The sequence below is a fragment of the Trachypithecus francoisi genome, unplaced genomic scaffold, assembly GCF_009764315.1.
Source record: "Trachypithecus francoisi isolate TF-2019V2 unplaced genomic scaffold, Tfra_2.0 Lachesis_group3, whole genome shotgun sequence".
Taxonomy (NCBI): Eukaryota; Metazoa; Chordata; class Mammalia; order Primates; family Cercopithecidae; genus Trachypithecus; species Trachypithecus francoisi.
The window spans coordinates 78,521,039-78,665,217 of record NW_022681468.1 but is presented as its reverse complement, the minus strand read 5'-3'; positions in this window follow the sequence as shown (position 1 = coordinate 78,665,217).

Below are 144,179 nucleotides of genomic sequence, written 5' to 3'. Positions count from 1 at the left end.
AATTGATCCCTTTACCATTATGTAATGGCCTTCTTTGTCTCTTTTGATCTTTGATGGTTTAAAGTCTATTTTATCAGAGACTAGGATTGCAACCCCTGCTTTCTTTTGTTCTGCATTTGCTTGGTAGATCTTCCTCCATCCCTTTATTTTGAGCCTATGTATGTCTCTGCATGTGAGATGGGTCTCCTGAATACAGCAGACTGATGGGTCTTGACTCTTTATCCAGTTTGCCAGTCTGTGTCTTTTAATTGGAGCATTTAGTCCATTTATATTTAAGGTTAACATTGTTATGTGTGAACTTGATCCTGTCATTATGATATTAACTGGTTATTTTGCTCGTTAGTTGATGCAGTTTCTTCCTAGCCTTGATGGTCTTTACATTTTGGCATGTTTTTGCAATGGCTGGTACTGATTGTTCCTTTCCATGTTTAGGGCTTCCTTCAGGGTCTCTTGTAAGGCAGGCCTGGTGGTGACAAAATCTCTAAGCATTTGCTTATCTGTAAAGGATTTTATTTCTCCTTCACTGATGAAACTTAGTTTGGCTGGATATGAAATTCTGGGTTTAAAATTCTTTTCTTTAAGAACGTTGAATATTGGCCCCCACTCTCTTCTGGCTTGGAGAGTTTCTGCTGAGAGATCTGCTGTTAGTCTGACGGGCTTCCCTTTGTGGTAACCCGACCTTTCTCTCTGGCTGCCCTTAAGATTTTTCCTTCATTTCAACTTTGGTGAATCTGGCAATTATGTGTCTTGGAGTTGCTCTTCTGGAGGAGTATCTTTGTGGTGTTCTCTGTATTTCCTGAATTTGAATGTTGGCCTGCCCTACTAGGTTGGGGAAGTTCTCCTGGATGGTATCCTGAAGAGTGTTTTCCAACTTGGTTCCATTTTCCCCCTCACTTTCAGGCACCCCAGTCAGACGTAGATTTGGTCTTTTTATATAATCCCATACTTCTTGCAGGCTTTGTTCATTTCTTTTTCTTCTTTTTTCTTTTGGTTTCTCTTCTCGCTTCATTTCATTCATTTGATCCTCAATCGCTGATACTCTTTCTTCCAGTTGATCGAGTCGGTTACTGAAGCTGTGCATTGTCACGTATTTCTCATGTCATGGTTTTCATCTCTGTCATTTCGTTTATGACCTTCTCTGCATTAATTAGTCTAGCTGTCAATTCTTCCACTCTTTTTTCAATATTTTTAGTTTCTTTGTGCTGGGTACGTAATTCCTCCTTTAGCTCTGATAAGTTTGATGGACTAAAGGCTTCTTCTCTCATCTCGTCAAAGTCATTCTCTGACCAGCTTTGATCCGTTGCTGGCGATGGGCTGCGCTCCTTTGCAGGGGGAGATGCGCTCTTATTTTTTGAATTTCCAGCTTTTCTGCCCTGCTTTTTCCCCATCTTTGTGGTTTTATCTGTCTCTGGTCTTTGATGATGGTGACGTACTGATGGGGTTTTGGTATAGGTGTCCTTCCTGTTTGATAGTTTTCCTTCTGACAGTCAGGACCCTTAGCTATAGGTCTGTTGGAGATTGCTTGAGGTCCACTCCTGACCCTGTTTGCCTGGGTATCAGCAGCAGAGGTTGCAGAAGATAGAATATTGCTGAACAGCGAGTGTACCTGTCTGATTCTTCCTTTGGAAGCTTCCTCTCAGGGGTGTACTCCACCCTGTGAGGTGTGGGGTGTCAGACTGCCCCTAGTGGGGGATGTCTCCCAGCTAGGCTACTCAGGGGTCAGGGAGCCACCTGATCAGGCAGTCTGTCGGTTCTCAGATCTCAACCTCCATGTTGGGAGATCCACGGCTCTCCCCAAAGCTGTCAGATAGAGTCGTTCATGTCTGCAGAGGCCCCCGCTGCTTCCCCTGTTGGTCTTCAGCTGTGGGCTGTCCCCAGAGGTGGAGTCTACAGAGACAGGCAGGCTTCCTTGAGCTGCTGTGAGCTCCACCCAGTTCGAGCTTCCCAGCGGCTTTGCTTGCCTACTTAAGCCTCGGCAATGGCGGGCGCCCCTCCCCCAGCCTCGCTGCTGCCTTGCGGATAGATTGCCGCAGACTGCTGTGTTAGCAATGAGGGAGGCTCTGTGGGCATGGGACCCTCCCAGCCAGGTGTGGGATATATTCTCCTGGTGTGCCTGTTTGCTTAAAGCGCAGTATTGGGGTGGGAGTTACCCGATTTTCCAGGTGTTGTGTGTCTCAGTTCCCCTGGCTAGGAAAACGGATTCCCTTCCCCCTTGCGCTTCCAGGTGAGGCGATGCCTCGCCCTGCTTCAGCTCTCACTGGTCAGGCTGCAGCAGCTGACCAGCACCGATTTTCCAGCACTCCCTAGTGAGATGACCCCAGTACCTCAGTTGAAAATGCAGAAATCACCGGTCTTCTGTGTCGCTCGCGCTGGGAGTTGGAGACTGGAGCTGTTCCTATTCGGCCATCTTGCTCCGCCCCTTCTGATTGCTTTTCATTTTGTAAATCTAACCTGTGTTAAAATTTAAGAGTTTATTTTTTAAATCCTGGGAACTATAGTATAATACCATTTGATCATTGCTTCCTTCAGATCTTTTTAATGATTTTAAATGTAGTTAAAACTATATTTCATATACAAGGAAGATTACAAAAGAAAGCAAACATCGAAGAATGGTGTGATGCCTTATATGATGAATATTAGAACAATATGAAGCTCCTTTATAAAAATGCTTAACTATTATAAATGCTATAAACAAAAAGTCATTTTATGTAGATAATTGCAAACCTGGAAAAGAAGAGTCTGTGGGGATCAGAAGAAATTTTAGTTCCTGGATTACTATTCTTCTATTATGCTTCCTATATCAAGAGCTGCTGATAGGCTTTAATTAGTTGGGTAAGTCCTAACAATTACTTCCTAACCCTCAACCACTCTTGAAGTCCTATATCATACTAAAGGATGAAGAGGTATTTGATTTATTCATTCATTTTGTTTCCCTTTTGTCTCTGTTCCCTCTGCCTCTGTGTAGCCTCTACTTTTTCATTTATAATATATCTACAGAATTGCCAAACAAGTATCTGTAATTTGGGGAAAGAAAACATTATATTTGTGTTCTATGCTATCATTTTATCTTTAGGATGTTATCAGAACATTGAAACCACTGGAAATCCATATGCCAAGATTTTAAAATCATGTATAAGAGTGCATTACTTGCTGTACTCATTTTGAGGCATCAAACAGAACATGGGAATAACTTGATTTGAGTTTTTACACTTTTAGGTTGCTTTTAAGTCTACAATACATGTTCCGATTCATGTATCTGGAAATTTGTTCATTAAAAGTGCACCGCCAATATAGCTCAGGCTTGACGTTGTGAACCCCTCATTTTTTCTAGTTATGTGATCTTTTGAAAATTACTTCACCTGAATAATTTGAGTTTAGGTTTTGTTACATTCAAAATGGTTGTAAAGATGATAATTATATCACTAATGACATTATATCATGGTGATATAATGAAAATATACTTTCTGACTTTTAGTAAATAACCAACAGATGATATGTTTAATTAATGACAATAACTATTATAAATATTTTCTTCATGGCTTGGATAGTCAACTGTGATTCGAAATAATTAAATGACTTACTATCATAAAACTAGAAAATGGTAGTATTAAGGTTTGAGCTATTGCCTTTGGAATACCTTTATTCATTTATTTGCTTATACAAAAAAAAAAACTATCTATGATCTAGTATCAGCAATTCTTCTAGATCTTGAAGCTTGAATTCAAGCAGGAAGAGAGAGAAAAACAATAAAAATGAATTATAAAATGTATAGAAAAGATATAGCACTTCAGAAGGTGGTATTTGCAATAAAGGTGACAGGGACTATAGGAAGTAGGAAAGAAATATTTTGTTAGCAGAGTTTTTAAACAAGGCTGGCTGCTGAACAAGAATGAAGACAAACTGATTTGTATAAAGGCTGATATGTATAAAGAAGGTAGAGCATGGCAAATTAATTTTTATCATTAAAGGCCTCCCATCATTCATATATATTTTGTAGTAATTAAAACACACTCAATATACTTCTTTCATACTACAGACAAAAAGCATTGCAATTTTACTTTCGAATTTCAGAAATACAGTTACAGTAAATGCAATGGTCATTAGAATGCATCTCTGCGATATTAAAGACATAGTTGTATTCTTTTTTTCCTAGAAATTATAACCAATAGACAATCTTTTAAAAATAATTTTGTGCTGATGCTCTGAAACGTTTTTCTGCCATAACCTTCTCTAGTTGATAAATATTAACATAAAATAAACAAGAGTTGCATATTATGATTTCAAAAGCAGTTAATTATTAGCAGAAGAAGGAGAGAAGAGAAATGGTAGGCAGTCACTTAAATATCTGTTAAAAAAGGTAAGTTAGATGTAAAAGGAAGCATATGAATTTAATTTTTAGAAGCTTCCTCTTGGTTTTAGCAGCTCCAAAAAGCTATCAGATATTAACCTATTGGATAAATAAATAAATAATAATTTCAATGTTGCATCTGTGATAAACCAACCGCTATGGGTTTTGCTAAATATCTTGCCTGTGCTAGCTATAAAACCACCACAAATTTAGAATATCTCTATATTTAACAGTATAATTAGTATAAACTAGAACGTTTTCCAGAAAAGGAAATAATTATTTTAGCATTAATAATGGACTACTTTTATACATATGTATTAATCTCTTTCCCTAGAAACATCATCTCAAATTTCCTACAATAGATTACAAGCAAATAAAAGGAAATGGATTTCAGAAAAATATAGATTCCTCAAGAGCTGATTCTGGAGACAATCATTTTTTTTCTCAAATAAATGAAATTTTCACGACTCCATTATGAGATTCATTTTTTCATTAAATTATGCTGAGAATAAAAGAGAAAAATACTCATATAATCCACAGAATTATTAATAGTAATACCTTCTTACATATCCTTCTAAGATGAATTAGGTTTATTCTTCACATAAATACATAGTGACTCTTACTTCTCCCCTTGTAACTGAAGTTCATTGTCATCTCATTTCTCTTAGCAACTCAGTGGACATTACTTGAGGTTAAAATCAAGTCAATTAGGATCTGCAGCTCGTTACAGAGAATGGAAGTTTGCTGCTTGCCAGAACACCTGCGCTCCTCAAACAGCCCTGGTACTTAATTGTTTCCAGGTGCAGCACATGCTCATTTTGAGCTAATTCAGAATTGTGAATTCCTGCTTCCAGAGAACACAGTTTGAAAGTTTGAGTTAACTAATAAGAGAATTAACCCTCAGTTAGAAGAATTGTATGTGCCTCTAGTCCTTAAGATGGAAATTTACAGAATATTAGTTGATGTTCAATTCAAAAACAGACTTTTCTTTGTTGAGCCAACAGCACCTATTCTTATAAACCTAGAAGACACATTTACAACTGTTAGGGATTACCTCGTGTGGTTCACTCAATAAATATTAAGGACCCTTTATGTGTCAGGCACTTGAAATACAGCAGTGAGCAAAACAAAGATCCTTCATACAGCTTATATTCTAGTGGGAGACATAAGTTTTCTTTCTTTTTCCCTTCATAGTTTGGTACTTCCTTAAGAGGAGAAAACATAGTGTTAGGTTCTAGTAACCATGAAATAATTACACATAACTTTATTCCAATACGAGGTTTTAACTTCTAACATCCACGAAATAATCACACTTAGACTTATTTCACCCAAATTAGTCGATACTCAGTTTGGTTCTGCTCTGAACTTTAACATACCTCCAGTTCAGGGTACCAGAGAAGAATCCACCCTATTTTAGAACCTGGTCCCTCATATTTTCTAATTTCTTTTTATCAGAAACAATAGTCGTACTCTATATTAATAGCCAGCAAACACATACCACACACAAAGGCAGACACACACACACACACACACACACATATCTCCCAGTTAGGATATTTGAAGGATAATGGAGTATTATTACCAACTCTAGCCCTCTCCCTTTGGACTTCACTTTCTTCTGAAACATGGTAGCTGAATTATATTTATATTTCAAAGGGTCAGGATTTATAATTCTCCAAAGAAGGTGTGGTTTGTGGTTTCTACATCAAACAACAGATTTTCTACAGACCCTTTGGAGAAATACTGAGTTCAGTTTCCTCTGTTTCAGTTTTTTGCCCTGCCAGGTGGTATTGCTAGGATCATATCTTCTGATGTTTGCTAAAACAAGGAAAAGGAAGTATCATAGTCCTAGGAAGTCATGATCCACGTGATCACCATTCATGAGCAGGATTGCTGATAAAATATTTTGGCTTTTTTCTTCATCATTCACTTTTATTCCTTGCTAGGTTAGTTTGTGCTATCTAGCTTGTTTATACCTATAAAAGGGTCAGAAATCTAAAAATAAATTTGTCCCTGACAAAGCCAGAAACATATATCCTAGGATGATAGTACAGGCAAATTAAATATTTTTGTATGGCTAAAAATAACTTAATCAATAATTACAATAGTTTGAATTCATTATCTAAATATCTCTCTTAAATATTCCAAAATAATAATAATCATTATACTTTATTAGTATTGAGAGGTGACAATGTGCTAGCAGCCTTCACTCTCAGCGCCTCCTCAGCCTCGGTGTCCACTCTGGCGGTGCTTGAGGAGCCCTTCAGCCCGCCACAGCACCCTCCCAGGCCCTCTCTGGGCTGGCTGAGGCTGGAGCTGCCTCCCTCTGCTTGCAGGCAGGTGTGGAGGGAGAGGCGCGGGCGGGAACCGGGGCGGCCCGGTGCTCATGGGCCAGTGCGAGTTCCGGCGGGCACTGGCGCGGGCTCCGCAGGTTCCGCACAGGGAGCGGCTGGCTGGCCCCAGGGGCCCAAGGCAGTGAGGGGCTTAGCACCTGGGCCAGCAACTGTGGAGGCTGCACCGGGTCCCCCAGCAGTGCTGGCCCCCCAGCACTGCCCTCAAATTCTCTCTGGGCCTTAGCTGCCTCCTGCAGGGCAGGGCTTGGGACCTGGAGCCCTCCCATGTCTGAGCTCCTCCCCCTGCAGTGGGCTTCCACTCAGATGGAGCCTCCTTTAAGGGTGCTGCCCCCTGCTCCGTGGCGCCTGGTCCTATCCACAGCCCAAGGGCTGAGGAGTGCAGGAACTTGGGACTGGCAGGCAGCTCCACCTGCAGCCCCAGTGCAGGATCCACCAGGTGAAGCCAGCTGGGCTTCTGAGTGGGATGGGGACTTGGGGAACTTTTATATCTAGCTAAGGAATCATAAATACACCAATCAGCACTCCGTGTCTAGCTCACTGTTTGTAAATACACCAATCAGTATGCTGTGTCTAGCTCAAGGTTTGTAAATACACCAATTGGTACTCTGTATCTTGCTAGCTCTGTATCTAGCTAACCTAGTGGGGACTTGGAGAAGTTTTCTGTCTAGCACCCTGTGTCTAGGGCAAGGATTGTGAACACACCAATCAGCACTCTGTCTAGCTCAGGGTTTGTAAATACACCAATCAGTACTCTGTGTCTAGCTCAAGGTTTGTAAATACACCAATTGGTACTCTGTATCTGGCTAACTCTGTATCTAGCTAACCTAGTGGGGACTTGGAGAAGTTTTCTGTCTAGCACCCTGTCTAGGGCAAGGATTGTGAACACACCAATCAGCACTCTGTCAAAATGGACCAATCAGCTCTCTGTAAAATAGACCAATCAGCTCTCCGTAAAATGGGCCAATCGGCAGGATGTGGGTGGGGTCAGATAAGTGAATAAAAGCAGGCTGCCCCAGCAACCAGCTGGGGTCCCCTTACAGACTGTGGGAGCATTACTTTTGCTCTTTGCAATAAATCTTGCTCCTACTCACTCTTTGGGGCCACGCTGCCTTTAAAAGCTGTAACACTCACCACGAAGGTCTGCAGCTTCACTACTGACAGCGAGACTTGGAACCCGCCAGCAGGAAGAAGCTCCAGACACATCTGAAGGTCTGAAGGAACAAACTCCGGACACACCATCTTTAAGAACTGTAACACTCACCGCGAGGGTCCACGGCTTCCTTCTTGAAGTCAGTGAGACCAAGAGCCCACCAATTCCGGACACAGTATCATTATTTTAAGTGAACTATGTAACCTAACTAAGTTTAAGAGTTACTTTCTAAAGGAATGTGGAGGTCTTTTTGTCATGATTAATTTCTGGGGGGTTTAAAATATATTTTTCTTTCCATTGTATTTTTTTTTTTGTTTTTAGTATTCACTACATTTTCAATTCTGAAATAACTTCATGTTTAACTTATTAGACAAATGGTTTATTAGAAACGTACGGTGTTAACGTACGTTTCTAATAAACGTAGTCCATTTTCACACTGCTCCAAAGAAATACCCAAGACTGGGTAATTTATAAAGGAAAGAAGTTTAATTGACTGACAGTTCAGTATGGCCGGGGAGGCCTAAGGAAACATAATTATGGTGGAAATGCAAAGGGGAAGCAAACTTGGACCTTCTCACATGGTGGCAGGAGAGAGAGGAAAGTGAGCAAGAGAGAACTGCTAAACACTTATAAAATCATCAGATCACATGAGAACCCACTATCATGAGAACAGCATGGGGAGAACCACCCCCATGATCCAGTCACCTCCCACCAGGTCTCTCCGTCAACACCTGGATATTACAATTCAATATGAGATTTGTGTGGGGACACAAATCCGAACCATAGTACATGCCCAAGTCATGTATAACTCTTCCTCTGACTCTTTTTACACTATGTCATTTCTATTCATTGGTGCACTCTAAATTGTGGTTTCACAGAACACCAGTGGTTTGTGCAATATTCATTGCTAATATTCTAATAAGAAAATAATGTTTTTCCAGAAATTATGCCCATTTTGTGATAGATATATGTGTGGGTGTGTGCGCGTATATATATATATATATTTTTCCCCTGAGACGGAGTCTCACTCTGTCACCCAGACAGGAGAGCAGTGGTGTAATCTCTGCTCAGTGCAACCTGCGCCTCCTGGGTTCAAGTGATTCTCCTGTCTTAGCCTCCCGCGTAGCTGGGATTATAGGCACGCACCACCACAGCTGGCTAATTTTTGAATTTTTAGTAGAGATAGGGTTTCACCATGTTGGCTAGGCTGGTCTCAAACTCCTGACCTCAAGTGATCCTCCTGCCTCCGCTTCCCAAAGTGCTGGGATTACAGGTGTGAGCCATCATACCTGACCTAATAAATACATTTATTACCCAACTAACTAGGTCATTGAAAAGACAATGAGTAATACAAACACTGTTGACTGTCTATTCAATATCTGTCCTTTCTTCTATGCTACCATTTCACTGAGTTTTTCCCAAATATCAACTCTCTTCTGTTTGTCAAAACATTTCAAAATAAGCTTATTCCAAATTGCTCTAATGCAGTTATGGTGGTCCCAGTTCCACTGCTTAATCATCATGATAAGAGCAAATTCTGGCAATGATTGATAGTGAGCAGTGTACTCCTGTCATTAAGACACAGGAAAACATTATCTTTTTCTGCCTTTAAACTTTGACATATCTGGGTATTGTTTTTAAAGTTGTGGCTATTCTCAAACAAGTTTACAAATTTGATACATGAATGTAGGTTACTCTTTCAAGTATTGCTAGTTACAAAGGAGAACACAAAAGTGATGTGAAAGCTTTCAAGAAAAGGGAAGAAGATGGAAGAAAAAATGGGTATACTGATGAAAAAGATTCAGTAGAAAATAAAATTAATGGTACAGAAAAAGGTAGAGGAGGATGTCTGGAATTATATACTTGAATAGGCAAGAAGATCCAAGAACTAGGGAAAAGTATACAGAAGGCTTTAGATGGGAGTACAGACAATCCAACTATGGTATCAGGCAGTAAGAAAAAGTGTGTGGATACAGAAGAAGGTAGACGAAAACATACAGTGGAGGAGTCTGGAAAGCTTTCTTTTAGTTGTTTCAATTACTGAAGGGCTCTTTTATTTCTGTAATTCGTTCAACATCCCATCACCAATAAAGAGAAGAAACAAATTTAAACTTGAATTTATTCATATGCCTTTCCTGTAAGCATCAAACATCTGAGAATTAGGCAGGTGTTGCAGACAATGTTGCTGAGGCAAGATCAAAAATATCACCTTTCTTAACAGAATCTCATTTATTTTGTAATGGAAATGTGAACAAATTTAGACATTGAAACATAAGGCAATTAGAGCAATTCTTGTTCTCATTTTCTCAGCATCACTCCAAGATACAGATAGTCCAATTCTGAACAACAAAGAATAAGTTTGTTACAAATGTTTCTGAAAAAGTATTTCCTTTCTCAATTAAAAGAAACACTATGTGTCTAGCACTGTCCCATCTATTTTCTCTCCTTATATCTGCTTTGAGCCATCATGGTCGCTTGCCTGGGCAACAGAAACAATCTTGCCATCATTACAAACAAACAGACAAAGAAACAAACAAAAGCTTGTTTTTCATGGTTGGTCTGAAAAGATGGAATTCAGATCATTAATGACATCACAGGATAGTTAAACTGTGTCTAATAAACACAAAATTGATCAACTTACTGTTATTTAGGTATTTGCTTGCCTGTTATGGTTCTAAATATGACTTGAATTCCATAATTCCTTAACTTTCTGGAAAAAATTAAAAAAACGCTACTCTAGTTTGAATATCCCCTCCAAAACTCAGGTTGAAATTTAATCTTCAATGTGACGGTATTGAGAGGTGGGGCCTTTAAGAAGTGATTAGATTATGAGGACTCTGCCCCATAAATGGATTAATGGGAAGTTATCATGGAAGGGGAATTGGTGACTTTATTAGAAGAGGGAGAAAGACTTGAGGCAGCACCTGAGCATGCTCAGACCCTTCACCATGTAATACCCTGCACCACCTCAGGACTCTACAGAGAATGCCTGACAGCAAGAAGGCTTTCACTAGACTTTGGGGTTCTCAGCCTTCAGAACTTTAAGAAATTTATATATATATATGTTTCTTTTATATAATTGAATTTATATAATTCAATAATATATTTAATATGTTTATATATTAAATTTAAATACATATGTAAATTCTGCAGTTTCAGATATTCTGTTATAAGCATCAGAAAATGGACTAATAAAACCCACAACTATCAGTTGTGACTGAATTTTCAAAATGCAGATATTAATTATGAAACTATTCAGCTCATGATTCTGCTGTGTTCTAAGAAATGCAAAATTAGTTGTAAATTTTTAATCAAGACAGAAAATAAATCCTACCACTAAATGTTTAAGTAATGCTTGGCCCCTGGTCATTTAGAAATGTTATTCCCTTTGATGTACTGCTGAGACAGTATATTTTAAATATCTTAAAATTTCTTTTATATTTGCTTGAATTAGGAGATATTAGACATCAAATTAAAATTAAAAGTTTGAATATTGAGATATGTGTCAAAATGAAACCCATTTTATTATATGAAAAATGTCCCTTAATACTACTACATAGAATTACATAGGTCAATTAGCATGTCAAAAAACATTCCCAAACTTCTTTTAAATGTTTTGAGTGTCATTTATATTATTTTATTTATTTTAACTCCAGTTCATTGAAGTATTATTGACCAATAAAAAGTGTTGCTATTTGGCGTATAATTGACAAAAAATACATATGCAGTGTACAATGTGATGTTTTGATATACACATATATTGTAAAATGATTACTGCAATAAAGCTAATTAATATATTTATCACCACACATAGCTACCATTTTTTACTTGTTTGTTTTTGTAATGAGAACATTTAAGATCTATTCTCTTAGCAAATTTTAAGTACACAATACACTATTACTAATTTTATTTCAACATACTGTGTATTAGAGTTCCAGAATTTATTCATCCTGAATAACTGAAACTTTTTAACCTTTGACCGAAATCTCCCATTTCCCACACCCCACCCCCAGACAACCATCATTCTATTCTCTGCTTCTATGATACTTTACTTTACCACATATAAGTGATATCATGCAGTATTTTTTTGGGCGGGGGGGAGGTGTTGCTGGCTTATTTCAGGTAGCATAATATCCACCAAGTTCACCCATGCTGTCACAGATGACAGGGTCTTCTTCCTTTTTCCTTCTCTCTTTCTTCTTTCTTCTTCTTTTCTCTTCTCTTTTCTCTTTCCTCTTTCCTTTCCTTTTCTCTTTTTTTCGAGATAGAGTTTCACTCTTGTTGCCCAGGCTGGAGTACAGTGGCTCGATCTCAGCTCACTGCAACCTCCACCTCCCAGGTTCGTCTGATTCTCCTGCCTCAGGCCTCCCGAGTAGCTGAGATTACAGGCACCTGCCACCACATCCAGCTAATTTTTTATATTTTTAGTAGAAACTGGGTTTCATCATGTTGTCCAGGTTGGTCTCGAACTCCTGATCTCAGGTGATCCACCCGCCTCGACCTTCCAGAATACTGGGATTACAGGTGTGAGCCACCATGCCTGGTCGATTTTCTTCATTTTTAAGGCTAAGTAATATTCCATTAAATGTTCTTGATTCATTCATCTGTCAGTGAACACTTAGATTGATGCTATATCTTGAACATTGTGAATAATGCTGCAATTAACATAGGAATACAGGTATCTTTCAAGACATTGATTTCAGTTTCTTTGGATATACACCTAGATGTGGGTTTGCTTGATTATATGAAAGTACTATTTTTCATCTTTTGAGGAGCCTCCATAATGTTTTCCAGAATAGTTGAACTAATTTAAATTCCCAACAGCAGTGTACAAGCACTCATTATCTTTTGTATTTTTGCTAATAGTCATTCTAACAGTGTGAGGTAATATCATAATGGCTTTGATTTGCATTTCTCTGATGATTAGTGGTGTTGAGAACGTTTTCATATACATGTTAACCATTTTTATATTTTCTTGTGAGAAATGTTCATTGAGGTCCTTTGCCCATTTTATAACTGTGCTATTAGTTTTCTCTTTATTGGTTTTTTTTTAAGTTCTCTCTCTATATTAACCCCCTGGAAGAAGCATGGTTTGAAAATATTTTGTCACATTCCTATATTGTCTCTATACTCATTTGATTTTTTTTTTTTGGCCGTGCAATTTTTTAAAAAATATAGATGCAAAAGTAATTGTGTTTTTTGCTATTATTTTCAATGGTAAAAGGTGCCATTACTTTTGCACCAACCGAATAGTTTGTCACAATGCAATTTGTTTATTTTTTTATTTGTTGCCAGTGCTTTCAGGGTCATACCAAAACAAATTAATTGCCCAGGCTAATGTAATGCATTTTCCTCCTATGTTTTCTGCTAGGTATTTTAATGTTTCACATATTATGTTTAAGTATTTAATTGGAAGCTTATTTTTGCATGTAGTGTGAGAAAAGGGACAATTTTCTTCTTTTCTATGTGAATATTCTGTTTCTCCAACACCTCTTATTGAAGAGACCATCCTTTCTTCATTGTCTGTTCTTGGAAGGGAAGCTTTGGCAAAGATCAATTAATAATAAACAGGTTAATTTATTTATGGGCTCTATATTTTGTTCCATTGATCTATATGTCTGTTTTTATGCCAGTCCCATGGTGTTTGATCACTATAGTTTATAGTGTATTTTGAAATAAGTAGGGTAAAGTTTAGTGAAATAATCTGGCTACCTCCAGTTTTATTCTTCTTATTCAAGTTTGCTTTGGTTATTTTGGATGTTTTGTGCTTCCATATACATTTTAGGATTTTCTAATGACATTGCAGCTGGGCGAGGTGGCTCGTGCATGTAATCTCAACACTTTTGGAGGCCAAGGTGAAAGTGTCACTTGAAGCCAGGAGTTCGAGATCAACCTGGGAAACAAAGCAAGACTCCATCTCTAAAATAAATTTTAAGAAATAAAATTAGCTAGCCATAGTGGCATGTGCCTGTAGTCCTAACTACCCAGGAGGCTGAGGGACAGAACTGCTTGAGCCCAGGGCTTTGAGGCTGCAGTGAGCTATGATTGTGAAATTGCTCCCCAGGCTGGGCAATAGAGTGAGACCCTGTTTCTAAAAATGAAAACATGAAATAAATAGAAACACCATGGGAATTTTGATAGGAATTGTATTGAATCTGTATATTGCTTTGGATAGTACAGACATTTTGCCAGTCTCAGTTCTTTCAGCCATGCAAGGGTATGTAGCAGTTCCAAGTCCAAGGGGACACACTGGCTGTGAGTTCGTGTGCAGTGTTGATGGCTGGGGACAGCAACAGGCTCTGTGGCTAATTACTGGTGGAAGCATGATGTAAACATGCAGTCACAGGACTCAGGGCCATGAATACATGTAAATACATACTGCTAGAGCCAACTGCAAACATGAGATTGGCAGTGGGGACCAGAAATGAGGGTCAGGGCTGGCTGCATGTGTTCACATAGATGTGGGGGTAGGGCTTTGGCATGCACATATGCAGCTGCAGAAGCTATTTGCATGAGTGTTCACATAGTCATAGGGAAGGGCAGCAGCAGTCAGGCTTAGCTGCACACATACATACAGTTCTGAGGTAAGCCACAAGCCTACTCGTGGAAGTGGGAGTCAGTGTCAGTGGTGGGGCTTAGATCATTTGTGGGCACTTGTATGGTGCTGCAATTGATGCTAGGATCAAGGAGCTCATGACAGTGTCAGCTGGAAGGCTGCAGTGTGGTTGACAGTTGCAGCAGTGGCTCAGGCAGTTGGATTCTGTGAGGTCTTCGTAGTAGTAGTGAAAGCTGCAGGGGCTCCTCAGCCACTGTAAGAGCTGTTGAAGTTCTCAACAACAAAGGCTTCTGAGGTTCCTCACAGAGCAGGCCACTAGGGACCACAGTGGTTCTCATCACATGGATGATACTGATGACTCCCTTTTTCTTTGCTCCCAGCTATATCCAGATGAGTCAGCTATGCTGTCTCTGTGATCTGGGTAGGTTGAAACATAAATTGATCCTTCATGCAATGCCCCAAAAGTTTGGGAAACTTGGTAGTTCACCTTAATCTTCTTTTTCTGTCCATAGGAACTTATGTGCTGGGAGTTTCCTCTTGGTGCCAAGCAATTGGCCAATCGCATTGGCTGTCAATGAGATGAAGCAGGCAAAAGAAAACTGTTCTCACATTTTTTTGTGTGTGAAGTTATCCCTGGGTTTTGTGTTCCACTCTGTTGCTGAACATTCTTAACTAGATTTTTGTGCTCTCCTGTAATTATTTTCATTCATAGATAACTGTGTGTTATTTTTCCTGGGTGGGTGATGCCTGGGATCTCCTTCTCCACCACCTTGCTGACATCTCTCACTGAGTATTCAGCTTGATCAAGTATGATGCTGAACATTGCTATAGAATTTTTTCAAGACAGTCACTGTGTTCTTCTTCAGATCCAGAGTTTCTGTTTGGTTCTTAATAGTTTTCATCTCTTCGTCGAACTTGTCATTTTTTAATGTGTTGCTTTTCCGTTGTTGTTATGTTGTCTGTTGTCTGTGTTCATTTGTAGCTCACTGTACTTCATTAAAACAATTATTTTGAATTTGTTAGGCAGTTTTTAAATCCCCATTTATTTGGAGTCAGTTACCGGTGCTTTATTTTATTCATTTGGTGGTGTAATGATTCTCTGTCTTTTGTTTGCTTTTTTGTGTGTTTGTTTTATCTTTTGGCCCTTCATTAGTATCCACTCATTTTAAGACGTATACACACCTCTTTCTGTCTTTACAAAGTGGATTTGACAAAGAGGTCCTTCATGATTCAGCCTGGCCAGAGATTCCAGGCAGCCTATCTGGGGAGACTGCAGGCAAAATTTCTGCTGTAGTGCTCAAGGAAGGGGAGATTATCCTGTTCCCCCATGTCACCAACAACAGGCCTGGAACATGGGTCCACTGGGGTGGATGTACAGCCTGGGACTGGTTAGGCAGGTCTGGTGACTAGTTCTGCAGAAGTGACCCTGGGATTCGTGTCTATGGGAGCCAACATGAAGCCAAGGTCCATGGGGGACAACCTGGTACTGAAACAAGCCTTGGCTCTACATTATGGGGTGAGCCTAGTACTGGGGTGGGTCTAGTACTTGAATCTGCAGAAATGGGTCTGGTTCTGAGTCTGTTGGGGCCTAGCCTTGTTCCAGGGTTTATAGGTATAGGGCTGGTGCCTGAGACTGTGGAGGTCATCCCACAGTCTGCGTCTGGAGGTACTTACCTGGAGCTTAGATCTGGCCTAATGCTGGGTTGTACCTGGTGCCTGGGTTTGCAGGAACAGGCTTGGATTTTTGGGCCAAAGGGGCTAGCCCGCTACTGGGGTATGCCTGGAACCTACATCTGAGGGGATTATCTTAGAGGCTTGGTTCACACAGGTCAACGTGGAGCCTGGGGCTGGGGTTTACTGGATGGGTCTGGTGCTGGGGTCTGCAGCAAAGTCAGGTGGTCACTTTATTCTCCTTTCTCATACAGAGGGTATCTCTCTTCATGTTCAAGCATATTTTATAAGAATTTTACTGTATCAACTTGAAAAATAATTAAAAGTTGAGGTTGGCAGAGTGGAAAGAAGAGAGATCATGTGTTCTTCCTAATTTTGTTGATCCATTGAACCACTTACCCCAAACTACTCTACTTACGGTTTATGAGAGATGATAAATGGCCTAATTGGTAAGCCAGTTTGAGTTTCCTTTAACTTTCACCTAAAGGTCCTAACTGATTGCATAGATAAACAACTCTGGAAAACACTAAATTTAACCATATAAGTAATCTTATTTGTTTGGAAGGTTAGTTTTAGCTTCTTATTTGTTTGTTTACTGCAGAACTTTGCTAAGCCTTTAATATGCTAAGGTACATATTGAATTTCCTAAGCAAAGAATAGAGTAAGCAATGATTTGCAAATTTATTTGGTTATGGAATTTGTTATATTAGAAGCTTTTTTTTTTTTTTTCCACAGACACTCCTTCAAAACACATACTTAATGCATTGATTCCAGCATTCACAGAATTAACATTCTAGCCTTACAACGCAAGGAGAGAAAAAGCATCTAAGAATCCAAATACAGGTTTTAAACTGAGCTTTCACTTGACAACCATGTAGCTTAAGGCAGGTGACCTGACTACACTGAGTTTCCATTTCTTTATTTGTAAATTAGAAAAAATGTACATGCCCATATGAGACCACTTTTGAAAGAATTCAAATGTCGAACTTTATTGATTATCTGGAACCCACTGATGACATAATCAGTGATGGTATTCACAACGGTTGCTTTGTTAGTACTGCCAGCAATGATAATCATTCAAGTTATGTTTTAACATTATTATACATTCCATTTGTCTATGCTATCCCTGATCTTGAGAGGGCCAAGAAATGACCCCTGCCACTTTGATAATTACTTTGTTTATGTAGTATATTATAAATCTGAAATTTATTGGACCAATGACAAGATAGGAACAGACAATGAAAAATTTGAAAAGTTAATTTTTGCTAAATTGCCATGTGTTGCATGAGAAAATCCTTGGAATTTTAGAATTATTGGGGACATTTAAATTGCCAGGTTGTAGTCATTTCTCTAGCATTTGGTGAAGAAGGTACTTTTTTCTCATCCCCAAAAATGAAGATGTAGAGTTGATTTACTATTTCATTTGTGGAAGACTAGGACATTTTCACAAGATACTACTTTCATTCACTATGGTAACTCTTATATCACAGCCCAAGAACCCAGTTTGGAAGTTACCTCAACTTCCAAGTATGTCCCTCCTTCAGAGACTGGGAAAATGAACACTGAAAACTTTGCTTACCCAGTGGATACATTTGAAGCCAGACTTTAGCTAAACTGCGTTTATGCTTGTGCCCCAGATTTACCACTAGACCACTTAGGTTGACATATGCCCTATATTCTAACTGGGGGACTTTGATGACACTTCAGGTCTCTGATCATCAGTATCAACTCAGCTGCTTTCCCCAGTCATCCTCAGAATATCTGGCTACTATCCCTTCCCCACTGTACAGTTAACTAGGCAAATGGTCATAGATACCTCTGGGGATAGATAGGAGGAATCTTCACAGTGTATACTTGCCAAGGTGTTGCAGGATCTACCTCTTCAACCAATTTGCTCCATATCTAAATATTGGCTCCCATAGGGGAACTGAGCAAGGTATTGTGGCTGTTTTTGTGGCACAGTCATATTCAGCTTCGGCATTTTCACTCTTGCCTTCCTATTGTCAATGTTAAGAAGCACCCTCACTGATTGACCATCTATGTTTTTCCCAGCATGGCCATGCTCTTGTTTCCTTGGGAGTTAGGTCCCTTTGGCTGCCCATCCATCCTTGCCTCTCTATAGTAATTGCTGTCTATTTGCATCTTGTGTTTAAGTATGTGGCCTCTATTATTTCAGTTTCCCATTGTCCCCACATATATGGGGACCAGCTCTGTCATGGTTAAGTCATTCTTGGACTTCAGAGGAGAGAGACCGCTGATCACTTATGCAAGTACCCCTCTGAATAATACAGTTTTTATTGCCATAGCGCACTCTGGGATCTCCTGTGAAATGTAATCCTGGGTCTTCTGGCCTCATTATAACATATTCTTTCCTTGGCCACCTCCTTCAACCTTCTTATCTCTTTATTTTTTAACAAAAATTAGGCATTTTCTTCCTCACTCATTAGAGACCACTCTTACTCCAGACTTCTACAAGTCACCTTAGCAGCAAGTTTGCTTTATCTACTGGAACCCTTGTCAGGCATTACATGCTGTCTTCAGCAGGTGTCCTCAAATCGATAAGATATATACTTTCTGGCACCTTTAATGAAGCATGGCCAAAATTCAATTTTATAGATGTCCCGCAGGTTCTTCCCTACATGCTAGCTAATTTTGTATCATATTCAGAGTGCAATCTATTTCCTCCCTTACCAGACCCAGAATATCCCAAGCTAGGGCATGCTGGGGTTTAAGCTAGGATAGGCCTGGCAGTCCAGAGAATATCTGATGGCTAGCACTGTTACCTGGAGGACAAGAAGCCTCTGCAATGTCATTCTGTAAAAGGCAGGTAATAACTCTTAATAGGTTATGTGGTCTACCCTCAAGCTCATAGTTTAGGAATGTCTGCAGAACTGAAATCCTTAAGAATATTCATCCAGACATCCCCAAACCATTTTTTTTTTTCAGGATTTTCTTCACTAGGAATCTAAATTTAGTGTTAGCATTGGCTGAGCATTTAAATCTCTGGAGCTTTGACACTCTATTAATCTTAAACTTTCTCCACAAATGTATTCACTCTTCTTCTGCAAGAGGTAAGTGACTTTTTAAAACTACTAAAGAAGCTGGCTCTCTGGTGCTAAAACACAGTCTTAATTTTAACTGTTAACCTCCAGAATTTCTCGTTAATTCACTGTAGTGTATTGACATACATCTTGGTAATGAGCAGCCAATCCACTGTCCTTGTAGGTATTGGCTCTCCATATTTTTCAAATGTCTGAATCATTGCATTATCAAGGGCATCTCTGTCTATCAAGGCATTTGCTCAAAGCAGTGAAATCTTCAGCAATTTTCACTACAATTTTCCAGGACTGTTTTCCACATTCCACTCAGGATGGGGTCTTTCTTGTCAGCTACACAGTGAGTAATCCAGTTAAAAACCAAACCAAACCAAACCGAAACAAACAACAAAAAAAAACTTACCATATTGCCTTCTTTCTTGAATTATTTCTGGTGCCAATTCCATTAGTTCAGAACCCTGGAGAAAAATACTCAAAAATGAAAATTTATGTTCAATACATTTTTAAGCTTAAATACAGAGAGAAGACACAGGAGTAAGTGGGGGAAAGTCCTCATACAGGACTGCAGATCTGACACCAATAAAAGAAGCGAAAAAATAAAGGAGAATTCAATAGGAATGATTTTAGACTTTAGCACAGTTCTAAGAAAGTCTCACAAGGCTGATTTGAACCCTAATTCAAACAGTGTTTGTTTATTTGTTTTCCATTTTTCCATGGGACTCTAACACCCAGACTGCCATCTCTATTTCTAGACCATAATCCCTTCAGACTCTGACCTTCCACTGTATGTTTCTTTTGTTTATTTGTTTCTTGATTTTGAAAACAATTTTATAGTGTGCTTTGTTTATTTTTGTCTGTCATTGTTGACTTTGAAATGGAAGATTGAGTTATATCATAAACTCACAGCACTATCTGGACCCCAATTCTACAAGTAAGGTTTTTCAATAAATAGGTTTTAAAATTGGAACTGAATTTCAGAATGATTTAACTGGAAAAAGTATTCAAGACAGTATAAAAGAAACATAAGCAAAGATAAGATAATTATCATAGTCCCAGATTATATTATTAACAGACTGACTATGGGTAGTAGCAGAAAAAAATGTTGACCCAGAATCAGCAGGACTAGGTAACTAAGATGTGAAAACCAAAAAATAAACAAGTGCCTCTTATTTACTGTTTTCAGTTTTCATTTTATATGTAAAGATAATGCCAATTTCATTCATTCTTCTTTTTCATTGGTTTATTTTTATATTCCATGTTTTCTAAAATAATAATCCTTCTTTTTATTCTCCATTGGCAGAACTGTGCAAGTGTTGCCATAATGTCATTGCTGTAGGAATCAATACATCCCTGTGTGACTCCATTGAAAGGAGATACTTGGAAGCTTGTGCCGTGTTTCTTATGGATTTTACCCCATGTGCCTTTTCCCTTTGCTCATTTGTAATCTGTATTTTTTCATTTTAAGAAACTATAACCATGAGTATAATAATAATAATAACCATAAGTTCCATAAGCACTTCAAGCAAATCATTAGGTATGGTGGTGGTCTTGCTGGCCTATAATCCAGTAGTCTTTTTATTGAATGGTACTGGACTTTCTGTCTATATGGAACTAAAAACAACAACAACAACAAACTTGATTCCTTCCTTGTACCGTAATAAAAATAAATTTGGAATAGATCAAGCCCTTGTCAAGTTTAAACTGTGTAACTTCTAAGAATAATTAATGTAAATTATTCATCTACTTAGGATCGACAGAGAATACTTATATAAGATGCAGAAAGCAAAAATCATAAAATAATAAATTTTGCAATGTTTAAATTTAAAAGTTATTTAAAAGATAGTTAAGAAAATGAAAATGTAAGTAAAAATGAAGAGAAAATGTTTGCAATACACATACACACACACACATATATAGGATTATTTTATGTATCTATATATGAGATTAAATTGTGTTCCCCTCAAAATTGCTATGTTAAAGGAATAACCCCCAATATTAATGTATTTAAGATGGGATTTGTAAGGAGGCAACTGAAGTTAAATAAGGTCATGGGATGTCTTGGTTTAATAGGATTAGTGCCCTTATTAGAAGGGACACTGAAGAGCTTGCTCTCTGCCATGTGAGGACACAGTGAGAAGGGGTCATCTGCAAGCCAGGATGACAACTTTTGTTATAATCTAAATTGACTAGCACCTTGATCTTGAGCTTCCCAGCTCTATAGGCATGAGTAAATGCATTTCTGTTGATTGAAATCAATAGTCTGAGGTATTTTGTTATGGTTTCTCAAGATGACTAATGCAGATGACATATGTGAAGAACACCAGCTAATCAAAAGTAGCCCCAAATTAGCAAAAATTTGACCAGCTGCTTTCTGAAAAATAAATTCAAATGGCCAACTAGCACATGACAAGATACTTAACATTATAAAGAAATGTCCATCAATATCACAATAAATAGCAGTAAGTAACCACCAGAGATGCTTTTTGAAAGATTAAGAATATCAAGTGATGAAGAGAATACACGTCATTATTCTTGTTCATTGCTTGTGTGCTTTTAATGACAACAACCACTCTGGAAAATGTGTGACAGTCTCTTAAAGAGTTTATTTTACACTTACGTTATAACTAAGTAATTCCTATAAATTTATCCAATGGAGATGAAAGCATATGTGCATAGAAAAACTTGTAATATGCATACTCATGAGAACTTTATTCATAAGAACCAAAACTAGAAATGATGTAAATTTTGTATTAACAAGGGAGAAGATAAATAAAATGTGTTATACCCACAAACAGAATGGTAGTTAGCAATAAAAAAGCAAAAACCTACCAGTGCATAAAAAGTATATAGAAAAAACTCAGAATATTATGAAATGAGAAATAAATCAGGAACAAAGGTATATATACTGTATGATTTCATTCACAGGAAATTCTAGAAATGGAAAAATCTAACTTCTTATGTCAGAGAAAAGATTAATTTTTGCTTGGTATGATGTTAATGTGGGAGTGTTGTTTGTAAAGGAACACAGATGAACTTTGGGAAAGATGCAAGTATTTTGTATCTTGATTTTGGTGGTGCAGTTATCCCTCAGTATTCATGGGTGATTGGTCCTGTGAATACCAAAATCCAAGAATGCTTAATTCCCTGATACAAAATGACATTGTATTTGTGTATAACCTATGCAAATCTTCCTATATAATTTAAATTATTTCTATAATGTAAATGCTAGGTAAATAGCCCTTGCAATGTATTGTTTTCACTTGTATCTTTATTTACTTTTGTATTGTTATTTTATGCTTTTTGAAAATAGTTTTGAGCCATGCTTGATTGAATCCATGGATGCAGAACGCATGGATACAGAAGGCCAATTGTATTTGTACTGTGTACATACAGTTATTTATAGTGTAAATATATTTATTATATTTCATTGAACTTTGTACTTAACTGGTTGATTTTATTGTATGCACGTTATGCTTCAATACATTTAAGAAGGAGAAGGCGGAATATGCAGCATATATATATTTCATTGTATATGCAGGTATAAACACACGTGAGAAACTGCAAACATTGGCTGCTCCTATAGAGAGCAACTGTGAGGCTTGGTACAAAGTTTTCAGAGGGTCATTTAATGGTGAACCTTTGTATGCAGTTTGAACGTAAATTTGTGTTACTTATTACAAAACGAATTATACTTTGTTCTGTCAGATCTTTGCATCATTCTCAGAACAAAATAAACACCTATAAATGTATATCTAATTAAAACTAAGGCTATGGGCTGAATAATGACTCACTGTTTTCTACATATTGAAAATATGCTATGAACATAACTTTCAAAATATCTCAGAAGAAAATTATTTACTATATAGCATCTCAAGCAAGTACTATTTTAGAAAAATAAGGAAGAAAATTTTTGTCAAATATCAGTTGTTCTTTTAGCATTATACAAACTGGTTCTCATGAGATCTGATGGTTTTGTGTGTTTGGTAGTTCCTTCTGTATTCATTCTCCTTCTTGTTGCCTTGGGAAGAAGATGCCTTTCCTCTCCTTCACCTTCCACCATCATTGTAAATTTCCTGAGGCCTCCCCAGCCATGCTGATCTGTGAGTCAATTAAACCTCTTTCCTCTATAAATTACCCAGTCTCAGGCAGTTCTTTATTGCAGTGTGAAAGAAGACTAATACACCTCCTTTCTCAGTCCTCTGAGTAGTTAGGACTACAGGAGTACAAATATTTACCCTATTGCTCATTTGCTTCTTTTGAATTTGTGCCACATCTGCGATACTGTGTTTTTTTCTGAACACCATGTATTTTACTTGGGATACTGACAAATTAAAACAGAAAGTGACCTGTGTAGTGGATGGGAAACTATGTTGCAGATGTTCAACTCTCCTAAGATTACCAGAAAAACCTGTGGGTGAAGTAAAGCTGAGTTTAGACTTACCCTTGAAAAGGTGAATCCCAACCTTGAGAGCATCTTAATAGTGATTGAAAAGAGGAAAATTAGAGAAAGATATTTACACTATTTTAAGACATAAACTCAGTGATTTTAGTGGGGCAGGGATGAGTTAGAGGGGCAGAGTTTATGACACGTTGCTTCTGGATTAGTGAGGAGGGTAAGGAAATAATCTTAAAGACAGTTTTGTTGAGCAAAGTTTTGTCTTAATGAGGAAGATATTTTTGTGGTTCAGTTTTACTCAGCACAGAAAAGGGTAAATATTGCCCCAGGATTGTTTAGCATAGGGACAAAACTATGTTGGGCTTATTTGTCTGTGTTGGATGAGAAACAATTAAAAAATCCAGGGATGTGTAGTTTTTCTTTTTTAGACGGAGTCTCGCTCTGTCACCCAGGCTGGAGTGCAGTGGCCGGATCTCAGCTCACCAAGCTCCACCTCCCGGGTTTGCGCCATTCTCCTGCCTCAGCCTCCCAAGTAGCTGGGACTACAAGTGCCCGCCACCTCGCCCGGCTAGTTTTTTGTATTTTTTTTTTTTTTAGTAGAGACGGGGTTTCACCGTGTTAGCCAGGATGGTCTCGATCTCCTGACCTTGTGATGCGCCCGTCTCGGCCTCCCAAAGTGCTGGGATTACAGGCTTGAGCCACCGCACCCGGCCGGGATGTGTAGTTTTAATGGAAAAACAGAATTCTCAGGTTGGAGTCAAGAAGACTGATGGTCTTCATTAGTTTCTTAAATAAAAATCTATTGTAAAAATAACTATAAGAGAGATTTGGAAATTGCAGTATTAGTCCTGAAATAAAATAATAGTCCCAGCTTAGTTTCTTGGTGTCCTAAACAAAAGAAATATCCTAACACAGTAAAAATAAATCACAATGCTGTAGATGGAGGTTTGGAATCTCAGTGGACTCAGAAAGATAGCAGATTGTGACTATTTAGTGCTCATCCCTCTGCAGAAACATCAATGTGACCAACTATTGACATGCAAAAATACATTCACCAGAGCTAAGGAAACCAAGTAAAGATTATAACACCTGGGTGTAGCACAGAAATAAGAAGAAATTCACTGAAAAGGGTAGGAAGCACACTTTTACATTATCCACATCATCCCTCCCTCAACCGCAGGAAGCATAGCCTGGAGAGAAATACCCTCTGCTTGGGGGAAGGAGAGCCAAGTGAACACAATACTTTCTCTAAGACCACAGAACCACAATAACACTTAGTGCTGAGAAGGAAACCACGATCCCAAACTCCACGCCAGTACCCACAGACTGAGCGTTCAGGCTCACCTTGGTGCTAGGCAGGAATCCGCAGCCCCAGGCTCCAGGCCTGTCAAGTGGATTCATTCTCCAGTCCTGCCCTACCAACAGAGTAATCCTAGAAGCCTCAGGCTCTTAATTGGCTCCAACACTAGGCTGGCCCAAGAGGTTATTGGCTTTAGCCCATCCCAGTGCCAGGAAAGCCTCCACAGACTCAGGCTCTAGGCCTGCCCCAGTCTAGGCTGACCCCAGAGATCTTGGGCTCCAGATGTAGGTCTCTCTAGTACAAGTCCAGTTCCTGTGGGATTACCCTACAGGATGATCCCTGCAGGTCCATGCTCTGGCAGACCCAAGGGTCAGGTCTGCTCTAGGAGATCTAGGGTCCATTTCATTTCAATAGACCCCAGTGCTAGACAAGCCACCACAGACCAAGGCTTCTGGACCACCCTTGTGGGTTTAGCACACAGACTAGCTCTAAAGCCCCAGGATCCAGGCTGGCTCTCAGAATTCTAGTTTCCAGGCCAGCCCCAGCATACCCAGGCAACAAGCCAGTTCCCAGGACACCTGGGAGGTCCAGGACAGCACCTATGATCCCAAGCTCCAGACTGACCCCCTCAAAACCAGACTCCATGTCAGCACTGGCACCAGACAGGATATTATCTCTAGACTGGTCCTGACGGCACCAGACCCTAGTGGACCCAGAACTGCTCTAGCAGACCAAGGGTTAAGGCCTCTCTCAGTATACCCCAGTACCAGGCCTTTCCCTCTGAATGAAAGCTCCAGGACTACCTCTGCAGATGTAGCTCTACGCCAGCCCCTGTATCTGGAGGTTCCAGGACCATCCCCACAGACACAGGCTCCAGGCTAGCCTCCAGTGGACCCAGGTCCCAGCACTGCCTCTACAGATTCAGGACCCAGATTAGAGTTTCCAGCAGTGAGCCAGTCTCTGTGGGTCCAGATTTCAGGTGTGTGCCAGTGGACACGGACTCTGTCTATATCAGTGCCAACTTAGCTCCTGAAAACTCGAGCTAACAGCAGAATTGATCAATCAGAAGGAATTACCTGTGAACATGAAGATAGTTGTGAGAGATATACAGTGAGAGAAGAAAAAAGAAAATTATGAAAAGAAATTAAGAAAGCCCATGGGATTTATGGTACAGCACCAAAAAGCAAATTTTCAACCTATAGTATTTCAAAAAGGAGAAGAAAGAGGCAGAGAGGGTAGAAAGTGTACTTAAAAAAATTAGCAGAAAACTTATTAAATCTGAGGAAAAAGGTAAATATTCAGGTACAGGAAGTGTAACATGCAGGTGAGCTAATATCTCTTTTCTTCATATTTTAAAGAAATATAGTCTGGAGATCACTTTTTGGTGGTCTCATATTAAGCAAGGCTCTGATTTCTACATTCCATTTTTCAGACAGTATAACAGAATTTTTTTTTTTTATTATACTTTAAGTTCTAGGGTACATGTGCACAACGTGCAGGTCTGTTACATATGTATACACGTGTCATGTTGGTGTGCTGCACCCATTAACTCATCATTTACATTAGGTATATCTCCTAATGCTATCCCTCCCCCCTCCCCACTCCCCACAATAGGACCCGGTGTGCGATGTTCCCCTTCCTGTGTCCAAGTGATCTCATTTTTCAATTCCCACCTATGAGTGAGAACATGCAATATTTAGTTTTCTGTTCTTGTGATAGTTTGCTGAGAATGATGGTTTCCAGCTGCATCCATGTTCCTACAAAGGACACAAACTCATCCTTTTTTATGGCTGCATAGTATTCCATGGTGTATATGTGCCACATTTTCTTAATCCAGTCTGTCACTGATGGACATTTGGGTTGATTCCAAGTCTTTGCTATTGTGAATAGTGCCGCAGTAATAAACATACGTGTGCATGTGTCTTTATAGCAGCTTGACTTATAATCCTTTGGGTAAAGTCCCAGTAATGGCATGGCTGGGTCAAATGGTATTTCTAGTTCTAGATCCTTGAGGAATCGTCACACTGTTTTCCACAATGGTTGAACTAGTTTACAGTCCCACCAAGAGTGTAAAAGTGTTCCTATTTCTCCACATCTTCTCCAGCACCTGCTGTTTCCTGACTTTTTAATGATTGCCATTCTAACTGGTGTGAGATGGTATCTCATTGTGGTTTTGATTTGCATTTCTCTGACGGCAAGTGATGATGAGCATTTTTTCATGTGTCTGTTGGCTGTATGAATGTCTTCTTTTGAGAAGTGTCTGTTCATATCCTTTGCCAACTTTTTGATGGGGTTGTTTTTTTCTTGTAAATTTGATTGGTTCTTTAAATTTTGACCTCCTTTTGTTAAAAAATGAAACTATGTATTTAAAATCCAGGATTATGTGGAATCTAGGTATTCAAGCAAAGAATATATCAATAGTGTGCATGTGTGTTTGTCTTTTTCTGTCTCCAGCAAATGTGAACCATTGAGTTAAATAGCTGTTGAGTTTTTCCAATTGCCCAAGCTGATTCAATTTGTATAAAGGAGGAAATGTTTTCTAACTAGTGATACTATTAATTTGGAGTCAGAACTTCTCTGAACTAAATGGGGTTGCACACATAACGTTATAAATGTTATTATCCTGTCCATTTTATTCAGATTAGCTATTACAAAGTCTTTGAGTTTTGTACTAGCCAGATATTCACTGACAAATATATAGAAGTTTTCCACATCCATATTTGTAATCTGAGTAATTATTTTCCATAAATCTAAAAGGATTTCTCTGCTCCATATGGTATTGTCTCTAAGGTATAATTTTATTCAAAACCATATATAGAGAATTTATTTTCCTTACTATTAATGTGGGAGAAGTATGAAAAAATAGTGTCAATCAACTATTAATAAAAAAAATGCTCTCCAGTTTTAAATATTTTTTAGAATACTCTTTCCTTTCTTTTCCAACGACTATTCGCAACTAAAGACACATATGCGCAAGTTCACACATGCACAATTTTATTATCCACATTTGGATTTTAACCTATGAAACTGTGTCTATGTAATCCTTGTCTAATCTGTTGGTTTGAGAAAGATATTTTTTTCATAGACATCATCAAATGACTTGTTCAAGGACTTGTTTAGACCTTTTTCATGGGATTGTTGTCAGCAATAGGTTAGAAATGCAAGCAAAAAGAGCTACATATGGTGGGTCTAGAGAACTGATTCAGCATGCCATCCTGAAATGTAGTTTGCTCTCTTAATGATGAATTAGAATATTGGTTTAATTAGGAGCCTGCTGCCTGTGAAGTTAGAAACCTGGGCTTAATGCTTTCTCTAAGGAGATTTAACTTTATATTTTCTGCTACATCAGAGTTGAGAAGTGAAATACAAAAAAATGGAATAAAAAGCTTTAAAATAAAAAGTAGAGGAAACAAGTACTTTGCCTGCACACAAAGTTTTCTAACTGGCATATTTAGTCTAAATAATGGGAGATCTGAAATCCAAAGTAGAAGAAATGTCATTTTTCAAATCAAATTAAGTTTTAATTTAAATTAAAATTAAGCAACAACAGCATTTGTACATTATTTTTACATCCTATACTTTATTCAATAAAAATATTTAATTAGAAAGTTCAAAATTTTAAGACTTATGAAAAAAACTATTTGCAAATCCTCTAATTTGTTTATATCAATCTTCATATTTGGTAGGTTCTCCATATTTCTAATGTAAATTTCAAGCAAGAGCCAAATTTTAGGAAAAAAAAATGCATAATAATTAATATAACCTAAAGAATTTTGCAGCCTGAGGACTTGAAGTCCCTGGCTCCCTCAGGGAGATTTTTCACATAATTTTTTTTTCAATAAAATTTACATCATATTCTTGTTCTTACATGACCCATCAACATATTTTTTTCACAATGTCTACCTCAGCTTCTGGAATCACATCTGATTTACAGTTCCATTGGCTCATATATTTTGAAAGGTCTTGACTCCTCTTTAACCAAGTCATAATAAATTCATCAACAGCATGGTTAAAAACCATACATTTTGAAGGATATGTCCTTAAAAGTATGACAAGCACTGAGAGATTTGAGTAAATTGAATAACAATTTAATCAGAGCAGTTGAAGCTATTCAAATAACTCCTTTTCTTCAATGTCAATTAATTTGGCAGAAAATAATACCATTTTTCATTTAATCAACAATTAATACAAAAGCATTGATCTCTAGTTTTGAAAAGCAATGATTAAATGAGCTCTGAAGTTATATGAGTTTGATTTTCTTACTCCACAAGGTGAGTGACGCTGGGTGTTACTTAACTTATTTTTACTAAGTTTCCGTATCTGTAAAATGAGGGATTTATAACCCCTCCATCGAGATTCTTAGAGTCTTCCTTTGTTAAACAATAATTCAAATCTGGCATATGTGTACATGTGCTCCTATGTGTGTTTAATGCCCTGTGTATCATAAGGGCAGTTGTTCGTTCACACTTACTTGATTTCTATAATTTTTCATTGGTTTAACTATTTATATCATATTTCCTTTCTTAGGAAAAAGAAAAAAGACACACAAACAGGATAGTTTCAATATTTTTGCCTTCATTAGCAACCAATTGCTTCACTCGAAAAAGTATAGGACTTTATTTTGGCACTAATTTAAAATTTTAGCAAGCCAGCCTTGTCCATTTGGTGCTTGCTTTCCAATATTGCTAGAGCAGGCACACAGCAGCCTCTAGTTTAGAGTAAGACCCTTCAGATAAGTCTAGTCGATATACTGAATAGTATGAGATCTTTCCAATCTGGCTGGCATGGGCTCTAGAAATGCTTGCCTTACATTTCTTTGGTGCTTTTCCAGCCTGGTCAAGTTTCACTCCATTTATGAACAAATTGAATGCAGCTGAAGATGGAAACACTTCTGCAAGTAGTCCCCTCTCTATGCCAATCTCTTCTCTCTGCAGTCCTGAAAATTCTAGTCAACATCTTGAACTCATCTCAGCCTCCTTAGCTCAGCAAGAATCAGAGTTTGAGAGTCCATACCCTATGCTCTCCCATAGCAGTAGGATGGCACAATTGTAGGGTACATCTAATTTGTTTCTTTTTTTTCTCAGGAATCACATTACATTGCTTGGTGTACAACATCTGAAAACCTTTGTTTCATTTTTTTTGCCTTGGTTTTCTAGTTGTTTAAAGGAAGACAACCACACCCTTGGCAATTATTCCTTCATGAGCTAAAGCTGAAATCAAGGTGGTGGTTTCTTATGAAGTTAAATCTCAGTTTAACATATAAAACAGAAATTCCAGTCCTAGATATTTAACAAAAATAAATTAAATCATCTGTCTCTAAAACAACTTATGCACAAACATTCATAGCAACTCTATTTATAATAGATAAGCATTCTAAATAATCTAAAACCCCAACAAATTTGAAAGGATTAACAAATTTTCATATGTTTATATAATGGAAGATTAGTCAGAAGTATAAGAATAGACTACTGGTAAACATAACATGAATGAATTTCAAAAATATTTTGCTGAACAAAACAAGTCAGAGAAAAATCGAGCACATTCTCTGTTCATATGAAGTTCAGAACAAGCAAAACTAACCTATAGTGACAGAAGTTAGATTGGTCATTACCTAGGTGGTAGGGTAGGGAAATTGAATGCTAAAAGCCGTAAGAGAACTTTTTAGGGTGACAGAATATTATCTAATCTTGATTAAAGCTCTGAACTCTTACACACACACACACCACACACACACACATCTCTATAAATTAAACTTAAATCTTAAATACAGTCTTTATGAAAGGTTGTTTAGCCACATATGGTGGCAGTGGAGACGAAACAAATAATTGGAAAAATTTAGATGTATAAAGCACAGCATTTAAGCATTTAGTGATGGAAATTTCCATGAAACGAAAGGTATCGAAACTTTGCAGAGTGACTCTGAGTTTTCTGGCTTGGGTAGGCTTGGATACAGTTTCATTCACTGAAATAGTGAACCATGGAAAGGAGCTAGGCTGGAGAAAGCTGAGGGATGGCAGAAAGATGGCTATAGTTCCAACATGAATTTATAAGTATTTTAATATATGCAAGTGAAAATGTAATGTAATAAGTGGATGTCAAGAATGTGCATTAGAGAGATTTGTGTGTCTTTGGAGTGTAGGAGTAATTAAACCATGGGTGTAGATCAAGCTACCTGAAAGAGTGAAAAGGAAGGTGGGCTTTAAGAAATTGCAACTCTTACTGATATTTTTAAGAGGGTGCAAATAAAGGATGAAACATGTTTTGGATTTATTCACTGATTCAGCAAGTAATTTAGTAAGCTTTTTATTTGCCAGATGCTATTTATTGTAAGCACTAGGGAAAAGCAATAAATAAAATGGAAACAGAGTCCAAAATTTTGTGTAATTTTTCCAACAGTGCATTCACTACTAGGTGCATAATCAACAGAGATATATTTACATTGATTCACTATTGGTTTCTTAACAGTCTTATTCTAAACAATTTTACAAAAAGTTAACAAATTTGCAGCATAACATTTATCACCACGGAATCGAGATGGACAAGAAGGAAAATGAAAACAAAGTCAATGTTATAATTAACAAGATTATCCTTTCAGAAAGCAAACATATTAAAGATTAATGAAGATGACTTCTGTTGGACATGATGTAGGTGTTCCTTACAGTATGCAATGCACTAAACTTTATGTTCCATTCATATATGAAAGCTCTCTTTGGAGCCATTTTCATTTCATAACAGAAGCTGGCTACACGCATGCACACATCCACACACACAGACATGCAAAGAGCAAGCAGTCATGCCAGACCTTTTCTTAATATGTTCTCCTACTTTTTCTGTGTTGTTTTAAATTAATGGATAAAGGAATTATCAACTATTCAAGTAAATTCTTTCTTTCCATCAAGATAAAATACTTTGAAGAAAATTAAAGTTGAAATCATAATAGAGATAGGTATACTCTCTTAAAGAAGTGTAAAATTTATCTCAGGGAGTAATTTTACAGCAACTGAAAAACATAATATAAACAGAATATTTGGGTACAGGGTGTACCTATGAAACAAATATTTATTATATTTTATGACACTCTGATAATTAACGAAACTTTTACAAGGGGTGAAATGTTACAATTATATTTAAGAAAATAGATTAAATATTCATTAGCATTAAATTAAAATTGAGTCTGTTGATGTAGCAGATGCTTTTGCAAGCAATGTAACAGGAGGCATTTATTAACCATCTAGCCAGAGCAACATCAGATGGAAAAGACACTCACAAACATCAGGTTACCCTCTTGTATCAGGGAACTGTGCTTCATTGACAAACACCTCACTCCAGTTTCCTGAGATATTTAAATTTTAGGTTCCTTAAAAATACTTCCACACCCATTTGAGAAGTTACTACCACAATTGTTAAGTGGCTATAATGTGTAATATAGTTGTTATAAAACAATTGTTGATATTTAGCTGAAAACTACCTTAGTGTGTATTTGTTCTTTAATATCTACCTCACTGTGATTACTGCAAATGCATAATTTGCATTAATATGGTAATTCAGACACAGGTCCTCATACAAACACACGCAATTTTATATCACTCATCCTTTGAAAAAATATGACTGTGTTGATGTTCTGTCTTTGAATGATGAAGAATACCTATCTTCTGTTTCCCTGAGACTGTATCCTATCTTTCAGTTGCAGAGATCATTATTTGCAAGTTATTTTGCCAAGTGATTGAATATAAGATTAATACCACAAATACAAATAAAAAAATTATAGGTATGGAGCCAGACTGCCTGCATCAAATCATAATTTCACTGTTTAGTAAATGAGTGACTTTAAGTGATTGCTTTTAATCGCTCTAACCTCAGTTTATCTGTTAAATAGAGAGAATAATACTGGATATTGAGCATATATAAGATACTGGGCAAGAGCTTTTCATATATTAAATTGTTAATTCCCTCAATAATCCTATAAGATTATTGTTGTAAGTATTTAATATAAGATGAGGAATGTAGTAATATGTCCAATGTTATATACTTTGAAGCAGGTAATCTTGAGTTTATGTAATCATAAAAACAGAACAGTACTTATCCCCACACTCTCATCATGAGATCTACTGCTTAGTAGAGCGTATAGTACATGATATTTGTTCCAAAAAAAAATCTGTCCTCCCATTTGTCACGGGGTTGACCCAGCTTAATTAGCTACATCACAAATTCCCTTTCTTTTTTGCCTGTGTATAGGTAACCCTTCTCAAACTGTACATATGGTTTAAATTTCCAAAATACAGAATTATAAACAGCAAAGTATTAAAGCCCATGTATCCTCTTCCAGTGCCAACCAAAACACAGTCATTAATAATATAGTGTGTTTCTCTGTAGTTATTATTCTTTGTATACCCCCATACACACACCCATAGAATCATATACAAATGCCTTACTTTTATTAAACAATTTGCTCATTAACTAAATATGAGATTATACTGTACAATCTTTTGCAAATGTATTGGTCTTTGCTACCATTAGGTATGGATCTCACTGCCAAGTCTCTGTGGGAGTTCCCTGTCCTAGGTCTCTTGGTCAGGGATATGGCTTTTCTTTTTGTTGTATTTCTTCCTTATTTTTGGTCTATGTTTGGCTGCTCAAGGTTTGGAAGGCTCCCAACACCCACATAAATATGTACTGAAGATAAAAATAAAACCTAAGGAATTCACATGTGTCCTTTCTTATAGTTCTGAGGCCCCTAGCCAGTTCATCTAACATTTTCTACCTTTCAGAGTCATTTTATGATTGTCTATTGAATTATTTCCAGATTATTAATGAAATTTAGTCAAGAACAACAAGGAAAATTGATTCTACAACATCGTATCTCAGAACTGAAGGTTGAAAATCTGAATTTTTTGTCTTTGTCATTAATTTTACTTTAGTTTTAGTAAATCCTCTCGCAACATTTATGTTTATCCTGTTGTTTTTCTTCTAAATGATTGATAAATATCTAGTATATTGAGTTTAACCCTGTTTGTTTCCTAATACAGTTGGCATGACAAGTTTTTTAATGCCCACAGAACAGAAATGGGGTCACATCCCAGAAATTTTTATGTGTAATAATTTCAATGTCTTTTGAAAAGAAGAAGTTCCAGTTTACCAAGACAAATGTGGGCCCTGTTTTCATAGGTGGAGTCTATGCTGAAAGGGGCAGCCAACCAGGAACTGCCTTCACAGCCTTTTTTTTTTTTTTTCTTTCAGGAGTGAACTTGTGACTAGTTTTGGCCACTGGAGCATGCAGAGGTTTTTGTGTCCTATCCAATCTTGAAATAAAACTTTCCTACACAAGCAAAAAATAGCACAGACTGTGTTAGCCTGAATTCACTAATATCTCTGAAAGTAGCCTTTCCTTGTTCACATACTCAGTACTTTCACATGAAAAAGAAATAAATTTAAATTCCATTTGTTTCTTTATACAGGTTTAGGCCTATAATTTTTACAACTTATTTGGACACTGCATGGGATTTATTTATGGGCACATGAGTTATTTGGAAGTGTTTGTCATTAAATTAAATAAGTAGCTTATCTTTTTTTAGTATTTCAACATTATTTTCTTATTGCATTCATTGCATTTAGAAAATATAGACTAAGACAATTTGCATTTTGTAATTTGTGGATACAACCTTTATGGTCCCATATATAATCATTGTTGTGAATATTGCATAGGTATTGGGAAAAAATGAAAAATCTGTATTACTGAAATACATAATTCATAATTTACCTATTAGATCAAGTCTACTAATATATATAGTTTATTCATTTCCTGTGCATACTTACTAATACTTTATTTCATTTGTTCAGCAAGAAATGTGCTACTTTCAAATATAAATATGAACTTGGTAAATTCAATGTTCTTTATATGTTTTAAAAAAATGCTTAACACCTTAAAATTCACAACTATTATATCATCAATGTTTTTATCTTTAGTAATACATTTTTTCTTATTGATTAAATTTCTCAAGCAATCCTTTTAAATATTAATAAAGTCACACATGCTATATTTTATATTTTAATTGTAGTATATACACTTAGCATGAGATCTAGCATCCTAACAATATTTTAAGTATTATTAGCTATAGGCACAGCATTGTATGGCTGATTTCTAGAACCATATTTACCTTCCATAACTGAAATTTTGTACCTATTAAAACGCAACTGCTCAATTCTCCCTCCTCTAGCCTCTGGCATCCACATGGGCTTAACTATTTTTGATGCTTCAAATAAATGAAATAATTCAGTATTTGCCTTCTGCGATGGGCTTATTTCACTTAGCCTAATGTCCTTCAGGTTCTTCTGTGTTGTCACAGATGACCAGATTTACTATTTTAAAGGTTGAGTAATAGTCCATTGTATGTATATACACACTTTCTTTATACATGCATCTGTCAAGGGACATTTAAGTCATTTTCATATCTCTGCTATCGTGTATAATGTCACACTGAATATGACGGTGCAGGTATATACCTAGAAGTGGGATTGCTGGGTTGTATGGTAGTTTTGTTTTGAACTTTCTGAGGAAACACCGTACTGATTTCCATAGTAACTCTAACATTTTACATTGCTAAAAAATGAATGTTCCTAGGGTTCTAATTTCTCCATATACTCACAAATATTTATTTATTTCAAGAATAATAACAGCCATTCTAACAGGTATGAGGTGATATCTCATTGCAGTTTTGATTTGTATTTTTCTAATAATTAGTTGAACATTTTTTCATATACCTATTGGCCATGTGTATGTCTTTCACACAACAGAACAATAAAATAACCTTAGAAATGGTGTTGTTAGTTTCTATATACTAACAACAAACTATCTAAAAGAAAACTTAAAAAAAATCCCATTGCCAAAGCAAGAAAAAGAATGAAATACTTGGAAATGAACTTAACCAAAGAGGTGAAAGATTTGTACACTTAAAACTATATAACCTTGATCAAACAAATTAAAAAAATATAAAAATGGAAAGATATCCCATATATATGGATTACAATAATTAATATTTTCCAGATGTGAATACTACCCAAAGCAGTATACAGATTCAATGTAGTCCTTATCAAAATCCCAATGACATTTGTTATCATGATGGAAAAAACAATTTTAGAATTTATGTAGAACCAACAAAGTTGGAGGCATTACACTTTGTAATTTCACAATGTATTACACAACTATAGTACTTACAATAGTATGTTTCTGGCATCAACAAAGACACATAAACCAGTGAGATAGAATAGTTAGCCCAGAAATAAATATGCCCGTCAACTCCTCTCAACAGGGTTGCCAAAAACACCCAGTTTGCCAAAAACCAGGTGTTTTTGGCAACCTTGTGGAGATTAGTCGATGGGCGTATTTATATAGTCTATAGCATTGATTACTAAAAATATATTTTTAAAAACTAATTAAAATACTTAAATATACAAAGTATTAAAACATTATGATGAAAACATGAGCCACTACCACAAAGCTTAAGGAAGGACTGATTTTTACAAATGTATTTGAATTCCCAATGAATATATGTCGTGCTTCCCACCTACCTGTCCCTAGTGAAACAAATATCTTGAATTTTGTCCTTATTATTTCCAATAGTTATAAATATATTAATAATATGTGAGTGGTTCCTAGATAATATATGGCACTAATTTGAATACTTTATACTCTTATAGATTAATACTGCTTCATATAGATTTCAGCAAGTTGTACATTAAGTCCTCTCTTAATGTCCTCTATACTTTCTTAGAAAGATCAACTTTAAGCAAACAGTGTACAACAGTCCCTCCAATAATGTCATTTAGTTCAACATTGTCCGTTTTGTAATAATAGTAATGAAAAAATGATTTGGTTACATGTCAACTTGCTTAAAGATGCAGTTTCCAAGAACCTACCGATGATGTTACAGTACTTTTGATGAAAATGAAGTTTGTGACTGAACCATATGACTATTTTTACTCTTGTATACCATTATAGTATATGCTCATGCCTTTATTTCTTCATTTTTCTCCTTTTGAAAAATATTTATGTAATTTCCAATTGATTACTCTCACAATCAATGTTATTAATTAGTTCATGCTTTTGTATACATATATTTCCTGTAGAAGATGCACACATACAGAAATGAGTGAGATTTCAGAGTCATAGTTTTTTTTCAACTTTCATTTAAAGTAGTTATCACAATAGTTTCTAAAATGTTTGTAACCCGTTATATCTTTACGCCCTGGTCAGCACTGTGTGGAATTGTCATTACTTTACAAAGATTTCGTAAGTATTATATTTTAAATATAGATACTGTTGCAGGTACATATATTTGTGTGTATATATGTATTCGTACACACAATCATACACATACACATGTCAGTAGTGATTATATATAATTACCAATATAATTAGAAGGACCTGAACGTTTAAATATTCTCCAATGAGCATTATACAATTTGGCAATGTGGATTGAAAACATTAAAATTAAACCATGTATCCATACACTAGGTTCATTCTAAAAGAAAATCAGGCTTATCTGGAAAGATTTATGCACAACATTATTCACCAAAGAGTTCTATATTTAATTACAATTTAGAAAAAAAGTGAAAATCTAAAACGTATGCTGTTATAGGTATGACAACACACAATTTGCAACATATGATAGCATACTGATCATTTTACTAAGTAAAATTTGGGCATTACAAAGAATTGCTTATGCAACAATTGTATTCCTAAAAACATCAGTCTGTTTATCTCTAGCTGTTTCTCTATTTCTAGGCTTTGGTATTTTTTTCTTCTTTCTGTCTGAAATGATCCCAGAGTTTTATCTTAATTCATTCAGGTTTCAACTAAAATATGCATATATTGTAGGCTTTGGAACAATAATTTAAATTGCAAAACTTTAAAAAACAGTTTTCTTAAATAAATACATTTAAAGAATATATTCAGTTTAACATATTTGGAAGCATTGAATTGAACCAGATCTGCTTTAAATATTGCTCAGCTAACTGATTACACCAAAGACATTTGGATTTTAAAATTTTATCTGTCACATTTTGTGTTGCCTATTTATACTGTTAATAATATAATTATAAATCTGTGCCCCTACTCATAGTCAAAAATTTGATAACATCAAAAGAATTGGTGCACTATAATTGCCTAGAATATTAATTAACTGTCTGGCAGCCTTAGCTTACAAAATTATATTGTTAAAAACTATCTTTGGCTGTGCTATAATTTTTACATATATACATGTTAACATATAAGAGTAATTCAAAAAATTATTTTATTTTTAATTATTAAGGATACAGAATAGTTGTACATATTTATAGGTGTATGTGTATTTTGATATAAGCATGCAATGTGTAACAATCAAATCAGGATAATTGGGATATCTATCACCTCATACATTTATCTTTTTGTTGTGTTAGACATATTCTAACTCTATTATTTTATTTATGTTGAAATATACAATGAATTATGATTAGCTGTAGCTGTTCAATTGTGCTACTAAACGCTAGATCTTATTCCTATGATCTAACTGCATCTTTGTAGCCATTAAACATTCCTTCTTTATCCCAGTACCCTCCTTAGCCTCTCATAACCATCATTCTACTCTCTATCTGTATGAGTTCCTTGTTTTTATTTATTTATTTATTTGCTTATTTATTTATTTTGTTCATCGGTCTCACGAGGGAGGACATGAAACATTTGTCTTTTGCTTTGTTTTGTACTGTAAATACAAATGCTGATAAAAAATGAATTTGTTACAGGTCAACTTGCTTAAAGTTGCATTGTATTGTATTTGTAAATACAATACAAAAAGCAAAAGACAAATTTTGCATGTTTCTGTCAAATTAATCATTCAATATTAAGAGTCATTTAATTCAATATTAATATTCATTTAATATTAGCTATGTTAATATAAGTTAATATTAATCCAATAATAGATCAATTTTTGCTAGAAAGCATGGAATTTGAGGTTCTAAATACAATAATGTCCTATGAACACTTGACAATATAACTCCCGAAAAAATATTATCCCAGATGTTATTGTTTAACCTTTCAATCATATTTAGTCTAATCTGATCAATTCCTAAAGACACATTTAGAAAACCCTCCACATCCAAGTTACATATTCAGTATGGAAATTCAAAGCAAAATGGACAAAATAGTATCATATTGGTTTTTGTTTAAGTGATTTGTTTTAATTTTGTAACTTGAAGTGTTCTTATGACTGACGAACTTCCATTGCAGTGCATATTATCCAGACAGAAATTCTGGATGTGGCACAAAATGCTATTTATTTTCTATTTCATAGGTTGGATTCCATTACATTCCTTGGGGACATATGAGTGTTTTATTCTTATGCAAAATAACAAGAATGGTTCATAAACTACAAAAAAAGTTTCATCAATGCATATCTTTAAAACAATCTAGTTTCCAAGAGATCAAAGACAGCCATTATAGTTATAGCTCTGAGATTCAATCAGATCTTATATCTGCTATTCTACTTGAAACATTCTGTCTGGTAGCTCAAGGGGCCAAATATTAAATTAGAATTTTCAGAGCTTACTTTTTTCTTATGTTAATTTTTCAGAAAGTGTTTTATGGAGACAGGTATATAGACAGTTCTCCTATGTGTATATTTCTATGCCATGCTATTTCCTCTCCTGAAACTTTTGTAATAAAAGTACCACTTAAAATTTCAAACACTTATTCGATTTCCCAAAGCAAAGACCTTATGGTATAACAAGTTTCCGAAAACCTTAAAAAAAAAATAGGTTTAAAAGCTCTCATTCAAATGTAGAAAAGTAATCAAAACCTCTATTGTCTTCAAATTCTACTAGATATGAAAATAGTTTTATGGATAATTAAGATATGTTTAAAGAGATTAGTTACACAAAATAAAATTATCAAAATAGTCACCCTGAGGAGGTAATTATTACTCTTTTCTATGATGGACTTTGTAATTCCTTAAAATAGAAAATAATATCCAAAGAGGAATTCCATGACTTTAGATACACGGGGAAAAAGTAAAATTAGCATATTTGCCTTAGAATACTACTGGTAATTAAAAGAGAGAAGACAAAATGGGGTTGCAGGAGGACGAAAAAGAAGACAGTTGACTTTTCAGATGGTGAAACCTTTTGTTCTAAATAAACAAAAATTCTTAGTAATATATCATTAATTACATTTATAACTGGACTCCAATTGGTTAACTTCTAGCATTACCATTTAATCAGTGTCTTCTGGAAAAATACTTGACTAGCCTTTAAATGTTAATGACTGTTTGAAAATATATATTCAAATCTTTGCTATATTTAACTTAGGACAACAAATATATGTTATTTATCTAATATATTTGTGAAATGTTAACACTTTATAATAATTTGAAAGCAATATTTAAAGAATAATATGCATTTCAATTCTTCAACAACTTACTGAAATAACGTTTATTGTTGGAACTTACATTGCCTGAGTGTTCCAGTTTCAGGAATAAAATATGGCTATTTAATTAACTTGATACAATAGTAAATATTCAGCAATACAAAATAAACTTTCTCATTCATTGTATCACATTATAACTCAATTTTAAAATAATATTTTGGTTGTCTTTTATAAAGGTCCTATTACAGACATCGCAGTGTATACCAAATTTACAAGATGTGTTGGAAACCTTGAACTATGTAAAAGCAAGTAATGAAAACAAAAACATATAATTGAATTATAAGGCATTATTAAACACGTTTTAAATTATAAGTATAGAAAAATGCTATACTACAGAAAAAGAGAGACTATGTTTTCAGGTGTCAGTAGTTTAGAAAGACTATGTGAGACAATGATAACCGTTTCAGCAAAAACACAGAGCTGTGAAAATTCATGCTTTGCAGAGGAAAAGATAAGTTGTTTTACGGCATTTAAAAATTATACATCTTGGGTGGTGTAGAATGGGAAATGTTATTTAAAAGATAGTATAGCACCATACTACAAGGTAATATGAATATTATCTTAAGGAATTTATATTATGTCATGTAAGCAAAGTGACTTATTTTTGATTCCCCCACCCCAGGAAAAAGCATAAGCACAATTTTGCTTTGTGTTCCAGAAAGCTCAGTTTGTCAACAACCATTTCTGTGTTAATCCTTACTAAAACTTTTTTTCAAGTGACATTACTAATTTTCAAAAAACGATAGTTTAAATGTTCAAAAATCTGGAAAACCCCAAGTATCCATCAAGAGCACAAAAATAAATTCATAGTGTATTTATACAATAGAATATTTGTTAGCAATGCAAATTTTAAATTGGCATCTATGGACTATAGCGATATATAGATATAGATATATAAATATAAATGAAATTTTTACATTGCATACATAATATATATATTCAAATGTACTATATAATAATTAATTGTTCTCACAGTGCACTTATTTTTGTATTTATTCTCCTGTGAATATGATTTCTCTTTCTTTCCTACTTTTCAAACAGTTGGTATTTTCATTCTTTTTAAATTATTGGTAGACTTCTTGTTATAAAGACGGTGTTGCAGTTCAGATTCAATTTGCTTTTCTTGATTATTATTTTAGTTGATATTTGTTGAACAAAATATTTATTGAGCAAGTTCTATATGTAAGATACAGTTTTAGGTTTTGGGAAAATAGCAGTGAAAATATAGATAAAAATCCTTGCCCTGTGAAGCTTACATTCAATAAAATAAATACTTCCTTATTTACCTTGATAGGTATTTTTAATATATTCTGAATATTAATATTTTTTCAGAAAAAAATCTGAAAATTCTTAACATTTTCAATTTCATCCACATTTTCCTTTAGGGTTTGAACTTTTGCAGTTTTACTAAATAAATCCTTCTAAAATACTTGTCAGTGCTTTTCCATAAAGTTGATTAAAAGTCTAAATACTACTGATTGATGTTTATCTTTCACATCGGATATTGAACATGTCATCTTTGGTCTGTTTATGGCCTCCGGTTTCTATTCCATTCTGTTTGAATTTCTATGCCAATATTATGTTATCTTATCACGAAAGTAATAACATTATCTGATAGTGTTAGCCACCGTGACATATTTTTCTTCCATGTAGTCATCCTGTGGCTTTTTAAAGACCATTGTTATCCTATTTAATAAATCTTAAATGTTTCACCAAAAAACTTGACTGTGATTGGAATTGCACTGAATCTAAAGATAAAAATATGGAGAAATGAATCTTACTAATAGACATATCATAGAAGTATTGTTTCACTCTAAATATATAGATATTCTTTAATTTTTACATGTGATTTTATGCTTATTTTATTACTCTTTAATTTGGTGTCATTTCATAAAGAGATGTTCTTGATTCCCATGCAATCCTATTATATTTGTCCATATGTCTAATGCCTTCTGTCTTGTTTTAAAAAAAATTTCCTTTCTTTATATTGATAAAATTTTCTATGACCTTTTTACTTTTTAAAATAATGTTTCAGATATTTATATTTACAGGCTATCTGGAACTAATCCTTGTGTATTCTAAGAAGTAGGGGCCAATTTCTGTATTTTTTTTTTCCATGGATATCATAATAAACTATTCAGACTTCATAGACGGTTCTTTGTTTGCTCACAGCACAGCAGTAACACCAGTATGAAAATCAGTAACTGAAGTTTCTGTTTGACTGGTCTATTTGTCAATTCTTGTACCAATATCACGCTCTATAATTAATCTTCCTCTATAATAGATCTTTATATCTGGTAATACAAGTACTCTAGCTTTGTTGCTCTTCATCAAAATTGCCATTGGCATTTTTGCCTTGGCATTTCCACAAAAACTTTCTAGCCAATTTGTCAATTTCCACAAGAGAACCAGCCAAGAATTTTATTGGAATCAAAAATTTTGTTTGGCATACATTTTTATTTGTACAATTTTGTTCTACCAACCCATAACATGATTTTTCCTTTTGTTTATATATATCTTCTTAAATACCTCTTCATGATATGTGGATATTTTTTATCAAATGTTTTATATATTTCACTGATTTGAGATGATATTATTAACTGCTTTTGTTAATGTGATTAAAAGTAAATTCAATTGGTTTGTTGCTGATACAAAAAATGCAATTAATGTTTGAATAGCAACCTGGTTTACAGTAGAAGAAGAGAGAGATGATGGGTTCCAATCAAATTCCAAACCTACCTAGGAAAATACTATTAGATCTAAAGGGCTTAAAAATAATTATCTTTGGTTTTATGCCCTTTCTTCCGGACCATCTGGGGAGGTGCACCTGCCTTCTGGATTCATTAGAGTAGCATGTCCACCTCCTAAGGTCTGCTGAGAGTAGATCACTTTCCCAAGACCCTGCACCCAAGGTTCCACATAGCTGCCACCTGAACTGTTGAAACTAAGGTGAACCCACCCCTTTCTTGGCTTTTTAAACTGAAAGAGAACCCTGATGATCTCTGAATAATCTTTGAGGTCATTCTTCCCTTGTCTTTAAGAATAACACACATTCACAGTCAAATGAGTCTAGAACTCAGTCCTGTAGGATCTAAGAAGTCCAACAACCTTCCTTCATTTAGTCCCTTCTTTACCCTCTTCAGTTCAAACTGGCAGTATTACTGTGGAATGGCTGGGTAGATCTGTGGTAAACACCCATACTAATCTTACACCCTTAGAGAGCTCTTAGAATAAGCTTTTTAACTTTTTGCAATATGGATAGTCTGAAAATTTTTCAAATTTTTAACTTCGTGTTTCTTTTTTCTTTTTCTTTTTTTTTTTTTTTTTTACAGTTTTGTAGCATACTTTAATGAATTTTTTTTTATTTATTTATTATACTTTAAGTTCTAGGGTACATGTGCATAACGTTTATATCATGTATAACTCTCCAATGCAATCCCTCCCTCCTCCCCACTCCCCATGATAGGCCCCAGTGTGTGATGTTCCCCTTCCCGAGTCCAAGTGATCTCATTGTTCAGTTCCCACCTATGAGTGAGAACATGCGGTGTTTGGTTTTCTCTTCTTGTGATAGTTTGCTAAGAATGATGGTTTCCAGCTGCATCCATGTCCCTACAAAGGACGCAAACTCATCCTTTTTGATGGCTGCATAGTATTCCATGGTGTATATGTGCCACATTTTCTTAATCCAGTCTGTCACAGATGGACATTTGGGTTGATTCCAAGTCTTTGCTATTGTGAATAGTACTGCAATAAACATACGTGTGCATGTGTCTTTGTAGTAGAGTAATTTATAATCCTTTGGGTATATACCCAGTAGTGGGATGGCTGGGTCATATGGTACATCTAGTTCTAGATCCTTGAGGAATTGCCATACTGATTTCCATAATGGTTGAACTAGTTTACAATCCCACCAACAGTGTAAAAGTGTTCCTATTTCTCCACATCCTCTCCAACACCTGTTGTTTCCTGACTTCTTAATGATTGCCATTCTAACTGGTGTGAGATGGTATCTCATTGTGGTTTTGATTTGCATTTCTCTGATGGCGAGTGATGATGAGCATTTTTTCATGTGCTGCGTGTTTCTTTTTTCTTAACAATTCCCTGTTCAATTCATCCCTTGCATTTTACTATAAGCCATCAGGTAGAACTAAGTCACTCCTTCAACACTTTCTTAGGAATCTCTTTAGTTAAATATCCAATTTAACCACTTACCGGTTCTACTTTTCACAAAACATGAGAACACAATTCAGCAAGTTCTTTGGCACTTTATAACAAGTATCACTTTCTTCTACTGTGCAATAACATTTTCTTCATTTCTATCTGAGACCTCCACAGAATTGACTGTACTGTCCATGTTTCTATTAACATTCTATTTATAATTAATTTATCTATTATCTAAGAAGACAGATCCTTTCTCTACAGCTCTCTTCTTTTATCTATGAGCCCTCACCAAAATCAACTTTTATACCCCTATTCCAGCATGCACCTCAAAACTTCTCCAATCTCTACTCAAACCCAATTTCAAAGTCACTTCCACATGTTTAGATACTTATTAAAGCAGCACTTACTCTTGTTACCAAAATCCATTTTAGTCAGCTTGGGCTGCTGTAACAAAACATCATAGACTAGTTGGCTTAAAGAAAAGGCATTTATTTCTCATGTTTCTGTAGACTAAAAAATCCAAGATTAAGGTGGCAGCAGGTTCACTTCCTGGGAAAAGACCTCTCCTTGGCTTGCAGATGGCCACATTTTCACTATGTTTTTGCGCTGTGGAGAGAGCTAGAGACCTATGGTCTTTTTTCCTCTTATAAGGACACAAGTCTCATCATGGAGGCCCCACTTTTATGACTTCATCTAAACCTAATTATCTCCCGAAGCCTTCACCCCTAAGTAGCACCATTTTGGTACAAGCAGCACATAAATATTGCGGATAAACAAACATTCAGTCCACAACAGAGGTAAATATAACTTTATCTTTATTTGGCATATGGTGTATCTTAAATGAAAGTCTTATTATTCATAATTAACCTTACTGTAATTCTCTTTAGAAAAATAGGTTGAGTTATTTATATTATTGAAAATATAATGTAATGATTATAATGGAAAACACATTTTTTTCATATTCCTTGAGCATATTAAAAAAGTGTATTCCTTATAGGAAGAAAAGTAGACAATAGAATATAATTAATCAACCCAATTAATCGTTTTTATTATTTGCATAATCAAAGGCTTAAAAGATTAAATTCTACATTACATTTTAATTTTGTGAATTTCTCTATTTCTAAATGTTTATTGCTTTAATTACTTCTTTGTCCTTCTAAAATGAGAGCAATAAAAACAAATTATCAGACCAACAAAGAGCAAGGTAATTTGTCTTATCAATTGCATTATAATAAATAATAAAGGAAGCTTAACAAGTTGAAGGAAAACAACATTAGATGGAAACAGAGAAAAGTAAGAAGAAAGTATCAGAAAGGAAAATAGGTTGGTAAACATGAAGACAACTTTTGAAAGAGGAAATAATGATACAATGTTGGAATGTTTATAGATATGTTGAAGCAAGATATATGACAACAATAGTAAATAAGGTGGGTGCAGTATAACTAAGTTAAAATGTGAATGGCTATTAGGAATAATCTTAGCCAAAGAGGAGAAACATTTAAACACTGAAAACTACAAACTATTCATGAAATAAATTAAAGAAGGAAGAAATAGACATCTCATATTAATAGACTGAAAGAAATTAACATGTTCAAAATACTAATTTGAGGCTGAGACAATTAATTTAGGGGAACAGAGTTTCAACAACTTCCTAAGTTGCTTAGCAGTTTCTAATGTGGTTTGATTCAGCTTACATGGATGTCCAAATGTATCAAATTTATTGCATTGCACACTGAAGACTTCTTGTATATATTATACCTCACTTAAAATTTTAATAGCAAATGGAAGTATTTTATACTTATTATAAATATTTGTCATATTATGCAAGAGGAAAATCATAACAAATATTATAATACATTTTATTTTTATTCTAAAAAAGGTATCTTCTACAATTAGGTGAAAAATAAATAGCTTGAGTAGAATAGAATTGTGTATGGCTATTAGGAATAATCTTAGCCAAACAGGAGAAACACTTACACACTGAAAACTACAAACTATTCATGAAATAAATTAAAGAAGGAACAAATAGACATCTCATATTAATAGATTTAAATAATTAATATTGTAAATATGTCAATTCTACTCAAAGAAATCTACAGATTTAACACAATCACTATCAAAATTCCAATGACATTTTTACAGTAACAAAAAAATCAATTGTAACATTTATATGAAACTATAGAAGATCCTAAATAGCCAAAGCAATTTTGAGAAAGAACAAAGCTGGAAGCATAATACTTCTTGATTTCAAAACATTTTATAAAACTACTGTAATCAAAATGATATGGTACTGGCATAAAACATACACATAGACAAATGGAACAGAATAGAGAGCCCAGAAACACTCCCATATATAAATAGTCAACTGATCTTCAATGAAAGTGCTGAAAATGAGCAATGGAAAAGGAAAGTCTCTAACAAATGGTACTGTGATAACTGGATGATCACACACACGCAAATGAAGCTGGACCCTTAACTTACACTGTACACAAAAAACAACACACAGAGATTAAAGATTTAAATGTAATATCCGGAACTGCAAAGCTTCAAGAAGAAAACATAGTGGGATAACTTCATGGCACTGGATTTGACATTATTTTCCTAGCTACGACACCAAATTCATAAGCAACAAAAGCAAGATTAATGAAGTGTGACTCCATCACACTACAAAAGGTTCTGTATAAAAAAGGAAAGAAGTGACAGTGAAAAAAGCCTACAGAACAGGAGAAATTATTTGCAAACTATATAATTGGTGAGTGATTAATATCCCAAATATACAAAGAATTCCTTATAATTCAGTAGCAAAAGGATACCAAAAACAAACAAGAAGAACTCCACAAATGCCTAAATTAAATAATGGGCAAAGGACTCCAACATTTTTTCCAAAGATGTTACACAATAATTTTTTTCCAAAGATGTTACACAACAATTTTTTTCAAAGATATTACACAATTGGCCAATAGATGTATAAAAATATGTAAAATAGCATTAATTTTTATGTTCATTCAAATCAAAACTCAAAACTGTCATTGTTTTTATGAAAAACAAGAGCGATTGCCTTACACCTGTTAGTATAGCTATTATAAAAAAGGTAAGTGGGGTGAGAATGTGAATTAGTTAGAACACTTGTACAATGTTTGTGAAAATGGAAACAGTTCAGTCCCTACAGGATATAGTATAATGTTTCCTCAGAAAAGTAAAAATAAATCTACCACAGGATTTAACAATCCCACTTCTTAGCATACAAACAATTCTTGATCTATGATGGTTCCATTTACAATATTTTGACTTCATTATGAATGTGTTGGTACCTAACTCCATTATATATCAAGGAGCATCTGAACTTACGATGGTCAAACTTACAGTTTTTTTTTTTTTTTTTTTTTTTTTTTTACTGTACAATGGATTTATTGAGGCATGAAATATATTTTTGACAAGATATTTTTGAATTAAGATGGTGTGATGGTTAATATTGAGTGTCAACTCGACTGGATTCAAGGATACAAAGTATTGTTCTGTGAGTCTGTCTGTGAGAGTGTTGCCGAAGGAAATTAACATTTGAGTCAGTGGACTGAAAGAGGCAGACCCCCTCAATCTGGGTGGGCACCATCTAATTAGCTGCCAGTGCAGCTAGAACAAAAGCAGGCAGAAGACCATGGAAGAAATTGACTTGTTGAGTCTTCTAGCCTTCATCATTCTCCCATGGTGGATGCTTCCTGCCCTCAAACATCAGACTCCAAGTTCTTCAGCTTTTGGACTCTTTGATTTACACCGGTGGTTTGCCAGGGGATCTCGGACCCTTGGTAACTGACCAAAGGCTGCACTGCCGGCTTCCCTACTTTTGAGGATTTGGTACTCAGACTGGCTTCCTTGCTCCTTAGGTTGCAGACAACCACAAGATGAAGATGACTTCACCCTGTGATCGTGTGTCAATACTCCTTAATAAATTCCCCTTCATATAATCTATCCTATTAGTTCTGTCCCTCTAGAGAACCCTGACTAATACAGATGGGTTTCTTGGGACATAGCCCCATCATAAGTGAAAGAGCACCTGTATAAACAAGATGATCAAAATTGGGATCTCAAAGATATATCTGCACTCAAATGTTCACTGGAGCTTTATTCACAATAACTAACACATGAGAAAAATTTAAATGTCCATCTATTAGTGAATGGATAGAATGCAATATATAGATATACTACATCTATATGTAGTATAAGTAAATATATAGTATATCTATATACAGATATAATGTAATATATACATATAAGTATATATCAATATGTATATATAGATATGCAGTATATAGTCATGCAGTATATTTAAATGCAGCACATAGATATATAAATATGTGGTATATAGATATAATTGAATATTATTTAACCAATAAAAGGAAACTCTGCTATATGTGGCAATATGGATGAACATGGAGTATATTACGCTAAGTGAAATAAGCCAGTCACAGAAGGATAAATGCTGCATGATTCCACTTACTGTAAGGTATATAAAATATTCAAACTCATAGTAACAAAGAGTAGAATCACAGCTATTAGCAGCTGTGAGGAGGCAGAAGCTTGGAGTTTCTGTTGAGCAGATAAAACGTTATATTTATACAAGATCAATAAGTTCCAGAAATCTACTGTACAGTACTGTGCCTGTAGTTAACAATATTGTTTGAACACTTAAAATTTTGTTGAGTATTGATCTCAACAAATCTCTCAACAGATCTCATGTTAAAGTGTTTTTACTGCAACAAAAAGTAAACTAAAAACACAAAACTAAATGTATTAACACTTGAAAATTGTAACACAAATTTAAGTATAAAGTTGTCTGCTAGTAAATATAAAATATTTTTAAATGATATGGCTGAAAATAAATTTTACTTCCAAAAAACAAAAAAATGCAGTCTTTGCACTAAAAACTAAGCAATATTATTGAGAGTAATTAAGACAAATTAAATAAATGAAGGAATGTACGATGTTTATAAATTAGAAGACTCAATGCTTGTATGCATATCTCCTTTCCTAATTGATCTAGAGAACCGAAGTAATGCAAAGTAAAACCACAGTGAAATTTTTCTATGGAAGGATGCATAGAGGGACACGACAAACACTGGGACCTTTCAGAAACTGGAAGGTGGAAGGAGGAAGAGGGCCAGGAAAAGTAACTAATGGATACTAGGCTTAATGTCTGGGTGATGAAATAATCTGCATAATAATCTCACATGACACATGTTTACTCATGTTTACTGCTGTAACAAATGAGGGTGCACATCCTGCACATGTACCCCAAAACTTAAAATAAAAATATTTTAAATAAACTCTTCCTTATAACATTTCTCAAAAAATTAGGTATATAGAGTATGTACCTCAACATAATAAAGGTCATGTATGCCAAACTCACAGCTAACATTACACTGAATGGGAAAAAGCTGAAAGCTTTTCTTCTCATATCAGAAACAAGATAAAGATTCCTTTTTCACCACTTCTATTCAATATAGAACTGAAAATCCTAGCCAGAAATATCAGGCAAGACAAATAAATAAAAGGCATTCCCACTGGAATAAAGACAGAAAATAAATTTTCTTTACAATAGCTATACAAAGAAGATATATAGAAATAAACTTAACCAAGGAGGTGAAAGGTCTTTTAACTCAAAACGATAAAATTTTGAGAAATAAACTGAAGAGGGCACAAATAAATGTAAATATAACACATCTTTACAGACTGGAAGGATTAATATTATTAAATGGCCATATTACACAAAGTTATCTACAGATTCAATGCAATCCCTACTAAAATACTAATAAAATTATTCATAGAAATAGAAAAAATTCTAAAATTCACGTGGAAAAACTGACCCTAAATAGCCAAAGCTATATTGAGCAAAAAGAACATGGCTAGGGGTATCATGCTACCTGACTTCAAAATACTACAAAGCTGTAGTAACCAAAACAGCATGGTATAAAAACAGATACATAAAACAGATACATAGACCAATGAAACAGAATAGAGAGCCCACAAATAAATTTGCATAACTACAGCCAACCAATTTTTGACAAAGGTGCTAAGAACACATACTGGGAAAATGAGAGTCTCTTCAGTAAACGGGGCTGGGAAAATTTGATATCCATATGTCAAAGAATGACACTAGACCTCTAACTTTCACCATGTATGAAAATCAACTCAAAATATATTAAATATTTAAATGTAAACTCTGAAATTATTAAACTACAAGAAAACTGGGGAAATGCTCAGGACATTGGGTTGAGGAAAGATTTTAAAAATAATACTTCAAAAGCACAGGTTGCAAAAGCCAAAATAGACAAGATTAAATCAAACTAAAAAGCTTTCACACAGCAAAGGAAACTATTAACAGAGTGAATATACAAACTACAGAACTGGATAATATATTTGTAGATTACTCATCTGACAAGTGATTAATACCCAGACTATATAAGGAATTGACTCAACAGAAAAAAATAAACCAATTAAAAATAAGCAACAAATTTTAATAGATATTTATCAAATGAAGATTATAAATAGCCAACAGGTATATTTAATAATGTTCAACATTTCTAGTCATCAGAGAGATGCAAATCAAAACCACAATGTGTTACCACCTTATTCTCTTTAGAATGTCTATTACCAAAAAGACAAAATTAAGTTTTGGTAAGAATAAAGAGAAAAGGGAATATTTGCATACTACTGGTGGGATTCTAAAGCAACACAACCATTTTGGAAATATGAAGGTTCCTCAAAAAATTAAAAGCAATTCTACTATGAGTACATATCTAGAGGAAGTAAAATAAGCATGTTGAATAGATATCTGCACTCACATGTTTATTGCAGCACTATTTATAATAGCAAAGATAAAATTCAACCTAAGTGACCAACAAGTAATGAATTGGTAAAAAAAATAAATGTAGTGTGTGTATACACACACAAACACACACAATCAAACACACACACGCATATAATAGAACATTATTAAGTTATAAAAAAGAAGGAAAGTCTGTCATTTGTAATAAATAGATGAACTTGAAACTTGGAGAAATATCTGTTAAATGAAATAAGCCAGGAACAGAAAGACAAATCCTGCATGATTTCACTCATGTGGACTCTAAATATATATCATAGAAGTAGAGAGTAGAACAGTGGTTACCAGATACTGGAGAGGGGAGTGGGGATGTAAGGATGCGGAGTGGTTGGTCAGTGGGTAGAGAGTTACAACTAGATAAAAGGAATAAATTCTCGTAATCTTTTGCACAGCAGGGTAACTATGGTTAACACTAAAATATTGTATATTACAAAATAGTTAGAAGAGGGGTTTTTAAATGTTCTTACCACAAAGAAATGATACATGCATAAGGTGATGGATACACTAACTACTCTAATTAGATTATTACACATAGATAAGTGTCAAAATTTAAAATTGTACTTCATACGTAAGTGAAAATACAATGTGCCAATTAAAAAATGCAAACAAATTAGCTGGGCGTGGTGGCCGGCGCCTGTAGTCCCAGCTACTGGGGAGGCTGAGGCAGGAGAATGGTGTGAACCCAGGAGGTGGAGCTTACAGTGAGCCGAGATTGCACCACTGCACTCTAGCCTGGGCGACAGAGAGAGACTCGGTCTCAAAAATAAATAAATAATAAAATAATAAAATAAATAAATAAATAAATTTTGTTTAAAAGTTTGCTCTCAGGCTGAAAAAAAAAAAGAGAAATTCACTTTTAGAATATGTACCAAACTTCGAAATTAGTAAGGCAAAGTCATCAATATAAAACAATTGTCAAAAAGAATTTACCGGAAACCTCATAAAAAAAGAATATTCCATTGGTCAATCAACATATGAAAGTACGTTCTACTCTGTGAGATATCTTGATATTACAAATTTAAACCAAAATTAGAGTCTCCACGCTTCTGCTAGAATGACTAACTCATTTTTCAAAAGATAAACAATGATAAAACTGATGATGATCTGGAGCAACTTGAACTCTCATACAATGTTGATGGGAATATAAATTGATATTATTACACTGGAAAATCTTTGGTAATATATGTTTATCAATAGATGCATATACTAATGCCCTAGCAGTTCTACTCTTAGATTCTCTATATACCTAAGGGAAATGAATTACATATTTACCAATACACATATTTACATATATATGTATACACACACACACACACACACACATATATATGAATATTAACAGAATACTATTTGTAATAGCCACAAACTGGAATCAACCTAGTAGAAGTAAAATGTACTGATGACATAATATCATAGATTATTACATAAAAATTATATCACAGATTATTAATAAATCATGCAAATCCAGTAAAAAAAAGGAAAGTCTACTGACATATACACCACTTTGGACAAAAACATTATGCTAAGTGAGAGAAGCCAGACATGAAGGTCATGTATTATATCAAGTTTGTGCAAACCATAGCACACAGGCCACATGTGGCCCAGGTGATTTACATGGAATTCATTTTTCTTCGTAACATCTCAATAAATTCATCTTATCAACTGTCTTAAACATACAACACTAAACTAAATCTACAAAAGTTAAACAATGCACACCAAAGTACACAATTAGAACTGATTCATAAGTGCGCAACCTGTGCAGTCACATGGGGCTTCATGCTGAAAAGGGCTCCACAAATTGTTACTACTTTGCTGTTGTCATCTTGAAATTCTTAGCAATATTTCAAGAAGGGGCACTGCATGTTCATTTTGCAGCCAGTTTAATTTACAATAAATAGGTGAATAAGGTTCAAATTCATACATATGATTTTTAAAACAAAACAAAACAAAAGCATCTATGCCCTTGCCAGAACAAACATAGGAATTTTGATATAAACTGAATTTAATCTGCCTTTGAATTTGGCATTGAAAGTTTTAACTCTACTAAATGTAGGTAATTTTGATATTCCGTTGAGACATTTTTATCTGTTTTTACAATTAATCTTGAGAAGAGCCATAGTCATAAGATACAAATTTAAAAGTTAACTTAGATTTTGCCTTGAGATAAATTCTTATTTTTTCTCTTAAATTATTTTGATAATATCACATAATAAAAGCACTTTTTCATTGAGAGTATTACAATGTATTTTATTTTTTATTTGAGTCACTGTAATAAAAATATGTCATAAATTACAATTTGAGGTACTACTCAGACACAAAATTAAAAAGGGTTTATACGGAATCTTTAAAGACTCCTCAAATCTTACTTGATAAGTTTATTTATAACAATGCTTCCTGGAGATCCACGACTTGCTTTAGAAAGTTTGACTTGGATCATGATCTTTTGACCAAATGTGATGTGGTAATATTATATATAATAAAATTCTAACTTGCAACTTACTGCAGATTTTTTCCCATTTCTGCAATGACTTGCCTTATTACAGTTTCTCCATATTATCAACTTATTGATATACTTTAGATAGTGGAATTGATTTTCAGCGACCAATCTTTTCCCTCTTACATTATTTATTATTTCACAAATTCAGTTGAGATGAGAGAAAATCGTTTCACTTGACTTGTACATAGACTAACCTCATTTTCAGGACATTGTACAGTATAATTTTGCTATTTATTCAGATGACTAAAATATTGAGCATGAATATTACTCATAATGAAAATGATGAATACATAAAATCCCTATTTGATGGTACACAATATTGAAACTCTGGGTACATCTCATTATGAGAAGTGAAATCTATCAATAGTCCGGACTAAAAATTTGATTAATTTCCAAGATAAGAAATATAAAGTTAATTCCTGCTAACACAGAAAATGTGAATAGAGGTTTTCAAAAACTTTTTTAATAAAAGAAGCATTTCTGTAGTGAAGGTGATTAAGAAGAAATGAGGCAAATGAGAACAAACTTTATGAATCAGGAGAAAAATAATCATTTGTAAAAAAAGATCCTCAAATGCAGTCATCTTATGCTAAACTCTGCTCATATTTTTTCAGTAAACAAGCAATATTACATGCAAATTATTATGTAGTTAACATTTTTGGAAATTTAATTATAATGAAAAGAGTTTGGGTTTTAATTTGAAAGACATAAATCAAGTCTTTATTCAGATACCAACTACATGATTGTGGGCATGACATATGTTCTAGATCATGGATTTTTATCTGTAAATTGGGGAAGCTAAATTCTTTTTAAGATTATATCCCAGTACATTATTGCATATTGTATACATTTTGCATTATTACCTAATTCCTTGTTTCTGAGTTTATTGTATAAATTATCGAGGGCCAAAATTAAGTTGTAAACCAACATTGAAAAAAAAGCACACTAAAATCAAATAGGCTGAAAAATAACTGGTTTAAATTTAATCCAGATGTATCTGTTCATATGTCATTCAAAATCTTCAGCCAGTGATTATTTACATTTAAAAAATGCAACAGATATCTCCTAGTACATTGGGAGTTTTACTATTACAACATTTAATAATCTTCTGTGAAGGTAAGACAAAATTGGACTGTAAAATCAGAATATTAAGGCTTGTTTCACTCAAAAATCTATAGTAGTGACACTTTTGATCTTACCAAATCATATGTTTTGGTCCCATTGAGGACTATCACAGACTTGAAATGATTTAGAAGCATCCCTGATCAATGAACTATTTACTGTGCACTTAAATATAGCAGCTACCATGGAGAAATGTACCAGAACTTACGGGATTTTTGTTATTGTTTGGTGTCTTCACTTGGGTGTCCTGAAAAGTAGAGGCTGAGATAAGACTTTAGGTGTGGGCAGGCTACTTATGAGGAAAACACAGAAGGTTAGAAAATGGAAATAGGGAAAATGGGATGGAGGAAAATCCAGTATAATGTTGCAATATATTGCATTTTCAAGGTGACTGCTTTACAGTACATGAACTCAATTCAAAAAGTATGCTACTCTTGAGAAACATAAACAGATGGTTACCTAAATGAGAGGAGATGAGATTACTTAATTAGGACCCACAAGGTCCTGTGTCTCAAATTATTGAGATTTCGTGTAACCGAAATAATATTTCCATCTTGGTTCTTTTATATTGCCTAAGAATATATCTTGGAGATTACTGAATATTTGTATCAAGACATTCTGCCTCATTCATTTTTATATATTACATTCCTCCATGTATATGTACCAGAGAATATTTAACAAGTCCTGCTGATGGACCTTTCAATTATTTCCAACATCTTATGTTTATAAATGAAATCATGACAAATAGTCTTGATCATATGCCACTGCAAATTGTTAACAGGTTGTATATGGGATATATTTCATGGGAATGTCAGGTAAAGGGATAAATGTATATGCGATTTTTCAAGATGATGTCATAGTCCCCTTCACAAAGATTTTGTTATTTTGTATTCCCACCAACAATCTCCAAAATTGTCTCTTTCAGTATAATTTTACCCACAGGGTATGTGGTTAAACTTTTGAGGGTTTTTTTTTTTCTATTTTTATAGGTGAGAAATGGCATCACAATATTTTTTAAATTTGTATTTTATTTATTATTAATGAAGGAGGAAAATATTTATAATGTATATTAGGATTTTCCAATATGGAATGCTTATATATTGTGCCTGCTTTAAGATGGTTTTTGTTCCTTTATTTTTATTTTTTTAACTTTTATTTTAAGTTCAGGGGTACATATGCAGATTTGTTATATAGGTAAACTCATGTTATGGGGGTTTGTTGCACAGATTATTTTGTCATACAGGTATTAAGCCTTGTATCCATTAGTTATTTTTCCTGATCCTCTCCCTTATCCAACCCCTCCACCCTCTGATAAACTCCAGTGTTTGTTGTTGCCCTCTATATGTCCATGTGTTCTCTTAATTTAGCTCCCAGTTGTAGTTGAGAACTTGAGATATTTTGTTTTCTGTTTCTGCATTAGTTTGCGAAGGATAACGGCCTCCAGCTCCATCCATGTTCCTGCAACAGATCTGATCTCATTATTTTTTACAGCTGCATAGTATTCTATTGTATATACGCCATATTTTCTTTATTCACTCTACCACTGATGGTCATTTAGGTTGATTCCATGTCTTTTCTATTGTGAGTAGTGCTGCAATGAACATACACAAGCATGTGTTATTTTGGTAGAACAATTTGTTTTCTTTTGAATATATACTCAGTAATTAGATTGCTGTGTCGAATAATATTTTTGTTTTAATTTCTTTGAGAAATCTCCAAACTGTTTTCCACAGTGACTCGACTAATTTATATTACCCTCAACAGCATACAAGCATTCCCTTTTCTCTGCAATCTCACCAACACATGCTTTTATCTAACTTTTTAAAAATTGTCATTTTGACTGGTATGAGGATCATATTTTATAGTGGTTTTAATTTGAACGATCAGCGATGATGAGTTTTGCTTCATATGCTTTTTGGCTCTATGTATGTCTTATTTCGAAAGTGTCCGTTTTGCTCACTTTTTAATTGGGTTGTATGTATTTTTTCCTGCAAAACTGTTAAATTCTTTATGATGCTAGATATTAGACTTTTGTTAGATACATAGTTGTTTGGAAAGATTTTCTCCCATTCTGTAGCTTCTCTGTTTACTTTCTTGATAGTTTCTTTTGCTGTGCAAAAGTTCTTTAATTAGATCCCATTTGTCAATTTTTGCTTTTGTTGCAATTGCTTTTGGCAACTTTGTCATGAAATATTTGTCCATTCCTATGTCCTGAATGGTATTGCCTAGGTTATCTTCCATGGTTTTTATAGTTTTGGGTTTTACATTTAAGTCTTTAACCCATCTTTAGCTTATTTTTGTATATGGTACAAGAAGGAGGTTCATTTTCATTCTTCCGCATGTGGCTAGCCAGATATCCCAGCACTATTTATTGAATAGAGTCCTTTCCCCATTGCTTGTTTATGTCTGCTTTATCAGAGATTAGATAGTTGCAGGCACTGCAGCCTTATTTCTGGGTTCTATGTTCTGTTCCATTGGTCCATGTGTCTGTTTTTGTATCACTAGTATGTATGCTGTATTGGCTGTTGTAGAACTTAGTATAGCATGAAGTTGGGTAGCATGATGCCTCTAACTTTGTTCTTTTTGCTTAGGATCACCTTTTGTGGTTCCATATGAATTTTAAAATAGTTTTCCTAGTTCTGTGAAGAATATCAATGGCACTATAATAGGAATAGCATTTAATCTATAAATTATTTTGAGCACTATGACCACTTTAATGATATTGATTCTTCCTATCCATGAACACAGACTGTTTTGCTATTTGTGTCATCTCTGGTTTCCTTGAGCAGTATTTTTCAGTTCTCCTTGTAGAGAGTTTTCACCTCCCTCATTAGTTGTATTCCTAAGCACTTCATTATTTTTGTGGCACTTGTGAATGGGTTGTGTTCCTGGTTTGGCTCTAAGCTTGGTGTTGTTGGTGTATAGGATACTAGTGATTTTTATACATGAATTTTGTATCCTGAGACATTGCTGAAGTTGTTTATCAGCTTAAGAAGCTTTGGGTCAAGACTATGGGGTTTTCCAGATATAGGATGAAGTTGTCGGCAAACAGGGATAGTTTGACTTCCTGTCTTCCTATTTGGATGCCTGTTCCTTCTTTCTCTTTTCTGATTCCTCTAGACAGGACTTCCAATACTATGTTGAATAGGAGTAGTGAGAAGGGCATACTTTGTCTTGTGTCAGCTTTCAAGAAGAATGCTTTCAGCTTTTGCCTGTTTGGTATGATGTTGGCTACAGGTTTGTTACAGATGGCTCTTATTATTTTGAGGTATGTTCCTTCAATACTTAGTGTATTGAGGGTTTTTTATATGAAGGAGTGTTGAATTTTACTGAAAGCCTTTTCTATATATATTGAGATAATCATATGGTTTTTGTCTTTAGTTCCATTTGTGTGATGAATCACATTTACTGATTTACATATGTTGAACCAATCTTGCATCCCAGGGATAAAGTCTAGTCGATCGTGATGGATTCACTTTTTGATGTGCTGCTGGATTCAGTTTGCCAGTGATCTTTCGAGGATTTTTTCATGGATGTTCATCAAGGATAATGGACTGAAGTTTTCTTGTTTCTATTGTGTCTCTTCAAGGCTTTTATATTAGGATGATACTGGCCCCAGAGAATAAGCAGTGTCTACGAGGAGTTAGAAAGCAGTCCTTTCTCCTCAATTTTTGGAATAGTTTCAGTAGGAATGATAGTAGTTCTTTGCACATTTGGTAGAATTTGGCTGTGATTCTGTCTGGTCCTGGGCTTTTTTTAGTTGGTAGACTATTTATTACTGATTCAATTTTAGAGTTTATTATTGGTCTGTTCAGAGATTCAATGAATTGCCTGCTCAGTCACGGGAATGTGTATGTGTCAAGGAATTTATCCATTTTTTTCTAGATTTTCTAGTTTATGTGCATAGATGTGTTCATACTATTCTCTTCTTGTTATTTTCATTTCTGTGGGTTCAGTTGTTACATCTCCTTTCCCCTTTGTCATTTCTGCTTGGGTTTATTTGTACCTTCTGTCATTTCTTTTTATGAGTCTACCTAGTGGTCTATTTTATTCCTTTTTTCACAAAAACAACTCTTGGATTTGTCAATCTTCTGAATGACTTTTGGTGTCTCAATCTCCTTCACTTCAGCCCTGATTTTGAATATTTGATGCCTTAGACTAGATTTGGGTTGGTTTTCTCTTTGGTGTCTAGTTTTTTTATTTGTGATGTTAGGTCATTAAATTGAGATCTTTCTGACCTTTGGACGTGGGCATTTAGTGCTATAAATTTCCCACTTAACAATGCCTTAGCTGTGTCTCACAGATTCTGGTACATTGCATATTTGTTCTCATTAGTTTCAAAGAACTTCTTGATTTCTGCCTTAATTTCATTATTTACCCAAAAATCATCTGGGGACAGGTTATTCAATTTCTAGCAATTGTCTGGTTTTATGCAAATTTCTTACCTTGATTTTGAATTTGATTGTGCTATTCTCTGGGAGACTGGTTGTTATGACTTCAGTTCTTTTGCATTTGCTGAGGAGTGTTTTATGTTTGATTATGTGATCAGTTTTGGAGTATGTGTCATGTGATGATAAAAATGTATATTCTGTTGTTTGGGTATGCAGAGTTCTATATACATCTATTAGATCCATTTGACCCAATGCTGGGTTCAGGTCCTGCATATCTTTGTTAACTTTTTTGACTTGATGATTTGTCTAATACTGTCAGTGGGGTGCTGAAGCATCCCACTATTTTTGTGTGGGAGTCTAAGTCTCTTTGAAGGTCTGTAAGAACTTCCTTATGAATGTGGGTATTTCTGTACTGGGTGAATGTATATTTAGGATAGTTAGGTCTTCTTGCTGAATTGAATCTTTTACCACTATGTAATGCCCTTCTTTGTCTTCTTTGATCTTTGTTATAGTCTGTTTCATCTGAAATTAGGATTACAATGCTTCCTTTTCCTTGGTAGATTTTTCTTCATCCTTTTATTTTGAGCCTATGGGTTGGGTGTCATTGCATGTGAAGTGGGTCTCTTGAAGACAGCATAACAATGGGTCTTGGTTCTTTATCTAGCTTGCCACCCTATGCCTTTTAATTGAGGGTATTTAGCCCATTTACATACAAGATTAGTATTAATATGTGTGTTTTTGATCCTGTTATCATGCTGTTACCTGATTATTATGCCAACTTCTTTATGTGGTTTCTTTTTAGAGTCACTGGTCTGTGTACTTAGGTGTGTTTTTTGTAATGACTGGTGATGGTGTTTCCTTCCTATATTCAGTGCTTCCTTTGGCAGCTCTTGAAAGGAAGGTCTGGTGAAAATAAATTCCCTCAGCATTTGTTTGTCTGAAAAGGATTTTATGTCTCCTTTGCTTATGAAATTTAGTTTGACCAGGTATTAAATTATGGGTTGGAACTTCTTTTCTTTAATAAAGTTGAATATTGACTCCTAATATTTTCTGGCTTCTAGGGCTTCTGCTGAGACATCTACTGTTAGCCTGATGGAGTTCCCTTTATAGGTGACCTGTGCTTTCTCTCTGGCTGTCATTAACATTTTTTTCATTCATTTCTACTTTTGAGAATCTTATTTTCATGTGTCTTCCTGTGTAGTATCTTGCAAAATTTATCTGCGTTTTCTGAATTTGAATATTGGCCTCTCTAGGTTAGGGAAGTTCTCATTGATGATATCCTGAAATATGATTGCAAAGTTGCTCACATTCTTCTTATCTATTTCAGAGACACCAATGATTCATAGGTTTGTTCTCCTTACATAATTCCATATTTCTAAGAGATTTTATTCATTCCTTTTAGCTTTTTTTTCTCTATTCTTGTCTGACTGTGTTATTTAAGAAAGCCAGTCTTCAAGCTCTGAGTTTCTTTCCTCCACTTGGTCTATTCTGCTCTTGATACTTGTGATTGCATTATGAAACTCTTATAATGGGTTTTTCAGCTCTATCATGTTGGTTATATCCTTTTCTATACTGGCTATTGTGTCTGTCAGCTTCTATTGTCATGCTTAGCTTCCTTGAATTGGGTTTCAATATACTCTTGCATCTCAATGATCTTCTTTTCTATCCATATTTTGAATTATTTTTCTGTTACTTCAGCCATATCAGCCCATTCAGAATGTTTGCTGGCAATGTAATGTGGTCATTTATAGGAAAGAAGGCATTCTGGCTTTTTGAGTTGTCAGGGCCCTTGTACTGGTTCTTTCTCATCTTTGTGGGCTGATATTCCTTGAATCCATGAACTTGCTGACCTTTGGGGAGTTTTATTTTTCTTTTATCCTATTCTATGACTTTCAGGATTTGATTGTGGTATAATGTGAATTCAACTGACTGGTTTCATTTATGGAAGATTTTAGTGGGGCAACACTTAGTTCCCAACTCTTGGAATGTATGCTCCAATTCTGGGGTACTTGTATCAGGCCATGACTTTGTTCTCTGGCTCCTTGACATTAAGAATCCACTCCACTGGGGAAACTAAATTACTCCCATACCACTGGTCACTACACTTCAATGGGTGGTGTCAGCGCCAAAGCAGCATCCATGCTCATTCACACATGCCAGCAGCAGTGGCAGTGACAGTGTGGTTGGTTGCACACTCGTTTGCTGCAGCAGGGTGCAGGAGTTCACCACAGCGACAGAGGCAATATGGTCCAGTGAGGCAGGAGACCCCTGCTGGCTACTATGCATATGGTCCAGTTGGTGGTGCTGTTGGCATGGTAGGGGGCATGATGGTGAGTGCAAGTGTGTGTGCATTCTTTGTGTGCTGCAGGTGAGGGTGGTCTGTCAGGGAAGGGGAGGGTTCACTGTTCTCTGTGCCTAGTTTCACTCCTAAGGTAGTGTTGGCACATGGGCAGGGTGCTGGCAAGAGTAGGGCTGGCTGCCTCTGTGCCTCTCAAGGCTCTGACGTCAATGGTGATTGGTGCGGGATGGGGCAGGAAGTGGACTGCATTTCTACCACAGCAGTGGCAGGGCCAGGTGCATGAATATATGTGTACTGGCAGGGCAAGGAAGGCAAAACTTACTTGTGCATATATGCACTGACAAAGTGATTTGGGAGGTTGCTGTGGACCCAGGGGTAGCTGCAGTGTGGTGATAGAGTGGGGAGGTTGGTGCGCAGTTGGAGGCTCCACTACTGACACTTTTTACCCATCAGGCATAGTCTGCCAGCTCAGGAGTTAAGATATGGGCCCCCAGGGCACCCAAGTTTTCCCTATAAGCAGGGACTATCAGGATGGGCCCCCAAGAGAAGCCAGCAGATCAAGTGGTGCTGAGGTCAAACCAGCCCCATCTATGGGCAAGATCACCCTGCAGAATTCAGGTCCAGCTGTTCCCCTAGGGCTAAATTGCCCTATGGGGTCAAGTAAAGCCTAGGGGGATGGCTGTCCTTGGCGGTGCTCCAACTATAGATCTCCAGCTCAGCTGGCTTGCTACCTCTATCATTTCTACAAGCAGCTCTCCCTGCCAACTCAAGTGTCTGTGGTGGTTGATGGGTCTCCTCCGCCAGAGTTCCAGAGACCTGTGCCAAGAAGGGCTTACTCCTTGCTAGTTCAACTCACTCATTCCCCTGAAGCTGCTGGGGACCAGGAATGAATCCCAGTGCACAGTAGCCCCATGAAGTGTTCCCATTTTCCTTCCCCTTCAGCCCAGTTTCTAGTGTCTTTCCTCTATCCACTCTCAGTGCCTTCCTTCTGAAGATCTGTTAGGAGTGTGTCAATCATCTTAGATAGAACATGAAGCTAGGTGTTCCATCTGGCTGCATCTCATCAGCCATCTTGCCCTGACTTTATTTCTTTGTTGAGACAGAGTCTCACTCTGGCACCCAGGCTGTAGTGCAATGGTGAAATCTTGGCTCACTGCAATCACCACTCCTGGGCTCAAGTGATCCTCCTCCCTCAACCTCCTGAGTAACCTTGACTTCAGGCATATGCCACCATGCCTGGCTAATTTTAGTAGTTTTAGTAGAGGCAGGGTTTCATTATGTTTCTTGGGCTGTTCTCAGACTCCTCAGCTCAAGCAATCTGCTTTCCATGGCCCAAAATGCTGGGATTATAGGCACGAGCCACAATACCCAGCTTTTTAATTTTCAGAATTTCCTTGCTTATTAGGCATTGTGAGACTTTGAGATATGTTGTAATTTTCCCCCAGGTTGTCATTTGACTTCTGAATTTGTACGCAAATGTGTGTGTGTGTGTTAGTTTTAAAATTCTGACATTTACACAGATATTTTCTTCCTCTTTCTCTGAACTTTATATAATCAAATTGCTCAAACTTTTATTTTATTGCTTCTGAATTATAAGTTATATTTAGAATAATTTTATCTATTCGGAATTTATAATAATCTACTCATAGTTTATTTGTTTTAAGACTGAATGGTCTTAATATTTTAAAATGTATAATTCTGACCCAACTGAATTTATTTCACAGTGTGGTGGTGGGAGAACTTACCTATATTAATTTTTGTTCATTGTGTCTGTTCAGGTGACACAATGACATTTATTAGAAGTTTTGCCTCTTCTAAACTGTTTTACAAGTTTGTTTTATTCCATAAAAGTTCTACAAGTTTTGTGAATATTTTTGATTGTCTATTTTTTGCCATTGCTTAGTCGACCCATTCATGCACCAATATAACACTTTTAATTAGAAAGATTTTACAGTATTATTTATAATCTGGCATTATTCTAACCACCACACGCTCTCATAGTTATGATTTCATTGCCTGTTCTTGACAATTTACAAATTCCTTTGTATGTTGATGTCAATATAGTCTAACGCCAGGACACAACTTACTTTGTTACATGCCACTGGTTTCTTTCCCATACCTTACCCCAAACAACTACCTGAAGCTTTTGCAATTACTTCTCCTCTGCATGGAATGCTCTTCCCAGATTTTTTGCATGGCTTTTTTTCCCTGCCTTACTAATGTCCCTGACCAACTGTTACCCCTTTAAAGAGTCTATCAGTGAGCTCACATTTTATGTCACCTATCTAAAATGGTACCACCCTCTGCCCTACTCATCATACTCTATCCCTCAAACAAATATGTTCTTAAAGGATTATCATTTGTTACAGCCATGGAGATGCATTGCTCAGGTATTCCTTCAATAAATAATTTGATTCAGCTTACAGGAGTGAATTTAACGGACAGCCATAAGCTGTACCACCTTCAGTATCAGCCTCAGCTTTTTAGCCAAAATTCACATTCTTCCTATGCAGACCTCAGTCAGCAAGTACAAGTCCTGGGAATACTACAACTAAGTCATTTCTGTCCAAGTGGGGACTCCTCTAATTGACAATCTTCATTCCAAATATCCATATTTGGTTGGTAAAATCCTTGTCAGATCTGCACCATAGTCTGAGGTTCTCCCAGCTCAATCTTGCTTCTCCCTATTTTCTTATCATAGAGATCAGATCCACTGAAAGCTTTGTGTCTGAAATCTTCCCTGCCCAATTGTGCTACCTGTCTCCTTTATTTTTGACAGGTATTAACTTCCAAACTCACTAAACTCCTAACTTAATCTCAGGGACTGCTTTTTGGAGGGTCCAAGTACTATTTTACATTTTGTTTATTTGCTTATTGTATCTTTTCACTAGAATATAAACTTAGAGCAAATTAAAAAAAAAAAAGTATTGAGTGCCTAGAATAGTGTCTGACATATAGTGAATATTCAACATAATGCATTTTATGTCACTCGGTATATGTAGAACCAAGGCTGTTTCTAAATATTAAAAAAACTTAATTGAGGAACATACAAGTTATTGTCCTGTTTCCCCATTTCTAACTTCGTACACCATATGATTAGAGAATTATCATCTCTGAGAACACAAGAAACTCTGACTAACTGATTTGGCCTGGAAAAAATAGAAAAGCATAATAATTTATTATTGTCTTAAGATTTATTAGTCAATCATAAACTTAAATCCTTTGAGCAGGGTAAGCAAAAATTAAGATGGCAATATAATAACTCTCTCTTTTCATTATAGACAGACCTCTGACATCCTCCCTGGTAGGAACAAGATGAGAAAGCAAATAAAGAATATGAGAGGTATTTCACCCTACTATTGATTTTCTGGTTTCAGCTTCACACTAACTTACCACTGAATGCATATCTAAAAAAGAAGGTGCCTGTGAAAGGATTAGAAATGAATCAAGGAGAAGACAAATGAGAACACATTAGGAGTTATATAAAAATCAATTTTATAAATGTTAAACATAGATATATCTTCTCTAGTTTCAACCACAGAATGTGTATTGTCCCACTGACCACAAAATATACATAGCTGAATATTGTGCTTGCCTGAGTCATCATACATTACACTAAATCCTTCTTCTATTATATAAGATTAAAAATGTATGCACTGCTAAGATCAAATTATGAAATATATATCAAACATAATTCCTAAGAGTGTGCATTATCTGTAAACTTAGATTTACTAAGTTTGAAAGCTATAAAAGTTAACGATGTAAAAATCCTTTGCACCAGAATCCTAATTTTAGAGCTTATACCAGGGTTATGCGTTTTGTAATATACAAAATAAAGTTGAATGTAAGAACTCAAATGAATAAATAGAGAATAAAATTATAATAACTTAAATATTAATAGGATGCTGGTTAAATAAACTGTATCTCTCCAATGTAATACACAAATAGATGTCAATACCTATGTAGCAATATTATTATCGTTCCACAAGTTAAAAAATTAAATTGAACAAATGCTTGAGCAATATGATAATATTTGTAAATGAAAATGAATATTTGTAAATGAAAATATTTGTAAATAAATTTACATTTATTACCTCTTAATTTTTACTTGACACAATGAGATAGGTCCTATTATCATTTCTATTATATGAAGGAAGAATCTGGGACACAAAGAAGGGTAGAAATATTTGAAAAGTTATTTGTATATGTCTAGCATATGTACATCTTCTCTTTAAGTCAAACAATTGAAATAAATATAATATGATGGATAGTCAATATGAGTTATTTTCTATAATAAATAATGTTTTCAAAAATCTTAGTAAGAGGTTAAATATATCAATCTTCTAGAAAAATGGTAAGTTATAGACAAAAATTATAAGATTATCAATTTATGTGATGGTTGTGTGAAAAAGTAATATTAAATTAGAATATCTTTAGCTTGCTTAATAATGGTCAGCAGATATTATGACACATCATATTCTATTGATGTTTATGCATTCACATTTTCTGTTCACTCTAAAATATTACTGTGGCCCTCGAGGCAGACACAGAGTTTCTGAATACAAATAAGCATAACTTCTGCCCTAGGGAAAGAATACTGTGGATTCAAATATATGACAGGGAATCCAGCAGTACATTATAATATATTTTTAAGGGAAACACAGCATTTGGCTAAAAGACTCTCAGTAAAACTTACCCGTAGGTTCCCTTTATTTCTTTTTCTTACCTCATTGCTCTAGCTAGTATTCCCCATATTCTGTTGAATAGGAGTGGTAAAAGTGGGCATCCTTGTCCTGTTCCATCCTTGAACTGTTCCAGTTCTTAGGGGGAATGCTTTCAACTTTTCCCAGTTCAGTATGATGTTGGCTGTTGTTTTTTTATGAATTTTACTGAATGCTTTTTTTTTCTGCATCTACTGCTATGATAATATCATTTTTGTTTTTATATCTGTGGTGCTTTTATGTGGTGTATCACATTTATTGATTTGTGTATGTTGAACCATCCTTGCATAACTGGAATAAAACCCACTTGATTGTGATGTATTAGCTTTTTGATGTGCCCTTGGATTCAGTTGCTAGTTTTATTGAGGATCTTTGCATTTATGTTAATTGGTGATATCGGTCTATTGTTTTCTTATGTTGTTACATCCTTGCCTGGCTTTGATATCAGGGTGACACTAGTTTCATTGAATGAGTTAAGGAGGATTTCCTTCTCCTCAATTATTTGGAACAGTTTCAGTAGGACTGGTACTAGTTTTTCTTTGTATGTATTATAGAATTTATGTGTTAATCCATCTGGTGCCAGGGCTTTTTTGTTGGGAGATTTTTTATTACTAATACAAATTAGAAAAGAGAAAGTTAAATTATCTTTGTTCACTGATGATACAATCTTATACCTAGAAAGCCCTAAAACATTCCTCAAAAAGATTCCTAGATTGATGAATGACCATAATAAATGATACAAAATCAAGTACAAAAATCAGTAGCATTTTTATATACCAATAACGTTTAAGCTAAGAACCAAATCAATAATTCTATTCCATTTACAACAGCTACAAAAAATAAGTAGCAATACATTTAATCAAGGAGGTCTATACAAGGGAAACTTCAAAGGTCTATACAAGGGGAACTTCAAAACACTGATGAAAATAATCATAGATGATACAAACAAGGTCTATACAAGGGGAACTTCAAAACACTGATGAAAATAATCATAGATGATACAAACAAATGGAAAAAAAGTCCCATACTCACGGACTGGAAGAACCAATATCGTTAAAATGACCATACTGCCCAAAGCAATCTACAGATTCAATGCAATTTCTATTAAATTGCCAATGTCATTTTTCACAGAATTAGAAACAGCAATCTTGAAATTCATATGGAACTAAAAACAGCCCAAACAGCTAAGGCAATTCTAAGCAAAAAGAGCAGAGGCATCACATTATCTGACTTCAAGATATACTACAAGGCCATGCATGTAGTCCCAGCTGCTTGGGAAGCTGAGGTGGGAGGGTCACCTGAGCTAGGAAGTCGAGGCTGCAGTGAGCCATGATCATGCCACTGTACTCCATTCTGAGTGACAGAGCAAAACCCTGTCTCAAAACAAAAACGAAAACAAAAAAAACTATCAGTTGATCCACCAATCCCACTACAGAGTATCTACCCAAGGAAAAGAAACAACAATATCAAAAAGACACCTGCACTCCTATGTTTATGTGCAAGGCTATTCACAATATCCACATAACATATATGTGTATATACATCATATATACATATACCATAGATATGTACCATATATAGACACACACCCCATAGATCCATCACATATACCATGTATAGGTATATATACACTATATGTATACCATGTGTAGGTATATATACATGATATATACCATGTATCACTATATATACACACTATATATTCCATGTATAGGGATATATACACCTCATATATACCATGTACAGGTATCTATACACCATATATAAGCCATATATGTATATGTGCACCAAAGAATGCTACTCACCCAATAAAAAGAATGAAATCATGTCTTTTGCAACAACGTGGATGGAACTGGAGGCCACTGTCCTGAGTAAAATAACTCAGAAACATAAAGTCAAATACTATATGCTCTCACTTATAAATGGGAGCTTAAAAATGGGTATATATGGATATACAGAGTGAAAAAATAGACATTGGAGACACCAAAAGGTGCCAGGGGGGTGAGGGTTGAAAAATTACCTGTGGGGTACAATATTCATTATTCAGGAGATAGTTACATCAAAAATCAGGACCTCACCACTGTACAATATATCCCTGTAAGAAAACAACAACAAAAATAAACAAAAACAATAACTTACCCCAGGAACAATCCTTCCATCCCCTTCCCATCACCTTCTCTTCCTCCTTTTATTCTCTCTCTCCCTTTCTGTTCTTTTTCTCTCTTTCTTATTCATATTTGGCTTATAGACTGAAGTTTAGCTTTTTTGCCTACCCACTCCAGCAAGGCAAGGAAATTCTGACTTACAGGGCTTATATGTACCACCAGTCTTGATTTTAGAGAGTTCTCCTCTTTCTTTCCTTTTTGGATCAGATGAACTCACTTCCGGTACAGAAATCCATGGAAAGCTAGAAATGGTATGAATATGGAGTTGTTTGATATACACTGTTATAAGAACATCAAATGGAACCTCTCCAAATCAAGGCCATTTGAAGCTATGTTCTGGAATTTTTTGAGCCATTTATATTCGTTGTTCATATTCTACTCTCTTCATATACTGCAGATCTCAATAGCTTACTAACAAAAACCATGAGTATCTTCAAATGTTCCAGTTATTGGAACTGAATAATAAAGTCTTTTGTTTATTATGAGAAAATTAAGTATAAAATATTATACATGGTTTTACAGCATTGCTTCAAAAGAAGACATCAACAACAAGGAAGGAATATTACACAGAGAGGAACTTCTCTTTGGTCCAGGGATACTTTGTCCAGATGGTGTGTTAAAACTGTATCTTGAGCCAATAAGAAAACTGAAATGAAACAATGGGCTTTGATTTACTGATTAATTACATTGAAGTCATGCTTCCAAAGGCTACATTTACCTAAAGGGGGTGAAGTCATCTCCAAAGCCAAAGTCGTGCACTGGGACAATGTCATCTGAAACAATGTCATACATATCTAAGATGTTGGAGTGAGGTATCATTTCCAAAGGGGACTCGAGTTGATGTGATTCTTGTTTTTACAGCCATATAATATTATAATGAGGCTAATGCTGGAGCTCCAGCATAGTTTGTAGGCAGTCCTTCTAATTTGGCCAGTTACTAGGGGCTGTTTGCCTCAGTAATTAATTTGATTGGTGATGTGAAACATGGCAAAGTCTTTGGGTCATAGGGCTTGTATTAGCCAATCCAGGTGGCATAAGGGCCTCAGAATTAGCAGTGTTTGGTTGAAACAGCAGTTTGCTTGGAAGGTTTAGGCTTATGGATTGCAAATCAATAAAAGCACCCTGAACATGAGTAACAAGATCAATAGTCAACACAATGGTGTGCAGCTGTACTTGGCAGGGTTTTGCTGTCTGATGCTAGTTTTTCTCTGGCATGTAGTATAATCAAGGAAGCATCTGGTTTCATCAGTATGGGATATAGTGTTGATTTTATTATCATTTCCAAATATATATTTTTTCTTTTACTGAGTAGTGTTTTCTATCTTTTTTTTTTGTGGTTGTCAACACTGTCTGTAAAAGTGGCTTGGTAGTAATAATTTTAATTTCCTGGAGGGGATTGGAGGAAAAGCCTGAATTAAGTATCTGCTTTTATAACCTAAATATCAAGAAGGATTGATTTGTGGCAGAAGTTTAGAGTCTCAAGTAAGATGGACAGCTGCCTGGCCTGTGGGAGAAGCCACAGTCAATGGGTCCTAAGAGAATATTCACCCTCAATCTGTCCTCCAGCCCTGACATGTTAGAGGTAAAATGGGAAATTTATAAAGCTGTCACTTCAGACATTTAGGTACTGGGAAATAGGTGAGGTCACAGAGTTGTGCTTAGGTGGTGGAAACTTGGGAGGACTCAGAACAGTTGCACATTTTAGGATGGAAAACGATGGCAAAACTAAAACACACAGCACATAGTGGCAGTGGTCAGAACTCCAGGACAAGCATGCCAGCAGGCAGCAGTGTCTCGCTAGGCGCTTCCCCATTTGGTGAACCTAATTGGTAAGCCAATGGCAGTCTAGTGGCCTATCTTTCTATCTGGGGCCAAACTACCCTGTTCACTGTGCCAGGTGTTTTAACCGTATTACCGTGAGTGAGGTATGATAAGGCCAGTCACAAATCTAAAGAGAGAAAGTGGAAAGAGTTTTACAGCTTTGTTATAGTCACATTTCCCTAGAGAGAAAAAAGCAGGCTTGGCAGGGTCACTTAGAGGAGGAACCTGGGTCAGGCACAAGGATGACGGAAAGAGGGGGACTATGGGGAAGTGCCTTTATGATGTAATATGGGGAAGTGCCTTTTTGATGTAATGAAAGGGTGAGATAAGGTAAGCAGGTTTAAGGTGGGCTGATTTGAAAAATTTCAGCCAGGTATTGGTGATTAGGACAGATGTATAGATGCCTGGAGCATGAAAACTTGATAAGAGTGGTGGTTCGGGGCGTGGCCTCAGTCAGCTCCCTGAGAAGTAGAACTGAGCAGCCCCTGCCCAGGGTCTTAAAACTAGATCAATACAGCATTTTTGTTTGTTTGTTTGTTTTTTGTTTTGTTTTTTGTTTTTTTGGAGACGGAGTCTCACTCTGTCGCCCAGGCTGGAGTGCAGTGGTCGGATCTCAGCTCACTGCAAGCTCCGCCTCCCGGGTTTACGCCATTCTCTTGCCTCAGCCTCCGAGTAGCTGGGACTACAGGCGCCTGCCACCATGCCCAGCTATTTTTTTTTTTTTTGTATTTCTTAGTAAAGATGGGGTTTCACCGTGTTAGCCAGGATGGTTTCGATCTCCTGACCTCGTGATCCGCCCGTCTCGGCCTCCCAAAGTGTTGAGATTACAGGCTTGAACCACCACGCCCGGCCTCAATACAGCATTTTTAAAAACCACATTAAAGGTTGTCATTTCTAAATTTGACTTTCCTCAACACTTGTCTTGCCCCTCTTTGGAATACTAGACATTTGTACATCTGACAGTTCTCCTAAATTTATGGTTTGTGTTAAATTTATTTTCATTTTCTGTGATTAAGTGATTTCAACTTGCACATCCAGATCCTTTTCTATTTTCAATTGTTTATCAATCCCAGATTGAAAAAGTAAACCAGTCCTACTTTAAGTATGGTCCATAGATTGCTGGACTCCACATACTATATATTACCAATCCACAGTGAGGAAGTATGGAAGTGAGAGTACTTCTCAGAGTGATTTTATGTCTGTTGAATTATATAATAATAAAAAACACGGCTTGTATTTAGTACACGTATTTATTAAATTTGCATTTCTATTAATTCATCCTTATAATAGCAAAAATACTGCTCCATCAAATTGTTGTGTGATTTTCTCCTCCTTCACTTATGTTTCTGTATAACTTTCTTCTCCACTCTGTTTCAGGGTGTTACTTCTACTTTTCAATACTAATTTTCCATAGATGCCTGCTAACATCTTGTCATCTTTCCTCTTGTGGGATAGCTATTGTTTTTACATGTTTTTTATTTCTTAATTTATTTTTTTCTTCTCCACTGGCTTCTTCCATTCTCATTTAAATTCTCTCTCTCTCTCACTTCCCCCACCACCGCCCCCGCCCTACTTTCCAAGACAAGACTGGTTACCATTCTATTTGTCTGACACTTCCTCTCTACTTCCTCCTTTCAGACTGGACTGATGCACATTTGATGGCGTTATTAATACAGGGATTAAATACGGAGAATAATAAGTCAATAATAAGAAGAATAGTGTAAGGATTATTTTAAAATAAAAATATCCGGACTGAGAAAAAGAAAAAGCTAGGGTAAAACTAATGATAACAATTGCAGCTGTATCTGGAACTTGGCCATAAAACCCAGCTAAAAATACAAACCTCAGAAATATATATATACCAGTCAAGGAAGCATTGATGATACTCATCCATTTCTTTCTAAGCTGCTATGAACATTTTCAGGAATATTAGAGAATAGTTAACATTATTCTGAAGAAATAGGCAGTATAACTGTATTAGTCTGTTTTCACACTGCTGATAAAGGCATGTATGAAACTGGGTAATTTATAAAGAAAAAGAGATTTAATGGACTCACAGTTCCACGTGGTGGGGGCGGCCTCGAAATCATGGCAGAAGGTGAAAGGCACATCTTACATGGTGACAGGCAAGAAAGACAATGAGAGCCAAGTTAAAGGAGTTTCCCATCATAAAACCATCAGATCTCATGAGACTTATTCACTACCACAAGAACAGTATAGGACAAGCTGCCCCCATGATTCCATTATCTCCCATTGAGTCTCTCCCACAACACGTGGGAATTATGGGAGCTGCAATTCAATATGAAATTTGGGTGGGGACACTGTCAAACTGTATCAATAACCGTATGTTATTTAATGGAATTTGCATTTTACCACTACTATGTCTAGCACTGGGCTGCTGGATTACCTAATACCTTCTGAAGGCTTCTGCAAAATGTAACTTAAATGCCATCTGTTCCAAGGAAACTCTGGTTGTTATCAATTATTGATTACATCAGTTTTCTAAAATTTCATATTGTTTAAGACTTTTTAAATACTTTGAAAAATACATTTTTAAAAAATTTTTGAGAAACGGGGCCTTACAATGCTGCCCAGGTAGGTCTGGAACTCCTGGCCTCAAATGTTCCTCCTGCCTCAGCCTCCAGATTATCTGGAATTACACATTTGCACCATTGCACTCAGCATGACATTTTTTTCAACTGTATATGTAACTGATTAATTTTGTATTGCTTCTACTATAGAAAGCAATTTTGTCATCACTAAGTTTGTCATTGTGGCATAGTTGCATAAATGTATAAAAGACCAAATGCTGTGGGTAAGATATTCAGATAATACATACAAATGTTTAGATAAAAATATTTGAATAGTTGTGTAATAATTACTGAAATAGTTTCATAAAGGGAAGTGATATGAAGTGATTATATTGAAAACATAAATGAAATTTTATTAGTAATTAGTGAATATCATAAGCTTTATTGAAGATACACGACAACACATTATTTCCTTGTTTTTAAAAATTTTCTCTCTGTGTCTATATCTATTTTTAAATCTATATCCACAATTTCCTCTTGTGTTTTTTTTCCTCCCATTTTCTTGTTTTTGTCTTTCTTTAACCACTTTGCCTTTATTTCTACTTTATATTTCTTTTTTCTGTGGTCAAAATTATTTCTTTTTTACATATTTCATATTGTTCTTTCATCAGCTGATCATTATAGGAAATAAAGAGCCAATGTTTTTTCAAGATAAGTATTTATTCTCAATGCAATGTGTCCCTCATTTCTTCACTAAGCACACTTCAACATTTCCACTAAAGTTTCTTATTTTGTGTGTTCCTTTACATATATATTTTGCTCGTGGACAAGTATTCCTCATATCCTTCAGCAGAACAATTTGCTGATCTTGCCTTTGTGCAAGTAATATCTCCATTTTATTATAAATGCATAATATTCAAGACGTATTCAATAGCCAAATGACATAGATGATATATTACAGTAATATAGTCTTCCTGATATAAGCATGAGTGAAATGACAACTTTCTGATCATCAGGAAAATGCACAGTCTTATAATTTACTCCAGAAATTGCAAACAATGTCATCTAGATCTCTCTGCATTTGTGAAAGTAGAAGCTATTAACATTCTTTTGATAATCATCTAATTTCTATAATTGGATTTGTGGCCTTTGAGGCATGAAGAAAGGATTGCAACAAATACATTTGTTTTAAAAATTCATGCTCTAAAGTTACTATTTGATTTGACTTTTTTAAGGAATCATGTATTGATTTTCATTGAAACTGATTTTTTAAAAAGGGCTTTGGCTTTAACTACTGGGTTATGTAAAATTTAAAGAATGAGAATAATTTTCATTTACAGTTTATATTTGCATGTTCTCTTTCACCCAAATTCACATGTTATTGCTGCAAATTTCATTGTTCATCATTAGGGTTAATGCTCTTCGAAAACCAAGTCATATGTGTCTGCAGAAGGCATCTGGCACAGTTTCTAATACATAATATTCTTTCTGAATGAATAAATGAATGCATGAATAAATTAATACATTTGGAGCTATATTATTGACTCTGGTAAGCAATCAGAGCCATACTGTATAATAATTTCAAGACATGTGGCACTGAGTAAATTACCTCAATTTCTAATCCTCAGTCTATTCTGCTAAATGGGAATGAAAATAGTGCTTAGTTCACAGAGGTATTTTAAAGATTTGAGAAACTTTATATTAAAATTATTATCAAAATATCTGACATACAATGAACTTTCAGTAAATATTAGTTTTTATTTGAAAACAATTATAGAAATAATGTAATATTTTGTCTACATTTTCATATTGGTTATTACAATAGAAGAAATAATTCCTTAAACATAACTTAGAACATCAAGTAAGTGAGAAAGCTGGGATTCAAACCCATATTTATTTGACCCCAGAGGTAATAATCATTAACAACCACTAAAAAATATTAACACATTGGAATGAAATATAATAGACCAAGAAAATAAAATAGAAGACTTTGAGAGAGACAACTAACTATGCGATTATGTTCTTTAAATCCATTTTCCCATTTCCTATATGAGCCAACTATGTCAGCAATAACTTAATGCATCCTCCGAAAACCATTCTGATGTGCTCTATGTAGCTTTAAAATAATCAGCTAAGAATACCATATATAATAAAATAATAGATATAGGGATAGCAAACTGCCTACAAAGCAATCACTTCTGAACTATCCAAAGATGGTAAAGCTGCAAACAATTATTCAAAAGAGAAACAAGTATCTATCTTTGTTGCAAATTCTTACTGTTAAGAGCTATGGTAAAATTAACTATACTGTGTAAAACTGCCCTTTCCTAAATGTATTAAGTTTAAATTGCTTAAGATCAAGCAAGTTATTCCTCATGATCTCTATATTTCACTTATTTCCCTTTCTTTACTGAAAAGGTGCCTAGGATCAAAAAGAGATACAAATGTTAGAGGAACCAGAAACAGAGTGAACTGGTTTTATCTCTTGCAAGCTTTCATCTAATTTAACCTAGGAACCAAGCCTCTTTCGCGTTAGAACATTGAACCTAGGGCGTTGTTACAACATCTCAGAAAGAGCAATAGAGAGATAGCTGGATTTTTCTTCCAAGAGAAACTGAGGTCTTTTTCCAGCTTTGATAATATAGGTGAAAGAAGTAGAAGAGAGAGCCCCACAGATGTACTTCAGTCACTTATAGTAATCTTCAGAGAGACAAAATATTGTTGTTGTGAATGACTGAAACTATACAACTTTTTAAAATTAAATGCATTCACTCATTACTTTCTATTACAGAAACAAAAAGAGACGAAGGAATGAAGGAAGACAGGCTGGCTTCTACTTTGGACAGACTTCTACTTCAGAAGCATGGATTAGATCATAGCAACCTAATACCCTTTGTTAAAAATGGCCAGTGGTTCACAAAACTACAAACACATATTCAATAATTTTATATTTATTTTTGAAATTTTGATTTAAAATTTTAAATAATTTCTCAGGAAAATCTGCAAACTACTACAAAGAATTCTGTGTAACCTTCACCCAGATTTCTCAAGTGACAGTCTACAATAGTAAAATGATAAAAATAAACCAGGAAGTTAATGATATCCTACTTATAAATTATCTGCTTACTCTGTTCACATTTCACCAATTGCCCCATTAATGTTACTTTCAGCTCAGAATCCAATCAGAATCGTACATTGAATTTAGTTGTTATGTCTCCTATTGTCCAATTTGACATATTTCCTCAATCCTTTCTTCATGACCTTGACAACTTTGAGAATTTCATTTTATGGGAAGTTTTCTCCATTGGATTTGGCTGATGACTCTTCTTGATTAAATTTAGCTTATCCATTTTGGGTAGGAATAACACAGAAGTAATGTATGCCTTTTCAGTGTGTCATAACAGGAGATATGTAATATGTCTCATTATTAGTGATATAAAATTTCATCCCTTGGTTATGGCTTTATTTGCCAGTTTTCTCTACTAAAATTTCCTTTTGTCCCATTACAGTTAATAAATATCTTTTGGGGTGTTGTTAATATCATGTATATATCTTGTTTCTATCATATTTTTGCTTACCAGTTATAGCATCCAATAGTGATTTTTGCCTACAACAAATATTACTGTGTTGTTTGTCAAATGGTGATTTTCTATTTTCATAATGTCTCCATTTAGTAATTCAAATTCTACTTGCAAGCCTCCAATCTGTTGTTGTTTCCTAGTAATGGAGAGAAAGAGACGGAAATAGAGAGAAAATGAGAGATTTCTACATCTATCTTATTGTGTGTTTCTGTGGAAACAACCGCAAACTCATATTGATAACACCAATTGTAATCCAAGACCAGAGGGTTTATTCTACTCTTTCCCCCTTTTCTGTCTGTAACTCTTTTTTTCTTATATTAAGAAATTAAGATCTTCTTATGTATATTACATTTACTTTTGTGCTCAATTCTAAAATATACTTAAAGTAATTTCAGGATTATTAACTCATGTTCTTATGAATAATTTGCTAACTGGAGTACAATATTTGTGTATGGTACATCTTGTCTTTCAACTTAGATCATATGACCAAAACACTGTCAACTTTACTGAGGTCAGTTATTTTTTTCTCCACAACTTTCATGTTTTTATATTATTTATTTATAATACTTATGTTAATTTGTTTCTATTTGTATTGTGTTGGAGTTTCTCTCCACATACAGATTGAATTTATGTATGCATGCATGTATGCATTTATATTCTAGCTTTTGTAATGTTGACATGGCTTTGAAAGTTATAAATAAACAAATAATTATGCTCAGAAAAGTGTCACTTTATTTGTTTTTGCCCTCCTCATTCACCCATTCATTCCAATCCCTTCCCACCTACGCTTTTAGTTAACATATGCATTTTCATATTTCCACTGCTTTCTTGCATAAAGGTTGCATTGTGGTAGGTAGACTAATGCCTCCCACCAGTGATGCCCAAATCCTAATCCCTGGAAATGGATTACACTACAGCGGAAGAGACTTTGAAGATGCGATTAGGGTTAAGGAACTTGAAACGGGTTCTTATTCTGAATTATCCACAGGGGTGCAATTAAATCATACAAGTGCTTAAAAGCGGAGACCCTTTTCTAGGTGTGGTGAAAGAGACAAGAGGAGAAGAACTAGAAAAAATAAATGTTATTGACTTTGAAGATGAAGAAAGAGAACGAGAAGCTATGAAATGTGGCCATCCTCTAGAAGCAGGACAAGGCAAAGAAATGGGTGATCTTCTAGAGCATCCAAAAGGAGAGCAGCCCTGTTTACACCTTGAGTTTAGCCAACTGAGATTTATATTGGACCTCAGACCTATAGAGTTGCCAAATAATAAATTTACATGATTTAAGTCATTAAGTTTGTGGTAATTTGTAACAGCAGCAATAAAAAATTAATACAAATCTTTATTTTGCATTTGATGTTTTCACTTAAAAATATAATTTGCAAATCATACTGTGTCATTTCATAGATTCTTTTTTATTATTTTTAACTCTGTATAGTATTCCGTTGTGTGGGCCTAATATGATTTACTCAACTCTATGTATGAGTCTTTAGTCTTTTTCAATGTTTTACAATTATACACAATGCTACAATTAATAACTGTGCATATATATTTGTATCTTATTGAAAGTTAATCTTCAGTAAAAATTCCCAGAAAAAATATTGCTATACCAAAAAAGTGCATCAGTTTTGTTAAATTAGCATACAGAAGAGTTGTAATAATTTTTATTCCCAACAAGGTGTGAGAGCCTAATTGCTCACAATCTCACAGATGTGTAATATTACTTTTAAAATTGTATTTCTTTCAATGTATTAAATGAGTAATGGTAGCTCTGTTATTTTAGTTTGTGTTCTTTCTCATTATCAGTGCGTTTTAATGCATATTTAAATATTTTATTGTGGTTAAAAAAATTAACAGTAAGTTTACCATCTTAACTATTTTTAGTATGTCATTCAATAGTGTTAAACATATTCACATTGTGCAACAAATTTCTAGAAATTTCTTATCTTGCAACACTGAAATTCTATACCCACTAAACAAGAATTGTGTCTCCCACTTCTCCCTAGCCCTTGACAAAGACCTTTTACTTTCTGTTTCTCTGATTTTGACTACTTTAGATATTTCACATGAGTAGAATGGTAGCATTTGTCTATTGTGAGTGGCTTATGTTTGCTAAGTATAATGTCCGTAAGGTCCATACATACTGTGGCATGTGATAGATTCTTTTTTTATATAAGGCTGAATAATATTCCACCATGTGTGTATGTGTTTTACATTTTCTTTATCCATTCATTTATTTATGGACATACAGGTTGTTTCTGCTTCTTAGCTATTGTGAATAATGTTGGAATGAACACGGGTATGCAGTTATCTCTTTAAGATATCTTTAAATTTTTTGAATATGTACCCAAACATGGGATTGATGAATCATATGGTAATTATATTTCTGGGGTTTTTCTTTGAGAAAAAAAAATCAATGTTTTTCCATAAAGACTGTACCATTTAACATTCCCACCAACAATGTACAAGGGTTATATTTCTCTGCATCTTGACCAACATTTATGATTTTCTATCATTCTGATAGTGACCAGTCTAATGGAGGTGAGATGATACCTCATTGTAGTTTTAATTTGAATTTTTCTTATAATTAGTGATGTTGAGCATCTTTTCATATGCTTGTATGCCATTTTCATATGTTTTTTGGATGACTGTCTATTTAAGTCTGCTGTCCGTTTTTAATTGATCTATTTGGTACTTGTGTGTATGGTTATAGAGCTTTCTTATATATTCTGAATATTAATCTCAGTTTTCGTATACAATTTACAAATATTTCTCTTGTTCTATAAGTTACTTTTTTACTCTGTTCGCTGCTGTCTTTATCATGCAAAAGTTTTTGTTTGATGTAGGTCCATTAGTTTATTTTTGCTTTTTTTTTTGGGGACAGAGTCTCACTCTTTCGCTCAGGCTGGAGTGCAGTGGCGCGATCTAGGCTCACTGGAAGCTCCGCCTCCCGGATTCACGCCATTCTCCTGCCTCAGCCTCCTGAGTAACTGGGACTACAGGCGCCTGCCACCACGCCCGGCTATTTTTTCTTTCTTTCTTTTTGTATTTTTAATAGAGACGGGGTTTCATCGTGTTAGCCAGGATGGTCTCGATCTCCTGACCTTGTGATCTGCCGGCCTTGGCTTCCCAAAGTGCTGGGATTACAGACTCGAGCCACCGTGTCCGGCCTATTTTTGCTTTTATTGCTTGTGCTGTTGATGTCATATCCAAGATATGATTGCCAAATTTAAATTCATGAAGCTTTTTCCTAAGTTTTCTTTTATAAGTTTTATTTCAGGTCTCACATTTAAATCTTTAATTCACTTTGAATTTATTTTTGTATATGATGTAAGGTAACGATCCAATCCATCTTTATTTTCTTGCATGAAGATATTAGATTTTCCCAACTTTATTACTGAAGAGACTGTCTTTAGTTAGTGTAATCCTGGTACCTTCGTTGAAAAGCATTTGGCCATATATGCAAAGGCTTCTTTCTAGGCTAGATATTCTGTTCTATTGGTCTATATATTTGTCTTTACACTGGTATCACACTGTATTAACAACTATAACTTTGTAGTATGTTTTGATATTAGAAAGTATGAGAACTCTGACATTGTCTTTCTTTTTCAAAACTGCTTTGGCTATTTTCAGGGCCAAAGAAAAGGCTAAATTCATGGCCCCTTGAAATTCAATATGAAATTTTGATTGTTTTCTCAATTTCCACAATAAATACCATTGACATTTTGTCAGTGGTTGTGTTGACTTTCTAGATCACTTTGGGGATATGGACATTTTAACAATATTTAGCAATTAAGCTCTCCAATCCATGAGCATGAGATTTCCATTTATTTGTATCTTCTTTGATTTTTTTTAACCAGTGCTTTTTTACCTTTCTGTGCACTTTTTCACCTCCTTCATTAAGTTTATTATCAAGTATTTCATCATTTTCAATGATATAGTAAATGCAATTGTTTTCTTCATGTTTTCAAATTCATAATTGTTAATGTATAGAGAAATGCACCTATTTTCAGGTGTGTGTTGATTTTTGTATTCCTCAACTTTGTTGAAATCTTGTATTAATTGTTATAATTTTTATACAGTCTGGCATTTTCTACATAGTGGATCATTTCACTGGTGGACAGAAATAATTTTACTTCTTTTCAAATTTGGATGCCTTTTGTTTCTTCTTTATCCATTTCCTTTTGTATAAAGTTAAGCTGTTGATTTGATGTCTTCTTTTTAATGTATTTCTTTATAGCTACAAACTTTTGTTTTAGAACTGCTTTTGGTGCATCCCATAAATTTTGGTATGTTGTGTTTAAATTTTAATTTGTTTACAGATATCTTCTAAATCACTTTGTGTTTTTTACATTGACCCACTGGTTGTTTAAGTTTGAGTTGTTTAATTTCACCACACTTGTGAATTTTCCAGTTTTCCTTCTTCTATTGGTTTCTTATTTTATCTCATTTTGATTAGAGAAGGTATTTTGTACAGTTTCAAGTTTCTTAAATTTGTTAAGAATTGTTCTTTGGCTTAACATGTTGTCTATCAAGGAGAATATTTTACTCGCACTTGAGAAGAATATGTATTATGCCATTTTGGGTTGGAGTGTTCTGTATATATCTGTTAGATCCAATTGGTGATAGTGTTGTTAACTTCTGTTTCTTTATTAGTCTTAAACGTGGTATTCTATTAATAACAAAAAGTGGATATTAATGTTTCCCAGTATTGTTTTGCTGCTACTTCTTCCTTCAGTTTTGTCAATGTTTGCCTCATAGATTTGGCAGCTGTAAGTTTATACAAATAGATATTTATAATTGTTGTAATTCTTGGTAAAATGATTCCTTTGTCATTAATTTTCTTTTTAATCTCATTAACAGTGCCTATGCAAATGTCTATTGTCTGATATAAGTATTACTATCTCTGCTATTCTTAGGCTCCCTTTTGCATATAATATCATTTTCCATTATTTCACTATCAATCTATGTGCCACTTTAGATCTAAAGTGAGTCTCTTGTGGTCAGCCTGTCTTTTGATATTATTTAAATCAATTCAGTCACTCTTTGTCTTCCAATTGGTATATTTGATTCATTTATGTTTAAAGTAATTGTTGATAAAGGGGAAGTTATTATTGCCATTGTCTTCACTGTGTTTTGTAAGTATTGTAGCCTTTTGTCCCTCCTTTCTTCCCTCTCAGCTTTCTTTTGTGGTATATTGGCTATTTTGTAGTTTTATGTGACATGTTTTAATTTTCTTCTATTTTTCCTTTGTGCATACACTATAGGTATTTTCACTGCATTCTATACAAGTTATAATGTTAAAGTTACAACAATCTATTTTAAACTGAAAATAATTTAACTTTAATCATATATAAAGCTTTGTTCCTTTATATCTCTCACACTCACCAATTTATGTTATTGATTACACAAGTTACCATTTTATATTGTGTATCTAACATAAATTTATAATTACTTTTTTTAAAAAAATTATAGACCATATTGAAAAGTAATTTTCAAGCCTACATTAACATAATACAGAACTCTATATTTATCTTGCTTTTTCTTCATTTTAAAATGACAGGTGTTCCAGATACAGTATTCTTGGTTGCAAAGTTTTATTTCTTTTGGTATTATGAATATATCATCTAGTTCCTTCTTGCTTATAAGGTTTCTGCTAAGAAATCTGCTAATAATTTTGTAAGAGCTTTTGTATGTGATGAGTCCCTTTTCTCTTCTTGCTTTCAAGCTTTTTTTTTTTTTTTTTTGGTGGGGGAATGCGACTTTTGCCAGATTGGTTATGTCTAAATGTCAGTATCTTCAGATTGATCCAAGTTGGACTTGAATTTCTTAAATTATATGTCCATTTCTCCTCCAAATTTGGGGGATTTCTGGCTATTACTTGTTTAGGTAAGTTTCTACTCCTTTATCTCTTTCTTCTCCTTCTGGAACTCAATATGTGTAAGTTGCTTCATTTGATGCTGTCCCATGAATGTTTTATACTCCATATATTTTTTCTTGTTTTGTACCCCGCTTGCTTCAGTAATTTCAAGAATTATGTCTTTGAGCTCCCTGATTCCTTTTTTTTGCCTGGTCAAATATGCTGTTGAGTCCCCCTAGACAAATTTTAAATTTAGTTTTCATATTCTTCAGCTCAAGAATTTTGGAAGTTCTTCTTCATAGTTTTTTCTTTTAATTGATAGCTTCACTTGTAAATGGACAGTTTTAATGATTTTTTTTTACTTGTTTATCTCTTCTCTTTCAATTCATTAAAATATCCTCATTATGGTTATTTTGAATTATTTAGCAATTCATATATCTCCATTTCTTTAGAGCTGTTTTTTGATGTTTAAATTTGTCCCTAAAATTGGATATGTCTTTCTGTTTCTTTGCATGTCTTAAAAACTTCTGTTGGGAGTCAGACATTTGAAAAATCAGCCAACTTTCTTAGTCTTTGCTGTATGATTTGGTACAAGAAGTACTTTATCCACTCAACTTGGCTAGATTTTCTACTCTTCAAGCCTAATCTGGACGTGTGTTTTGTTGTTGTCATTGTTGTTGTTTGTTTATTTTTTTTTTCTGTGTATATCTACAACCTCCTAATTGAAGAAATTTGCTGGTTTTGACACAGGGGGACCTAATGGTGACTGTCTGGGATTCTGCTACGTCGCTGGTGAGGTAGTAAGTTACAATACTAGCACTCCACCTAGTGTCTATCTATAATACTTCACACTTACGAATATTGATTGCTTTTGTTCTCAGAGGCACCCCATTTCTCTTGGTGATTAGATTCAGATGGTGCTGAAACTAGTGTCTGAGGGAAACATGCCTAAAATCCTAACGTTGGAGATAGATTGTACTTGTTGCCCTTCTCAAGGAGAAAATTGGAGTTGGGGGTTTACTCCAAATTAGGGAGAGTTCCTCTGGTGAGAGAAAATATAATGAATTTTGTCTGGAAGACGTAAATCTCTTAAGTGAGACAGAGGCAGTTGACTTGTTTACTGTTGTTACTTCTGTGTCTCCAAAGGGGCAGGAAGGTTTATCGTTTTTTTATTTCATCATCTTGCTGATGTTATACACTCTTTACATGAATTTATATATTTTATATCATTCTTATAATTAGCAGTTTATATTATTTTAATTTGATTTTTGGTTCTTTGTTCTAAAGGTTAAGATGTTTATTTAAAATTATGGATAACAGTTTATCAACTGTGCAACATACTGCAAATGTCTTATCATAGTCTGTAATATAGTTTGGCTGTGTCACCACCCAACTCCCATCTTGAATTATAACACCCACGATTCCCACATTTTGTGGGAGGAACCTGGTGGGACGTAGTTGAATCATGGGGGCAGGTCTTTCCCATGCTGCTCCCATGATAGTGAATAAGTCTCAGGAGATATGGTGCTTTTAAAAATGGGAGTTTCCCTGCACAAACTCTCTTTCTCTCTTTGCCTGCTGCCATCCATGTAAGAGGTGACTTGCTCTTCCTTGTCTTCAGCCATGATTGTGAGGCTTTGCCAGCCACTTGGAACAGTAAGTCCATTAAACTTCTTTCTTTTGTAAATTGCCCAGACTTGAGTATATCTTTATCGGCAGCATGAAAATTGGTTAATACAGTCTGCAATTTATTTTTTACATAGTTTGTGGCGTTTTGAAAAGCACTTAAAATTATTTTTAGGAAGACAATGCATTAATCTTTTCGTATGGATGTCATTTAAAAAGGATTAAAAAGGTTTTCCAGATACAATTATTTAATGTTTGTCTCAGTCATATGAGATGGCTTCTTTATTGTGTGCTAATTTTCTGTCAGTACTTAGATCTATTACTACATTTTCTATTCTAATTAACGCATCTGTTTATCTATTCATTAGCCAACACCACACTGCAGTAACTGTACATACTTTGCACTATTTAATATATTTTATGACTAGATCTTCTTTTTTACTTTTTGTATTCAATATTTAATTCAGTGGTTTTTTTTATTGTATGAAATTTAATACAAATTTGCCTAAGTCCATAAGAAAGATATTTAGCATTTTTACTGAATAGCCATAAATTTAAAAATAAATTTAGGGAAATTACATTCAGAAAAAGGAAGGCTTTCTTTTTTACCACATGTTCAAACCTATTTTTGTGTTTTTCAGAGTGTTTTAGTTTTTCTAACATAAGATTTTTATATTTCTTGTAAAGTATTTTCTTGAGTGTTTATTTTTATTAAAAATGGTGCTTTCTATCATTGCTGTCTTTGTGCTTATGAATATGAATGATATTTTTTCTGTATATTATTTTCATACCTTCCTATTGTTCTGAATTATTTTATTGATCTTGTTAATTTTATTATGGATTCTTCTCAGTGTTTCAAGTATACTATTATTTTATCTAATAGAGTTTTAAAATTGTTTTATGTTATTATTCCCCAAATGAATTTATCTTATCTAGTAGAATTGTCTCATACCTCTAGTGTGTTGCTGAAGAGTAGAATAATGTGTAACTTTGTCTTTTTTTCTAGTTTTATTTGGAAAACCCCAGTATTTTTTTTAATAAGGTCTCATTAAATTTAGTAATTGGCATATTTAATAATGTTAAGAAGTATATCTTCATTTTTATGTCCTTGAGTGTTCTTTTCAGGACTGAGTGTTGATTTCATTCAAGGGCTTTTGCAGCACAGATGGAAATAATTATAAGTTTTCTTCAGATATATTAACAGGTGGGTGAAAGTTAACTAAAACCAATAAGGGTTAGCAAGAGGGATTGATGATACACCATAAATTACTTTATCAGGAGTGAAAATCAAGCCAATGTTATAGATCCTTGGAATTTCACTAAGATAATAATGATATTATTGAAAAAGCACATTAATAATTTGATAATGTAGATGACATGAAAAAATACCTCGAAATAGTCCTATATCTGTTAAAAAGTAAAACATTATTTGCAATCTTTCCACAGAGAACACTTTAGGCCAAGAAAGCTTTATTGGTGTTTTATTTTTTTCAAAATAATAAGTAGTAAATAGCAGTAATCTTGCATATACTCTTCAAGAGAATGAAAAAATAAGAGTTTATTACTCATTTTTGGAGAGCATCATAACCTAGATGCTAGAGCCCAACAAGGATATTATAAGATACAAAAACGACAGGCCATTTTATTTTATGACATAGTTGCTAAATTCCTAAGGATGATGTTGAATACTGTCCTTGCCTTTAGACAACATGCCTGTTGGTCTAATTGCTTTCCATGTGGGATAAACTAAACCTTCAGTTTTCAGGGACTAAAAGATCTAAGCACATGATTGTCATGCATTTGTCCGAACATGGTTCCTTCAAGTGCCTATTACTAGTTATTAAAACTGTCTTTGCAAAATTATAACAGTAAGATTCAATTTTGCTTCTGATCTCCAAGTCATCCTTGGTCATTCCTGGGCATAAGTCAAGCTAATTTGGGGAGGAATTTAGTTTAAAGCTTAAGTTTGAAACAAGAATATTATTAGTCCCTCCCTATAACTAATCCCCTCTACATCTGGGGGATGAAACCACCTTTATAAGACTAATGAAAGGCCACAAGATTAGAATTATGGGAGGGGTCTAAATTCTGTTTAAATAGAGGCATAGTTTCTATAATGCCTTACTGCTCAGGAGTCATGTGGCCAGAGGTCACAAGATTTGTGACTTCTCCAATTGCTCCTACAGATAACATCACTATTGTCAAAGTTACGATTGATTTTTTTTAGATATTTTTCAGACTGACTCCACCAGAACTTGTGACTCATGTGTCAACTGGTCCTGTGGCCCCATGCAGAGGCAGACTCAGTGCACAAGGACTGTTTTCCACAACATTACTATTTCATCCCCAACCAATTAGTAGGACCCATTCCTTAGCCCTCTGTCCTCCAAGTTATCTGTTAAAAACCCTAGTCTCTGAGCCTTCAGGGAGACTGCTTTGAATAATAACCCCAGTTCTACCACATGACTGGCCATATAATAAAACTCTTTCTCTACTGCAATGCTGTGGTTTCAGTTAACTGGTTTTGTCTGTGCAGGAAGCAGAAAGAATCCGTTGGGCAATTACATCATTGTAAAACATAGAAAAATGTAGAGGTAACCAAATTAATATTCCAAATTGCAAATATCCTATTCTCTACCACCACTGTGTGGCAACAATTCTATAGCCATTTGAAAAATAAAGGTTAATTGCTCTTGCTGCTGTAATAAATGTTTCCTATGTCTACTAATTTACTGGCAAGAAGTTCTCAAAGAACAAGATTTCTAGTTCAACAGAGCATAAAACATAATAACAAAGATGACTGCTTCTAAATAACAACACCCAGTGCAACAGGGTCACTTATGAGTAAGGTTATAATGTATCAGCATTCTGTAGTCAGCTTACACGGACATAATATGCCTACTGATCAAATATTCAAATATTCTATCAAGACCTAAGTATGTGGCCAGACTAGAAAATCCCCATACAGTATAGCAAGTTTTGTAACTTTGTACTATAAAGTGAGCTTAGTTACTCTTGCCTATATTTTAAGGATACCCATGGTGGTAAGACATATACTTTGTACAAACCCGGAGTAGTAGTGCCCAAGATATTTCTGCAGAACCAACAAGCAAGTTTGAAATTTTTACTCCAATATGGATTATACACAATATAATCAATATGCCACCAAGTGATTAATATTCTCTTTGAAAGAACATGACACATCAAAGGCTCGGGGTCAAATTTTGCTGCCAGTAGTTGAGAAAGTTAGCAGTAACAACATCTAAATTAACCTTAGTGAAAATGAACTCATGCTATTGGGTTCATGCTTAGTCTCCTCATGTATGATTTGGATTTGTGTCACTGCCTAAATCTCATGTCAAGTTGTAATCCCCAGTGTTGGAAGAGGGACCTAGTAGGAGGTGATTGGGTCATGGTGGTGGATTTCCCCTTTGTTGTTCTCGTGATAGTGAGTAAGATCTCAGTAGATCTGATTGTTTAAAAGCATGTAACACTTCTTCTTTCACTCTTTCTTACTCCTGTTCCAGATATGTAAGACATGCCAGCTTCCCTTTTGTCTTTTGCCATGATTGAAAGTTTCCTGAGGCCACCTCAGCCATGGTTCCTGTACAACCTGTAGAAGCATGAGTCAACTAAATCTGTTTCTGGAAAAAAAAATAAATTACCCAGTCTCAGGTAGTTCTTTAAGCAGTGTGAGAGCAGACTAATACAGAAAATTGGTGCCAGTAAATGAGGCATTGCTATAAAGATACCCAAAAACGTGAAAGCAGTTTTGGCACTGGGTAATGGGCAGAGGTTGGAACAGTGGAGGGCTCAGAAGAAGACAGGAAGATGAGGGAAAGTTTGGAACTTCCTAGACACTTGTTGAAGAATTGTGACCAAAATGATGATAATGATACAGACAAAGAAGTCCAGGCTAAGGAGGTCTCAGATGAAGATGAGGAACTTATTGGGAACTGGAGCAAAGGCCACTGTTGTTATGCTTCAGCAAAGACGTTGGAGACATTCTGCCCCTGCTCTAGGGACCTGTAGAACTTTGAACTTGAGAGTGATGATTTAGGGTATCTGATGGAATAAATTTCTAAGCAGCAAAGCCTTCAAGATGTTGCCTGGTTGCATCTAGCAACCTATCTTCATATTTGTGAGTGAAAACATGACATAAACCTACAACTTATATTTAAAAAGGAAACAGAGTGTAAAAGTTTGGAAAATTTGGAGCCTGGCCATGTGGTAGAAAAAAAAAAGTCTATTTTCAGGGGAGGAATTCAAGCCAGATGCAGAAATTTTCATAAGCAAAGAGGAGCTGATTGTTAATAGCAAAGAGAATGCAAAGAAAATGCCATGAAACCATTTTATAGACCTTCATGCTGCCCCTCCCATAACAGGCCTGGAGGTCTCAGAGTGAAGAATGGTTTTATTTGCAGACCCATGGCCCCAATGCCCTATGAAAGCTCCAGCTCCAGCTGTGGCTAAAAGGCTCCCAGATATCTCACGGCACTGTTTCAGAGGATACAAACCATAAGCCTTGGTGGCTTCCACATGGTGTTAAACCTGCAGGTGCACAGCGGGCAAGAGTTGAAGCTTGGGAGCCTCCAGCTAGATTTCAGAGGATGTATGGATATGCCTGAATGTCCAGGCAGAAGTCTGCTGCAGAGGTAAAGCCCTCATAAAGAACTTCTATTAGGACAGTGCTGATATCAAATGTGGGATTGGAGCTCCCACATTGAGTCCTCACGGGGGCACTGCCTAGTGGAACTGTAAGAAGAGGCCCACCATCCTTCAAAACCAAGAATCATAGATCTACTAAGGGATATCACTGTGCACCTTGAAAAGCCAGAGGTAATCAACACTAGCCCTTGAGAGCAGACATGGGAGCTGAGCCTTGTAGAGCCACAGGGGTGGAGCTACTCATGGCCTTGAGAACCCATCAATTCAGTGTGGCCTGCATGTGAGACATGGAGTCAAAGGAGATTATTTTGGAGCTTTAAGATTTAATGACAGTCCTGCTGGATTTTGAACTCACACAAGGCCTGTAGCCCGTCTCTTTTGGCTGGTTTCTCCCTTTTGGAACAGGCGTATTCAATGCCAGCATCCCTATTATATCTTTTTTAAGAGTTAATATTTATTTTCCAATTACTTTCTTTGATCTTATAGTATAGTGTCATGGTCTCTCTATTGCATTCGACAAGATGAAAAATCTACAACTCTGATGTCAACAGCAATAATTACTATAAATTGAGCAAGCAATTTATAACTATCTGCAATTAAGGAAAATGGATTCGAAAGGTATTTATTGTAATAGCAATGGTGTTTATGTGTGTTAAAACACAAATAGCCAACATAACTTCAGTACCTCAGGCATTTTTCTAATTGTGACATTTGTACAAATTTTGGAAATTGAGGAACACACTGGTCCCCATATTGTATCTTGAAAATATCTAACTTGATTTTTATTTTATAGGCTCATAGGCAAAAATGACTTGCCTTGTTCCAGATGAGACTTTGGACTGTGTACTTTTGAGTTAATGATGAAATGAGCTTAAACTTGGGGGGATGATTGTATTTTGCAACGTGAGAAGGACATGAGATTTGGGAGAGGCCAGGGGCAGAATTATTTGGTTTAGATTGTGTTTCCACCCAAATCTCATGTTGAGTTGTGCTCCCCAGTTTTGGACAATGGGCATGGTGGGAGGTGATTGGATCATGGATGCAGATTTCCCTCTTGCTGTTCTCATGATAGTGGGTGAGTTCTCATGAGATCTGGTCATTTAAAAGTGTGTAGCACTTCCCCCTTCACTTTCTCTTTGTCCTGCCCCAGCATGTAAGATGTGCCTGCTTCCCCTTCATCTTCCATCATGATTGAAATTTTCCTAAGGCCTTTCCAGCTATGGTTCCTGTACAGCCTGCAGAATTGTGGGCCAATTAATCATTTTTTTCTTCATAAATTATCTAGTTTCAGGTAGTTATTTATAGCAGTGTGAGACTGGACTAATACACTATCTCTCAAATGAGGGAAACATTATTCACATTATATTTTATAATGAGAAAGGGACTGAGCTTTATTATATGAGTGGTCCAATTCACTTGATTGCTCAGTGCCTCCATTATACATAAGTACATCTTTATGGATGGACATTGACGTAAAAGATAAAGTTCTGCATTCACTGCATGCATAAGTTAATCCATACACTTCTTCTACAGACGTTTTCCCCCAATTTCAAATTTTTTTCCTTTATGGCCAACCTATGAAGTAATTCATTATGGTGCAGAAGCTTACGAACATTTTTCCCTTAAGTCTGTTCTTTCATACAAGGTTGATGTCCACACATGTTGCTCAAACTTTGTCTGTTAGAATCACACTCCCCCAAACCCCATGTGAATCTGTAGTATAGCAGCACCCCATTTTTGGCTTATATCAACCTATCATGGCCACTCATCTATAAACTAGACCTGGAATTTTTCATCATCCATCACCTGGTTGTATGAAAACACCCCTCTTTATTCAAGGTTATAGCTATTAGTTGAGGAAGAGAATTTTGTGCAATAATCAGGTGAAATAGGAACCTAGGCCACCTATGCATGTAACTCATTTTTGTCTTCTAGACTGGTTTGAACTCTTTCTCTGAAATGTCTCCTTTTAATCATATGGAAAACTGCTCCCACGCATACTGCAATTTATGACTTAGTAGATGTCATAATAAAAGGTATATGCTAGCATGCTTTAGTAATATAGTCACTTGATATCCTATGGTCATGTATGTAGTGTCTACTAGGGCCTGGAAGCATGCCAGAAGCTGACTTTTAAACAAGAAATTTCTCTGCTTTAGAAAGCGTAGACTTACTAGAGCACCCTAGGAGACTTTACTTGTGCTTCTCTTTACTGGGGCTTACTAACGACTCCACAGAGTGAGTTAACCTACTACAGGTACTAAAGTACCATGACATCTACTAAGTCCTATGGGACAATAGGCAGAACCACTGTTCTACAATTTAAATCTGATGCAGAATATTGTTTTATTCTGAATCCCAATAAGAACTTGCATCAGAATTATTAAGTGGAAACATTTAGAATTTTCAAACATGTTATGTTCTGTCTCTCGAGTTTAAGGAAGCCCACTGAGAGCAACCATTCTTTCTTAGTGACAGGAAGTGAAAGATGCAATAACTTCTTTTTAACAGCTGTGAGGATGACTTTGAATGCCACAGTTTTCAAATGAAATTAGCAATTGACTACTTGTTGCTTTCTAGTCATCAAGTTATCAGTTTCTGGCATCTCATCCCAGGGATGTTCATCCTGGGGATATTCAGTTGGACCATTTGTGGCACAACTGTCTTAGCTTATGTTCCTCCATGTGTAGACCCTGTGACAAGGATCCAAGTACAATTATATACTTGGGGGCTGGAAGGGGGGTGAAATAAATCGAGATAAAGAAGTGGGTTTGTAAAAAAGAAAGTTTAAGTTATACAATGAAATGTGGCTTATCAAGTCAGCTACCACTTTTAGCAATTGAAACTTAATCTCATTGTGAACTTCTGAGATGCAGTATATAATACACAGGTCAGAGTTAGCCTACCTGTGGTGTAAGGGAACTACCATATTTATGCACAGTTTCAAATTCTCATTAGTTATTTGCTAAGAGTTCTTCTGTAGAAGGGTGATGTCAGTGGCACTTCTGGCCTGCCCAGATTGAAAATCTGAATATGAAAGTCAGATAAATAAAGCTATTTAACACGATCTTGAGTAAGAAAGACTTTTTAGAAAGAGTGCAGAGCATGCCAACCATAGAGGGGAAAAGGATAATTGGAGAAAAGAGATGTTTATCAAAAGACAACATTAACAGAATAAAAATGAAAGTCTCAGATAAGTAAAATATATTTCCAATCCATATATCTGACAGAGAACTATATATATATTTCAAAATAATTTTTCAGTTAAAAGAAAAGGCACAAAGAAAATAAAAAGGACTTTAATACTCACTTCACAAAAAAAGATATTAAAATAATCAAAATATATGGAAAGTTCTCCAACTTCATTAATCAATGCGGTAATGCCTGTTAAAACCACAATGTGATACTGCTACACACACCCACCCCAATGGCTTGGAAGAAAAAATAGATACCACCAAATGGTGGCAAGATGACAACGTGGTATGCTGATTGTGATATTCTAAATTGGTGCAAGTGCCTTGGAAAACTTTCTGGCAGTATCTACTAAAGCTGAACATGTACATAAATCATATAGTAATGTAAAAGTAAGAGACAGGTAATATGATTTATATGAGAAGTAATTTGACTTTTGGACTTAGGGAACGAAAGCAAGCGAATGGGGGCCTTCCATTTTGTTGGAAATGTTATAATTTTTTGGCCTGCTCATTACACAGGTGTGTTATATTTAGGATGGTTTAATGAACTGGATATTTACCTGTAAATTTTTATATCTATTGTTACATTGAACAAGTAAATATGAATTTATTATTAAAATTATTAAACATTTTAAAACGTTTGAGTACTCACTAGTATATATTTTGACTCTGGGTTAAAAAACTATTGAAATAAAAATAATTTAATAGCAAAAAGTTTAATAGACCTCAATATATTTTCACGTGATAAATCATGGGCCCCAGAAAGTGTAATGGAATTTAACACCAGCGAATAGAAGGAAATAAATATTAGAGCAGAGAGAAAGGAAATAAAGAAAAGAAAAAAATTAATGAAAAACAATGTTTCTTTCTATGAAAAGATCAACAAAATTGACAAAACTTTAGCTAGATGGACTAAGAAAAAAAGGGATGACTCAAATTACGAAATAAAAATGTAAAGGATATTACTATCAACCCTACATAAATAAAAAGATTATAAGACTATACTATGAGCAATTGTAAGTGAAAATTTGGTTAAAGTAGATAAAATGGACACATTCCTAGAAATACAATATTTATAAGACTAAGTCATAAAGAAATAGAAAATGTCAACAGACCTGCAAGGAATAAAAAAAAAAATTACGTCAGGTCCATGTTCTTTTCTTCCCTTATGTATGCTTTTGCTTTCTGCAGTTTCAGCCATCTGCAGTCAATCACAGTCCAAAAATATTGAATGAAAAATTCCAGAAATAAAACATTCATAAATTTTAAATTGCACAATGTTTTGAGTGACGAAATCTCATGCTGTCCAGCTCCCTTTCGGCTAGCATATCAGTCATCTCTTTGCCCAGCATATCTACACCGTATATGCTGACTTCTCATTTATCGTTTAGTAGGGATCGATGTCATTTTCAGTTTTAGGGATTCAGTGAAGGTCTCTGGATGTATATTCCATGGATAAGGGAAGACCACTACAATTTTTAAAAATTCCAACAAAAAATATCTCTGGACCTGATGGCTTTACTAGTGAGTTTTATCATACTTTCAAAGAACTACCACCAATCTTTTTCAAAACTCTACAAAATCTTTAAAAGTGAACACTCCCTAGCACATTCTATGAGGCCACCATTGTTCTGATACCAAAGACAGACAGATACTACAAGAAAAGAAATTGCAGACCAACATCCCTTATAAACATTGGTGCAAAAATCCTTTTAAAAAGCTAGCAAACTATGTTCAACAGCATATTAAAAGCATTATACCTCATAACCAAATGGGGCTAATTTCTGGAATCAGTGTGTGTCAATGGCAGATAAACAGATGAGCAAAATCACACACACACACACTTGTATATTTGTAAAATGGAATATTGTTCAACCTTAAAAAAGAAGGCAATTCTAACATGGTACAAAATGGATGAAACTTAAAGATATTATGTTAAGTGAAAGAAGCCAGTCATGAAAAGATAAATACCTCGTAATTCTACTTATATGCGGTACTTAGAGTTGTTAAAATTATAAAGACAGAAAGTAGAATGGTGATTACCAGGGTCTGGGAGAAGGAGAGAATGGGGAGTTATTGCTTAATTGGCATTATGGTCTAAATGTTTGTGTCTCCCCAATATTTATATGTTGAAACCTAATCACCAACGTGATGATATTAGGAGATGGGGCATTTGGAAGATAATTAGATCATCGTTAAAGAGGCCTCATGAATAGAATTAATGTCCTTATAAAACAGATCCCAGAGAACTGCCTTGTCTCTCTTACCATGTGAGGACAAAGCAAGAAGGTGCCGTCAATGAACCAGAAAGTGGGCCCTCACCAGTCACTGAATCTGCTAGTGATCAATGGGCTTCTCAGTCTCCAGAACTGTGAGAAATAATGCTCTGTTGTTTATAAGCTATCCAGTCTAAGGTATTTTGTTATAGTCATCCAAAAGGACTAAGATAATGGGCATAGAGTTTCACTTTTGTGAGATAAAAAGTTCTGGAGATGAACAGTGGTGACAGCTGACAAATAATGAATGTACTTATTAATACTACCAAACTCCACACTTAAGAATGGTTAATATGGTAGCTTTTATATTACATGTATTGCCACAAGAAGAACATTAAAAAATAAAAAGTTGAATCGAAAAATGAAGAAGATAGGCATTAAAATATGAGTACACTTATTTGATTGAGATAATCAACAAAGTCAAAAGTTGGTTCTCAGATAAGTTACTTTTTGCTGAGAAAAACAGACAAATTCTCTGATTAAAAGAAGTAAGCATAGTTAGACCAAACTGATATTTACAATATAAGTCCCAAATTGAATACTGCTAAGGCAAGAATCTAGTGTTTACACATATTGATTTCCAATTAACTGCTTCTCACCTAGGCAAATTCTTTGTGCAGTTTTTCCCCTCTGGTGACTAGTAATAGATTTTTCAAGATAGTTAATAATTATCACTGTAATATAAGTTCCTCGAGGTTTTTTTGTACATTCATTTAAAAAATAACCTTAAAACAATGCCTAGTATATAAAAGAAACTCAATAATTAATTTTTGAATCACTGAATTGTATCACAAATCATCAGGGAAACCTGCTAATCAATCAATTATTGCACTTCTAGTAAAGACTAAGACTGAGATTGAAAAAGAACTTTAAACTGAAAAAAGGGTCAAGCATTTCTGATAAAAGGCAGCACACCTTCCCTTGATTTGTACATCATTTTAATATGAAGTTTTGAAAAGATTTCAGAAATTAACTGCTTAAGCAAGTGGGGAAGCAAGAATGATAAAATATGAATACATAAACAAATAGCCACTGGGAGTCAGATATAAAAATTACATTCAGATAAAGTCTCCAGACATAGATTTCAGTTTACAGAAAATTTTTGGTACAAACTAACATCCTAATAAAAATAACATCATATTTAATAATAAAAATAAACAACATAAATAAAAATCATATTTTTGCTACTAGCAAAATCCAGCCTATGGGAAACTCCAGAGGGAAGAGCCTAATATTTTCAACAAAATATATTATAAGGAAAAAGAAGAAATGGTACGGATATCTACAGTTGAAAAGAGATTGACTGTGAGTTGGAAATTTTTGAAGATGGGTGATGAATACGTGTGGTGTCATTGTATTAAATATCTCTACTTGGGTGTATATTTTATTTTTTTCTTAGTAAATATTAAAAACTATATACACAAAGTCATAGTTGTTTAGGAGAATCTATGCTAAAGGCCTTGGAAAATAAATTTTTATATGCTATATCATTAAAATATATTGTGAATTTGGTGTTTCTCTTCAAAATTTTAAATAACACTCCATTTTATATAATTAAAATATACCACCTGTGGCCAGAATGAATAAGAGAGAATTAAGCCGAGACACGATGAAGTATTTTTGGGGTATTTTTTATTTGGATAGTTAATATTCAATTTCAAGAGAATCTATCTGGGAGATCCATTTCTTTTTCTTTTCTCTCTCTCGCTCTCTCTCTCTCTTTTTTTTTTTTTTTTTTTTTGGTTTGTTTGTTTTGTTTTTGTTTTGAGATAGTGTCTTGTTCTGTTGCCCAGGTTGGAGTGCAGTGGCCCAGTCTCAATTTACTGTAAGCTCTGCCTCCTGGGTTCACACCATTCTCCTGCCTCAGCCTCCCGAGTAGCTGGGACTACAGGTGCCCGCCACCACGTCCAGCTAATTTTTTGCATTTTTACTAGAGACGGGCTTTCACTGTGTTGGCCAGGATGGTCTCGATCTCCTGACATCGTAATCCACCCTCCTCGGCCTCCCAGAGTGCTGGGATTACAGGCATGAGCCACCGTGCCTGGACCGGAGATGCATTTTTAACATAAACAAAAAATGCTGACAGATACCACACTTACCCTCTACTTATTTTCTATCTATAGTTCAACATAGATTTTGTTTCCCTTATCCAAAATTCTTGAGACCGGAAGTGTTTCAGATTGCAATTTTTTTCAGATTTTGGAATATTTGCAAATACATAATGAGATATCTTAGAGATGGGACTCAAGTCTAAATAAGAAAGTCATTTGTTTTATATACGTCTTATAAACATAGCCTGAAGGTAATTTTATATAGTATTTTTAATAATTTTGTACATGAAACAAAGTTATGACAACATTTTTACTGCAACCCATCACATGACGTCAGTTGTGAAACACTCAATGTATGGCACCATGTTGGTGGGTCTAAAAGTTTTATATTTTGAAGCATTTCTAACTTTACATTCTTGAATTAGAGATGCTAAACCTGTACTCAATGAAGAACTTATGCTAAAATATATTTTGTTGTGAAGTCTCATGTAATTATTGAGAATGGGAGAAAGTTATTTGGCCTTGTTTAGCTATGTTTAGGGAGAAATAACTATATGTTTTTTTACAAATTCATAAGCATATATAGAGACAGATTAATAGGAAGAAGATTGAGGCTCTTAAAACAAAGACATTCAGAATAGTGTTTCCTATACGTAGAGGTAAAAGAACATGACGAGTCTTCAGTAAATAAATAAATAAACCAATAAGTAAAGGCACTCTCTCGTACCCCCTCTACACTTTTTTGTTCATGTTGAAGTAATAGATGAGTTTCTGTCGTGCAATTTTGTTGTTAGATCTATTGCCTTTTCCAAAATACTTGAGTTTTAGACATTAAACTAGGATACACATAAAATCAGCATAGTGAACAAACAAATGTCATACTCCTGTTTACAGTATGAGAAAATGAATTTATTTTATAATTTAGAACCAGACTTCTTAGAACTCTAAAGAAAAGCGTTGAATAATTAACATTGCAAACTATCTAATTCTTTTAGCAAAGCTTATTTCACAGTTTTGCTTCAGTTTCACCAGCTGTAGAGAAGGCAATTCAAACGCCCTAAATGAATCCCAGCTGCAGTGCTTGCCACACAATTAACACGTTTAAAAGTGATAAATATAAGTTAAAAAACAACAATTTGGGGTCAATTTAAAATGAGCTGTCAGAAAATCAGAGATTGCCTAAATCCTTTTCATTTCTTGTCTGTTAATTGTAAATTTCCATAATCAATTTGGATTTGGGGGAAGGTTTAAAATTACTAAAATATTAGTACTATTTTCAAAAATGTGTCTTCTCTTTAAACTCAAAGCAAGTGATACAACTAGAAAAGTATTTTATCATTTCAAAGAACATGGAAGAAAGATACTGGCATTTTCATTTTGACATTACAAAGAGAATGGAGAAGAATAAGCATGACTCTATCAAGGGGATACCTCTTGGACCAATAATTATAAATAACATATATGACTAGTATGTTACTTTCTCAGTTATTCACAACAATGTGATTTTCATGCCAAACAATCTTTAGAGTAGTATATAATCAGAAGGAAATCCTCATGATTTAGAAAGTGATAGTTTGATGACTTGGGGGCTTCCCACTGCCATTTTTTTTCACCTTAATCCCATATTCCCGGAACCAATATTTGGAAATGTACCCAACTTGACTGAAAAAGTATTTACCAAAAAAATAGTAATAAGTTTTCTTCCAGGTACTTTCAGGGTTTTAACAATGAAATTGTTCCTTTCCTTTTGGAAACAAATGAAAGGTGTATTGTGTATGTGGCATTCTACATTTTATGTCCACTTTATCATTTCACTCTCACAATAACCATTTGAGTATTTAATCAATTTTTGTGCTTGAGGAAAGTGAGCTTCACAATAAATAAAAATTCTCCCGAGATTAAATAAGCAAATTTATTAATAAAAACCAACAAAATGCTTTAATTTTTTACTTCAATGTTATAGTGTTTCTAAACGTTTTACAACTCTGTTCTTCATTATAGGTTTTTTCTGTACTTATACAGTAAATAAAAAATACAGTTAAAATTATAGTATCTTCCTTTGAGATAATTTAGCATCTTAGTTTTCAGTGTTAGTTGTTCATACTAATAGCTTTGAATCAGAGATGTGACAAACAAAATAGTTACCAGACCTGGAGATAAATTATATATAGGTTAACAGAAAACAGAAGTAGATCAGCATGGTCCCTCAGATTGGGAATTTAGGTGTTTGGAAAAATATAGAACTTCTACTGAAAGCAACAGCAAACTTGTAAGAAGAAATTTTGTTTTCTTATTTTAACATATGAAGCTTTAGATTTGGAATAGACATTAAAATAAATATTAAGAAAGTGAATGATTAGTAAAATAATTCTTTACAATAGGTTCCTGTTGGTCAATTTAAATTCAAAGCAAGGAACATTTAAAATAAATTAGGAGAAGAAAAATATGAGGTAGCAAAATAAAAGATGTAAGAAAATTTGACTAAAATAAAGTGATTTTAAAATACATAATAATAGAGATAATTCTTAAAGAGATACAGTAGGGACTATGTACTGTTAATAATAGCAAGAAAACAATAAATCTGGGTTATTATAGGAATGAATAGATTCTACGGATGAAAGATTCTCATAAAAAACCGAATATTCACCACAAAGAGAATGTTAATTAACATATATAATTTTGAAAATATATATGGAAAGAAATATTTATATTATTCAAAATTTGCTAACTTACATGGTGAAAAATGGAACAATTGTCATACTACTAAATCTTTACAATAACGTGAGCTAGGCTGTTTTTTAAATGTTTTGGGTATACGATTTCTTTTGCTTCTACATCCTCAGGAAGTGGATGGTACTATCTTAATTTTACAAAACTTTAGATAATAAGGTGCATATCTTTGCCCATAGTCATTCAACAGATAAATCATGAAACTGGGACACAAATTTATCATTTCAGAGCTTCATTTACATTTTACATGACCTTCCACTATGGCCATTTTGTAGAAATAAAATAAAAATCTGTATATAAAATTAGTAGTGAAAAAATATTCTCTGAAAATCTTTCCCCTTGATTTTCTTTGTGTTGTTTACAGTTGTTTTGTATCATTTTCCATAAAATTATTCTGTATGGCACTATAATGATGGATACATAGGATTATGTATTTTTTTCAAATCTATAGAATATACAACACCAAGAGTGATCCCTAACATACACTGTGGACCTTGGGTGATGGTGATGTCAGTATCAGTTCTGAGAAATGTACCACCTGGTGAGGGTTGTCAATAGTGGGTAAGGCTGTGCAAATGTCTGAGCAAAGGATCGATGAGAACTCTGTACTTTCCACTCAGTTTTGCAGTGAATTTAAAACTGTTCTAAAAGACAGCTAAGTAAATATGTGAAAATATAAATATGTGAAAATAAATATATGAAAATATAACAGAAAAACAGTATCAAATTATTTATATAACAAGTTTCTTATGTAGTACTTTATGATATATGTGATTTTTACAGAAAACTAAAACATGATGATACAATAGGCCTATCACAGACTAAAATTGTGCAGCAATAATAAAGGCATATGATATCTTGAGAAATCTACCAAAAATACATCTGCATTTGAATTTTTGTTAGTCATGGACATTACTACTACTGCTTCCTACTTTTACAGCCACAGAGATTATTGAAAATAAATATGTAATTGTTTTCCCCTACCACATTCTTAGATACTTTGAATTTTGCCCTTAAATCTTTTGGAATTCATGAAACAAAATCAAATAACTCAGATTCAGAACTTGTTTGTAAGACAGGCAAGTTCTCTTGTGAGACAGTTTTGCAGCATGATAATGAGATTTTTTTCTGAAATCTCAGCCTAGCATCTGTTTTGTCATCCTTCACAACTTAGTTCCGTCTGCACTCATTAAGAAATTCTTTTGCCTGATGCTGAAAAGAGTGAATTATCTTTTCTGCAGTAAGAACTTTGACATATATGGTAGGTAGGAGAAAAGTTGTGTCTGGAATGCTAGTTCTCTACATCTTGTCTACACCAGTTCAGCTTTAATCACAATAGTACTATTCGTGAGAGTCTTATATATAGAAGTCAAGTAAATTTTTCTTTTAGAAGTTACAAAACAAAAACAAAAAATAATTTCCATTACTTAAGGAAATTGATACATTGAGAGCTGAGACTCCTATCCAGATTTTTAAAAATGTGTTATTTTAGAATCCATGTTGTTTGCATATTACTCATTGCTAGTACACATCGCCTCCATTTTAATTTCATCCAAGAGAAGAACTACTATACCGTGAAACCCTGCCTCTTTAAGAAGGAATGTACAATAACTTTCTTTTGGTTGTTTACTGTACAATATCCATGTAAAATGAACAAACTAAAAATGCTTTAAGAGAATTGTGAGATTCTTACATTGTTCTTACATAATAATTTTAGTGCTTCACCATTTATGCTTAATCTTAAGGAAATATTCCAAGATAACTGTGAGAACAAATTGAACACTGGTAAAGTCCTCTTGAATTTTTGAAAAAAGATTAGTGATAGACTAGTTTCTTGAACATTGCTTTAACTTAAGGGACAGAGAAACACTAGAGAGCTTGTTTTATATCTAACTTGAGATCTGTTTCTCTTTTATATGGTAAAGGAGAATGACTAGAATATGTATGGGTTTGCTAGTAAAAGAGCAAAAAGAAGACACTCAGAAAGCTCAAAGTTCATACTCAATAATGCAGTCTGAACTGTTGTCCAAGGCCAAAATCCAGAGAGCTATTCAGATCAGTTGTGCATTATAAAAGTTGCTGTCCTAAGGATGAGGCTTTTTATGGATTTTTTTTTCTTCACACCAGGAACTTTATTTCTAAGGGAGATTTCAATTGCTTTCTGTCGAACCTTAATAAATCTGGGCCAACAACTGAACTGCCAGAGGGAACGATAAAGCTGAATGAGATCTAAAAAGATTTACTATTAGTCAATGTGTAGAGATAAATTTATTCAACCATTAAAGATTATATTTCCCAACCAGAAAAGAAAAAAAAAATAGTGTAGGAGTCTTATATCAACATATTGCTGATGAGATCGGAGCTGCTAATTCAGTGGGGGTCTGCAGCATTGCCTTTATCCCTGTCTCCATCTCACAGCATCCAGTGATCTTCAGAGACAGGAGAGTGACACAAATTTTGTGGAATGCATCATCCTTAAAAGTCCACACAGAGAAAAGCAATTCCCACCAGGTTTAACCTGTAAATTATTTCTGAAAATGCAGCTATTACAATTTTCCATTTCTAAGTTGATGGCTGGATGAGTCCACCTTGCTGTAAAGTTCTGTTTCTTATATGTGAAGATACAGGGAAAGCCAATGTAAAATATATAGGAGGTTGTAATAAGTAAACTTCTCAAGGATTCATTTGATTGACTGTACTACATGAAACATTTATCTGAATTTACTTTTCTTCTTTTCTATCATCTTTCAATTGTTCTACAAATTTTTTAATGAAGTTGCAAAAATATTACCTTTGAGGTAGAGACAGTTTGAAGCTTTGTTACTTTATTGATGTCACTCCTGACCAATCTTATTTGAAAAATGCTTATTTTAGTGAAATGGAAAATAAGAACTTAGAAATAGTTTCCTCAGTCATTCCTCTTTTGCCAGTGACCTTTTAATTTATATCACCATAGGTGTATAACACCCCATATAGATAGATTATCCCCCAATATTGTTTTTGATTTCATCAAAGTAGAAGGAAAATAGTTTGTGATTAGAATTGTACAAAATCAAATGACTCATTTCTGTTTATCAGAATACATGAATGTGTGTGTCTATACCCACACACAAACACACACACAGTAGTTCACATGCAGAATTTTAACCTTGGCTTCTTTTCAAAGGTTGCTGATTATAACTGCAATTGTCCAGTTTTACCTGAAAATAGCTAAAAATTAATATTAATACAATGATGAGTCAACAAAAAAGAGCTAGCACAAGAGGTGTACCATGAGAACTTTGTTCTTACTTTAATTTTTTTTTTCTCAGTTTGAACTTTATCAACATTTAAGCGTTCGCTTGAATAGACCCAAGTGTTTATGTATTTACTTGGAGTCTTTATGTACATTAGCAAATAGGATCACCTATCACCCAAGAAGCTGCTATGACAACTGTTTCTGAAGAGCTAAAGGAACCAGAAATGTGAACTTCAAAGGGTGACACCCTTTATTTATTTTTAAATGGGAAGGAAAATAATTATTAAAAATAGATTATACTTTGTTTAATTTCAAAATTAAACAAATTTTATAATTTTTTAGAATTAAACAAAACAGCTGGTTATTAACAAATGACAAAATTCATTTTCTCCTTGTCTCAGTTTTTGCTATCAGTAAATTTAATATTTAATATTTCACATATTTTTTCAATAAGGTATTTTCATAATGATGCTTATGAAATGTTTAGTCACCCCAAGAATGGGGTGGTAGTATGGTTTATAGTAAAACTATTAAATTCTAAAGTTCACAAAATTTATCTGCTTAAAATAAAGAAGAAATAAACTAAAATCCTGATATACCACACAGGGTCATTTGCCACCTAAAAATATTCCACAGCTATACTTCAAGATAATTTACCTACCATTATGTTACCTTGTATCTAGGAAGGCATTCTTTGGTGAGAGAGCTTAATTATCTGTTCAATTTGAAATATATAAATTACACTGATTTTTATACACAATCCCAGTAATCTCCAGGATCCTATGAGGCTAAGGTCTAGTATAAACTCTACACTACAAAGTAATATTAAAAAAAATAGCCCTGCCAACCAAAATCATATAAATAATTCTATGTTTTCAACTATTTACTTCCATTTGTCAATGAACATTAAGAGATATATAAATCATAATATAAAATTTCCCAAGTCTTGTAGATACACCTCAAAGCCTTTCTTTCTCTTTACCTGTTACTCTCAACACTCTTAAAATCTCTTTCCAGACTTTAAAATTACAAGATCTTGATTTTCTATTTTTTAATTAATTCAACCTTAATAGTTCTTCACACTTATAAATGAATCTCGTTTGTTTCTAATTAAAAATCTTACTCTTATTTTCTAGTTCTGTCACTTCATCCTAATTTTCCTAGTATCTACCATAGAAGTTTAGAAAAGTTAATTTACCTTAGAAATTGGAGAAGATAGAAAGTTATAACCAATGACAGAAAACATTTTTTGAAGCTGATAATGCTTTATTTATTTCCTATATTAGTATTATTTTTTATTTTTATCTTGTATAATTTCAACTTTTATCTTAGATTCAGGGAGTACATGTGCAAGTTTGTTGCATGACTATATTGCACGATGCTGAGGTTTGAGGTTAGATGATCCCATCATACAGGTAGTGAGCATAGAACATAATAGTTAGTTTTTCAACACTTTTCACCTCCCTCCCTTCCTCCTCTGTACAGTACTCTCCAGTATCTATTGTTGCTATCTTTAGTTCGATGTTTAGTTCTCACTTATAGGTGAGAACATGCAGTATTTGGTTTTCTGTTCTTGTGATAATTCGCTTAGGATAATGGCCTCCAGCTGCATTCCTGCTGCTACAAAGAACATAATTTTATTCTTTTTATGGCTGCACAGTAGTCCATGGTTTATATTTTTTTCCAATTCACTGTTTATGGCCATCTAGGTTGATTTCTATTGTAGGTACAAAGACAGAAATCTTTTTCAGAGTAAGTAATGCCCAGGATTAAATTGTGGAAAGTAAGGCAGTAGTAAATATTGTTACCACTTGCATTTACATCTTTATTGTTGTTACATGTAGCAGAATGTATGAGTATATTAATTAAATAGATCCTATGAGAAAAATATTTTCTGGTCTTTGCCTGAAAAAAATATACATTTGAAATAATGTCAACTTTTGAGTGTCTACTATGGTTACCACTTGAGTTTTCACAGGTGACAATAAACTTGTATAAATATCTTCTAATCAAATAGCAACGGAGAGATCTGTTTGCAATATGTGAACTATCAAACATTTTCTTTCTTTCAGATTTTCTACTATAAAACACTTTTTTAGCTAAAATATTGATTGATTACCAATCTGTGTAAATATATATTATCACAGTTTGGATTATTTAATATACAAAAAATGGAATACTTTCAAAATGATACAGAATGCACAAAAGTTTATACAATCTAGCAAACAATTTTGGTCAAAAATAATTTCTCCTTTCATTGAAATATTAAAAGTTTAAGTTGCCACACCTATGCTACTGAGAATATTTTTCCACGAATCTGTGTGTGTGTGTTTCATTTATTCTATATCACTGATCAGAAAGTACATGAGAGCAAGAATTAAATTTAACTTACTTGTCATTCTTTATTAGGTGCTACTAGATTGTTTTATAGATGGCTTGCTATTAGCAAGAAGTATAGACTTGTGTAGAAGACATACAACAATTAAGTATATGCAGTAATTATAATGGGTATGAGAGAGACTTGAAGAAAATGAAATGGAAAGAGGATATGGACCCATGAGTAACTCCAAACACTACCTAGTTTTGCCTTCTATTAGCCCTAGTGATACCTACTTATTGAAATAATTGATTGGCTAATTGTAGGAAAAAAAATATTTTTTAATATATTTTCCTGATTACAAGATGATATGGTTTGGCTGTGCCCCCACCCAAAAATTCCCATCTTTCTCATGTGTCGTGGGAGGGACCTGGTGGGAGTTAATTGAATCATGAGAGTGGGTCTTTCCCATGCTGTTCTTTTCATAGTGAGTGAGTCTTAAGAGATCTGATGGTTTTATAAAGCGGAGTTTCCCTGCACATGCTCTCTTACCTGCTGCCATGTAAGACATGACTTTGCTTCTCTTTTGCCTTCCACCATGATTGTGAGGCTTCCTCAGCCATGTGAAACTGTGAGTCAATTAAACCTTTCATTTATAAATTATCCAATCTTGTGTATGTCTTTGTTATCAGTGTGAGAACAGACTAATATGACAAATTGGTACTGGGAGTGGGGCACTACTGTAAAGATATCTGAAAATATGGAAGTGACTTTGGAACAGGGTAACAGGCAGAGACTGGAATAGTTTGGCAGGGTCAGAAGAAAATAGCAAAATGTGGGAAAGTTTGGAACTTCCTACAGGCTTGTTGAATGGTTTTGACCAAAATGATGACAGTGATAAGGACAACAAAGTCCCAGCTGGGCTTGTCTCAAATGGAAATGAGACATTTGTTGGGAACCACAGTAAAGGTCACTCTTGCTATCCAAAGAGACTGGTGGCATTGTAACCCTGCTCTAGAGATCTGTGGAACTTTGAACTTGAGAGAGATAATTTGGGGTATGTTGTGGAAGATATTTCTAAGCAGAAAAGCATTCAAGAGAAAGCAGAGCATAAAAGTTTGGAAAATTTGCATCCTCACTATGTGACAGGAAAAAAAAACCCAAAAATTTCTGGGAAGAAATTAAAGCCTCTGCAGAAATTTGCATAAGCAATGAGGAACCAAATGTTAATTGCCAAGGCAATGGGGAAAATGTCTCCAAGGCATGTCAGTCAGCTTTACAATAGCCCCTGTCATCATAGCCACAACAGCTAGAAGGGGAAAATAGTTTCCTGGGCTAGGTCCAGGAAATGTGTGCAGCCTTGGGACTTTGTGCCTTGCATCCCAGCCTCTTCAACCATGTCTAAAAGAGGCCAAGGTACAGCTTCTCAGAGGGTGCAATTCCTAAGCCTTGGCAGCTCCCATGTGGTGTTCAACCTGTGATGTACAGCAGTCAAGAATTGAGGTTTGGGAACCTCTGCCTAGGTTTTAAAGGATGTATGGAAATGCCTGAATGTCCAGGTAGAGGTGTGCTGCAGGGGTGGAGTCCTCATGGAAAATCTCTGCTAAGGCAGTGGAGAAGGGAAATACTGGGTGGAAGCCCCCACACAGAGCCCCACTGGGGCACTGACAAGTGGAGTTGTGAGAAGAGGGCCACTGTCTTCCAGACCGTAGAATGGTAGATCCACCAACTGCTTGCACTGTGTGCCTGGAAAAGCCATAGCCACTCAACGCCAACCTGTGAAAGCAGCCAGGAGGGTTCTGTACCCTGCAAAGCCACAGGGGTGGAGCTGCTCAAGACCCTGGGAGCCCACCTATTGCATCAGCCTGACCTGGATGTGAGACATGGAGTCAAAGGGGATCATTCATAACTTTAAGTTTTAATGACTGCACTGTTGCATTTCGGAGTTTACAGGGCCTGTAGCCCCTTTGTTTTGGCCAATTTCTCCCATTTGGAATGAGTATTTTTACCCAACACCTTGTACCCCCATTGTTTCTGGGAAGTAACTAACTTACTTTTAATTTAAAGGATCATAGGTAGAAGGGACTTGCCTTGTCTCAGATGAGACTTTGGATTGTGGACTCTCGAGTTAATGCTGAAATGAATTAAGACTTGGGGGGACTGTTGGGAAGGCAGGATTGGTTTTGAAATGTGAAGACATGAGATTTTGAAGGGGTCATGGGTGGAATGATATGATTTTGCTGTGTCCCTACCCAAAAATCTCATCTTGAATTGCAGCTCCCATAATTCCCACGTCATGGGAAGGACTCAGAGGGAGGTAACTGAATCATGGTGGTGAGTCTTTCCCATGATGTTCTTGTGATAGTGAATAAGTCTCACAAGACCTAATGGTTTTATAAAGAGGAGTTCCCCTGCACACGCTGTCTTGTCTGCCACTATGTAAAACATTATTTGGCTCCTCTTTTGCCTTCCACCATATTGCGAGGCTTCACCAGCCATGCCAAGCTGTGAGTCAATTAAACCTCTTTCTTTTATAAATTACCCAGTCTCAGGTATGTACTTATTAGCAGTGTGAGAACAAACTAATACACAGGAGTAATTTAAATGATTAAGTTCTTTATTCTATTTTCCTCATGACTTTGGGTATATATTGCTGGTATAAAAAGTGTTATACCTTCAGTTAATAAATTTGGATGAGGAAATCAGTAAACTAAATTAAAAAAAAGATGTACTATTTTGCTTAAATGATTAATAAAGAATATAATATTATAGACTATAACATAATTATTACATTCCAAATGGTAACATTTAAGCTGACCACTAACAGATTTGAGAAATGAGTGTTGGAATTCTTACATTATATTTTTAGATAACAGAATAAAAATAAAGAGAAAGATAATTATGTAAGGTAAAAAATCTTATTGCAAAATTCAATTCATTAATATTTAGTAATTTTTTTTCTATTCTAACTTATAAGCATGTCAAATCCATAGTGACTTTAAGATTTTTGCTTTGTATCATTAAAAAAGGCAGCTGTATTTTGACTAGGAGAGGATTCCCTACATTTAATATACATCCTATCTTTCCTGTTACCTAGAAACTTGAGATTCCTTATCTGAAGAATAAAGACTCAACTCAAGCAACAGAGACACTGATAATGGCAGTGATGATAGTAGTAATGGTGTTGGAGAAGGTGGTATATGTGGAAATGTGGGGGTTTTCAAGAGGAGAGGGACATAAAGAGGGGAAGATAAATTATAGCAAAGTCTTCTCTTACGTATTATTATTTTCCCACTAGTCCAACCTCTCCTAATCATATGCCAGAAAGACCAAGGAATCTGAACTGTTGATATTGTGAGTTGAAGCAAAATTCCCATTTCAGCAGAATAGACCACATCTGGGACCAGTGGGAAGCCTGGGATATTTTTCAGGAAGTTTAATTCAAACTGGCATTATTATTATTTTAGGCGTATCTTCACAGCTTCTAATATGCCTTGTTATTAAGGAGAGAATATTTTTAAAAGATATATCTAGTTTAATATTTGTCAAAATTAACTATAAAATAGCCCAATAAAGTTACCTTATTTGCTAATTAGGTAAAGAGATCTAATGTCATTTTCCCTATATCCATGCATTTCTTAAAGCTTTGCATGAAAATATATTAAATGCATTGATATATACAACAAGGGATAAGAGGAATCAAAAATTAGTGTGTATGATCCTGAAATCCATCATGCTATACATTTTAACAAACATACCGCATAAACACCAGTATAGTCATCACTCCTGTCCTGAAGCGATGGGCACACTGGGAAGGAAAGACTAACACACCTGAACCAACAGCAATGGGAAGAGAATAAATTGTACAGTATACATGTATACACGATGATTCTTGAAAATGGGAAAAGTAAGGAATTTTTAATTTAAAAAAGTAAACTACATTTTTATGCATTGAAGCATTGGTTGAGGAGAAGCAGGAGAGCAACACAGGGAAAACAAAAAACCGGAGTGAAGCCCCAAATCAGGGGTGCACTTTTAGGAAAATGAAGGACAACAATATAAACAGAAGGTAGGAAATGTTTTTGGAAGCTTTATAATGTAGCTTAGTGCAACACATAATTCACCAAGGAATTGTTTTTAATTGCTGAACTTCCAAAATATCCTTATTTCTTTGTATTAAAATAGCATTTCTTTGTGAATTTACAATTAGTTTCCATTTTTAAGGAGTTAATTCCCAGTTTTCAAAGAAAGAGAATAGCTCATTCACTATCTTTTTGTCTCTCTTCTTTAGCATTTGTGCAAGAGCATTTCCCATTTCTGTCACATTAACACAGCCCTGGCTTCCTGCCATTTGCTGATTATCAACTCCACTGAAGAACACCAAAAATTGAATAAATCATAGGAAAAAATGCACACTGGTAATGTATGCTCTTAATCATTTTGTTAATATTTGGGGTAAGAAAAGAGGTTTGAAAATATGTGTTCTCATAAAGCTTGAGGATTTTCTGTAAAGTTTAAATACCTATAATGTGACTTAACTTTTTAGTAGGGATATGGCAACTTAAAGGAGAGCTACCTTGGAGTTTATTGTCATTGAATGAAAGAGTATTTGCTAATCATATATTTTTTTCTACTGACACCATTAAACTTGACAAAGAAGTAGATCTTGAGGAAACTGAGTAATATTTACATCTAGGATATAAAGTTTCAAACTACTCTATGAATAAAATTATAATATTTGCAATACAATTTATTTCAATGATTTGAATTTTACTTATTCTTGAGTATATATATGTGTGTGTATACATATATACAAACAAGAGATAAGAGGTATGGTTATTTTAAATATACATTTTGGACTAAATGGAAGAGAATTTCTGAGAAAATATTGGATAGAGAGTAGAATGTGCTGAAAGAGGATGTGAGTTCCTCTTAATCACCTAATATGTAAATATTAATTAATAGTCTAGAAAAGACAGAGAACAGTTTTCCAGGAAAGACCAATAAAAAATAAAACTAAAAATAGTAATTGTGATTATATCTGGGAATAAACATAAATTTAAAAGGGATAGAGAAAACGTACATTCACTTTTTATTCTATATGCTTAGATATTGCTTGTATTTTAGAAGCCTCTATGACCTTTTTGTATAAAGATATACAAAATAAAACAAAAACTACCATCCATTATTATGATTTACTCACAAAATAGGATATTTATTTCTCTGTTGTTTATATACTATAATCACATAACATAAAATTATTTAAATTATTTCAGAAATAAAACTTTATTATATAGTTTCCATTTTATTCTCTTGCCATGAACTCATTAACAGCAACTACAATGATAATGACAACAGCTAATGTTTAAAAGCCCATTTTATATGCTAAACATGGTTCAAGATCAGTGTGTGTATGTATGTGTGTGTATACAAATTCTCAAGGTGGGAAATATAATGCTATACCACAGGCACTATTTTAAATATTACATCTAATAGAGGAGAAACATGTACTGGAGACATTAAATAACTTAACACAGGATTTAAACCTAGGCAATTGTTAAGGATTGACCTCTATCCTTACTATTTTATGGATATGAGGTATTATACAACACTTTAAAATGAGTTGCCAAAAGGAGGAATCTTTGAAACTAGTGAAGATGAAGATCATGCATGCACTAATTTTGAAAATTATTGGGGAAAAGTATCAACTGTAAGGCTCATTTTCAAAGTAAACACAATGACACTTTATTGGAACTGAAGAGGGGGATGCCTTACAATGTGAGGACTGTTATGTTTCCATTTGGTTAAAATCAATAGATAATTGAAAGATGTTTTTTCAATAATAACATTTTTGTCAAGTTTATATCACTATTTCAAATAGATTTACTTTAGACATACTGGGATTGTCATCAAATCATGTTTTGGAGGAACACAAACAACTCTTATCCTTTGATATTTTATTTGCCATGTATTTTAAGTTAATTTCATAAATTTTGTATACAATATAGCAATAAATATAGATATAAATATATGCACATGTATCTGTATGTGACATTTTCTAGTGGACATCTGTTAAATTTAACATTTTGATCATTATACACATTAGTTAATACTACTTTTAACAATAATATTGTTATTTAATGATAATATTGAACATTTATGAGCACTTATTATGGTTCCAGCTACATATAGTAGTCTCTCTTTCTCTCTTCATATCAGTCTCAAGAATCTTGCCAATTTAAAATTCTTTTTTTAGCTATTTTTATTTTTTGTTAGCATTTTCAATATGGTTTTAAAAATGTGTTAGGATTCCAAATTTTCAGGCACTGAAAAATGTTTTCAAACATGGATTAATGAGCATCATGGGATTCTCTGAGAATGTGACAGAAAGATAATGACCTCTGCAATTCACAAAGTCACTACATTTATTTCTTTATTTATTCAAATCTGGTAGAGAACATTTTGTCTCTGGCTCTGTAAGAGCACCATCTGGTGGTATCCAAGTCTTTTAAGACAATCTGTAGACATCATTGTTACCAAAGGTTTTGAGGGGTACAGCGGTAAACTTGTTAGAATGTAGATTTATATTTCTTTTGATTTTTTTTGTTCTAAGTTTAACAAGACAATTATTTATTATTTTGAGTGAATAACTAACACATAAAATCAAATCCCATGTATGAAGTACATAAAAGACTATTTTTCCCTCAGGAGAAACAAAACAAAACAAAACAAAACTACTTTTCCTTATTGTTGAGTATCGGGCAGAAAAGTTTACAATTGCTAGGACTAGCCAACGTATAGAAAAATCAACAATTCAAATTTAAATATGCATATCCTCTTAGGGTTAGATTTAGGAGATGACAAGCTGTTAATACTCCAACAGGGTTCATTGCCAAGCATTCTATGTATTCTAATACTTTGTAGCTTCAAAATAAGTAACAATTTCAATGATTTTCTACTGAAAATACTAGTAAATGTTGGGATGATTTTACTGAACTTTTGAAAGTTCAGTTATATTCACAGTCTTGTGAATATAACTGTGTTATATTCACAGTCTTGCCAGGACAATCATCACAGATACATATTTTACGCAAGAGAATGTCTAGAATAGTGAATAGCTTACCAGCTTGTGACAAAATATAATTCCAATAGAATTTGATAGCAAATTTAACCAAAAATGATCATTCAATATTCTATTCATAACATATTTTGTTAAAAAAATAAAATTTTCTAGAGAAATACATATGGATTTATAATATCTGCAGAGAAATAACATAAATATTACGTAGGTAGAAAATTATAATTTATTAGAAATACAAAGAACCAATTCTCATAGATTCAAATTTTTTTCTATATTAAAATAATAGTCAATATTTCTTTCCTTATGGCTAAAGTTGTACTTGTTCTTCTGTATCAGTGATAATTAAAACTTAGATACATAAGTACATTTTGTAAATTTTGAGATAAGAAAATTTATTCCCAATATATTCTCTAGGATTGAAAATATTAGTTACTTTATATAAATTTTCACTCTTTTTATTTCCAAACTAAAAACATAACTACAGTAAAAGGCCATGGGTGAAGAATTTAAGTTCTGAAATAAAGTTGTTTGGGTTTGAATCTTGCTCTTTTTAGCTATGTGCTCTTAGACAAATTACTTCTATAGGGCACTATTTGTAAAATGCTGATAACACCTCCAGTCTAAGACTGTAATAAGTATTAAACAATTTAAACAAATAAAGAATTTGAAGTTGTGCTTACTTTTATCAAGCATTAAATAAAGGTTAGTCAGTAACTATTGAAATGTTTTCATAAGAGGTATTCAGTTATGACTCCACTTTGCATTTTTCTGTGGAAATATATTTAATATTCCACTTGTTGGTTGATGCAATGTAAGAGTCACTTTATGACATATAAAATGCATTTCTATAGCACAGCTTCCTAGCACTACTGAGAATGGATTCCACATGCCATGATCATTGGCTACCAAAGTCCCTGGACTTTATTCCACTGTCTGTGAAAACCCTGTCTGTCACTTTGGAATGTTGAATATATATTTCTGTATCTTGTGTGTATCATGACACGTTAGTGTTTGTATGAATGACATGAAACAATTTCTATTACCAAATTTGTCACACTTAAAGCCATAACAGAATAAAATACCTAGATACACAGGTAACCAAGGAGGTAAAAAATCTATTCAACAAAAATTGCATAACAGTACTGAAATAAATCAGAGATGACACAAACAAATGGAAAAATACTCTAAGCTCATGGACAGGAAGAATCAATATTGTAAAAACAGCCATACAGCCCAAAGTAATTTAGAGATTCAATGTTATTCCTATCAAACTATAAACATCATTTTTCATAGAATTAGAAAAAGCTACCTAAAATTCATACAGAACAAAAAAGAGCCTGAATAGCCAAAGCAATCCTAAGCAAAAAGAACAGAGCCAGAAATATCAAACGACTTTACTTCAAACTATACTGCAAGACTTCAGCAACCAAAACATCATGATATTGATACAAAAATAGACATACAGACAAAAAGAACAAGTTAGAAAACCCAGAAGTGAAACTGCACACCGACAACAGTCTGATTTTTGACAAAGTCGACAGAAACAAGCAATGGGGAAAGGACTCTCTATTCAGTAAATGATGCTGGGATAATATAGGCTAGGCATATTCAGAAGATTGAAACTGGACCCCTTTCTTTCACCACAAACAAAAATCAACTCAAGATTGATTCAAAACTTAAATGTAAAACTTCAAACTATAAAAACGCTAGAAGAAAAACTATAAAATACTATTTTGGACATAGGCCTTGAAAAAGATTTCATGATGAAGACTCGAAAAGCAAATGCAACAAAAAGAAAAATTGAAAAATGGGAACTAATTAAACTGAAGAGTTTTTTCACAACAAAGAAACTATCAACAGAGTAAACAGAAAACCTATAGAATGGAAGAAAATATCTGTAAACTATGTATTCAACACAAGCCTAATATCCAAAATCTATAAAATACTTAGACAAATCAACAAACAAAAACAACCCCATTAAAAAGTGGGCAAAGGACATGAACAGTCACTTCTCAAAAGAAGACATACAAATGTCCAACAACCATTAATACTCATCACTAATCATTAGAGAAATGCAGATCAAAACCACAATGAGATATCACCTCATACCAGTTATAATGGCTATTATAAAAAGTCAAAAAATAATACATAGTCGTGAGGATGTAAAGAAAAGGGAATGGTTATATGCTGCTGATGGGAATGTAATTAGTTCAGCCATGGTGAAAAGCAGTTTGGAGATTTCTCAAAGAACTTAAAACAGAACTACCTTTTTAACTAGCAATCCCATTACTGGGTATGTAACAGACGGAGTATATATTGTAAACAAAAAGACACATGCATTTGTATGGTCATCACAGCACTTTTCACAATAGCAAAGACATGGAATAAACTTAGATGCCCATCAATACTGGACTGGGTAAAGAAAATGTGGTGCATTTACACCATGTAATACTATGCAGCCATTAAAAAAAAAAAAAAAAAAATCATGTCCTTTGCTGCAACATGGATACAGCTGGAGGCCAATATCTAAGGGAAATAATGCAAGAAGAGAAAACCAAATACTGCGTATTCTCACTTATAAGTGGGATCTAAATGGTGCATACATATGACCACCAAGAAGGGAATAATAGACTCCAGGGCTTACTTAAGGGTGAAGTGTGGGTGGAAGGAGGGTGAGGATGGAAAAACTACCAAGCTGGTATTATGTTCACTGCCTGGGAGACAAAATCATTTGTACACCAAACTCAAGCAACATGTAATTTACCCATGAAACAAATCTGTACACATACCTTCTAAACCTAAAGTAAAAGTCAGGAGAAAAAATAAATAAGTAAAACTCATTATATTTAAAAAGAGTAGTTATACATATTTCAATAATCCATTATATTGTTGGGAAGACTTAGGGGTGTGTAACACACCAATATTATATCCAAACAAACTTTAAATTAGAGATTTTACGTGAATAGTTCTTACATACAAATGTATGTAATTCTAGTGAGTATCTCTGATTGCCTCAGGGAAGGATCAAAAACCATTGCCAATTTTCTTTACTGACAGTTGAACTTTCCATAGTAACACCAGCTGTTTAACTTCTAGATTTTCTCATGAAAATATGTTGTTTCTCATAAACATCAACAGCTTTTATTTACCTGCTTAGAAAAATGTGGCTGTTCTAATTCTATGGTTCTTTGAAAACAAATTTACAAAAACGTTTGACTCACTATTGGTTTTTATTTCTGTTTTTAGACTGCATATCATCTAAATACATTTTAATCATTTTATTTCAGCTACGACACAGCAAATCAAAACAACAATTTATGTACCAAGCAAATTAAATTTCCATCTATGAGACAAATTCAGAACAATAAAAATTGAAGTGATAAACTGGGTGTGTTCAAGGAGTTTTTGTATGTGAATGTATAGTCTAAGCCAGAGTTCAATTATTTTATTTTGAAAATTATCAAGTTGATGGAAAAAAGCTTTGCATCAAAACAATTTTACTTTCTAAGATCTGGACATAACCAAATAATTTAGTAGGCTCAATATTTTTCTATCTGATATTTACATATATGTGTTTGTTATCTAAGGATAATAATGTTTAAATAGGAATAAAATTTTATAGAGCAAGACATTACAGAAATGAGTTGTGTACAAATAAAGCAGAAATAAACTAAGGTTATCTAAAAGTATAATGAACTGTTGATTAATAATACATTAGCAGTTAACACAAAAATCAAATTAGTCATCTAAAGAAGTTTGCATATATATGTTGCTCTTGTCACTGATGGGGCTGTAATAGATTTTAAAGCAAGTATGCCTGTATGATGAGTTCATTTGGTATTCACTGTAATAGCACAGATAATAATGAAGTCATTTGGCTTCCATTATATAAACATTAGATAATGGATACCTATATTAAAATGCAACTCTTATGTTTGTGCTTATTTTTGTCTTCATTTGTACATAGTACTAAATCTTTAAAGTTGAGCTTTCATGCAGTTTGTTGACATTTATAACTCTGGATTTTGAGTGACTTTTATGAACAAAAGCGTCTTGTTACATTGTTTTAGGTTCTAAGACAAACAACAATTGGATTTCTTAAAAAGAGCATCCTTTATGTTTATTATCTAATTATCTAATCTTATTCTCCCCCTCCTACTTTTTGCTACTTTTTTGGACTGGAAGCAGACATTCACAATAACATCTTGAGAAAATACGCCAGTACACAAGATATTTGAAATGTCTGATTTTACATTTTATTCCTCAAGTTATTTGGTGTGTTTGTTTCTTATGACAATATATTTTTTAAAAATCAAAGGTCAAATAAGATGAAAATTGATATTTAAATTTAAACAAATTTAAATAAAATGTTTTCCTCCCAGAGGCCTCCACAGCTGGTTTATAATGGTTAAACAATGAAAAGTACTTTCAGATGTGTTTTTCTGTTGGATGACATTGGTTATTTTTACCATATGAAGTGGTATAAACTCTTTTTGTGAGGCAGGCAGGATTGCACTTGCTATTTTTCTCCATGTTTATGCTTCTATTAAATTGCCTATCCCAGATTTCGAAAGCACCAACTATGGCTGATTTACCGATTGCAAAAACAAGCCGATCCAACCAAATATATTAAATTGTTTCCTATATGTTTATATGTTCTTATAAATTCTTGTAAATCTTCATTGAGATATATATGCACACATATAGACACACATATATATTCACACACAGTTAAATAGAAATTATATAGATGATTATAATAGTGTACTAAGTAACTATAATGTCAGAAAGCAAATTGTACTGCAGAGCCACAGAAAATTTGGATTAATCTTAATTTTTCATGGTCTATTGTAGAGAATTCCAAGATAGTTCTTACTTAAATTATGGAGAGGATAGGAGACTGAGATTAAACTTTTCTCAAAATGTCTTCTTTGTGTAACGAGAAAATGTTAAGTGCAAAAAAAGTCTCCAAAAAGTGCTAAAAATGAAAGAAGAAAAGAATTTGGTAGAAGGATCTTACAACTAAAATATGGAATTGGCAAATGGCCTTGTGTTTGATTACTCTCTTGTCCATTCTCTAAAACCTTTGACTATAAATCTATTCTTCCTTCAGGTCTCAGATTGAAATAGGAAGCCCTCTTTAACCCTTCATGGGTTGGGTAATCCTCAGTTAGATTCTCATATCTGTTCCTGCACTTAAATTATACAACATTTTTTAATTTTAAATATATATGAAAAATCTATCTTCACTTTCACATATAGGTAATTGGGGAGGAGAAGAGTATTTTAATTGCTGATTCAGATAATAGTGCATATTATTCTTTGGTGCTATAGCAAAATTCAACAATGGTAATTTTTATGGAGGTAATATATAGTATGAAACCTAAAATCATATCAATGAAGTGTGTCTACTCTGCTGTGTGAAAATCCATTGGTCTCTCATGCATTTTTAAATGAAAGTTATTTTGGCATGACTTTATCCTATCATGCTTTGATTATTCGGAAAATATAGGCTTGCTGAATTATACTGATGTTTGTAATGGTGACTCATTGTATTCTAAAACACAAAAAACTTACCTTTGTCAATATCATAACTCTCATCAGAAAAGCTTTTAGTATAAGGAAGCTGTCAAGCTGAAGCTGGTAGATGCAAGTTTTCCAAAATTCCAATTTTCATTCATTGAATTATTATTTAAAAGAAGTACTACTAGTTGTTTTTCTTGAAGTGTCAGACTTACTTAGTTTATTTTTTAGAAGACATCCACCAAATACTTATGTGTGAATGGCTGTACACTGCCTGTCAATTGGTATTTCATATGAAGGTAGTTTTGTGTAAAAAGAGGCACATAAGTACTTTATTTCATGACCACCATTATATGTAAGTATATAGTGTTAGTTCTTTTTGCATACTGCCCTTTTTGTAACACAGAATATTAAACAGATATGTGCTTATGTAAGATTTCATAAAATTAATTTTATTGCTTCATTGAGGGCAAATTTTAAGTGAAACTGGTTTTTTATTTTGTTTTTCTTACTACAAATGTGTGGCAGTTCAATATCAAAATCATCAAAGTTAATATTGTCAATGAAGGATAAAATTAATGTCACATTAGATTACTAGTATGATGCATTGAGATGGACGTTGTATCATTCCTATGGTATTCTCACCAAAAATTCATAACCTAAATTGAATCATGGGTAAACTTAAGACAAACCCAATTTGAAAATCATTCTGCAAAATAGTTGTCTGGTTCTCTTCTAGAGTCAAAGAAAAAGGCAGAAAAAGACTGAGTATCTGTTACAACATAAAGGAGACTAAGGAACATTATAGCTAAAGGAAAATGCTATTCTTGATTACAATCCAGACCAGAAAAATATTTCTCTTAAATTATAATATGTTAAAGGAACAAAAGTATTAAAGGAGGAATTCAGTTGTAAATATGCAATAAAATTATACACCATAATCATATTTTTCATAATTTATTAAAAATAGAAGTACTAGGATATCAAAGGCATAGCAAATTTTAATAAATTATAAAATGTAAAGTACTGAGATAAAAACTCTAGAGAATGCCTAATATCTTTAAGCATTAAACTGATTAATAATATATAATTGAAATTTTATTATTTCTAAATGTTAACTAATTATTGAAAGAAAAAGTAAAAGAGAGCTCTAGGAAGTCATGTGGTAATGATTTAATAGTTATCTATCTAGTGATGCCTTAGAAATAACAGAAATTAGGAGAATAAAAACATAAAGTTTATCTATTTTAAAAAAATTGAACTGCTTATAAAGACACTCCTCACTTCCTGGTCCTTCTTGAGATCATTTTTTGACACTTCTATGAATTTGATTGCTTGAACAAAACTAAATACCATGGCTTCACTAGATACTTATTATCTGTCTGCTTATATTTACACAATATTCTGTGTATTCAGTATTTCTCTTTCAATTTTCCTCCTAGAATCTAAGCTACCTGGTATATAGATAAAAATCACCTAGAAAGTTCAAAAGAAGTTTTCAGACACATCATTTATCCGGGTAAAACAATAAAGCAATGGTTTTTCCGTAAACCTCTCTTTCTTTCCTATTAAATAGGAGACACAGATGTCAGTCTTCTTGATTCTTGTCATAATTTTAATCGTAGTTTTTGGGATCTGTAGTGTAGTCTTTCATTCTTCCATTTGTTGATTTTATATATAATTTTCATACTCCTACTCAAAGGGTCTAAGCCCTTTTCTACATGATTGATTGACATCAACAATAGTTTTCTCAGAAACTTCCAGTGGGTGCTCTATGTGTTCTCACAAATGTAATGTATGCCTCTTCTTCCATCTTCTTGCAGCTCTTACTCTGGCTCATTTCGGCTGTATTTTACTGACATAGTACACCCCTGAAGTAGGAGCTATTTTAATTACTTCTAAGAATTTTCTTTGTGAGATTACCAATGCGCATTCCAGGGTCTCAGACATTGCCAAAGCAGCCCTGAAATCTTTACTTACATTTGGAAAATGGCTCACTCCACAGGTCCAAGCCACAGGTGATCAGTTGTTTACTGAAGTAGCATTGTTTACTTCCTGAATATCCATGAATCTGGCAACGATTAACATATTGGAAACAATACCCAAAAATCAAATAAAAATATTCATTTGGTTGGAATGGGAAATAATTCAGCTGAGTCCCATCTCTGTATTTCTGTTGACCAATCTCTACTCCAAAACTAACTAAAAACTAAAAATGTCTCTTGAGCAAAATGGTAATTAGCTTCAGTACACAATTTGATATATTTTACATACAACAATTTTCATTTACAAAATATAGAACATAAGCATTAAAGTTTAAGTTGATTTTGCAGCTTTAGAAATAAACAATGCTTTACATTTTTCACATTGCTAAATTTTTTAAACAAAAATAATTTTGTCTCAAAGTAAATTTTAGTCTTCACTTCCAGAAACATAAATTTGCCTATAATTCTATTCACATGCTATTTCATTTTTCAATGTTTTTAAAACAGTAGTGTTCAGATTCAGCCAGGAGATGGATTTAGAAAAATTCCTCACATTGAGTTCAGTCATTAAGGTTTGCTTAGGTGACAAAATAATAGATAATTTAATGCTGGCCCTTCTATTTACACATTATCTAGATTTCTAGGGTGGCATATAATGAGGAATATATTCCAATATAGTATGCCTCTCTTTCCCTTATAAAGAACTACTGGTTCCTTGACTAGCATAACAGGCTATGAAACTTGTCAGGGCCTTTTGTAAGTTGCCTCAGTCCTATTTAATTTGCAGTAATAAAAATTATTTATAACCATAGTTTGTATTATTTATAACCATAGTTTGTACTGTACTTTTGATTAAAAGTGTCTCTGACGGTATTTAACTGAATATTTAGATGACCTCATCAAAAGACATATAGTGACTGAACAATAAAAATTAAAACCGAACTATATGCAGTCAGCAAGAGACTCACTTTAGGTTTAAGGACACACTTAAGCTAAAAGTGAACAGATGAAAAAAGATATTCTATGCAAAAGGCAACTGAAGAAGAGCAGGGGTAGCTATATCAAAATGAAATAATAAACTGGAAAATCCACCAATCTGTGAAAATTAAACAACACACTCCTGAACAGCTAGTGGGTCAAAGAAGAAATCAAAACATAAATCTAAAAATATTATTTATATATATATATATATGTATGTATATATGGAAATACCACATATCAAGCATAGAGTATGCAGCAAAAATAGTTTTAAGAGGAAGATTTAGAGTAATAAATACCAATATTAAGAAAAGAAAAGCCTCAAACAAACAACCTAAGTTTTCCCCTTAAGGAACTAAGAAAGCAAAGAAGAAGAAACTCAGTTGAAAGTTAGCAGAAGGAAGATCAGAGCAGAAATAAGTGAAACAGAGGCTAAAAACATAGAAAATATTAATGAAACCAAAGGTTAATTTGTTGAAAAGATTAAAGAAAAAGGAATTTCCAAGCCTTTAGATAGACTGTGAAAAAAAGAGAAAAAACTAAAATCAATGAAATTAACAATGAAAGAAAAGATATTTTAACTCTTATGACAGGGGTACAAAGGATCACAAGCAACTACTATAAACAATTATATGAGAACAAATTGGATAACCTTGAACTGGATAAATTGCTAGAAAGATACAACCTACTAAGACTGAATCATAAAGACACAGAAAATCTGAAAAGACCAATATTGAGTAAGGGGACTGAATCAGAAATCAAATGTTCTAACAAAGAGAAGTCCAGAATGAGATGATTTTACTGCTGAATTCTACCAAACATTTAAAAAAAAAACTAATACTAATTCTCTTCAAACTTCTTTAAAAATTTAGAAAAGGTACATTTCCAAACTCACTTTATAAAAACTGTATTACTCCAGTATAAAAGCCAGACAAAGACACTATAAGATTAGAAAACTATAGGCCAATATTCATGATAAGCGTAGCTGCAAGAAGACTCAACAAAACACTAGCAAAATGAATTCAATAGTACATCAAAAGGATCTTGTACTATAATCAAGTGGGAATTTCTCTTGGGATGCAAGGATGGGTCACCTTCTACAAACAAATAAATGTAATATACTACATTAATATAATAAAGGACAAAAACTATTTAATTATCGCAATACACACAGAAAACGCATTTGACACAATTCAACACCCTTTCATGGTGAAAATTCTCAACAAATTAGGAATAGAAAGAATATACCTCAACACAATAAAAGATATATATGACAATCCACAGATGACATAAACAACAGTCAAAAGTAAAAAGCTCTACTTCTAAAGCAGAAAGAAGACAATGGTGCATACCTTAGACACCCTTATTTAACGTAGTATTGGAAGTACCAAATCAAGCAATTAGGCAATGAAAAGAAACAAAAGGAATTCATATTGGAAAAAAAAAAAGCAAAATTATTTGTTTTCGGATGACATGATCTTATATGTAGAAATCCCTGAAGACTCCACATAAAACTGTTAACACTAATAAGTGAATATGGTAAAGTTACAGGATACAAAATCAATGTACAAAAACTGGTAGCATTTCTAGACACTAACAATGAACTATACTAAAATAAATCAGAAAATAATTCTATTTACCAAAAATATAAAATAATAAAATATTTAGAAATAAGGAGGTTAAAAATCTGTACACTGTCAGCTATGAAACATGGAAACTGAAGAAGACACAAATAAGTGGAAAGTTGTCTTGTGTTCAGTTATTATAGGAATTAATATTTAAAACCATTCATACCACCCAAAACAATCTACATATTCAATGTAATTTGTGTCAAAGTTCCAATGGCATTCTTCACAGAAATAGAAAGATATCCTAAAATTCTTGTGGAACCACCAGAATCACCAAAGAGCTAAAGCCATCCTGAGAAAGAACAAAGCTGGAAGCATCACACTTCCTAATTTCAAATTATATTACAAAGCTATAATAATCAAAAACAATATGTATTGGCATAAAAATACATACAAAGACTAATGGAACAGAATAGAGAAGCCAGATAGAAACCTACATATACACTATCAACTTATTTTTGACTAAGGAGCTGAGAATACACATGGGGGAAAAGAGTCTCAACAGTAAATGGTGTTGGGAAAACTGGTTGTCTATAAAAAAAAAAAAGAATGAAGTTGGACCCATATCTTACACCATACAAAAAAATCAACTCGGAATGTATTAAAAATTTGAACAAAGGATCTAAGCCATAGAACACTAATAACAGAAAAATAAAGGAAATAAACAGAAAAATATTTCCCTTAGCAATAATCTTTTTGTTGTTATAACACCAAAAGCACAGACAAACAAAAGCAACAATAAGTGGAAGTACACCAATTTAAAAAGTTTTTTTCACAGCAAAGGAAATATTCAAAAGAATGAAAAGTCAGTCCAGGAAATGGTAAAAAATATTTGCAAATCATGTGTCTAATATGGCATTGACATCCAAAATATATAAGTAATTTATTCAAGTCAATAACAAATAATAATAATCCAGTTTAAAACTGGCAAAGCACTTGAATAGGCAATTTTCAAAAGAAGATGTACAAATGGTCTACATGTATATAATAAGGTGCTCAACATCACTAATCATCAGAGAAATGCAAATTAAATCTACAAGGAGATATCATTTCATACCTGTTAAGGTGTCTATTCTCAGTAGGCCAAAAGATGAGGTATTGGTGAGATTGTGGAAAATGGAAACCCTTGTACACTGTTAGGAAGGTTAACTGGTAAAGCTTCTGTGAAAAACAGTATGAAGGTTACCCCTAAAGTTAAAAGTAGAACAACCATATGATCCACCAATCCCTCTTCTGAGTCTAAATCTAAAGAGAAAGAAATTACCACTTCATAAAGATATCTGCACTCCCATGTTCATTGTAGCCTTACTTGCAATAGCTAAGATACGGAAACAATCTACGTGCCCAGATGAGTAGGAAAAAAAGAAAATATAGCCACATATTTAACGGAATATTATTCAGCCTTAAAAAATGGCAGTAATCCTGTCATTTCTGAAAATATGGGTGAAATTGGAAGACATAAGCCAGACACAGAAAACCAATACTGCATGACATCTCTTATATGCAGAATATGAAAAAGTTGAACTCATAGAAATACAGAGTAGTATTATCATTACCAGAAGCTTGGGGGTGGGGGACATCAGGAGATGCTGATCAAAAAGTGCACATTTTCATTTATAACATGAATATATTTTGGAGCTCCAGTGGACAGCATGGTGACTATAGCTAATAACAATATATCGTATACTTGAAATTTCCTAAGATCTTAAGTGTTCCCACCATGTACATACAAAAAATTATAATTGTGTGAGGTGGTGGATATGTTAATTAGCTTGATTGTGTTAAGCATTTCAAAATGCATATGTATATTAAATCATCACATTGTAAACCCTGCATACAATTTTTATTTGTCAATCATATCTCAAGAAAGCTGAAAAAAAAAAATCTCACTAGCTACAAATTTTAGGAGAATGCAGATTGAAGACCATATCACTTAAGGGCATGCAATCAGACTAACCTGGGCTCACTCCGGTACTGTTAATTACAATATGTGATTTCTGAACAGGCCCTTAACCTCTCTGCTCTTAACAGTTCTTGAAATCTCCTTCACAAGAATGTTATGAGGAATGAAATGAGAATTACATCTATCAAGAACTCGACACAGAGTCAGAGGTAAGTAACTGGTTGTAATTCTCATTAACAGTAGTAACAGCATCACAAGGTCAGAAAAAAGTTATAATGCCTTTTTCAGCTTTAAACTCATCTTTTTTACAGTGCTTTCCACTTGATAGGCCCAGTGCAAGATGGCCATATCCAGAGGCTCTTAAATTTTAATCACCACTGATAAATTATATTGTGCAGGTACTGTTCTGAAGGCAGCTTTTGGAATGAAGACTAAACTTTCACTAGTGGTTGGAAGTGGATAAATTAATTTATCTTTTCATCTCGGGTGAGCCCTTGGAGAAAATCATTATCATAAAACATTGTAAATCTATAGACTTGGCAGTTTTTGCCCTGCAGAGTCTCGGGACTTGAGTAAATATGGAGATTTAGAGATTTACTGTCTTTTCCTTTGAAGAGGTGATTTCCCTTGGTAGAGAAAGATGGACATGGCAATAGAAAAAAAAAAAATCTTGTTTTAACTTTGAACCTGAACCAGCTTTGAAATACATATATCTCTTTACCAAGCTAGCTTTGATATCTGCAAAGCCATTTTTATTAAATTACAATATTAAACTTTAGAACAAAAATGAGCTGTGGGAAAAGATCTTACCCAATATATGCACCTATCATGAATCAACATTAAAGTCTGCAAATCATTATCAACATTTCCTCTGAGGCCTGGTGAGACAAAGAAACATCATTAGTATACTTTGTCAAGCCAAGAAATTGAAAATTGAAAATAAAATTAACCATTCAGCCTAGAAGTCAAAGGTCGCATTTGTTTGAAACAAGCAAAAAAGTTTTTAAGACAATGTATGAGTAAGCTTCTCACAATAATTATCAGGATTTTAATATAAATTTATCATGAGGTATACACAATTAAAGTCATTATATATTCTCTTCATAAATATGTGTCTGAAAGGGGCATTTATTCATTTGAGAGCACGAATCCTTGAAGTTAATAAATTTTTCACATTAAATCAATTATACATGATAACATATAACAATAAAATATGCTACAAGCTCAATGGTATTATGTAAATAGAACAAAAGAAAATGAAAGTTTTAGAAGCTACGTGCTGATTACTGAGAAATGGAAAACCTTGTGACTTAAGGTAGTTTGGTGTGTGTGTTTTGTGTGTGTGTGAGAGAGAGAGAAAAAGACAGAGAGAGTGAGAAAGGTGTATGTGTTTAATAATGATGCAAGCTTTCCACCTCTATTGCTGTTGACAAGACAGAGGTCAAACTTTCTTCTTGTTCAAAGGGAACTTTCTGCTTTCTTTTGTCTCTCTTTTCATTAGCACCATTGAAAAAAAATATTAAACAACTGGTTTAACAGGGTAGTAGAATCACTTTCCCTGTGGCATGTGTATAATAATAGAGAATCAATCAAGAAAATATGGGACTTAACAAAAAGAAAGCATATAATCTAATTACCAACACTATCTGTAGTGACAGTTTTCAAGAACATAGGCCAGAATACACACATTGTGTTTTCCAAAGATTATCCAGATAATAATCTATTATTTATTTCATTTAACACTATTTAACAAATTCAGTTAGCAAAAGGTAGATTATTTAGTGATCACTTAGATCTGAATGTCCCTGCCTCCCACTGACAGTCCAACTCCTCTCAGAACAGGCTCCTCTCTGAATATCTAGCATGGCTGTGCTACCCTCTCACTGCTTCTGTTCTTCTAGCTGCTGGTGCCCAGTAGCATTTTCCTTAAAACATCCTAAGGAATAGTAGTTTTATTGTGTCTCCTGAAACTCTCTTGGATACAATTTCCTTTAGCAAGTATGTGCTTATAATCACTATAGTCATTTTTGTCATTATAAAACCAAAGAATAGGTGTGCAAAATATAAAAATCATATTTCACATTCCATGCTTTGCTCAGTTCTTTTTTTTTTTAAATCCTGTAGTTTGATAATTTTTATCAGCTACAATTCAGGAGAAAAAAAATACACACAATTCTCAACAAAGAGCAGCCTACCACTGTGAAAAATAGCAATCACTTTCTACAAACATTCTTGTTCTATAAAGTTTTAAAAGTATGTTCCTAAAAGTCTGATTACAAGTATGTTAATATCACTGCTTTTAAGAACACAGGTTGTGTTTTGTGATATTTCTGGGTCATTCAACAAAGAAACAAGAAAATAGTTTATGCATTCACTTTAGCATATATTTATCAGGCATGTTACATAACATATACCTTCTATTGCTAAAAGAGTTGTAAAATTTAAATTTTAATGACTCTATGACTTTTTCTGTAATGTTATTATAGAATATTTTTAATAAAGTGGATATTGGAAAACTGTAATCTTTAGGAGTAAATAAATTTATCATTTGAATGCAGGTAGTTCATCTACAATACGCCAAGGAAAAACAAATTGAACTGTTTATAAATATTACACATATACAAAATAAAATAATCTCCTTAGAAAGTATTTCAATATCTATTGTAAGCAAATTATTGGAAAGTAATCATTAGAAAAATGAACACAATCTACATGGATTTTTTACAACTCTTTACCAACGGGGAAAATAATACAGTGAACACCAGAAATATATCTTCTCTACAAGGAATTCTCAATGCAAATTTATAAAAATGAGGCTTTTATTTGTCACTATAATCTCCAAGCATACATCTTAGCAAACATTTAGGGCCTAAAGGTAGAAGACAAGTTACTTCCTTGAGCCAACTGCCTGCATTTCTGGACTACATCAAGCAGGGTTGCTTTATGTGAGCTATGACTTTGGAAAGAACTTGATCATTACATGTACTAGTTTTAGTGTGAGGACAAGAAATAAAACTCTTAATAAAACAATTAGGAGTTTACTAATAGAATTTATTAATATTAACTTCTGGCATACTATTTAAAGCCTGTATATTTCTTTATGTTTATGTAAGTAGGAAAAAAGAGAGAAAAACACATATTAGGCAGGTTTCTACAAGTGTGTGAAGGATTCATATCTCCCAGGTTGCCTAAGGAAGATGGGAACCAGGGAGATGAAATGGGAGAGTAGGATATTGACTTCTGTGCTAATCTTTGCATTATTTGCCTATGTATAATGATAAATAATGCATTCTCAGGAAAAGTAGAAACAATAATAAATATTCTTCAAAGTCCTAACCTAATGATTTTCAACTACTATTTTAAACAACAGACTTATTCTCTTATTCTTTGTCTTATGCTTCTTCATCTTCTCTATTCTTTCTTTTCCTCCTTCTCATACACTTTTTTGACAAGTGGATAAATAGAGGCTTATGTAAAAATTTACTATATAAACTATGAAAAAGAAACAAAGCTAATAAGATCAAAACACATATAAAGGAAGGAAACCAAGTTCTACATATCCATTAACCACCAATACCTTTATTCTTAACTATAGGGTCTGACCAGGAAATGTGCAAAACAATAGCATTTTGCATAATTCAGTTTTAAAACTGTATCCTTAACTAAAATAAAAACGTCTGTGTATTAGTCTGTTCTCATGCTGCTAATAAAGACATACCCAAGGCTGGATATTTTATAAAGGAAAGAGGTTTAATGGACTCACAGTTCCACATGGCTGGGGAGGCCTCACAATCATAGTGGAAGATAAATGAGGAGTAAAGTCACATCTTACATGGCGGCAGGCAAAAGAGAACATGCGCAGGGGAACTCCCCTTTATAAAAGCATCAGATCTCATGAGACTTATTCACTATCATGAGAACAGTATGGGGGAAACTGCCCCCATTATTCAATTATATCCACCTATCCCTGCCCTTGACACATGGGATTATTACAATTCAAGGTGAGATTTGGGTGGGGACACAGCCAAACCATATTAGTTGGCAGTGATAAAATAAGATAGTTATGTTAGCAATGAAGTTGCCAGCTTACAAACTCAAATATAAAAGTATAAACAATAATAAATATTCTTCAAAGTCCTAACCTAATGATTTTCAACTACTATTTTAAACAACAGACTTATTCTCTTATTCTTTGTCTTATGCTTATTCATGTTCTCTTTACTTGCTTTTCCTCCTTAAGACAATGAAAAGTTTTTCCCATTATATCTTTATCTTGGAAATTTCAGTATGTCTTTACTTCTGAAGTTAAACGTTCCATATTAGCTACCTGGTGAACAAAAGATGTAACTTGAATTCCTAGACAAGTTTGTTCAAAATATTTTGCAAATTATCTTACTTTCAACAGTTAATAGAAAGCACTCTAAAAATGATATTCACATGTTTCAGTAAGCAGACTTATTTAGGGCCTTATCAGATAACTTGCTTGTTTATAGAAAACATACTGTCTGACATTAATCCAAAATACATTGAAACGGTGGTAATGTGTCCATGCCTTTTGTTCTTCCCTTTGACATTCATGGTCTCGTTACCTATGTTCACAAGTGTAGCTGAGTAAATCAGTTCCAAGACATGAATAATCAAATTCGAAACCGATGCACTTTAATACCTCTGGTGGTTATAACCATCTGAAACTCAGGAGAATGGAGAATTTGAGGGAAAAAGAAAGGAGCACAGAATATATCCTCTGTGATATCTCATGTGCCTTCTTCTTCTAAAAAAATAGTTTACTTTTTATCAATGATTTTGTGTTTATTTCCATTGCAAATGCAATACATGTTTAATGAAGGAAATCTGAACAACAAAGGAAGGCACAATGAAGGGGAAAAAAATCTGTTGTATCCTATCCTCTGAGATAACTTCAGTGAACACATTGACTTGCTTACTGAAAATTTTGTTTCCTATTCAAACACAAAAATACAAATTCTGTTTTACATAATTATTTTAAAATTCTATTATGGGTATATAATTTCTTAACATTTTAAGCTTTAAATGAGAAACATTTTAATATCATTAATATAAATATGGTTTTGAATAGCTTCATTCTATTCCATGACACTGTGATTAATGTAATCATTCAGCTATTTTTAAGGATTTGAATTATTCCCATATTTCACTATTATGAATGGTACTTGATAAACATCTTAGTATACAGATCTGAGATTACATCTGATTATCTTCTTACAATAGATCAGTACAAGTGGGTTTAGGAGAACAAATATGTGCATCTTTCAAGGCTTTGGGATGACGCTGTCGAATTGCTTTTAAGATTTTACCATTTTAAAGTCATGTCAAAGTGTTGTTTCAGAAAAACTTTCTTCTCTGAAATAAAAGATATTTTCTCTTCTAAGATGTTTGTTTTATTTCTTTCTCTTCTTCTTTTTCTTTTTTTTAATAAGAACATCTGACATGAGATCTACCATTTTAATAAATTTTTAAGTGTATAATACAATATTGTTAACTATAGGGATGCTGTTACTTGATGGGGAGTTGCTGTTTAACTGTACAAACTTTCAGTTATGCAAGATGAATACATCCTACAGATCTGCTGTAAAATGTCAAAGAATGAATGTCTTAGCTAATTTACTCACTTTTTTCTTTCTAAGGAGCAGTTCATCTTTATCAATTTTTCTATGACCATCAAAACAAGATATTTTTACATTCCTTCCTTAAAATTTATGACACTGAGAGTAATGAATTTATCTGATTTTTACCAGTCCCCATTACATTTTTACCACTAGAGCTACTTGGAAGAAATCTATTAAAAGGCATAATGAAGAGGTATTACATAGAGATGTTTTAAGGCAAACCAATATATTCTATAAAATTGTAATTTTAATTTCAATTTTTGGCTTACTTTCTTTTAAAAACATTTTTGTTCAGCTTGATGACATTTACCTTCTTGAATAATAAAAGTGAAAAATAATCAAAACAATAAAGTCCTCAAAAATACTCTAACAACATAGTACTTAAATCCATAAAAAGATCACATTGAGTGTAAAAGTATAAGAAGTTAGAAAACAATGAAGGGAGAAAGAGCAAAGATAGCAACTAGATGCCTCCAGGAAAAGCTCCTCCTACTGAGAAAGACCAGACCATCAAGTAGACTGGCACACTCTGAACAGGTCTTCAGAAAGAGGGTATTCAATGTGGACAGAGGGAGGATGCAGACATTGTGCTGAAGTGAAAGGAAACTGAGAGCTGTACAGGAGGTTGACGAGCACCAGGACTCATTCCTGGCCCCAAGTGACTCCTAGCAAAGAAGTGAGTGAAATAAGTGTGTGGTGGCCCACTCTCAACATGGACCTCTAGGATTCTAAGTGCAGGAAACACTCACCCCCACGGATACCTAAGCTGGCAAGGAGAACTGCTTGGAGAGTTGGTAGAGACAGAACTCCAGCTTGCACAGAGTCCAGAAGGTTTGACGTAGATACAGCTTCAGTGGAGCATGGCCATAGGGACTCATCCCTCAAAACTCACCATACTCCTCTAGATGGCTTTTGTCTTTGTGAGCTGCTGGACATGGACAGAGTGGGACTCTCTTACCTGTGGGAGGGAGCCATCTGATCTGAGCACAGCCCTGTCTACCAGTATCACCCAGGGTTCCGGGCTGGTCATACTGGCTTGTAACACTGCCTCAGCTTGCCAATGGCTATCATCATAGCTCTTTAGCTGGCAGACACTGCCTAACCATTGAGATACATTTGCAGATGAATCCCAGTCAGCATGTACTCACCTGGAAGCATCCTCCACCAGCATATACTCACCTGCTGGTATCCCACTGCTGCACACAGGAGTGGGGAGCCATCACCACCCCACTAGCATGTATGCATGTGGGGACTCACTGCCAACTTGCTTGCATGAAAGCAAGCAGGGACCCCTGCTGCCCCACCAGTACTCACATGATTGGGGACCAGCCACTGCCCCACCAGTGCATATGCATGCAGGAACAAACTGCCCGGTGCACAAGCAAGCAGGGACCTCAGTTGTCCTGCCAGTGTGTATGCATATGCAGACTCATCATCTGCACAAATGCATGCAAGAACAGCTGACATCCTGCCAGAGCATTTTTGCCAGCAGCCTCCATTGAAATGCTGCTACCAGAGGACTGGAAACACATTGGCCCCTTCAGCACAGCTGGTGCTTGCCTTTAAGGGGCCAGAGAACAAAGCCATGAGCCTGGTCCTAGTACCATAAAGTTAGAACATATAAGGTCAGGTGTGGTAAGCTGAGCACTGGCCCCTGAAAGTATCCAGAAACAAAGCCAACCTACTAAACCCAACTTTTACCACAATAAAATTCTCAAGGGCATCAAAGAATATAATAGCAAAAAGCCCCATCTGAAAGACAATAACTTCAAAGATTAAAGGAACATCACCTACACAGATGAAAAAGAACCAGATTAAGAATTCTGGGGGGCCGGGCGCGGTGGCTCAAGCCTGTAATCCCAGCACTTTGGGAGGCCGAGACGGGCGGATCACGAGGTCAGGAGTTCGAGATCATCCTGGCTAACACGGTGAAACCCCGTCTCTACTAAAAAATACAAAAAAAAGCTTGCCGGGCGAGGTGGCTGGCGCCTGTAGTCCCAGCTACTCGGGAGGCTGAGGCAGGAGAATGGCGTAAACCCGGGAGGCGGAGCTTGCAGTGAGCTGAGATCCGGCCACAGCACTCCAGCCTGGGTGACAGAGCGAGACTCCGCCTCAAAAAAAAAAAAAGAATTCTGGCAACACATAAAAGATAGAGTATCTTCTTCACCCAAAGACCACATTAGCTCCCAAGCAATGGATTTAAACCAGACTAAAATTGCTGTTATGACCAGCATGGAATTCAGAATCTGGTTGGCAAAAAAGCTCATCAGGATATAGGAAAAGAATAAAAACCAATCCAAGGAAAACAGCAAAATGGTTCAAGAGTTGAAAGACAGCAATTTTAAGAAAAAAATCAAACTGAACTTCTGTTGATGAAAAATTTACTGCAGGAATTTCAGAATGAAACTGGAAGCATTAATAATAGCATAGACAAAGCTGAAAAAACAATAATAAAAACAAACAAACATAAAACCCCAGAACTCAAAAGACTAATTCAAAACAATGAAAGCAGAAAAATAACGAGAATTTTTAAAATGAACAAAACCTTTGAGAAACATGTGATCATGTAGTGACCAAACCTAACACTCATTGATATTCCTGAGAAAGATGGTGCGATAGCAAGTAACTTGGAATATATATTTATGATATTATTTTAAAAATTCCCCACCTCCCTAGAGAAGTTGACATGCAAATTCAGGAAACTCAGAAAATCACTGCAAGATATTATACAAGATAACCATCCCTAAGACATATCATCATCAAATTCTCAACAGTCAACACAGAAGAAAATATCTTAAATCAGTTACAGAGAAGGGGCAGGTCACATAAAAAGGGGATCCCCCCAGGATAGCAGCAGACTTTTTATCAGAAACCATACAAGTCAGAAGAGATTGGGAGTCCTATTCACTGAGAAAAGAAATTCCAACCAATAATTTTATATTCAGCCAAATGAAGCTTTATAAGTAAAGGAGATATAAATTCATTTTCACCAAGCAAATGCTAAGGGAATTAGTTACCACCAGGCCTGCCTTATAAGAGGTCCTTAAGGGAGTTTTAAACATAGAAACTAAAGATCATTACCCGACACCACAAAAATGTAGTTACATACATAGCCCACTGATACTACAAGGCAACTGTCTAATCAATATTATATGACTGGTTAAGAGCATAACAGAATCATATCCTCAATTATCAATATTAACTATGAATATAAATAAGTTAAATATTTCACTTAAAGGACTCAGAGTGGAAAGTTGGACAAAGTAGCAAGAGTCTGTCTTTATTCTGTCTTCAAGAGACCCATCTCACATACAATGACAACTATAGACTCAAAATTAGGGGATAGAGAAATGTCTACCCAGCAAACAGGAAAAATAAAAATAAATAAATAAATAAAAAAACAGATGTTACTAGTCTTATTTCAGAGAAAACGGACTTTAAACCAAGAATGATCAAAAAGAACAAAGAAGGACATTACATAATGACAAAGGTTTCAGTTTGGTGCATATATATTTAGGATATATATATATTTAGGATATATATGCACCAAATACTGGGGCACCCAGACTCATACATTTTCATAGAGGCATATGAAAGACTTGTAAAGCAAAACAATAATAGTGGGAGACAACATCTCACTGGCAATGTTAGATCATCAGTGCAGAAAACTAACAAAGATATGTGGGACCTAAACTCAACACCTCAACAAATGGAACTAACAAACATCTATAAATACTCTACCCAACAACAGAATATACACTTATCTCATCTCCACTTAGCACATACTCTAAAATTGATCACACACTCAGCCATGAAGAAATTCTTAATAAATTTTAAAAAAGAAATGATACCAATCACATTCTCCAAACATAGTACAATAACAATAGAAATCAATAACAAGATCTCTCAAAATCATAAAATTATGGATTTGGAAATAATGGGATAAAAACAATAAAACAGCATGCTCTTGAATGACTTTGTGGTAAAGAACGAACTTAAGACAGAAATCAAAAAGTCATTTGAAACTTATGAAAACAAAGACATAACATACTAGAAACACCTGGACACAGCTAAAGCAGTGTTAAGAAGGAAATTTATAGACCTAAATGACTGTATCAAGAAGTTATAAAGATCTCGAAGTAGGAACTTAACATCACAGTTAGTGGAACTAGAAAGACAAGTACAAACCAACCCCTCATCTATCAGAAAAAAAGAAATACCTAAAATCAGAGCTCAACTGAACAAAACTGAGATGGGAAAATCCATACAAAATATCAATGAAACCAAAATTTTCTTATTTGAAAAAATAAATAAAATTGATAGACTACAAGCTAGGTGAATAAAGAAAAAAGAGAGACAATCCAAATAAACACCATTAGAAATTACAAAGGTGACATTACCACTGGCCCCACAAAAATACAAAAAACAAGAAAAACAAATTCACAAGATTGAACCAGGACAATATTGAAATCCTTAAGAGACCAATAATGAAGTTTAAAATTGAATCAGTAATAAAACCCTACCAACCAGAAAAGGTCCTGGAGCAGATGGATTCACAGCAGAAATCTACCGGACATATAAATAGTTGCCAGTACCAGTCCTATTAAAAGTATCCCCAAAAACTAACGAGAAGGGATTCTTCACTAATTCATTCTATGAGACCAGCATCATTCTGATATCAAAACCTAGTGGAGACACAACGAAAAAAGAAAACTTCATGCCTATATCCCTGATTAATATAGACACAAAAGTCCTCAATGCAATACTAGCAAAATAAATCCAGCAGAACATCATTAAGCAAATTCACCATGATCAAGTTGGCTTTATTCCTGGGATGCAAGGTTGGTTCAACAGATGCAGATCAATAAACGTGATTCATCCATAAACAGAACTAAAAACAAAACCATATGATTATCTCAATAGATCTAGAAAAGCCTTTCAATAAAATTTAACATCACTTTAAAATAAAAAGTCTTAACAACTTACTCATTGAAGGACATTTCTTAAAATGTCCAGACTAAGAGTCAAATCAAGAGCACAATCCAATTTACAATCAGTATAAAAAGATGAAATATCTAGGAAAATAGCTAAACAAAGAGGTGAAAGAGCTCTACAATGAGAACTACAAAACACTTCTAAAAGAAATGAGAGACAGCAAAAATATAAGAGAAAACATTTCATACATATGGATTGGAAGAATAAATATTATAAAAATGGCCATACTCCCCAAAGCACTTTACAGAGTCAGTTTTATTAGTATCAAAGTAGCAATGTCATTTTTCATAGAATTAGGAAAAAAATTCTAAAATTCATGTAAGTTATTATTTTTTTTCCAAGATAGTGGATTAGAGGCTTTCAGTGTACCTCAGCCAATTGGAAATAGCAGGATAACATATAAAGATCAATTCCGTGAGCTTTAATTCAAGATGGAACATAGAAAACCACTATAATTGTTTAGGACACCTCAAATCCTGAGAGGAAAATGCTGGAAAACAGCTCCTATGATGGTGTCTGGCTAAGAAAAGTGAGTAAAGCCCTAGTAAGTGAGAGAGGCGGAAAGCCTCCCTCTGTGACTCACCTTTCCACTGGGGATCTGAACAACTCAGACTGAGGGAGGGCACTTTGTTTCTTTCAAGCCTTGGAGTTAAATTGGGAAGAGGCTTACAGGCATTGTGAGGAGGCCCTCAAAATGCCTCCTCACAGGCATTTTACTCTTGGGCTAGAGATTGCCATGCCTGCTCTGGAGCAAGGTAGGACCCTTGACTGCCAGAACTATGAAAAGTGCCTCATCAGTAGGTGTCAGAATTGTTCTCTTCCTCATTACAAGCCTGGAATGGGAGGAGAGCTTCTACAGCTGCAGCTTCTCCTGGAAGGCAAAGGCAAGACTAGGGACAGCTTGGTGACCTGGAAATGATTTGCATATTCCATTTGTGTCTCCCATTTGCATAGACCCCACCTGCTCCACTGAGATTGTGGTGCAGAAGAGCCTCTTAGCTCCACCCTTAGGCAGAAATTCAGACAATCTTAGCACCCGCTTGCCTGGACCAGCAGCCTGGGCCTCTCCACCCTTCCTGAACATATATTATGATGCAGTGAGTCTCCCTCTGCTCCACACCCAAGTAGATCTCCAGGCATTCACAGTACCTGTTCACCTGGTTCAGCCACCTGAGAAACCCCACCCTTCCAAGACATAGACTTTGGTGCAGCAGGGCTCTCTCTGCTCCACACTCATACAGATCTCCAGGCATGTGGAACACTCACTTACCTGAAAAAGCAAACTGATCAATAACACCCTTACTGTGCAAAGATCCTGGTGCAGAGGTACCCTCTCTGCTACATGCCCAGGCAGATCTCCAGGTATACACAGAACCTCACTCCACCCTTCCTATGCAGAAATCCTCCTATGCAGAGATCTTGGTGCAGAAAGTCCTTCTCCATTTCATGCTGAGGCAGATCAATAGGAATTTGGAGAACCTGTCCATCTGGTTCAGCAGTGTAAGCCACCAAAACCTTTCTGGACATAGACTGTGGTATAGTGAGACCTTCTCTGCTAAATGCCCAGTCAGATCTCCAGGCATATGGAGCACCTGCTCTGCTGTATTAGCAGTTTGGGCTACCCCAATCACCATACAGAGAATTTGAAATTAAAGAGGCTTCCAAGCTACATAACTAAGCATAACTCTGGGTACCTGTTGGCCACCCAATGTATTTTTCCTTGGCACTAGGCTTGTTCCTGCCATCAGGGGTCCTGCAGGCAGACTTACCCAGTCCCAACATACCTTTCATGGTTCCTGCCACCCCCTAATCTGGGGCTAAGCAGGTAGTTAAGACCGCTGCGCATTCTATTGCCTAAGGCACTAGAGGGCTTCTTAGAGTAGGCAAGGATTAAGTATATACCCAGCCACACTGACCACAGCTGGCTCTTATCTATAAGTGCCATGTACTTGCTTGTAGGATAAACTGCACAGCCCAATATAAAACCTGCTAAAATAAATGCATAAGGCTATAGAAGCAAAGCCAGAAGACCGTTTCCATCATTCTCTACTGTCACACCCCTTAGGGAAGGGGAAAAGAAAAAGAGAGAAAAACAAAACAACATTATAGAGAAAAGAAGAAACAGAAAACCTTCTACCCACATGAAAATAATTACAAAATTTTAAGTATCACCATCTCCAGATGAGAAGGAACCACTAAAAGTATTCTGTCACCATGAAAAATCTGAACATTGTGACACTACCAAAGGATTGTGTTAGCTCTCCAGCAATGGTCCCTAACCAAAATGGAAGCTCACAAATGACATAAAGAATTCAAAGCATGGATTACAAGGAAGCTTAATGAGATCCAAGACAAGATTGAACAGCAACACAAAGAAACACCTAATGAAATCCAGCAAATGAAGGAAGAGATAAATATCTTTAAAAGGAATCAAACAGAGTTTCTGGAATTGAGAAAATAACTAAAAGAATTTTAAAACACAATTGAAAGTTTTATCATTAGAGTAGGCAAAGCAGAAGAAAGAATTTCAGAGCTTGAAGACAAATCTTTTAAACTAAGCCCATCTGACAAGAAATAAAGAAAAAAAAAAAGAATTTTAAAATGAGCAAAGCCTTCAAAACTATAAGATTATGTAAAGTGACCAAACCCATGAATCATTGTCATTCCTGAGGCAGAAGGATAAAAAGCAAACCACCTGTAAATATATTTGAGGAAATTATTCAAGAACACTTTTCTAATCTTGCTAGAGAGATGGATATCCAAATATGAGGCATCTGGAGAACAGCTATAAAATATTACACAAAAAAACCACCAAGGCATATTTTCACCAGACTGCCCAAGGTCAACCCTAAAGACAAAATCTGAAGTCAGCTGGAGAAAAATGGGCGATCACATACAAAGTGATCCCTATCAGTCTAACAGTGGTCTTCTCAGCAGAAACATTATAAACCAGGAGACACTGGGGCCTATTTTCAACATTTTTAAAGAAAAGAATTTCAAGCAAGAATTTTATATCCCTCAAAACTAAGCTTCATAAGCAAAGGAGAAATAAAATATTTTCCAGACAATCAAGTGCTAAAGGAATGAATCATCATCAGTACAGCCTCACAAAAGATCCTTAAGTCAGTTCTAAACATGGAAACAAAAGAATGAAACCTGCTACCACAAATACACACTTAAGTCCATTGCCTGCAGACCCTATAAAGCAAAAATACCATAGAACCTACAAAGTAACCAGCCGACAACATGATAGGACCAAATCCTCACATGTCAATATTAACCTTGTTGGCAAGTGACCTAAACATCCCACTTAAAAGGCATAGAGTGGCCAGTCAAATTAGAAAAACAAAATCCATCCATCTTCTGCCTTCAAGAGAACTGTCTTACATTAACAACATCCATAAGCTCAAAGTAAAGGATGGAAGAAAGATCTATCATGCCAGTAAAGACAACAAAAAAACAGGGTTCACGTTACTTATGTTAGATGAAATGAAATTTATTTTATTTTATTTTATTTTATCTTATTGTATTTTGAGATAGGGTCCCACTCTGTCACCCAGGCTGGAAGGCAGTGGCATGATCTCAGCTCACTACAACGTCTACCCCCACTGCTGGTTTAAGCAATTCTCCCACTTCAGCCTCCTGAGTAGCTGGGACTACAGGTGTGCGCCACCACACTCGACTATTTTTTGATAGAGATAGAGTTTCACCATGTTGGCCAAAATGGCCTTGAATTCCCGACCTTAAGTGATCTACCCACTTCAGTCGCCCAAAGTGCTGGGATTACATAAGCCAGGGCATAAGTCACCACACGTGACCAAATGAAAGAAATTGGCCAAAAGACAGAAAATGGCATTATATGTTTATAAAGTGTTCAATTTAACAAGAAGATTTAACTATACTAAATATATATGCCCCATGACCCTAATTCATAAACCAAGTACTTCTAGACCTATGAAAAGACTTATATGGCCACATAATAATAGTAGGGAAGTTCAACACCCCACTGACAGTATTAGACAGATCCTTGAGGCAGAAAATTAACAAAGAAATTCTGAACTTTAGCTCAACACTTGACCAATTGGACCTAATAGACATCTACAGACTACTCCACCCATCAATCATAGAAAATACATTCTTCTCATCTGCACACAGAGCATACTTCAAGGTTTAATATATGCTTGGCCATAAAGCAAATCTTAGTAAATTCAAAACAATCAAAATCATAGCATTCACACTCTTGGACAACAGTGAAGTAAAAGTAGAAATCAATACTAAGATGATCTCTCAAAACCACACAACTTCATAGATGTTAAACAGCTTGATTTGGAATGCCTTTTGTTTAAACAATTAAATCAAGGCAGAACACTTTAAAAAATCTTTGAAATTAATGAAAGCGGAGATACAGCACACTAAAATCTCTGGGACACAGCAACAACCGTGTTAAGAGGGAAGTTTATAGAGCTAAATGTATACCTCATAAAGTTAGAAAGAACTACAAGTAATGATCTAACATGAAAACTAGAGGAACTAGAAAAATAAGGCAAACAAATGCCAAAGCTAGCAGAAGAAAGTAAATAACTAAAATCACAGCAGAACCAAACAAAATTGAGACCCAATAACCTATACAAAGAATCAACCAAAACAAAAGGTTGTTCTTTGAATAGATAAACAAGAATAATGGACAGCTAGCTAGATTAACAAAGAAAAAAAAAGAGAAGATTTAAATAAGTACAATCAGAAATGACAAAGGTGACATTACAACTGATCACACAGAAATGCAAAAGATCCTCAGAGACTATTAAGACCACCTCTATGCACACAAATTAGAAAATCTAGAGGACATTGATAAATTCCTGGGAAGGCACAATCTCCTAAGAATGACTCAAGAAGAAATTGAAGCTCTGAACCAACAAATACCCAGTTTTGAAACTGAATCAGTAATAACAAAAATTTAAAAAATAAAACTGACCTTGGGAAATAATTTATGACTACATCCTCAAAAGTAATTGAAGTGAAAATAAAATTGACAAGGAGGACCTAATTAAATGAAAGAGCTTCTGCACAGCAAATAAAACCAGCAGCAGAGTAAACAGACATGATAGGAGAAAACATTCACATACTATGCATCTGATAAAGATGGATTCACAGCTGAAATTTATCACACTACAAAGAAAAGCTAGCACCAATTCTACTGAAATTATTTCAATAAATACAAGGAGTGATTTATCTTCAAATCATGATGAAGCAAGCATCACCCTAATACCAAAGGCTGACAAAGACACAACAAATAATAATAAAAAAACCTAGCCACCAATATCCCTGACGAATATAGATGCAAAATTCCTCAATAAAATACTAGCAAACTGAATTCAATAGCACATCAAAAAGTTAATTCACCGTGATGAAGTAGGCTTCATACCTGGGATGCAAGTTTGGTTCAACATATGTAAATCAATAAATTTGATTCAACATATAAACAAAACTTAAAACAAAAATCATTCATCATCTTAATACATGCGTAAAAATCTTTCAATAAAACCCAACATTCCTTTATGATGAAAACCCTTAGGAAACTAGGCATGGACAGAAACTATCTCAAAATAATAACAGCCACCTATGACAAATCTGCAGGTAACATCATACTGAGTGGGCAAAAACTGAAAGCATTCCCCTTGAGAACTAGAACAAGATAAGAATGCCTATTCTCACCACTGCTATGTGATATGGTTAAAGAAGTCCTCACAAAAGCACTCAGGCAAGAGAAAGAAATAAAAGTCATCCAAACAACAAAAGAAGTCAATTATCTGTCTTCACTGATAATATAATTCTATACATAGAAAACCCTAAAGACTCCATCAAAAGGCCTCTGGAATTGGTAAATGACTTCAGCAAAGTTTCAGGATAGAAAAGCAATGTACAAAAATCAGTAGCATTTTTATACACCAATAATTTGCAATCCAGAATGTAATACCATTTACAACAACCAAAAAACAATGAAGTACCTAGGAATATAAGTAGCCAAGGAGAAGAGAAATCTCTACAAGGAGAACTGCAAAACACTGCTATAGGAACTCATAGATGACATAAACAAAAAGAAAACATTGCATTTTTGTGGATTGGAAGAATCATTATCATTAAAATGAACACAACTCCCAAAGCAATGTAAAGATTCAATGCTGTTACTCTCAAATTACCAATGTCATTTTTCATAGAATTGGAAAAATCTGTTCTACAATTCATATGGAATCAAAGGAGAGCCTGTATAGCCAAAACAATCCTAAGCAAAAACAACAAAGCTGAAAGCAACACAATAGAGAACAAAGAAATAATGCCACACACTTACATACAACTAATCTTTGAAAAAGTTGACAAACAAAGGGAAAAGGACTCCCTAATACATGATGCCAGGATAGGTGGTTGGCTGCACACAGAAGAATAAAACTGGAGCCCTATCTTTCAACATATACAAAAATAAACTTGAAATGACTTAAAGATTTAAATATGAAGCCTGGAACTATGAGAATCCTAGAAGAAAAACTCAAAAACACTATCCTGGACATTGGCCTTGGGAAATAATTTATGACTAAGTCCTCAGTAGCAATTGAAGTAAAAATAAAAGTTGACAAGGAGAACCTAATTAAATGAAAGAGCTTCTGCACAGCAGAGTAAACAGACTTAATAGGAGAAAACATTCACATACTATGCATCCGATAAAGGCCTAATATCCAGAATCTACAAGGAACTTGAACAAATGAATAAGGAGAAAACAAATAGTCCAATTAAAAAGTGGGTAAAGGATACGAACAGACATTTTTCTAAAGAAGGCATACAAGCAGCTGAGAAACATATGAAAATATGTTCGTGATTGGTAATCATCAGAGAAAGGCAAATCAAAACCACAGTGAAATACCATCTCACATCAGTCAGAAGAGCTATTATTAAAACGTCATAAAACAACAGATGTTGTAAAGCTGCACAGAGAAAGGGAACAGTTGTACACTCTTGGTGGGAATGTAAATTAGTTCAGACACAGTGGAAAGCAGTTTGGAGATTCCTCAAAGTACTTAAAACAGAACTATCATTAGAACCAGCAATCCCATTACTGGATATATTTTCAAAAGAAAACAAATTGTTCCACCAAAACAATAGCAAAGACATATAACCAACCTAGGTGCCTCTCAGTGATGGACTGAATAAAGAAATAAGTGGTACATATACACCATGGAATACTACACAGCCATAAAAAATGAAATCATGTCCTTTGCAGCAATATGGATTCTACTGGAGGTAATTATCATAAACAAATTAATGCAAGAACGGAAAGTCAAATACTGCACATTCTCACTTATAAATGGAATCTAAGTATGGATACTCATCGACATAAAGATGGCAACAATAGCTCCTGGAAACTATTAGAAATGGGTAAGAGAGAGGCGGGCAAGGGTTGAAAAGCTAATTTGGGGGTATTATTCTCAGTACCTGAATGACAGAATCACTTATATCCCAAACCTCAACATCACAAAATATACTCAGGTAACAAACTTCTACATGTATCCCCTGAATCTAAAAACAAAACAAAACAAAACAAAACAAAACAAACAAACAACAAACAAAAAACAGTTGACAATAAATAAAATAATTCATATGGAACACAGAAGAGCCCAAATCACCAAGAAATCATTAGCAAAAGATCAAAGTCATAGGTGTCATGTTACCTGACTTTCAACTATGCTACAGGGTTATAGTAACCACATCAACATGGTTCTGGTACAAAAACAGACAAAAAGTCCAATTGAACAGGTTAGAAATCCCATAAATAAAGTTGCATACCTACAACCATCAGATCTTCAACAAAGTCGACAACAACAAGCAATGGAGAAAGAACTCCCTATTCAATAAATGGTACAAGGATAACGGGCTAGCCATATACATAAGATTGAAACTAGACTCCTTCCTTTCACCATATAATAAAATCAATTCAAAATGGATTAAAGGCTTAAATGTGAGACCTAAAAGTATAAAAACCTTAGAAGAAAACCTAGGAAATGCCATTGTGAACACAGGCCTTGGTAAATATTTCATTTTGGAAGTCTCCAAAAGAAAATGCAACAAAACAAAAAATAGACAAATGGGACATAATTAAACTAAAGAACATCTGCATAGAAAAAGAAATTATCAACAGAGTAAACAGACGACCTATGGAATGAAAGAAAATATTTGCAAACTATGCATATGACAAAGATCTAATATCTGGATTCTATAAGGAATTTAAATCAATAAGCAAATAATAGTCAACCACATTTTAAAAAATGGGCAAAGGACATGAACATACTCTTGTCAAAAGAAAATATGTACACAGTCAACAAGCACATGTAAAAATGCTCATCATCCTTAATCATTACAGAAATTCAAACAAAAAACTATAGTGAGATACCATCTCACACCAGATGGAATGGCTATTTTTTTTTTTAAGTTTGAAAATAGCAGTTGTTGATGAGATTGAAGAGAAAGGGAACATATGTACACTGTTGGGGGGAATGTAAATTAGTTCAGGCAGTGTGGAAAACAGTTTGGAGGTTTCTCAAAGAACTTAAATCAGAACTTACCATGTGATCCAGCAATCCCATCAAAGAGTATATACTCAAAGGAATATAATTTGCTCTACCAAAAAGATGCATGCATTTGCATGTTCATTGCAGCACTGTTCACAATGGCAAAAACATGGGCTCAGCCTAGATCCCAATCAACTGTGGATTGAATAAAGAAAATGTGGTACATATATACCATAGAATACTACACAGCCATGAAAAAAGAATGAAATCATGTCCTTTGAAGCAATATGAATTTAACTGGAGGTCATTATCCTAAACAAATTAATGCAGGAAGAGAAAAACAAATATTGCATGATTTCACTTATAAGTGGGAGCTAAACACTGAGTAAACTGACACAAAGAAAAGAAGAGTAGACACTGGATACTACCTGCAGGTGGAGGATGGGAGAAGGGTGAAGATCAAAAATGCCTACCAGATATTATGCTCAATACCTAGTGATGAAATAATTTGCACACCAAACCACGGGGATACAGTTTAGCCATGTAACAAATCTATGCATGTACCTCCTGAACCTAAAATGAAAAATTAAAAAAAGAAAAGGAGTAAAAAATCTTAGACATTATGAATAAAATTGCTAAAATACTATTTAAATAAAAGGTCTGGAAGGAAATGGAAGATATCTCTGAAAAACAATTCAAAAACACAAAGAAAAATACAGGGTACATAACCAACGCATGGAGGTTCAATAGCTGATGAATAAATGTCCTTGAAAAGAACACAATAAAATTGGACTATGAAAAACCAAAGAAATATTAATAGAGATTTTCCCAGAGCTGAAGATATAAATCTTCAAATTCAAGGATTCCACTAAGGGCCCAGAAAAATGATTAAAAATGGTCTCATACTTCGATTCTTTATTCTGAAACATCAAAGGACCAAAAATAAGGAGATGTCAAACTTTCTAACGAGAAAAAGAAAGGAACAAAGCAGATTTATATCCTTTTGGTTTTAGCAGCTGCAGTGTACTAACAACAATACAGCAATTTTATCAATATTGCAAGAGAAAACTCATTTTAAATCTAGAGTTTTATTATTCATATGTTACAGCATTATATAAACAGCTATATTTAGCAATGCTAGGATTTGGGAAGTTTGCCTTTTACATACTTTGGCATAAGTAGTGAAAATAATTACTCTAACAAAAGGAGACATATACCAAGAACAGCAAGCCATGTCTGTAAGGTGGCAATGATTTCAATTCTGACACGCAATAAAGAAAATTTCCACTATGACGAATGTCACGAAGAGTAGGAAAAGAAACAGATTCATGTGGAGCCAGACAAACTGACTCTCAACTTTGGGAAATCTATTTTCAAAAATGTAGGGACTAGTTTGGAAAATATAAAAGCTTAGAGATTGGAAAGATGTAGGAAAAGTTTAGAGTAATAATTGCCTTATTTTACAATATAGA